The sequence below is a fragment of the Pristiophorus japonicus genome, chromosome 9, assembly GCF_044704955.1.
Source record: "Pristiophorus japonicus isolate sPriJap1 chromosome 9, sPriJap1.hap1, whole genome shotgun sequence".
Classification (NCBI taxonomy): Eukaryota; Metazoa; Chordata; class Chondrichthyes; family Pristiophoridae; genus Pristiophorus; species Pristiophorus japonicus.
The window spans coordinates 192462102-192601260 of record NC_091985.1 but is presented as its reverse complement, the minus strand read 5'-3'; the positions used below and the strand labels follow the sequence as shown (position 1 = coordinate 192601260).

At 53.8% G+C, this 139159-nt stretch overlaps 2 protein-coding genes across 2 annotated transcripts; one reads left to right on the top strand and one right to left on the bottom strand.

The window, feature by feature from the left end:
- Positions 1–17523: 17523 nt before the first annotated feature.
- LOC139272804 (membrane-spanning 4-domains subfamily A member 4D-like) lies at positions 17524–45156 on the bottom strand. Its single transcript, XM_070888912.1, has 7 exons — positions 45106–45156; positions 40301–40378; positions 37496–37609; positions 28704–28760; positions 24250–24363; positions 21456–21548; positions 17524–17789 (listed from the first exon to the last, which is right to left on the bottom strand). Exons 2-7 carry the CDS (start codon positions 40373–40375, stop codon positions 17787–17789), a joined length of 456 nt encoding a protein of 151 aa, XP_070745013.1. The 5' UTR covers positions 40376–40378; positions 45106–45156; the 3' UTR covers positions 17524–17786.
- A 687-nt stretch (positions 45157–45843) lies between these two features.
- On the top strand, positions 45844–120051 carry LOC139274029 (uncharacterized). The gene is made up of 9 exons (XM_070891081.1): positions 45844–45922; positions 73326–73454; positions 84024–84152; positions 86109–86237; positions 88245–88373; positions 92383–92511; positions 100840–100968; positions 104722–104850; positions 119938–120051. The coding sequence occupies exons 1-9, from the start codon at positions 45844–45846 to the stop codon at positions 119952–119954; spliced, it is 999 nt and encodes a 332-aa protein (XP_070747182.1). The 3' UTR covers positions 119955–120051.
- The last annotated feature ends 19108 nt before the right edge of the window (positions 120052–139159 follow it).

The window sequence follows — 139159 nt, the reverse complement described above, 5'->3', positions numbered from 1 at the left end:
AACGATAGAAGAGAGAGAGAGAGAGAGAGAGAGAAGAGAAAAACGAAGAGAAGAGAGAGAGAGAGAAGAGAAAAAAGATAGAAGAGAGAGAAAAGGAATAAGATAGAGAGAGAGAGAAAGAAGAAGAATATACAAGATAGGCACAAAGAGCATCCAGATCTCCCCCCTCACTCTTTCTCTCACCCCCTCACTCTCTCTTCTCCCCTCTTACTCTCTCCCCCCCCCACTCTCCCTCTCCCCCCCACTCTCTCTCTCCCCCCCCCCACTCTCTCTCTCCCCCCCTCACTCTCTCTCTCCCCCCCTCATGCTCTCTCCCTCCCCCCCTCACTCTCTCTCCCCCCCTCACGCTCTCTCTCTCCCCCCCCCTCACGCTCTCTCTCTCCCCCCTCACTCTCTCTCTCCCCCCCTCATGCTATCTCCCTCCCCCCCTCACTCTCTCTCCCCCCCCTCACTCTCTCTCCCCCCCCCTCACTCTCTCTCCCCCCCTCTCTCTCACCTGCCCGCCGTTCCCCTTTCAAACCCGCCCCCCTGCCAACCGCCCGCGCAGACGTCAGACGCGGTGACGTCCATTCTCCTGACGTCGCGCTCGGCGCGGTCTTCCCCTCCCGCTATTTTGTTCAGCCGACGCATGCGCGGCGGGGCCCAGGTGCCCAGTGGGCCGGAGCTTACCCCCTGGACACACCTGGCGTTCCGCCCTCACCTGCCCAGGTGTAGAGTTACAGAGTTACATTGGTCGAGACTTGCATTTATCTAGCGCCTTTCACGACCACCATACGTCTCGAAGTGCTTTGCAGCCAATTAACTGCTTTTTGGAGTGTAGTAATGTGGGAAACGCGGCAGGTAAGTTGGGCACAGCAAGATCCTACACACAGCAATGTGATAATGGCCCAGACAATCTGCTTTATTGTTACGTGGATTAAGAGATAAATATTGTCCCCGGGATACCAGGGATAACCCCCCCCCCCCCCCCCGCTCATTTTCAAAATAGTGGCCGTGGGATCGCTTACGTCCACCTGATGGGGCAGGCAGGATCTCGCTTTAACGTCTCCAACTTGGAGTGACACAGCACAGAAGGAGGCCATTCGGCCCATCCTGCCCCTGCCGGCTCATTGAACGAGCGATCCAATTTGTCCCACTCCCTCCCCGTACCACCACCACCTTGCTCTTTCCCCACAGCCCTGCAACTTTCTCCTTTTAAAGTATTTATCCAATTTTAAATCTGCTTCCACCGCTCTTTCTGGCAGCGCATTCCAGATCACGACTCGCTGCGTAAAAACATTTATCCGCATCTCCCCTCTGCTTCTTTTACCAATCACCGTAAATCTGTGTCCTCTGGTTACCGACCCTCCCGCCAGAGGAAACCGTGTCTTCCTATTTATCCCATCAAAACCCCTCATGATTTTGAACATTTCCATTAAATCTCCCCTTAACTTTCTCTGCTCTCAGGAGAACTGAAGTCCCTGATGTCATTCTGTTCAATCTCCTCTTAATCCTTTCTGTTTTAAGGAGAACAACCCCTGCTTTTCCATCTAACTGAAGTCCCACCTCCCCGGTACCATTCTGGTTAATCTCCCCTTAACCTTCTCTGCTCTAAGGAGAACAATCCCAGCTTCTCCAGTCTCTCCATGGAACTGAAGTCCCACCTCCCCGGTACCATTCTGGTTAATCTCCCCTTAACCTTCTCTGCTCTAAGGAGAACAATCCCAGCTTCTCCAGTCTCTCCATGTAACTGAAGTCCCACATCCCTGGTACCATTCTGGTCAATCTCCCCTTAACCTTCTCTGCTCCAAGGAGAACAATCCCAGCTTCTCCAGTCTCTCCACATAACTGTGGTCCCTCATCCTGAAACCATTCTGGTCAATCCCTCCTTAAGCTTCTCTAAGATGAACAATCCCAGCTTCTCTAATCTCCTTACGTAACAGAAGTCCCTCATCCCTGCTACCTTCTTTCCCAAGAGTACTTCCCGCAGGTTTCCCAATTATCAGCCTTAAAATCATTCACTTCTCTGCTACTTTTCCCAACAGATCTCGTCTCTGGACCGTCTAGACAGATCTTTTGCCCAGTAACACTCATCCTTGCCATGCCCTCTCTATCCTGCCCCCACCTTTGTTGTTTATTGACAATAGATGCCTTTACTTGTCCTGTGCGAGTCTGTGTTCCCATTATCGTGCAGGCATAGTCCGGCACAACTATGAAGAGGAGCCTTACAAATATTTCTGAAAGCAAATATTTGGAGAATAATTCAAAAATAGCTAATTGGTTCAAAGTGCTCCTCCATTATAAATGACAAAAAAATGTTTATGAAGGTATTTCTGATGATGGGAGCAACCCTCCAAGTTCCCGTCCAAGTCACACGCCAACCTGACTTGGAAATTATTCCATTATTGTCGCTGGGTCATAATCCTGGAACTCCCTACCGAAGATGAGGATGTAACTAGTAGAGTGGACAAGGGAGAACCAGTGGATGTGGTGTATTTGGACTTTCAAAAGGCTTTTGACAAAGTCCCACACAAGAGATTGTTGTGCAAAATTAAAGCACATGGTATTGGGGGTAATGTACTGACGTGGATAGAGAACTGGTTGGCAGATAGGAAGCAGTGAGTCGGGATAAACGGGTCCTTTTTAGAATGGCAGGCAGTGACTAGTGGGGTGCAGCAGGGCTCAATGCTGGGACCCCAGCTATTTACAATATACATTACTGATTTCGATGAATGAATTGAGTGTAATATCTCCAAGTTTACAGATGACACGAAGCTGGGTGGTGGTGTGAGCTGTGAGGAGGACACTAAAAGGCTGCAGGGTGACTTGGACAGGTTAGGTGAGTGGGCAAACGCATGGCAGATGCAGTAATGTGGATAAATGTGAGGTTATCCACTTTGGTAGCAAAAACACGAAGGCAGAATATTATCTGAATGGCGGCAGATTAGGAAAAGGGGAGGTGCAACGAGACCTGGGTGTCATGGTACATCAGTCATTGAAAGTTGTCATATCGGTACAGCAGGCGGTGAAGAAGGCAAATGGTATGTTGGCCTACATAGCTAGGGGATTTGAGTACAGGAGCAGGGAGGTCTTACTGCAGTTGTACAGGGCCTTGGTGAGGCCACACCTGGAATATTGTGTTCAGTTTTAGTCTCCGAATCTGAGGGAGTGCAGCGAAGGTTCACCAGACTGATTCCCAGGATGGCAGGACTGACATATGAGGAGAGACTGGATCGACCGGGCTTGTATTCACTGGAGTTGAGAAGGATGAGAGGGGATCTCATAGAAACATATAAAATTCTGACGGGACTGGACAGGTTAGATGCAAGAAGAATGTTCCCAATGTTGGGGAAGTCCAGAACCAGGGGACACAGTCTAAGGATAAGGGATAAGCCATTTAGGACTGAGATGAGGAGAAACTTCTTCACTCAGAGAGTTGTTAACCTGTGGAATTCCCTACCGCAGAGAGTTGTTGATGCCAGTTCATTGGATATATTCAAGAGGGAATTAGATATGGCCCTTACGGCTAAAGGGATCAAGGGGTATGGAGAGAAAGCAGGAAAGGGGTACTGAGGTGAATGATCAGCCATGATCTTATTGAATGGTGGTGCAGGCTCGAAGGGCCAAATGGCCTACTCCTGCACCTATTTTGTATGTTTCTACGTTTCTAACAGCATTGTGGGAGTACCTTCACCACAGGGACTTCTGCTGTTCCACCACCACATTCTCATGGGCCTTGTCATCTGCCCACATCCCATTAATGATAAAATATATATATTATATACATGACCTAGACATGGGTATACAGGGCTTAATTTTAAAGTTTAAAAACTTGGAAACGTAGTAAATAATGAGGATAGGAACAGACTTCAGGACAGAGACTGGTGAAATGGAAGATGAAATTTAACGCAGAGAAGTATGAAGTGCTACATTTTGGAAGGAAGAATGAGGAAAGGCAATCTGAACTAAATGATACAATTTTAAAGGGGATGCAGAAACAGAGACCTGGGAGGGTATGTACACAAAGCTTTGAAAGTGGCAGGACACATTGAGAAGGCTGTTAAAAAAGCATATGGGACCCTTGCCTTTATAAATAGAGGCCAAGTGTACTAAAGCAAGGAAGTTATACAAAATCTTTCTAAAACACTGGTTAGATCTCAGCTGGAGTAATGTTGCCAATTCTGAGCACCGCATTTTAGGAAGGATGTTAAGAGCTTAGCAAGGGTGCAGAAGAGATTTATTAGAATGATACCAGGGATGAGGGATTTCAATTATGTGGAGATACTGAGAGCAGAGAAGGTTGAGGGATTTGATCGAGGTGTTCCAAATCATGCACGGTTTCGATAGAGTAAATAAGGATAAACTATTTCCAGTGGCAAAAGAAACCGAGGCAACATGAGGAAACATTTATTTTTCAAGCAGCGAGTTGTTGTGATCTGGAATGCACTTGCCTGAAATGGGCAGTGGAAGCAGAATCAATAGCAACTTTCCAAAGGGGAATTAGATAAATATTTGAAGGGGGAAAGTTTACAGGGCTACGGGGACAGAGCGGCGGGGGAGAGTGTGACTACTTAGATAACTCTTTCAAAGAGTCAGCATTGGCGCGATGAGCTGAATGGCCTCCTTCTGTGTTGTATCGTTGTAAGATGTTTATAAAATTACCTCTCCTGCACAAACGCTCACCAAAGTAGCTCACCTGGCTGTCAGCCATTTTGATGATGACACCAACAGGGAACCAGCTTGGAAGGAACTCCATTGAACGTCAGGAAGGTGTGACTTCAAAGCTGCTGCGGAGTCACTCGACCATGCCACACCCCGGGTTTAGGGGGGGGCTTCGGGATTTTCTGAGGGTCCTCTCAATAGAGCTTCAACTGCAAGCACAAGGCTGCTACTCTCCCTGTTGATCTTACCCAGGATCCCAGCCAAGCCGTCTCCCACTTGGGGGGGTCAGGGGGCCCCCGATCTGTTGCGTCACTGTAAAGGCGGGATATCTGACTTTCTTTTGTGCAAGGTTCTGATCTCCGTATCACACTGGGAGTTACTGTGTACAATTCTGGTCTTCATATCACACTGGGAGTTACTGTGTACAGTTCTGGTCTTCATATCACACTGGGAGTTACTGTGTACAGTTCTGGTCATCATATCACACTGGGAGTTACTGTGCACAGTTCTGGTCTCCATATCACACTGGGAGTTACTGTGTACAGTTCTGGTCTCCATATCACACTGGGAGTTACTGTGTACAGTTCTGGTCTCCATATCACACTGGGAGTTACTGTGTACAGTTCTGGTCTCCATATCACACTGGGAGTTACTGTGTACAGTTCTGGTCTCCATATCACACTGGGAGTTACTGTGTACAGTTCTGGTCTCCATATCACACTGGGAGTTACTGTGCACAGTTCTGGTCTCCATATCACACTGGGAGTTACTGTGTACAGTTCTGGTCTCCATATCACACTGGGAGTTACTGTGTACAGTTCTGGTCTCCATATCACACTGGGAGTTACTGTGTACAGTTCTGGTCATATCACACTGGGAGTTACTGTGTACAGTTCTGGTCTCCATATCACACTGGGAGTTACTGTGTACAGTTCTGGTCTACATATCACACTGGGAGTTACTGTGTACAGTTCTGGTCATATCACACTGGGAGTTACTGTGTACAGTTCTGGTCTCCATATCACACTGGGAGTTACTGTGTACAGTTCTGGTCTCCATATCACACTGGGAGTTACTGTGTACAGTTCTGGTCAAATCACACTGGGAGTTAATGTGTACAGTTCTGGTCTCCATATCACACTGGGAGTTACTGTGTACAGTTCTGGTCTCCTTATTGCACTGGGAGTTACTGTGCACAGTTCTGGTCTCCATATCACACTGGGAGTTACTGTGTACAGTTCTGGTCTCCATATCACACTGGGAGTTACTGTGCACAGTTCTGGTCTCCATATCACACTGGGAGTTACTGTGTACAGTTCTGGTCTCCATATCACACTTGGAGTTACTGTGTACAGTTCTGGTCTCCATACACACTGGGAGTTACTGTGTACAGTTCTGGTCTCCATATCACACTGGGAGTTACTGTGTACAGTTCTGGTCTCCATATCACACTGGGAGTTACTGTGTACAGTTCTGGTCTCCATATCACACTGGGAGTTACTGTGTACAGTTCTGGTCTCCTTATTGCACTGGGAGTTACAGTGTACAGTTCTGGTCTCCATATCACACTGGGAGCTACTGTGTACAGTTCTTGTCTCCATATCACACTGGGAGTTACTGTGTACAGTTCTGGTCTACATAGAAACATAGAAAATAGGTGCAGGAGCAGGCCATTCAGCCCTTCTAGCCTGCACCGCCATTCAATGAGTTCATGGCTGAACATGAAACTTCAGTACCCACTTCCTGCTTTCACGCCATACCCCTTGATCCCCCGAGTAGTAAGGACTTCATCTAACTCCCTTTTGAATATATTTAGTGAATTGGCCTCAACTACTTTCTGTGGTAGAGAATTCCACAGGTTCACCACTCTCTGGGTGAAGAAGTTTCTCCTTATCTCGGTCCTAAATGGCTTACCCCTTATCCTTAGACTGTGACCCCTGGTTCTGGACTTCCCCAACATTGGGAACATTCTTCCTGCATCCAACCTGTCCAAACCCGTCAGAATTTTAAACGTTTCTATGAGGTCCCCTCTCACTCTTCTGAACTCCAGTGAATACAAGCCCAGTTGATCCAGTCTTTCTTGATAGGTCAGTCCCACCATCCCGGGAATCAGTCTGGTGAATCTTCGCTGCACTCCCTCAATAGCAAGAATGTCCTTCCTCAAGTTAGGAGACCAAAACTGTACACAATACTCCAGGTGTGGCCTCACCAAGGCCCTGTACAACTGTAGCAACACCTCCCTGCCCCTGTACTCAAATCCCCTCGCTATGAAGGCCAACATGCCATTTGCTTTCTTAACCGCCTGCTGTACCTGCATGCCAACCTTCAATGACTGATGTACCATGACACCCAGGTCTCGTTGCACCTTCCCTTTTCCTAATCTGTCACCATTCAGATAATAGTCTGTCTCTCTGTTTTTACCACCAAAGTGGATAACCTCACATTTATCCACATTATACTTCATCTGCCACGCATTTGCCCACTCACCTAACCTATCCAAGTCACTCTGTAGCCTCATAGCATCCTCCTCGCAGCTCACACTGCCACCCAACTTAGTGTCATCCGCAAATTTGGAGATACTACATTTAATCCCCTCGTCTAAATCATTAATGTACAATGTAAACAGCTGGGGCCCCAGCACAGAACCCTGCGGTACCCCACTAGTCACTGCCTGCCATTCCGAAAAGTACCCATTTACTCCTACTCTTTGCTTCCTGTCTGACAACCAGTTCTCAATCCACGTCAGCACACTACCCCCAATCCCATGTGCTTTAACTTTGCACATTAATCTCCTGTGTGGGACCTTGTCGAAAGCCTTCTGAAAGTCCAAATATACCACATCAACTGGTACTCCTTTGTCCACTTTATTGGAAACATCCTCAAAAAATTCCAGAAGATTTGTCAAGCATGATCTCCCTTTCACAAATCCATGCTGACTTGGACCTATCATGTCACCATTTTCCAAATGCGCTGCTATGACATCCTTAATAATTGATTCCATCATTTTACCCACTACTGAGGTCAGGCTGACCGGTCTATAATTCCCTGCTTTCTCTCTCCCTCCTTTTTTAAAAAGTGGGGTTACATTGGCTACCCTCCACTCGATAGGAACTGATCCAGAGTCAATGGAATGTTGGAAAATGACTGTCAATGCATCCGCTATTTCCAAGGCCACCTCCTTAAGTACTCTGGGATGCAGTCCATCAGGCCCTGGGGATTTATCGGCCTTCAATCCCATCAATTTCCCCAACACAATTTCCCGACTAATAAAGATTTCCCTCAGTTCCTCCTCCTTAATAGACCCTCTGACCACTTTTATATCCGGAAGGTTGTTTGTGTCCTCCTTAGTGAATACTGAACCAAAGTACTTGTTCAATTGGTCTGCCATTTCTTTGTTCCCCGTTATGACTTCCCCTGATTCTGACTGCAGGGGACCTACGTTTGTCTTTACTAACCTTTTTCTCTTTACATACCTATAGAAACTTTTGCAATCCGCCTTAATGTTCCCTGCAAGCTTCTTCTCGTACTCCATTTTCCCTGCCCTAATCAAACCCTTTGTACTCCTCTGCTGAGTTCTAAATTTCTCCCAGTCCCCAGGTTCGCTGCTATTTCTGGCCAATTTGTATGCCATTTCCTTGGCTTTAATACTATCCCTGATTTCCCTAGATAGCCACGGTTGAGCCACCTTCCCTTTTTTATTTTTACGCCAGACAGGAATGTACAATTGTTGTAATTCATCCATGCGGTCTCTAAATGTCTGCCATTGCCCATCCACAGTCAACCCCTTAAGTATCATTAGCCAATCTATCTTAGCCAATTCATGCCTCATACCTTCAAAGTTACCCTTCTTTAAGTTCTGGACCATGGTCTCTGAATTAACTGTTTCATTCTCCATCCTAATGCAGAATTCCACCATATTATGGTCACTCTTCCCCAAGGGGCCTCGCACAATGAGATTGCTAATTAATCCTCTCTCATTACACAACACCCAGTCTAAGATGGCCTCCCCCCTAGTTGGTTCCTCGACATATTGGTCTAGAAAACCATCCCTTATGCATTCCAGGAAATCCTCCTCCACCGTATTGCTTCCAGTTTGGCTAGCCCAATCTATGTGCATATTAAAGTCACCCATTATAACTGCTGCACCTTTATTGCATGCACTCCTAATTTCCTGTTTGATGCCCTCCCCAACATCACTACTACTGTTTGGAGGTCTGTACACAACTCCCACTAACGATTTTTGCCCTTTAGTGTTCTGCAGCTCTACCCATATAGATTCCACATCATCCAAGCTAATGTCTTTCCTAACTATTGCATTAATCTCCTCTTTAACCAGCAATGCTACCCCACCTCCTTTTCCTTTTATTCTATCCTTCCTGAATGTTGAATACCCCTGGATGTTGAGTTCCCAGCCCTGATCATCCTGGAGCCACGTCTCCGTAATCCCAATCACATCATATTTGTTAACATCTATTTGCACAGTTAATTCATCCACCTTATTGCGGATACTCCTTGCATTAAGACACAAAGCCTTCAGGCTTGCTTTTTTAACACCCTTTGTCCTTCTAGAATTTTGCTGTACAGTGGCCCTTTTTGTTCTTTGCCTTGGGTTTCTCTGCCCTCCACTTTTCCTCATCTCCTTTCTGTCTTTTGCTTTTGCCTCATTTTTGTCTCCCTCTGTCTCCCTGTATAGGTTCCCATCCCCCTGCAATATTAGTTTAACTCCTCCCCAACAGCACTAGCAAACACTCCCCCTAGGACATTGGTTCCGGACCTGCCCAGGTGCAGACCGACCGGTTTGTACTGGTCCCACCTCCCCCAGAACCGGTTCCAATGCCCCAAGAATTTGAATCCCTCCCTGCTACACCACTGCTCAAGCCATGTATTCATCTGCGCTATCCTGCGATTCCTACTCTGACTAGCACGTGGCACTGGTAGCAATCCCGAGATTACTACTTTTGAGGTCCTACTTTTTAATTTAGCTCCTCGCTCCTTAAATTCTTTTCGTAGGACCTCATCCCTTTTTTTACCTATGTCGTTGGTACCAATGTGCACCACGACAACTGGCTGTTCTCCCTCCCATTTCAGAATGTCCTGCACCCGCTCCGAGACATCCTTGACCCTTGCACCAGGGAGGCAACATACCATCCTGGAGTCTCGGTTGCGTCCGCAGAAACGCCTATCTATTCCCCTCACCATCGAATCCCCTATCACTATCGCGCTCCCACTCTTTTTCCTGCCCTCCTTTGCAGCAGAGCCACCTACGGTGCCATGAACTTGGCTGCTGCTGCCCTCCCCTGATGAGTCATCCTCCCCAACAGTACTCAAAGCAGTGTATCTGTTTTGCAGGGGGATGACCACAGGGGACCCCTGCACTATCTTTCTTGCACTGCTCTTCCTGCTGGTCTTCCATTCCCTATCTGGCTGTGGACCCTTCTCCTGCGGTAAGACCAACTCACTACATGTGATCCTCACGTCATTCTCAGCATCGTGGATGCTCCAGAGTGAATCCACCCTCAGCTCCAATTCCGCAACGCGGATCGTCAAGAGCTCGAGGCGGATACACTTCCCACACACGTAGCGCCCAGGGACACCGGAAGTGTCCCCGAGTTCCCACATGGTAGTTACTGTGTACAGTTCTGGTCTCCATATCACACTGGGAGCTACTGTGTACAGTTCTGGTCTCCATATCACACTGGGAGTTACTGTGTACAGTTCTGGTCTACATATCACACTGGGAGTTACTGTGTATAGTTCTGGTCTCCATATCACACTGAGAGTTACTGTGTACAGTTCTGGTCTACATATCACACTGGGAGTTACTGTGTACAGTTCTGGTCTCCATATCACACTGGGAGTTACTGTGTACAGTTTCGGTCTCCATATCACACTGGGAGTTACTGTGTACAGTTCTGGTCTCCTTATTGCACTGGGAGTTACTGTGCACAGTTCTGGTCTCCATACACACTGGGAGTTACTGTGTACAGTTCTGATCACCATATCACACTGGGAGTTACTGTGCACAGTTCTGGTCTCCATAATCACACTGGGAGTTACTGTGTACAGTTCTGGTCTCATCACACTGGGAGTTACTGTGTACAGTTCTGGTCTCCATATCACACTGGGAGTTACTGTGTACAGTTCTGGTCTCCATATCACACTGGGAGTTACTGTGTACAGTTCTGGTCATATCACACTGGGAGTTACTGTGTACAGTTCTGGTCTCCATATCACACTGGGAGTTACTGTGTACAGTTCTGGTCTACATATCACACTGGGAGTTACTGTGTACAGTTCTGGTCATATCACACTGGGAGTTACTGTGTACAGTTCTGGTCTCCATATCACACTGGGAGTTACTGTGTACAGTTCTGGTCTCCATATCACACTGGGAGTTACTGTGTACAGTTCTGGTCAAATCACACTGGGAGTTAATGTGTACAGTTCTGGTCTCCATATCACACTGGGAGTTACTGTGTACAGTTCTGGTCTCCTTATTGCACTGGGAGTTACTGTGCACAGTTCTGGTCTCCATATCACACTGGGAGTTACTGTGTACAGTTCTGGTCTCCATATCACACTGGGAGTTACTGTGCACAGTTCTGGTCTCCATATCACACTGGGAGTTACTGTGTACAGTTCTGGTCTCCATATCACACTTGGAGTTACTGTGTACAGTTCTGGTCTCCATACACACTGGGAGTTACTGTGTACAGTTCTGGTCTCCATATCACACTGGGAGTTACTGTGTACAGTTCTGGTCTCCATATCACACTGGGAGTTACTGTGTACAGTTCTGGTCTCCATATCACACTGGGAGTTACTGTGTACAGTTCTGGTCTCCTTATTGCACTGGGAGTTACAGTGTACAGTTCTGGTCTCCATATCACACTGGGAGCTACTGTGTACAGTTCTTGTCTCCATATCACACTGGGAGTTACTGTGTACAGTTCTGGTCTACATAGAAACATAGAAAATAGGTGCAGGAGCAGGCCATTCAGCCCTTCTAGCCTGCACCGCCATTCAATGAGTTCATGGCTGAACATGAAACTTCAGTACCCACTTCCTGCTTTCACGCCATACCCCTTGATCCCCCGAGTAGTAAGGACTTCATCTAACTCCCTTTTGAATATATTTAGTGAATTGGCCTCAACTACTTTCTGTGGTAGAGAATTCCACAGGTTCACCACTCTCTGGGTGAAGAAGTTTCTCCTTATCTCGGTCCTAAATGGCTTACCCCTTATCCTTAGACTGTGACCCCTGGTTCTGGACTTCCCCAACATTGGGAACATTCTTCCTGCATCCAACCTGTCCAAACCCGTCAGAATTTTAAACGTTTCTATGAGGTCCCCTCTCACTCTTCTGAACTCCAGTGAATACAAGCCCAGTTGATCCAGTCTTTCTTGATAGGTCAGTCCCACCATCCCGGGAATCAGTCTGGTGAATCTTCGCTGCACTCCCTCAATAGCAAGAATGTCCTTCCTCAAGTTAGGAGACCAAAACTGTACACAATACTCCAGGTGTGGCCTCACCAAGGCCCTGTACAACTGTAGCAACACCTCCCTGCCCCTGTACTCAAATCCCCTCGCTATGAAGGCCAACATGCCATTTGCTTTCTTAACCGCCTGCTGTACCTGCATGCCAACCTTCAATGACTGATGTACCATGACACCCAGGTCTCGTTGCACCTTCCCTTTTCCTAATCTGTCACCATTCAGATAATAGTCTGTCTCTCTGTTTTTACCACCAAAGTGGATAACCTCACATTTATCCACATTATACTTCATCTGCCACGCTTTTGCCCACTCACCTAACCTATCCAAGTCACTCTGTAGCCTCATAGCATCCTCCTCGCAGCTCACACTGCCACCCAACTTAGTGTCATCCGCAAATTTGGAGATACTACATTTAATCCCCTCGTCTAAATCATTAATGTACAATGTAAACAGCTGGGGCCCCAGCACAGAACCCTGCGGTACCCCACTAGTCACTGCCTGCCATTCCGAAAAGTACCCATTTACTCCTACTCTTTGCTTCCTGTCTGACAACCAGTTCTCAATCCACGTCAGCACACTACCCCCAATCCCATGTGCTTTAACTTTGCACATTAATCTCCTGTGTGGGACCTTGTCGAAAGCCTTCTGAAAGTCCAAATATACCACATCAACTGGTACTCCTTTGTCCACTTTATTGGAAACATCCTCAAAAAATTCCAGAAGATTTGTCAAGCATGATCTCCCTTTCACAAATCCATGCTGACTTGGACCTATCATGTCACCATTTTCCAAATGCGCTGCTATGACATCCTTAATAATTGATTCCATCATTTTACCCACTACTGAGGTCAGGCTGACCGGTCTATAATTCCCTGCTTTCTCTCTCCCTCCTTTTTTAAAAAGTGGGGTTACATTGGCTACCCTCCACTCGATAGGAACTGATCCAGAGTCAATGGAATGTTGGAAAATGACTGTCAATGCATCCGCTATTTCCAAGGCCACCTCCTTAAGTACTCTGGGATGCAGTCCATCAGGCCCTGGGGATTTATCGGCCTTCAATCCCATCAATTTCCCCAACACAATTTCCCGACTAATAAAGATTTCCCTCAGTTCCTCCTCCTTAATAGACCCTCTGACCACTTTTATATCCGGAAGGTTGTTTGTGTCCTCCTTAGTGAATACTGAACCAAAGTACTTGTTCAATTGGTCTGCCATTTCTTTGTTCCCCGTTATGACTTCCCCTGATTCTGACTGCAGGGGACCTACGTTTGTCTTTACTAACCTTTTTCTCTTTACATACCTATAGAAACTTTTGCAATCCGCCTTAATGTTCCCTGCAAGCTTCTTCTCGTACTCCATTTTCCCTGCCCTAATCAAACCCTTTGTACTCCTCTGCTGAGTTCTAAATTTCTCCCAGTCCCCAGGTTCGCTGCTATTTCTGGCCAATTTGTATGCCATTTCCTTGGCTTTAATACTATCCCTGATTTCCCTAGATAGCCACGGTTGAGCCACCTTCCCTTTTTTATTTTTACGCCAGACAGGAATGTACAATTGTTGTAATTCATCCATGCGGTCTCTAAATGTCTGCCATTGCCCATCCACAGTCAACCCCTTAAGTATCATTAGCCAATCTATCTTAGCCAATTCATGCCTCATACCTTCAAAGTTACCCTTCTTTAAGTTCTGGACCATGGTCTCTGAATTAACTGTTTCATTCTCCATCCTAATGCAGAATTCCACCATATTATGGTCACTCTTCCCCAAGGGGCCTCGCACAATGAGATTGCTAATTAATCCTCTCTCATTACACAACACCCAGTCTAAGATGGCCTCCCCCCTAGTTGGTTCCTCGACATATTGGTCTAGAAAACCATCCCTTATGCATTCCAGGAAATCCTCCTCCACCGTATTGCTTCCAGTTTGGCTAGCCCAATCTATGTGCATATTAAAGTCACCCATTATAACTGCTGCACCTTTATTGCATGCACTCCTAATTTCCTGTTTGATGCCCTCCCCAACATCACTACTACTGTTTGGAGGTCTGTACACAACTCCCACTAACGATTTTTGCCCTTTAGTGTTCTGCAGCTCTACCCATATAGATTCCACATCATCCAAGCTAATGTCTTTCCTAACTATTGCATTAATCTCCTCTTTAACCAGCAATGCTACCCCACCTCCTTTTCCTTTTATTCTATCCTTCCTGAATGTTGAATACCCCTGGATGTTGAGTTCCCAGCCCTGATCATCCTGGAGCCACGTCTCCGTAATCCCAATCACATCATATTTGTTAACATCTATTTGCACAGTTAATTCATCCACCTTATTGCGGATACTCCTTGCATTAAGACACAAAGCCTTCAGGCTTGCTTTTTTAACACCCTTTGTCCTTCTAGAATTTTGCTGTACAGTGGCCCTTTTTGTTCTTTGCCTTGGGTTTCTCTGCCCTCCACTTTTCCTCATCTCCTTTCTGTCTTTTGCTTTTGCCTCATTTTTGTCTCCCTCTGTCTCCCTGTATAGGTTCCCATCCCCCTGCAATATTAGTTTAACTCCTCCCCAACAGCACTAGCAAACACTCCCCCTAGGACATTGGTTCCGGACCTGCCCAGGTGCAGACCGTCCGGTTTGTACTGGTCCCACCTCCCCCAGAACCGGTTCCAATGCCCCAAGAATTTGAATCCCTCCCTGCTACACCACTGCTCAAGCCATGTATTCATCTGCGCTATCCTGCGATTCCTACTCTGACTAGCACGTGGCACTGGTAGCAATCCCGAGATTACTACTTTTGAGGTCCTACTTTTTAATTTAGCTCCTCGCTCCTTAAATTCTTTTCGTAGGACCTCATCCCTTTTTTTACCTATGTCGTTGGTACCAATGTGCACCACGACAACTGGCTGTTCTCCCTCCCATTTCAGAATGTCCTGCACCCGCTCCGAGACATCCTTGACCCTTGCACCAGGGAGGCAACATACCATCCTGGAGTCTCGGTTGCGTCCGCAGAAACGCCTATCTATTCCCCTCACCATCGAATCCCCTATCACTATCGCGCTCCCACTCTTTTTCCTGCCCTCCTTTGCAGCAGAGCCACCTACGGTGCCATGAACTTGGCTGCTGCTGCCCTCCCCTGATGAGTCATCCTCCCCAACAGTACTCAAAGCAGTGTATCTGTTTTGCAGGGGGATGACCACAGGGGACCCCTGCACTATCTTTCTTGCACTGCTCTTCCTGCTGGTCTTCCATTCCCTATCTGGCTGTGGACCCTTCTCCTGCGGTAAGACCAACTCACTACATGTGATCCTCACGTCATTCTCAGCATCGTGGATGCTCCAGAGTGAATCCACCCTCAGCTCCAATTCCGCAACGCGGATCGTCAAGAGCTCGAGGCGGATACACTTCCCACACACGTAGCGCCCAGGGACACCGGAAGTGTCCCCGAGTTCCCACATGGTAGTTACTGTGTACAGTTCTGGTCTCCATATCACACTGGGAGCTACTGTGTACAGTTCTGGTCTCCATATCACACTGGGAGTTACTGTGTACAGTTCTGGTCTACATATCACACTGGGAGTTACTGTGTATAGTTCTGGTCTCCATATCACACTGGGAGTTACTGTGTACAGTTCTGGTCTACATATCACACTGGGAGTTACTGTGTACAGTTCTGGTCTCCATATCACACTGGGAGTTACTGTGCACAGTTCTGGTCTCCATATCACACTGGGAGTTACTGTGTACAGTTCTGGTCTCCTTATTGCACTGGGAGTTACTGTGTACAGTTCTGGTCTCCATATCACACTGGGAGTTACTGTGTACAGTTCTGGTCTCCATATCACACTGGGAGTTACTGTGTACAGTTCTGGTCTCCATATCACACTGGGAGCTACTGTGTACAGTTCTGGTCTCATATCACACTGGGAGTTACTGTGTACAGTTCTGGTCTACATATCACACTGGGAGTTACTGTGTACAGTTCTGGTCTCCATATCACACTGGGAGTTACTGTGTACAGTTCTGGTCTCCATATCACACTGGGAGTTACTGTGTACAGTTCTGGTCTCCATATCACACTGGGAGTTACTGTGTACAGTTCTGGTCTCCATATCACACTGGGAGTTACTGTGCACAGTTCTGGTCTCCATATCACACTGGGAGTTACTGTGTACAGTTCTGGTCTCCATATCACACTGGGAGTTACTGTGTACAGTTCTGGTCTCCATATCACACTGGGAGTTACTGTGTACAGTTCTGGTCTACATATCACACTGGGAGTTACTGTGTACAGTTCTGGTCATATCACACTGGGAGTTACTGTGTACAGTTCTGGTCTCCATATCACACTGGGAGTTACTGTGTACAGTTTCGGTCTCCATATCACACTGGGAGTTACTGTGTACAGTTCTGGTCTCCTTATTGCACTGGGAGTTACTGTGCACAGTTCTGGTCTCCATACACACTGGGAGTTACTGTGTACAGTTCTGATCACCATATCACACTGGGAGTTACTGTGCACAGTTCTGGTCTCCATAATCACACTGGGAGTTACTGTGTACAGTTCTGGTCTCATCACACTGGGAGTTACTGTGTACAGTTCTGGTCTCCATATCACACTGGGAGTTACTGTGTACAGTTCTGGTCTCCATATCACACTGGGAGTTACTGTGTACAGTTCTGGTCTCCATATCACACTGGGAGTTACTGTGTACAGTTCTGGTCTCCATATCACACTGGGAGTTACTGTGCACAGTTCTGGTCTCCATATCACACTGGGAGTTACTGTGCACAGTTCAGGTCTCCATATCACACTGGGAGTTACTGTGCACAGTTTTGGTCTCCTTATTACAAATATAATGTAGAGGCACTGGAGAAGGAGCAAGAAATATGATACCAGAACTGAGAGGATATAACTATCAGGAAAGTCTGAACAGGCTGGTTCTCTTTTTGTAGAAAAGAGAAGGCTGAGAGGTGTCCAGATAGAGATCTTTAAAATTGTGAAGGGGTTCAATAGGGTAGACGCAGAGATGTTGTTTCCACTTCTGGGCAAGACCAGAACTGGGGGCCCATATCAGACAGTTACTAATAAATCCAATAGGGAATTCTGGAGAAAGTGCTTTACACAGAGTGTGGTGAGAATGTGGAACCCTTTACCAAAGGAATTGCTGATGGGGTTAGATGAAGCAACTAGGGTGGGAGGAGGCTCGTGTGGAGCATTAGAAACATAGAAAGCAGCAGAATGGATTGTTTCTATATGTAATTGTATGTAAATTTCAAGAGGCCAAGACCTTTAGTGCATAAAAAGCTCTCTCAGTTGCTTAGTGCTTTCATCAGTTGTACCCCAGTAACTCTCATCTTCATGAAGCAGTTGCCAAGAGGACAAACCATACTGTGATATCTCCGTACATGTAACTTTAATATTTAAATATATACATCCTCTCTCAGCAGGGGTACAAACACAACGCATTTTAGCATTGATGGAGATCTTCTGTTAAACCTGCTATTTCTGCGTTTTTTCTATCCCATAGTGAGGCTCCCGGGTTTTTACAGTCCAATTCCCGCCACCTGAGTAAAGCAACTGTGCATGTGTTTTTTTTTTCTTTCTTTCTGGGGCCCGGCATCGAAACGCTGGCCATCGCATTGACTCGGGCCTCTTCATTACTGTTTAAAAAGCACAAGCCGGCAATTAGCACGACGATACAATGGACAGAGCGCAGAGTAATTGTTAGAACAAGTGAGGTAGCCTTTCTGCATCCACTGGAGTGCTCGTGCACAGTCCATGGAAGGGTGGGGAGACACACGCGCAAAAAACAGGCCAGTTCGCATCAGCATCAACCGTCAGTTGGGTTGACTGTAGCAGAGCCGATTGTCGGGCATGCCCTGTAACAATCGGCCAATGCAATTCCGCCTGTTCCCCTCCCTCTCCCGCTCATGTCCAATTGACATTGAGTTGACCGCACAGAAACAGGCCATTCGGGCCAAGGGGTCTGTGCCGGCATTTTTGCTCAACACCACCAGCCTCCTCCCACCCCTCTTCATCCAACTCCATCAACGTATCCTCTCTTCCTTTCTCCCTCATGTATTTACCCAGCTTCCCCTTGAACGCACCTTTGCTATTCGCCACAACCACTCCCTGTGGCAGCGAGTTCCACATTCTCACCACTCTCCGGGCAAAGGAGTTGCTCCTGAATTCCCCAATGCATTTATTGGTGACTGTCTTATAGTTATGGCCCCCTAATTCTGGTCTCCTTCACAAGTGGAAATATCTTCTCTACGTCCACTCTGTCGAGCCTTTCATCATTTTAAAGACCTCGATCAGATCACCCCTCAGCCTTCACCTTTGTAGGGAAAAGAGCCCCAACCAGCTCAGCCTCACCTGATCGGTAGGGGCCTCTCAACCTTGTGAATCTTGAATGTGATTGAAATATGATTTCACCCAGCGTATCTGCTCCTGTTCCTCATCAGCTTCTTAAGCCGCAGCCAACCACGTCGCCATACTATCATGCCCTATGCCTGCAAATTGCCCTGGGAGGGAAATGTGTCCGCTGCCCAGTGAAATGAATTGACACCAGTGGAGAGGTTGCACAGCCTGAGAATTTGCTGGCCGTTTGAATGTACTCCACGGAGACTGATGTGCCACACGCTCTCATCCAGTGCCTTTTAAAAAGCAAAGTGTGTTCCATTACGAATTGACTTCAAAGATTGTCCTCTGCCACCCCATTTACACCTTTCAAACCTCAGGACATCCCAAAGTGCTTCAGAGCCAATGACGTACTGTTGAAAGATAGCCACTGCTGTAAGGGAGGAAATGCGGCAGCCAATTTGCGCACAGCAAGCGTAATGTGATAATGAGCAGATCATTTTAGAGGTTGAGAGATAAATATTGGGCCCAGGATCAAAGTTCTCTTCGAGCTGTGCGGCCAAGCAGGGCTCCAGGAGACACGTGCAGTTGGCTTTTCACTGTAAAAGCTGCACAGGCGTGGTATTTTGAGTGGCCCGCGCAGCCCCTTAAACATTATAGGGAACATTGCCCAGGATACCATGGAGCACTCCCCTGCTCGTCCTCTAATAGCCACTGTGGGATCTTTTATATCCACTTGAGAGAGCAGACGGGGCCACGGTTTAATGTCTCATCCAAAAGATGGCACCTCTGACAGTGTAGCACTCCCGCAGTACTGCCCTGTCGGAGGGGCAGGGTAGTACTGAGGGAGTGCTGCACTGTCGGAGGGGCAGTACTGAGGGAGCGCCGAACTGTCGGAGGCACAGTACTGAGGAGTGCTGCATGGTCGGAGGGTCAATACTGAGGGAGTGCTGCACTGTCGGAGGGGCAGTTCTGAGGGAGCGCTGCACTTTCGGAGGGGCAGTACTGAGGGAGTGCTGCACTGTCGGAGGAGCAGTACTGAGGGAGTGCTGCACTGTTGGAGGGGCAGTACTGAGGGAGTCCTGAACTGTCGGAGGGGCAGTTCTGAGGGAGCGCTGCACTGTCGGAGGGGCAGTACTGAGGGAGTGCTGCACTGTCGGAGGGGCAGTACTGAGGAAGTGAAGCACTGTCAGAGGGGCAGTACTGAGGGACCCTCCGCTGCACTGTCGAAGGGTCAATACTGAGGAAGTGCTGCATGGTCGGAGGGAAGTACTGGGGGAGTGCTGCACTGTCGGATGGGCAGTACTGAGGGAACGCCGGACTGTCGGAGGGGCAGTACTGAGGGAGCGCCGCACTGTCGGAGGGGCAGTACTGAGGGAGTGCTGCACTGTCGGAGTGGCAGTACTGAGGGAGCGCCGCACTGTCGGAGGGGCAGTACTGAGGGAGCGCTGCACTGTCGGAGGGGCAGTACTGAGCGAGTGTTGCACTGTCGGAGGGGCAGTAATGAGGGAGTGCTGCATTGTCGGAGGGGCAGTAATGAGGGAGCACTGGATTGTCGGAAGTGCTGTCTTTTGGATGAGACATTATACCAAGGTCCCGTCTGCCCTCTGGATAGACGTAAAAGATCTCTCGGCCACTACTGAAAGAAGAGAAAGGGTGTTCTCCCCTCTGTCCTGGGCCCAATGTGTTCTCGCTCAACCAAAATCACTGAAGCAGACGATCTGGTCATTATCACATTGTTTGGGAGCTTGCTGTGCGCATACCATCTGCCGCATTTCCTATATTACAACAGTGACTGCACTTCAAAAATACTGAAAGAAAAATTTGTTCACGAGATGTGGGCATCGCTGGCAAGGTTGGCATTTATTGCCCATCCCTAATTGCCCTGGAGAAGGTATGGTGGGCCACCAATTCAGAGGGTAGTTAAGCGTCAACTACATTGCTGTGGGTCTGGAGTCACATTTCGGCCCAACCAGGTAAGGACGGCAGATTTCCTTCCCTGAAAGACATTAGTGAACCAGATGGGTTTGTTTGACAATCCGATAGTTTGATGGTCACCATTACTGATACTAGCTTTTCAGACCAGATTTATTTTATTTCATGAATTTAAATTCCCCAGCTGCTGTTGTGGGAGTTGAACGCATGGCTCTGGACAATTAGTCCAGACTTCTGGATTGCTAGCCCAGTAGCATGAACCGCTTTGCTACCGTACCTCTCATTGGCTTTGGGACATCCTGAGGTTGTGAAAGGCGCTATATAAATGGGAGTTCTTCCTTTCCTGTCCCCAATATCTCAATCTTTGCTCCTCTCCCAACCACCTCCACTAGTCGCAGGTATGGAGGTAAAACCCCCCACCCAGTGACAAAACGTTCCCGACGCTCTCTGTTTACATGTGAAAGACCCGACACAGGAGCAGGAGGAGGTCATTCAACCCATCATTTCCGCCATTCAATGGGATCGTGGCTGATCTGTGACCTAACTCCATGTACCCGCCCTTTGCCCCATAGCCCTTAATCCCTTTGGTTAACAAACATCGATCAATCTCCGATTTACAATCAGCAACTGACCCAGCGTCAATTTCCGTTTGCGGAGGAGAGTTCCAAACTTCAACCACTCTTTGCGTGCAGAAGTGTTTCTTAACGTCATTCCTGAAAGGCCTGGCTCTAATTTTTCAACCATGTCCCCAGTCCTTGACTCCCCAACCAGCCGAAATAGTTTCTCTCAATCTCCTTTATCAGTTCCCCTTAAAACCTTGAAAACTTCGATCAAATCACCCCTTAACCGTCTAAATTCCAGGGAATACAATCCCAGTTTGTGTTCTCTCTCCTCGTAGTTTAACCCTTGGGAGTCCAGGTATCATTCAGGAATGACAGGGCGCTGCACTGCCTCTAAGGCCAATATATCCTTCCATTTGTCCACACCTCCCCTTTCCCTTCGACCTTCAAACCGACCCAGCAGTGACTTACATGTTTGCAGAGGGTGAAGGCACACAGAAGGGCGAAAATAATCTCCACCACAGTGTATAGAAAAAGCAAGGTCAATACAAACGCAGTTGTATCCTGTGGGGATGGGAAAGAATAAAATAGCATTGGTCAATCAAGAACTACTGCTGAAAGCAATCTACTTTTCATTCCGGCCAATATCATACAAGTAAAATTAGACTGAATGGCTCTCTAACACCAGCAGAGCCTGGCAATGCAGTGGGGCTTGTGGGGAACAGGAGGACGACATTCAACTCCTTCAAGCCTGTTCCACCATTCAATAAGATCACGGCTGATCTGTATCCTAACTCCATCCACCCACCTTGGCTGCATATCCTTTTATACCCCGGGCTAGCAAAACAATCTATCGGTCTCAGATTTAAAGATTTAGTTGAGCTAACGTCTTCGTGTGGGAGCGAGCTGCACACTTCTACCAGCCCTTGCGGGAAGGCGTGTTTCCTAACTCCTCCTGATTTTATGGTTGTGTCCTCTTGTCCTCGACTGCCCCCACCAGAGAGAACCGTTTCTCTCTGTCTATCCTATCAATTCCTGTCACAATCCTAAAACATCTCAATCAAATCCCTCCTTAACCGTCTACATTCCAGGGACTACATACCTAGTTTATGTAATCTCTCCTCACAGTTTAACCCTTGGAGCCCTGGTAACATTCTGGTGAATCTGCCCTGCTCCCCATCCAAGGCCAGTGTATCCTTTCGAAGGTGCGGTGCCCAGAACTGTACACAGTGCTTCACATGTGGTCTAACCAGGGCTTTGTATAGCTGCAGCACAACATTATATTCTAGTGATAAAGGCTGATGTTTTGATTATATTTTTGTATCTGACTATGACATTTTATTGATCAGTGTACATGGACCCCTGGATTTCTTTGGATCACCACTCTTCCAAGCTTTTCACCATTTATCCGTTCTCTCCAGCTACCTCGATTGATTCCTTTCAAAGAGAGCACCTGATGTGCCTGGGGTGTTTCTGTTCCCGGGCCCACTGTGTGAGCGTGGCCCCTCCCACGGCTCGGAGCCCGGGAGAATTCTGTACTTGCGTTGGGGGCAGCGAGGGCAGCGAATGCCAAAACAATCGGCGACTGTGAATCAGCAGTAATGCGGCGGGTACTGAGAAGAGGTATGTTGTGTAACCGGCTCATTGGTTGCCACCCCACCCCAGCCAGTACCAAACTCCAGGTTGGCTTATTTACAGGGAGCGGGCGGGCGGAATCTGGCATGAGCGGCCATCTCCCCAGATGAGGCCAGCCCCAACGTTGGCATGGGGTTTGCCCATTTGCAGGGGAGTGTGTGAACTACCCAGCACATGGGTTGGGGGTTGTAAAAGGCAGAGCCGTTAATATCCAGGCTGCCCCCCCCCCCCGCACAGCGATGCTCCAAGATGCACAAAAACCATTGTGCGCTTTCGGCACACTATGGCTGCTATGGCAACAAAGGCCGGGGATGGAACCTGGGCCTTTCATAAGAACATAAGAAATAGGAGCAGGAGTAGGCCATACGGCCCCTCGAGCCTGCTCCGCCATTCAATAAGATCATGGCTGATCTGATCATGGACTCAGCTCCACTTCCCCGCCCGCTCCCCATAACCCTTCACTCCCTTATCGCTCAAAAATCTGTCTATCTCCACCTTAAATATATTCAATGACCCAGCCTCCACAGCTCTCTGGGGCAGAGAATTCCACAGATTTACAACCCTCAGAGAAGAAATTCCTCCTCATCTCAGTTCTAAATGTACGCCCCTCATTCTGAAACTATGCCCCCTAGTTCTAGTCTCCTCTATGAATGGAACATCCTCTCTGCATCCACCTTGTCAAGTCTCCTCAGTATCTTATATGTTTCAGTAAGATCACCTCTCATTCTTTTAAACTCCAATGAGTACAGGCCCAACCTGCTCAATCTTTCTTCATAAGACAACACCTTCATCTCCGGAATCAACCTGGTGAACCTTATCTGAACAGCCTCCAATGCAAGTATATCCCTCCTTAAATACGCAGTACTCCAGGTGTGGCCTCACCAATACCCTGTACAGTTGTAGCAGGACTTCTCTGCTTTTATACTCTATCCCCCTTGCAATAAAGGCCAACATTCCTTCCTGATCACTTGCTGTACCTGTATACTATGTGTTTTTCATGCACAAGGACCCCCAGGTACTGCAGCATTTTGTAATCTTCCCCATTTAAATAATAATTAGCTTTTTTATTTTTCCTATCAAAGTGGATAACCTCACGCTTTCCCACATTATACTCCATCTGCCAAATGTTTGCCCACTCACTTGGCCTGTCTATATCCCATTGCAGATTATTTGGGTCCTCCTCACAACTTGCTTTCCCACCCATCTTTGTATCATCAGCAAACTTGGCTACATTACACTCAGTCCCTTCATCCAAGTCATTAATATAGATTATAAATAGTTGAGGCCCCAGCACCAATCCCAGTTTCCTGCCGTTTGTGTGTGTGTGTGTGTGTGTGTGTGTGTGTGTGGGGGGGGGGGGGGGGCTGAGTCCCACACTGGGTATGAGATCAGGCTAACTCAGCACAGGCCGGCGATTGAGCCCGGGCCTTTCCTTGTCCGTGTAGCTCGGCTCGAACTAGTTCACCAGGACAGAGACGTCAGGCAATCAGCAGTACGATCGCTGAAGGAAGACGGGTAAAGCAGAATTGCCCTGTGGGAAAACATCTCGTAGAACACGCGCCGCGCCAGGGCGCTGTGTACAATGCTGCGGCGAAGGATTGGAAACGACAGCAGCGAGGGCAGTACTTACTTCGACGAAAAAGGCACTGCCTGACCGAGACATCCAAATTGAGATGATGTACAGCACGGATCCAACGGCTGCTGCGATTGCACTGACGAAATTAAAGATCACTGTGAACTTTCTCTGAAAACAACGCATAGGGACAGGTGAAGGACTGAAATGCCGTCTCTCAGAAACAGATTCTACATCAGCAGGTACAGAGAAGAACAACCCATCAACCAAAACCTGCATTTATTTATATAGTGGCTTTAACGTAGTAAAACATTCCAAGGCACTTCACAGCAGCGATTATCAAACAAAATTTGACACCGAGTCACATAAGGAGATATTAGGACAGGTGACCAAAAGGTTGGTCAAAGATATGGGACTGGATTTTCGGCTTTTGTGATTTGGGACGGTAATGGCAGTGTTGTGTCTGTAAGCACTCTAGTAGTGACTCCACGAGGTAAGGTATTGTACTTGAACTGTTGTGACCTTAGTCCATTTATTGTAGCTTCTGAATGAGGGTGCAGTAAGGTGAGCTCCCTTATATACCTGGTTACCTGCAGTGTGCAGGTGACCCCTAGGTACAGGCCTCTAGTGGTACAGGCATAGTGTATACAGTGTGAAGATACATTCAAAGGTCTTATGTAACTGTACATTGAGTGTACAGGGTATATGCATACACAACAGGCAGCGGGGCGGTCCTGAAAAAAGTGTGTGTCCTCGTTTGCAATATTCGGCAAAAGATGAGGTTCCATGATTGCAGGCGCAAAATCAGACGCCACACAAGGAAGTTTTTGCGCCCAGCCAAAAATCACGGAGTTAAAAAGGTTTCTTGGTTTAAGGAAATTCATTGTTGTTCGGTGCCCAGCAACATAACGTTGTATATTTCAGGGTTTTATTTTGGTGGGAGAGTTTTTGTTTCGTTGTTGCAGTAAAATTTATGATTCATCCTTTGCCATTGGTGTCTTGTGTATCATTCCAACGTTTACCGGAGATGTGCCTTTATGGGAGCACATAGCATGTCCAAGTATTAGCTCCATCCCTCAGTTTCCTCTCCATTTAGGAGAGCCGGTCCATTACGAGCTGGCGACGTGCGGTTCTTGGATGGTGTGGCTATCCAATGGGGGCCTCGCCAGGCTCCTTTTCCTCCGGAGGTGGGGCCTGCAATCCCCACTGGCAATGCCTGGCCCCTCAAGTTGTGCAGCACACCACAATGAATTCGGATACCTGTTGAGAGGAGCATTGAAGGCTGCCTCCAGAGCAGTCCAGGCATTGGTCGGAGCACAGCCTTCTCAGACATTGCTCCTCAGAGAGCTGGAGGTATGAGCTTTGGTGCCTGTAAACCCAGGGGTGGTAAGCCTTCCTCTCCAGATGTCTTCAGCCTCTCCTCATCAGTGGGCTGACATGGTCAAGAGCCTTTGTTGTATCCTGATGTCGCCTAGCAATAGCGTGGAGGATAATACGCTGGCTAACTAGTAATGCCCTCACTAAATTCTTTCAGTGAAGATGCAAGGATACTGTGACGGCAGATAAAAGTGCAGCTTTCAAGTCGGAGCTTCACGCAGTGTGATGTGCGCAATCGTTGCAGTCAATGTGACCTGTGACGTAGGATCCTCATCCCTCCATTTAAATGCGCTGCCAATACCGCCTGCTGCACCATGGGAACGCCTGATTTTTACTAACGGAGCGTTTGCGATGGGCGGTAAGTTTTTTGCGTCACCAAAAACTGACCGGGCAGTAAAAGCTGGAGACCCGCCGTAACGCCTAGAAACTCCTTTTACCATCTCTCCGGGGCGCTAACAGAGGCACAAGCAAGCTGAAAATCCAGCCCGAGAGATGTAGAGAGTCGGAGAGGTTTAGGAAGAGAATTCCAGAGCTTGTGGCCCAGGAAGCTGAAGGCACGGTTGCCAATGGTGAAGCGATTGCATTGGGGGAGATCAGCAAGAGGCCAGCGTTGGAGGAGCGCAGAGATCTCAGAGGGTTCCAGGGATGAACAGGCATGAATGCCAGGTGTGTGTCAGTGACGGCAGCCCAGCCTGTGGCTGGTTTCAAGTAGATGGCCATCCTTTCATCTCTGGGACCAGGGGGCTAGAACCTCCACTTTCTTTGCATGCTTAACGCCCACTTAACCGCTGAAATGACGTATAATGTCCATATATCGCCCATTTTGGCACAAAATGGAAACTGACGGGCATGGTTAGGAAACTTATCACCGAGCGTTACTTTACTCATGTGCTAAAGATCGTTCCATCGTTTGCGGCATTGGTTGCCCTTACGGACCTCATTGTTTGCCGACGAGACCACCTCTGCTATCTCGGTCCATGTCCTCTGGTAGGCCTTGGGGTGGGCTTCCCATGCCCTCTCTGTGTCAAATCACCCAAGCGTGACTCGACCTCCTGTAGGAGGGAGACATTTGTCTCGTCCGAGAACCTCTTTTGCGCCCTCCAATGTGCTCCTCTCCCACCTCACTGCTCTCTTCAGCGTCAGTCTCCACAGTGTGCTGTGATGCCTCCTCCTCTCTCTCCATTATAAGCCAAATTCGGGCAAATATGTGGTTGGTAACAGCTAATTTTTGTTTGTCTACTTGCTGTGAAGCTCGAAAGTCTCCCTCCTTCCTCCCAAAGCAGCCAAACCACACCCAGACACACCTTCAGTCCCTCTGAGCTCCCTCTCTCACTCTGCCTCCTCTTCTGCGCATGTCATGATAACCCTTGACCTCCTGAATTGCGGGAATTGAGTGTTGCAATGCCATTGCTAAGGATGGCCACACTTTACAGCAGAAGGTCAAAATAATTTAACGCTGCCTCCCATTTGGTATCGCTCGCAGTAACGCCTATTTTCAAAAATGGAGACTAGGTGTTTTGAGAATGGGTGAGAAGCCGGCGATCTGGAAACCCTTTTTTAACGCCTACGTCGGAAATAACGCCCATTTTTGGGTGATAAACTCCTGGTTCTAGCCCCTGGCTTCTAATTGCCTCTCCTGGTGGCTATAAAGATCTTACAGGGGGTGAGCATGAGTTCCACAGCACATTACTGATCCTATTCAGCACTATAAGGGCAATGGCACTTACGACAATCCGCAAATAGAGTTGGATTGTGAAATGGGAGAAACTGATGCACTATGGAGTGTATTCTAAGGCTAGGGTAAAGAGATATTGCTGGGAGCTTTACTTATGCTGTACCTGCCCTGGGAGTCTTTGATGGTACAGTGTAGAGGAAGTTTTATTCTGTATCTAACCCCATGCTGTACCTGTCCTCAACAGTGCAGCGCTCCCTCAGTACTGCCCCTCCGACAGTGCAGCACTCCCTCAGTACTGCCCCTCCGACAGTGCAGCACTCCCTCAGTACTGCCCCTCCGACAGTGCAGCGCTCCCTCAGTACTGCCCCTCCGACAGTGCAGCACTCCCTCAGTACTGCCCCTCCGACAGTGCAGCGCTCCCTCAGTACTGCCTTCCCGGCAGAGCAGCGCTCCCTCAGTGCTGACCCTCCAACAGTGCAGCATTCCCTCAGTACTGCCCCTCTGACAGTGCAGCGCTCCCTCAGTACTGCCCCTCCGACAATGCAGCAGAGAAGCTCTCTCAGCACTGTCCCTCTGACAGGGCAGCACTCCCTAGGTACTGCCCTTCCGACAGTGCAGCGCTCCCTCAGTACTGCCCCTCCCACAGTGCAGCGCTCCCTCAGTACTGCCCCTCCGACAGTGCAGCACTCCCTCAGTACTGCCCCTCCGACAGTGCAGCACTCCCTCAGTACTGCCCCTCCCACAGTGCAGCGCTCCCTCAGTACTGCCCCTCCCACAGTGCAGCGCTCCCTCAGTACTGCTCCTCCGACAGTGCAGCACTCCCTCAGTACTGCCCCTCCGACAGTGCAGCGCTCCCTCAGTACTGCCCCTCCCACAGTGCAGCACTCCCTCAGTACTGCCCCTCCCACAGTGCAGCGCTCCCTCAGTACTGCTCCTCCGACAGTGCAGTACTCCCTCAGTACTGCCCCTCCGACAGTGCAGCGCTCCCTCAGTACTGCCCCTCCGACAGTGCAGCGCTCCCTCAGTACTGCCCCTCCGACAGTGCAGCTCTCCCTCAGTACTGCCCCTCCGACAGTGCAGCACTCCCTCAGTACTGCCCCTCCGACAGTGCAGCACTCCCTCAGTACTGCCCCTCCGACAGTGCAGCGCTCCCACAGTACTGCCCCTCCCACAGTGCAGCACTCCCTCAGTACTGCCCCTCTCACAGTGCGGCACTCCCTCAGTACTGGCACCGGGTGTATTGGCCTGGATTATGGTGCTCAAGTCGGGGTTGGGCCCACGCCTTTAGCCAGAGTGCTACCCACTGAGCAGCCTGGGCTCAGCGGTGGGACACAACAAGGGGACTGTGAACCAATGGCCATTTGCAAAGATTTCCACGACAGCAAGTTGGCAGCCGCTATGCGGTACGAATCCCCTCGACCCTCATCTGGTGCTTAGTGCTGGTGTTCAGTGTACTTACCACTTGCTGGCTTGGGAAGTCGACATTTGTCACGGTCAATGCTCCTGAAATGATATACTGCAACAGGGACAAAGCAACATAGTGTTAGATAATTACCGCCTTCTGGACTCAACATCGAGTTCAACAATTTCACACAATAACCTCTGCCCATATTTTTCTGCCTTTCCTCTTTTTTTAACCACCCCCGCCCTCTCTCCCCGATCTTATGTCAAAAAAAATTATCTCTGTTTCCCATGGCAGCTGGTAATTACTCTGTCATTCACACCCTATCTAGACTCATCCTTTTCTAACTCCTGCCATTACCATCTCAAGTCGCCCCATCACCCCTTTTGTCTCTCTAATCTCTCCTGCCTTCCCCCCCACCACAGACCTTCCCTTTTGTTCTATCCTCCCCTCCCCCTTTCAGTGCTCCTTAAGAATCTGTTCATTTCGAACCCTCTTCAGTTCTGACAGAGGGTCACAGACCTGAAACGTTAACTCTGTTTCTCTCTCTCCACAGATGCTGCCTGACTTGCTGAGATTGCCAGCACTTTCTGTTTTTATTTCAGATTCCAGCATCTGCAGTATTTTGCTTTTGTGAAAGAGTGTTAGGTGGCTGCCCACCGGTGCTGAAGCACAACGCAGCTGGATGGAAATTGTTCTGCATCGGGTCATCATCATCATGGGCAGTCCCTCGGAATCGAGGAAGACTTGCTTCCACTCCCAAAGTGAGTTCTCTGGTGGCTGAACAGTCCGATACGAGAGCCACAGACCCTGTTACAGGTGGGACAGACATTCATCGAGGGGAGGGGGTGGATGGGGCCGCGCGCTCCTTCCGCTGTCTGCGCTTGACCTCTTCACGCTCTTTGCGTTGAGACTCGAAGAAGTCAACGCCCTCCCGGATGGACTTTCTCCACCTCGGGCGGTCTGCGGCCAGAGTCTCCCAGGTGTCAGTGGTGAAGTCGCACTTTACCAGGGCGGCTTTGAGGGTGTCCTTGTAACGTTTCCTCTGCCCACCTTTGGCTCGTTTACCATCGAGTATCATGTACAAACAGAGGTTACCGGACGCGTTAATCCAGATAGACCTGCACTAATATTCCGGAGATGTGAGTTCACATCCCTCCGTGGCTGTTTGTGAACTTAAATTCAGTTAAGGAAATAAATTTGGACTAAAAAGCGAGGATCAGCAATGGTGACCATGAAACTGCCACGATTGTTGTAAAAACCCAACTGCTTTGTGGGGAAGGAAACCTGCCGGCCTTACCTGGTCTGGGCCTACATGTGACTCCAGACCCACAGCAACGTGGTTGACTTTTCAGCCCCACTGAAATGCCCTCGCAAAATGTTTCCAAAAAATGTGCGAGAAGAATAAAACCGGATTTTTGGGGGGGGGGGGGGGGCGGCGGTAAAGATTGCCCTCCGTAAAGGGGGTGCGCCGACTGTTTTTGCAGTGCTCTGGCCACCGCAATGGAAGCGGCGGCCGATCCAGCGAAATTCAGCTGCTCGGGGTTTTTGTCACCAGCGGAAGCGGATCATCATGGGGGCGGAGCCGAGTGGCCGTCGCGAGCAGGACGGGAGTGGTGGCGGGACGGCGCCTCACCACGGCGCTCCTCTTCCGTTAAACTGCAGAGCCGCTGCGAACTGTGCATGCATTTTAGTTAGGTCCACTGAGCCAGCAAGGAGAGTTTCGGCTGGGCCAGCGGCCGGGCACCCATTTCGGGGAAAGGGAAATTTCGCAAGGGGTCCCTGCCAGATGGGAAGGGGTCGGCGCGTGCACTCCGCGACAGGAAAACTGGCATGGCGGTCCCGGACACCGCTGCGCTCCTGAGGAAGGGCAATTGCTAAAATGGCGGCCCCATGCCTTAATGAAAGGGGCAATTTCGGCCCTGGAACAACCTTGACATCGCAGCTTTTTCATTATTTCATTAACTGAACTAACCCAAAATGCTTTACAGCCAATGAAGTGCTTTTGGAGTGTAGTCACTGTTGTAAAATAGGAAACGCGGCAGCAAATTTGCGCACAGCAAGATCCCACACACAGCAAAGTGATAATTACCAGATCATCTGTTTTTTTTTTAAGTGATGTTGATTTAGAGATAAATATTGGCCAGGACACCAGCGATAACTCCCCTGCTCTTCTTTGAAATAGTACCATGCGATCTTTGACATCCACCTGAGAGAGCAGATGGCGTCTTGGTTTAACGTCTTATCTGAAAGGTAGTACTGCACTGAGTCTGTCAACCTTGATTTTTGTGCTCAAGTTTCTTGAATGGGACTTAAACCCACAACCTTCGGATTCAGAGGCAAAAGTATAGAATAAAATCATAGAAGTTTACAGCACGGAAGGAGGCCATTTCAGTCCATCGTGTCCACGTCGGCTGACAAAGAGCTACCCAGCCTAATCCCACTTTCCAGCTCTAGGTCTGTAGCCTTGTAGGTTACGGCACTTCAGGTGCACATCCAAGTATTTTTGAAATGCGGTGAGGGTTTCTGCCTCTACCACCCTTTCAGGCAGTGAGTTCCAGACCCCCACCACCCTCTGGGTGAAGAAATTTTCCCTCAAATCCCCCCTAAACCTACCAATTACTTTAAATTTATGCCGCCTGGTTGCTGACCCCTCCGCTAAGGGAAATATGTCCTTCCTATCCAATCTATTGTTTTCCTAACACAGATGAGACTGCACACAGGGAGGTTAAAGTAACAGTGACCTCAGTCTTTATTAAGACACTCCAGAATGAGGAACAGGCCTTAGGGGCCGTCTCATATACAGTGCTCCCAAGGGATACTGGGATCCCTTGGGACTTCAGAGGATGCGCTCCCTGGTGGCGGTATATGGGAGTGCATGCTTTACAGATACACAACATCACTCCCCCCGCCCCCCCAAAGTCAAAGTGAAAACTATTTACAAGATGAGGCGGTCGGGAGCCTTTCTTTCCCTGGTGGACCATCTCTGTACAAATGTTTGTTCTGGTGTGTTGGCTGTGCCCTCACTGGGCTGGCGTGTTGTTGGCCCTGCAGGACTGCTAGGTGAGCCTGGCCTTGTTGGGCTGTTGGGCGTGATGGGTTCAATTTCCTGGTTCGGCGTGGTGTCGTTGATCCTTTGGGTGTGTGTTGTGGACTCAAAAAAGGTGGTGTCTGCTGTGGGTTGTTCCGGGCAGTCTGTGAACCGCAGCCTCGTTTGGTCCAGGTGCTTTCTGCAAATTTGTCCATTGTCCAGTTTGACTACAAACACCCTTTTCCCTTCTTTAGCTATCACCGTGCCCGTGATCCACTTGGGATCATGTCCATAGTTTAGCACATACACAGGGTCATTCAGATCAATTTCCCGTGACACAGTGGCGCGACCATTGTTTACATTTTGTTGCTGCCGCCTGCTCTCTACCTGATCATGCAGGTTGGGGTGAACCAGCGAATCTCTGGTTTTAAGTGTCCTTTTCATGAGTAGCTCAGCTGGGGCACCCCTGTGAGCGAGTGGGGTCTCGTGCGGTAGCTGAGCAGTACTCGGGACAGGCGGATTTGGAGTGAGCCTTCTGTGACTCGTTTAAGGCTCTGTTTGATGGTTGTACTGCCCATTGGAGGCTGGTTTAAACAGGACCGAGGTGACATATTTGATCCCATTGCGGGTCATGAATTCTTTAAATTCGGCACTGGTGAAACATGGCCCGTTGTCACTGACCAGTATGTCAGGCAGGCCGTGGGTGGCAAACATGGCCCTCAGGCTTTCAATGGTGGCGGTGGCGGTGCTTCCTGACATTATTTCACATTCAATCCATTTTGAAAAAGCATCCACCACTACCAGGAACATTTTACCAAGAAACGGGCCCCCATAGTCAATATAAGGCCAGGACCACAAACATAGTGGTGCCTCTCTGGGCGTGTTGCTCAACTGAGCACACACGCTGCATTGCCGTACACAGGACTCGAAGTCAGAGTCGATACCGGGCCACCACACGTGGGATCTGGCTATCGCTTTCATTATTACTATACCCGGGTGTGTGCTGTGGGGATCCGAAATGAACATCTCCCTGCCCTTTTTTGGTAGCACTACGCGGTTACCCCACAACAGGCAGTCTACCTGAATGGACAGCTCGTCCTTTCGCCGCTGGAACAGCTTGATTGGCTCTTGCATTTCAACAGGGATGCTGGCCCAGCTCCCATGCAGTACACAGTTTTTTTTACTAGGGAGAGCAGAGGATCTTGGCTGGACCGAGTCCTAATCTGGCGGGCCATGACAGGTGATTTATCATTTTCAAACGCTTCCGTGACCATCAACAAGTCTGCGGGCTGCGCCACTATCAACAAGTTTTCAGGCTGCGCCATTTTCACCCCCGTGGTGGGCAATGGTAGCCATCCGCACAAATGAGAGCATCCACAGTTCTTGGTGCCTGGCCTGTGGCGGATGGTATAGTTATACGCTGATAGCGCAAGTGCCCACCTTTGTATGCGGGCTGAGGCATTAGTATTTATCCCCTTGTTTTCAGCGAACAGGGATGTGAGGGGCTTATGATCGATTTCCAGCTCAAATGTGAGGCCAAACAGGTACTGATGCATTTTCTTTACCCCGAACACATGCTAATGCCTCTTTCTCAATCATGCTGTAGGCCCTCTCAGCCTTAGACAAGCTCCTGGAAGCATAGGCGACAGGTTGAAACTTCCCCGCAACGTTAGCTTGTTGTAATACACACACCCGACTCTGTACGACGACACGTCACATGCTAGCACAAGTCTTTTACACGGGTTATACAATACAAGCAGCTTGTTGGAGCATAAAATGTTTCTGGCTTACTCAAAAGCAATTACTTGTTTTTTTTCCCCATACCCAGTTCTCACCTTTGCGCAATAACACATGTAGGGGCTCTAAGAGGGTGCTTAACCCCAGTAGGAAGTTACCAAAATAGTTGAGGAGTCCCAGGAACGACCACAGCTCCGTGACGTTCTGTGGCCTGGGTGCGCTCCTGATAGCCTCTGTCTTGGCGTCTGTGGGCTGAATGCCGTCCGCCGTGATCTTTCTCCCCAAAAACTCCAATTCTGTTGCCATGAAAACGCATTTCGACCTCTTCAGCCGCAGCCCTACGCAATCCAGTCGCTGGAGGACCTCCTCCAGGTTTTGTAGGTGCTCGGCGGTATCCCGACCCATGACTAGTATGTCGTCTTGAAAGACCACCGTGTGGTACCGACTTGAGTAGGCTCTCCATGTTTCTCTGGAAGATCGCTGCAGCCGACCGAATTCCAAATGGGCATCTGTTGTAGATGAACAGTCCCTTCTGCGTGTTGATGCAGGTGAGGCCATTCGAAGACTCCTCCAGCTCCTGCGTCATGTAGGCCGAAGTCAGGTCGAGCTTGGTGAATGTCTTGCCTCCTGCCAGCGTCGCAAATAGGTCGTCTGCCTTAAGTAGCGGGTATTGGTCCTGTAGCGAGAAACGATTAATAGTTACTTTATAATCACCGCAAATCCTGACCGTGCCATCACTTTTGAGTACTGGAACAATCGGGCTGGCCCACTCGCTGAATTCCACTGGGGAGATGATGCCCTCGCGTTGCAGCCTGTCCAGCTCGATTTCCACTCTCTCCCTCATCATGTGAGGTACCGCTCGCGCCTTGTGGTGAATGGTCGTGCCTCTGTGACCAAGTGGATCTGCACCTTCGTCCGGAAAAGTTTCCAATGCCTGGCTCAAAAAGGGAAGGAAATTTGTTAAGAACCTGGGTACATGAGGCCTCATCGACATGTGATAGCGCTTGGCTGTTATCCCAGTTCCAGCGGATTTTGCCCAGCCAGCTCCTTCCAAGCAGTGCGGGGCCATCGCCTGGGACAATCCAGACTAGCAGTTCGTGCACTGTGCCCTCATAGGTGACCTTGACCATGGCGCTGCCCAGGATAGTGATGAGCTCTTTGGTGTACGTTCTCAGTTTCGTGTGGATGGGGCTCAGGGCTGGTCTGAATGCCTTGTTGCACCACAGTCGCTCAAACATCTTTTTACTCATGGTGGATTGGCTAGCGCCAGTGTGCAGTTCCATGGCTACGGGTAAGCCATTCAATTTTACGTTTAGCATTATAGGTGGACATTTCGTCGAAAATGTGTGCACCCCGTGTACTTCAGCATCTGCCTCTTCCCTCTGAGGCTCGAAATTGCTTTGATCCACCATGGACTGATCTTCCTCTGCCACGTGGTGGTTAGCAGGTTTTGCAGAGCTTGCTGCTCGTTTCCAAGCTCGTTGGAGGTGCCCCATTGTTCCACAGCTCTTGCAAACATACCCCTTGAAGCGGCATAAATAGGCTGAATGGAAGCCTCCACAATGCTTTGCATTCATCCTTTGTTGCGGACTCTGAGTCATCTGGGTCACCTGAGGCCTGCTGGCAGTTGCAGACTCGTGGGTTCTGCCCTGTAAATTTCTGTTCGCAAACACAGTTCCAGTTAATTTATGAACATTGCTTGCACTTGTGCGCTGAGAGATTTGTTTGGTGTTATCACTGGTGGACATAAACGCCTGTCCTATCACAATGGCCTTACTGAGGATCGGTGTCTCTATAGTCAAAAGTTTTCGTAGGATGGTCTCGTGGCCAAAGCCCAGTACAAAAAAGTCTCTGAGCATTTGCTCCAGGTAGCCATCAAACTCACATTGTCCTGCAAGTCGCCTTAGCTCGGCGACGTAGCTCACCACTTCCTGGCCATCAAATCGCTGGCACGTGTAGAACCGATACCTCGCCATCAGCACGCTCTCCCTCGGGTTATGATGTTCCCGAACCAGTGTACACAGCTCCTCATACGACTTATCTGTGGGTTTCACCGGAGCCAGAAGATTATTCATGCTGTTGGTTGGTGCCCCACAGATTGTGAGGAGGACCGCTCTCCTTTTTGCAGCGCTTCCTTCTCCGTCCAGCTCGTTGGCTACAAAGTACTGGTCTAACCGTTCGACAGAGACTTCCCAGTCCTCACCCTCCGAGAACTTCTCCAGGATGCCCACAGTTTGCTGCATCTTTGCGTTGGATTCGTATTCTCGTCGCCAGTTATTGTGTTCCTAACACAGATGAGGCTGCACACAGGGAGGATAAAGTAACAGTGACTTCAGTCTTTAATAAGACACTCCAGAGTGAGGACAGGCCTTCGGGGCTGGCTTATATTCAGTGCTCTCAAGGAATGCTGGGATCCCTTGGGACTTCAGGGGATGAGCTCCCTGGTGGCGGAATGTGGGAGTGCATGCTTTACACAACACACTCTATCTAGGCCCCTCATAATTTTATACACCCAATCAGGTCTCCACTCAGCTTCCTCTGTTCCAAAGAAAACTAACCCAGCCTATCCAATCTTTCCTCAAAGGTAAAATTCTCCAGTCCAGGCAACATCCTCGTAAATCTCCTCTGTACCCTCTCCAATGCAATCACATCCTTAATTTTGCACACTAATCTCTTGTGTGGGACCTTGTCAAAAGCCTTTTGAAAGTCCAAATACACCACATCCACTGGATCTCCCTTGTCCACTCTGCTGGTTACATCCTCAAAACATTCCAGAAGATTTGTCAAGCATGATTTCCCTTTCATAAATCCATGCTGACTTGGACCGATCCTGTCACTGCTTTCCAAATGCGCTATTTCATCTTTAATAATTGATTCCAACTGTTGTGTGCCTGTAAAGCATGCACTCCCATGTTCCGCCACCAGGGAGCTCATCCCTTGAAGTCCCAAGGGATCCCAGCATCCCTTGGGAGCACTGTATATAAGCCGGCCCCCCCAAGGCCTGTTCCTCACTCTGGAGTGTCTTATTAAAGACTGAGGTCACTCTTACTTTAACCTCCCTGTGTGCAGCCTCATGTGTGTTAGGAACACAATATTTTGAATATAAAAGGTGGCCGTGTGGCCACCTCTCTCTCTCTCTCTCTTTTGCTCCACAAGGACCGAGCACTCCGTCTAGGACGGAGAGAAGAAAGCACCAACAAGCAACCAGAGCCTGGCTATTCAACTGTGGAGCTAATCTCGTGACTGGGACTTGGATACTATAGACAGTACGGAACCCGAAGAGACACGTTTTCACCAGGAGAAGCAGTGAGTAAGCCAACGAATTCGGTCAGCATCATCCCTGCCCACGCATCTTTAAGATCACAGCCACCGTGTGAGGAGGTGTCGTGTGTTCTCCCAACCAAGCCTCAGTAAGGGTTTTAGTGGGGAGATTTTGCTGTGAGGACCATAGGGATGTGCCCAGCCGGTCGGTACAGATCGGTGGTACACTGTGGATCCGAGCAGAGGGTTTAGACGTTGGGTACTTCGCGATAGGGGCGGTTTAGACTCGCCTGGGCATTGGACTGTACTGCATCGTCACTGTGTTTACTTGCAGTTTTGCTGTGTTGTGGTATCTTTAATAAAGCATTGACGGTTGAGACCGAGGTACTTGTCCGTGACTCATTCCTCTGTTCAGTACAGTCATCACTCCCAGGTCTAGAACTAGTGTAACGTGGGGGTGCATCGAAAACACCCGACGGTAAACCACTTACGCTACCCAGAGACACGGCTGACACCTGCTTAAAGTAAAGAGGAGTTTCACTCAAATATGCATCGCAGAATATCAAACCCAGCGTTGCCTTGTTTACCAGCAATTGTTTAATGGATTGCTGCAACTATCACACGGGTTATTTTTTATACACATTATGGCAAGTTATCAGCAAAGCTCGCACTACCACTTTGCAAGGACATAGCATGCAAAATCCTTGTCAGTCCCGGCCCCAGAGCTGCTTCTGAGTGTTCAAGGAGGAAGTGAAACGGAACGGAAGGAAAAATACATTGCGCAAGTTACCGCGACGAATAAATAAGAGATTTAACAAACCAGTATTCCTGTCCACCAGGGAACGAACAGTCGAAGAGCAATGAGACGCTCTGCCGAGAAATACAGTGAGCAACCAAATGTGAAGTTAATCATTCCAATCATGATCTGCACGACCTATACAGAGTGACACAGAGACAATAAGAGCAGAATTCACGGCACCCTAAATAATCTGGGAAGTCAAAGATTAAAGAAAAGCATCTGTTTAAGAAGTTAACATGGAAGAAAAAAAACTTCCATTTATATACCACCTTACCACACGAAGGAAAGGACTTTATATGGCGCTTTTCACGATATCAGGACACAGCAAATCATTTTATAGGCAAGTATCGTCACTGCAAAAACTTGGGTAAAAGCAGCAGCCAATTTGTGCACAGCAAGGTCCCACAAACAGCAATGTGATAACCAGATGGTCTGTTTATTTTTCAAGTAACGTTGGTTGAGGGATAAGTATTATCCCAGGGCACCAGGGAGAATACCCCTGACTTGTTTTCCAATAGTGGTTGTGGGATATTTTACTTCCACCTGAGAGGGCAGGTTTAACCTCTCACTGAAAGACGGCACCTCTGATAGTGCAGCGCTCCCTCAGTACTGCCCCTCCGATAGTGCAGGGCTCCTCAGTACTGACCCTCCGACAGTGCAGGGCTCCCTCAGTACTGTCCCTCCGACAGTGCAGTGCTCCCTCAGTACTGCCCCTCCGACAGTGCGGCACTCCCTCAGTACCGCCCCTCCGACAGTGCAGCACTCGCTCAGTACCGCCCCTCCGACAGTGCAGCGCTCCCTCAGTACTGCCCCTCCGACAGTGCAGTGCTCCCTCAGTACTGCCCCTCCGACAGTGCAGCACTCCCTCAGTACTGCCCCTCCGACAGTGCAGCACTCCCTCAGTACTGCCCCTCCGACAGTGCAGCGCTCCCTCAGTACTGCCCCTCCCACAGTGCAGCACTGCCTCAGTAATGCTCCTCCGACAGTGCAGTGCTCCCTCAGAATTGCCCCTCTGACAGTGCAGCACTCCCTCAGTACTGCCCCTCCGACAGTGCAGTACTCCCTCAGTACTGCCCCTCCGACAGTGCAGCACTCCCTCAGTACTGCTCCTCCGACAGTGCAGCGCTCCCTCAGTACTGCCCCTCCCACAAAGTAGAACTCACTCCGTTCTGCGCCTCCGACAGTGCAGCGCTCCCTCAGTACTACCCCACCGACATAGCACCACTCCCTGAGTATTGCCCCTCCGACAGTTTGGCGCTCCCTCAGAACTGCCCCACCAACAGTGCAGCTCTCCCTCAAAACTGCCCCTCCAAAAGTGCAGCTCTCCCTCAGTAGTGCGCCTCCGACATTGTAGTGCTCCCTCAGTACTGCCCCTTCCACAGTGCAGCACTCCCTCAGTTCTGTCCCACCGACAGTGCAGCACTCCCTCAGTACTGCCTCTCCAACACGGCAACGCTCCCTCAGCACTCTCACATCCGACAGTGCAGTTCTCCCACAGTACTGCTCCTCCGACAGTGCAGTGCTCCCTCAGTACTGCCCCTCCCACAGTGCAGCACTCCCTCAGTACTGCCCCTCCGACGGTGCCATTCTCCCTCAGTACTGTCCCACCGACAGTGCAACACCTCCTCAGTACTGCCCCTTCCAACAGTACAGCGCTCCATCAGTACTGCCCCTCCGACAGTACAGCACCCTGTCAGTACTGCCCCTCCAACAGTGCAGCACTCCCTCAGTACTGCCCCTCCGACAGTGTCGCGCTCCCTCAGTACTGTCCCTCCTACGGCATAGGACTCCCTCAGTGCTGCCCCTCCGACAGTATAGCACTCGCTCAGTACTGCATCTCCAACAATGCAGCACCCCCACAGAACTGTCCCTCCGACAGTGCAGCACTCCCTCAGTACTGCCCCTCCGACGGTGCCATGCTCCCTCAGTACTGTCCCACCGACAGTGCAACACCTCCTCAGTACTGCCCCTTCCGACAGTGCAGCGCTCCCTCAGTACTGTCCCTCCGACATTGCAACACCTCCTCAGTACTGCCCTGCAACAGTGCAGCACCTCCTCAGTACTGCCCCTCCGACAGTGCAGCACTCCCTCAGTATGCCCCTCCTACAATGCAGCACTCCCTCAGTACTGATCCTCCGACAGTGCAGCACTCCCTCAACATTGCCCCTCCGACAATGCAGCACTCCCTCAGTACCGCTCCTCTGACAGTGCAGCGCTCCTTCAATACTGCCCCTCCGACAGTGCAGCACTCCCTCAGTACTGCCCTTCTGACAGTGCAGCACTCCCTCAGTACTGCCCCTCCAACAGTGCAGCACTCCCTCAGTACTGCCCTTCTGACAGTGCAGCGCTCCCTCAGTACTGCCCCTCCAACAGTGCAGCGCTCCCTCAGTAGTGCCCCTCCTACAGTGCAGCGCTCCCTCAGTACTGACGCACCGACAGTGCGCCCCCTCAGTCCTACCCCTCCGACAGTTTGGCGCTCCATCAGCACTGCCTTTCCGTCAGTCCTGCCCCTCTGACAGTGCAGCACTCCCTCGGTAGTGTCCCTCCGACAGTGCAGCACTCCCTCGGTAGTGTCCCTCCGACAGTGCAGCACTCCCTCGGTAGTGTCCACCGACAGTGCAGCACTCCCCCAGTACTGCCCCTCCGACAGTGCCGCGCTCCCTCAGTACTGGCACAGGGCAGTTTTGGGCTGGATTCTGGGGCTCGAGACACTTGCGTGAGGCTCGAGCGTACTACCTTCCGGCTCAGAATCGAGAGCAGCCCCATTAGCTCCTTCCCTAAACGCTGCAAGCATGTGAAACACAAACACAGATTGTATTGTCTTACGCCAAAATGTCTCATGCGCCGTGGTTCTTCACGCAGTAGATTTGCAGGAGTGCAGGCATCAGTAATGGATGACATCTCCTGTTGGGAAAGGAAGTCTATATTAGGGTGTGTCAAGATAAACTATCCCTCTATGGCCTCAGTTCCACCGCCACCCCCACTCCCTATCTCTGTATCCCTCTCCAGCCCCTAGAATCCTCCTCGATTTCTGCGCTCCTCCAGTTCACTGACCTCTTGGTCATTTCCTGATTTCCTTCATTGGTGGCCAAGCCTTCTGCTGTCTGGGCCCCAAAGCTCTGCAATTCCCTTCCTAAACCTCTCTGCCTTTCCTCCTTTAAGACAATCTTTAAAACCTACCTCTTTAAACAAGCTGTCCTAATTTCTCCTTATGTGGCTCGGTGTTAAATTTGTTTTGACAGTCGCTCCTGTGAGCGCCAAGGGACGTATTTTAGAGATGCGGTTTAGGTGCAAGGTGTTGCCACAATAGCCCAATTTTAATCCAGGATGCAAATCGGGTGGAGGGCCCCCTTGACACAGGGAGTTGCAGTCGGTCATAAGCACATAAGAAACAGGAGCAGGATTAAGCCATTTGGCCCGTCGAGCCTGCTCCACCATTCAATGGCTGATCTGATCTTGGGTCAGCCCCGTCCCACCCCAGACTTTTCTGTTGCCTTCATCTGGCAGACCGTAAGTGGAAATTCTGGCCTCCTGCATAATCTGGAAATCAGCCCAAACCCCTCGACAGTGCAGAGAACTTGTGCACCGTCCTGCTGAGAAGCAGTTCTTGCTTGTGCGGAGACCCAGTCCGAGGATGATGTGCAGACACTGACTGACTGAAAGGTACTAGATCACACTGGCCATGACAACTGGCATCCCAGCCCCTTGCCTGCTATGTCCCAATACTTTCCACCAACCCTCGCTCTCCTCACTCACTTCCCACTCCCATTTCCAAACCTTCACCCGTCTTTTATTCTCACTGCCTTCCTTCTTGGCCCCTTCCTTCCCCTCCTCCAACATCCCCTTCTCTCTCTGCTTCTGTCCCTCCCTTTGTCCACCCTTCCCCTCCCTCCTTCTCTGCCCTTACCTTCCCGCTATCCACCACCTGCCCCATACACCTCTCGTCCCTCCTTCATTAAGACGGATTGCAAAAGTTTCTATAGATATGTAAAGAGAAAAAGGTTAGTAAAGACAAACGTAGGTCCCCTGCAGTCAGAATCAGGGGCAGTCATAACGGGGAAGAAAGAAATGGCAGACCAATTGAACAAGTACTTTGGTTCGGTATTCACTAAGGTGGACACAAACAACCTTCCGGATATAAAAGGGGTCAGAGGGTCTAGTAAGGAGGAGGAACTGAGGGAAATCCTTATTAGTCGGGAAATTGTGTTGGGGAAATTGATGGGATTGAAGGCCGATAAATCCCCAGGGCCTGATGGACTGCATCCCAGAGTACTTAAGGAGGCGGCCTTGGAAATAGTGGATGCATTGACAGTCATTTTCCAACATTCCGTTGACTCTGGATCAGTTCCTATGGGGTGGAGGGTAGCCAATGTAACCCCACTTTTTAAAAAAGGAGAGCAAACAGGGAATTATAGACCGGTCAGCCTGACATCGGTAGTGGGTAAAATGATGGAATCAATTATTAAGGATGTCATAGCAGTGCATTTGGAAAGAGGTGACATGATACGTCCAAGTCAGCATGGATTTGTGAAAGGGAAATCATGCTTGACAAATCTTCTGGAATTTTTTGAGGATGTTTCCGGTAGAGTGGACAACGGAGAACCAGTTGATGTGGTGTATTTGAACTTTCAGAAGGCTTTCGACAAGGTCCCACACAAGAGATTAATGTGCAAAGTTAAAGCACATGGGATTGGGGGTAGTGTGCTGACGTGGATTGAGAACTGGTTGTCAGACAGGAAGCAAAGAGTAGGAGTAAATGGGTACTTTTCAGAATGGCAGGCAGTGACTAGTGGGGTACCGCAAGGTTCTGTGCTGGGGCCCCAGCTGTTTACACTGTACATTAATGATTTAGACGAGGGGATTAAATGTAGTATCTCCAAATTTGTGGATGACACTAAGTTGGGTGGCAGTGTGAGCTGCGGGGAGGATGCTATGAGGCTACAGAGTGAATTGGATAGGTTAGGTGAGTGGGCAGATGAAGTATAATGTGGATAAATGTGAGGTTATCCACTTTGGTGGTAAAAACAGAGAGACAGACTATTATCTGAATGGTGACAGATTAGGAAAAGGGGAGGTGCAACGAGACCTGGGTGTCATGGTACATCAATCATTGAAGGTTGGCATGCAGGTACAGCAGGCGGTTAAGAAAGCAAATTGCATGTTGGCCTTCATAGCGAGGGGATTTGATTACAGGGGCAGGGAGGTGTTACTACAGTTGTACAGGGCCTTGGTGAGGCCACACCTCGTATATTGTGTACAGTTTTGGTCTCCTAGCTTGAGGAAGGACATTCTTGTTATTGAGGGAGTGCAGCGAAGGTTCACCAGACTGATTCCTGGGATGGCGGGACTGACATATCAAGAAAAACTGGATCAACTGGGCTTGTATTCATTGGAGTGCAGAAGAATGAGAGGGGATCTCATAGAAACGTTTAAAATTCTGACGGGTTAAGACAAGTTAGATGCAGGAAGAATGTTCCCGATGTTGGGGAAGTCCAGAACCAGGGGTCACAGTCTAAGGATAAGGGGTAAGCCATTTAGGACTGAGATGAGGAGAAACTTCTTCACCCAGAGAGTGGTGAACCCGTGGAATTCTCTACCACAGAAAGTTGTTGAGGCCAATTCACTAAATATATTCAAAAAGGAGTTAGATGTAGTCCTTACTACTAGGGGGATCATGGGGTATGGTGAGAAAGCAGGAATGGGGTACTGAAGTTGCATGTTCAGCCATGAACTCATTGAATGGTGGTGCAGGCTCGAAGGGCCGAATGGCCTACTCCTGCACCTATTTTCTATGTTTCCCTCTCCCTACTCCACTCCCCTCCCTCTTTCTCTCCTCCAATTCCCCTTCGCTGGCCCTTCACCTCCCCCCCTTTCACCCTCTCCTTGATTCCAACTTGTCCACACTTCCTTCCTCCTCCCCTCTCCCTTCATCTCGTCTACCTTCTCCTCCTCCCCTCTGCACCATCCCCCTCCCTCACTTCTCTCTCCTCCTCTCTCTCCCCTACCCACACCCCTTCTCTCCCACTTCTCCTCTCTCTCCCTTCTACACCTCTCTTCTCCCCGCTTCTATCATGCCCTGCCCTTTCAATAAGGTGCCTCAGGGATCGGTGCTAGGTATGCAACTATTTACAATCTATATTAATGACTCGGATGAAGGGACCGAGTGTAATGTCGCCAAGTTTGCTGATGTTACAAAGATGGGTGGGAAAGCAAGTTGTGAGGAGTACGCAAAAAATCTGCAAAGCGATATAGACAGGCAAAGTGAGTGGGCAAACATTTGGCAGATGGAGTATAATGTGAGAAAATGTGAGATTATCCACTTTGGCAGCAATAATAGAAAAGCAAATTATAATTTAAATGGAGAAAAATTGCAAAGTGCTGCAGTACAGAGAGACCTGGGGGTCCTTGTGCATGAAACACAAAAAGTTAGTATGCAGGTACAGCAAGTGATCAGGAAGGCAAATGGAATGTTGGCCTTTATTGCAAGGGGGATGGAGCATAAAAGCAGAGAAGTCCTGCTACAACTGTACAGGGTATTGGTGAGGCCACACCTGCAGTACTGCGTACAATTTTGGTCTCCGTATTTCAGGAAGGATATACTTGCATTGGAGGCTGTTCAGAGTAGGTTCACTTCTGGAGATGAGGGGTTGACTTATGAAGATAGGTTGGGCCGATACTCATTGGAATTCAGAAGAATGAGAGGTGATCTTATCGAAACGTATAAGATTATGAGGGGGTTTGACAAGGTGGATGCAGAGAGGATGTTTCCACTGGTGGGGGAGACTAGAACTAGAGGGCACGATCTTAGAATAAGGGGCCGCCCATTTAAAACTGAGATGAGGAGGAATTTCTTCTCTCAGAGGATTGTAATTGCCTGCCCCAGAGAGTTGTGGTGGCTGGGTCGTTGAATATATTTAAGGCAGAGAAAGACAGATTTTTGAGCGATAAAGGAGTAAAGGGTTATGGGGAGCGGACAGGGAAATGGAGCTGAGCCCATGATCTTATTAAATGGCGGAACAGGCCCGAGGAGCCAGGTGGCCTACTCCTGCTCCTATTTCTTATCCCCTTTCTAACGTACGCACTGAACACATCATTTCAGGCAGCACCTGCTGAATCTCATCATTTCTTGAGTTGACTGAGCTGCAAGGAAGGTGGGTGATGGCTGTTGCAAGGCGTTATGCAAGGAGCACTCGGTTCAGCGACCTGGCATGGGAGACATTGGTTGGGGGCAGTCGAGGGAATGAGGGAGGTACTGTTCCCTCCATCTGGATGAAGGACGACTCCACAGGTTTTTAGAGCCATGTGGGCAGAGTTGGCTGCGGAGATGTCGAGCAGCACGGTTGCGAATAGAACCCCAGCAAAAAATTCAACAGCATCACTCGGTTGGTCAGAGTGAATTCATGTTTCCACACACCCAGCCTCTGAGCCTCTCTGTACACACCCCGACCCCAACACTCGAGCCCTGGCCCGAGCACTCGGATACTGACCCCAACCCCGGCACTTGAACCCTGACCACTTCACTGCAACCTTGGCCCCGGCGCTTGAATCCTAACGCCCGCCGCTTGAACCCCGATGCCCGGCGTTTGAACCCCTGACACTAGCGCTGGAACCCCGACCCAGGCGCTGGATACCTGACCCCGGAATAACGACCCCCGACCACGTCGCTTGAACCCCGACCCCGGAATAACGACCCCCGACCACGTCGCTTGAACCCCGACCCGGGTGGTGGAACCCCGACCCAGGCGCTGGAACCCCGACCCCGGAATAACGACCCCCGACCCCGGCGCTTGAACCCCGACCACGGAATAACGATCCCCAATCCCAGCGCTTCAACCCCGACACCGCCGATTGAACCTTGAACCCCCCACCCCGGCAATTGAACCCTGACGCGGGCTTTCAACCCCGAACCTGGTGCTAGAACCAGAAAGCTAGCGCTTTAACCCTGACTGCAGCACTTGAACCCTGACCCCAGTGCTCAAACCCTGACCCCGGCCCTGGAGCCGCTGTGACGCCCTCGGCCATTGTGCCGTCACCGGTCCCGTGGACGTCACCAGCTGCTGCGACGTCACCGGCCTCAGTGACGTGTCGGCCGCCGCGGGCGGGCCGGTTGAAGGGCGGACCGGCGAGCGGCGAGAACCAAGGTCCTGCTCCCCCTCCGGATCCCACTAGGGGTTGTATTGTGAGGTGAGACGCCGGCGGACTGCCGGCGCCCACTCCCCAATTCCTCGCACTTCCCCGCGCGGCCTCCCTGCCCCGCACCCCCGCCGCCACTGCCGCTCACCTCGCCGCTACCGCCCCGCCGGAGCCTCTCTCGCACCTGCGCAGCTCAGGCGGCGCCCGGCCACCGCCCGCACGTGGCAAAGATTTAAATGTCTCGCGCCGCGCGTTCTGAACCGCCGCCTGGCGAAGGGGGCGGGGCCGAGTGTGAACGCCTGCGCACAACGTGCCGCGGGAGCCACCAGACCTGGGCAGACAGGGAGGTGACAATGTTGGATTGGGACATGGGCGTCTTGCAGCAGGACATTGTTTCCATGGCACCTGCCCATAATACAGACTCCAGACAGCCCTGTGTTCCTGGGACAGCCCCTGGATAAGGTGCTGGAGCCCCCGCTCACCCATCACCCACTGTGCTCACTGCCCCATGTCCTAACTCACACCGAGTCCCACTCACCCATCACCCCCTGTGCTCACTGCCCCGTGTCCTAACTCGCACCGAGTCCCACTCACCCATCACCCACTGTGCTCACTGCCCCGTGTCCTAACTCACACCGAGTCCCACTCACCCATCACCCCCTGTGCTCACTGCCCCGTGTCCTAACTCGCACCGTGTCCCACTCACCCATCACCCACTGTGCTCACTGCCCTGTGTCCTAACTCGCACCGGGTCCCACTCACCCATCACCCACCTGTGCTCACTGCCCCGTGTCCTAACTCGCACCGAGTCCCGCTCAACCCTCACCCGCTGTGCTCGCTGACCCGTGTCCTAACTCGCACCAAGTCCCACTCACCCATCACTCCCTGTGTTCACTGCCCCGTGTCCGAACTCACACCAAGTCCCACTCACCCACCACCACCTGTGCTCACTGCCCCGTGTCCTAACTCGCACCGAATTCCACTCACCCATCACCCCCTGTGCTCACTGCCCCGTGTCCGAACTCACACCAAGTCCCACTCACCCACCACCACCTGTGCTCACTGCCCCGTGTCCTAACTCGCACCGAATTCCACTCACCCATCACCCCCTGTGCTCACTGCCCCGTGTCCTAACTCGCATCGAGTCCTGCTCACCCATCAACCCCTGTGCTCACTGCCCCGTGTCCTAACTCGCACCGTGTCCCACTCACCCATCACCCACTGTGCTCACTGCCCTGTGTCCTAACTCGCACCGGGTCCCACTCACCCATCACCCACTGTGCTCACTGCCCCGTGTCCTAACTCGCACCGAGTCCCACTCACCCATCACCCCCTGTGCTCACTGCCCCATGTCCTAACTCGCACCTAGTCCCGCTCACCCATCACCCCCTGTGCTCACTGACCCGTGTCCTAACTCGCACCGAGTCCCACTCACCCATCACCCCTGTGCTCACTGCCCCGTGTCCTAACTCGCAGCGAGTCTCGCTCACCCATCACCCACTGTGCTCGCTGGCCCGTGTCCTAACTCGCACCGAGTCCCGCTCGCCCATCACCCCCTGTGCTCACTGCCCCGTGTCCTAATTCGCACCGAGTTCCACTCACCCATCACCCCCTGTGCTCGCTGGCCCGTGTCCTAACTCGCACCGAGTCTCGCTCACCCATCACCCCCTGTGCTCACTGCCCCGTGTCCTAATTCGCACCGACTCCCGCTCACACATCACCCACTGTGCTCACTGCCCTGTGTCCTAACTCGCACCAAGTCCTGCTCACCCATCACCCCCTGTGCTCACTGCATCAAGTCCTAACTCACACCAAGTCCTGCTCACCCATCACCCGCTATGCTCACTGCCCCCTGTCCTAATTCGCACCGAGTCCCACTCACCCATCACCCCCCCGTGCTCACTGCCCCATGTCCTAACTCGCACCGAGTCCCGCTCACCCATCACCCCCTATGCTCACTGCCCCCTGTCCTAACTCGCACCGAGTCCCACTCACCCATCACCCCCTGTGCTCGCTGGCCCGTGTCCTAACTCGCACCGAGTCTCGCTCACCCATCACCCCTTGTGCTCGCTGGCCCGTGTCCTAACTCGCACCGAGTCCCACTCACCCATCACCCCCTGTGCTCTCTGACCCGTGTCCTAACTCGCACCGAGTCCCGCTCACCCATCACCCCCTATGCTCACTGCCCCCTGTCCTAACTCGCACCGAGTCCCACTCACCCATCACCCCCTGTGCTCGCTGGCCCGTGTCCTAACTCGCACCAAGTCTCGCTCAACCCTCACCCGCTGTGCTCGCTGACCCGTGTCCTAACTCGCACCAAGTCCCACTCACCCATCACTCCCTGTGTTCACTGCCCCGTGTCCGAACTCACACCAAGTCCCACTCACCCACCACCACCTGTGCTCACTGCCCCGTGTCCTAACTCGCACCGAGTCCTACTCACTCATCAGCCCCTGTGCTCACTGCATCAAGTCCTAACTCACACCAAGTCCTGCTCACCCATCATCCGCTATGCTCACTGCCCCCTGTCCTAACTCGCACCGAGTCCCGCTCACCCATCACCCCCACCATGCTCACTGCCCCGTGTCCTAACTCGCACCAAGTCCGGCTCACTCATCACCCCCTGTGCTCGCTGGCCCGTGTCCTAACTCGCACCGAGTCCCACTCACCCATCACCCCCTGTGCTCACTGCCCCGTGTCCTAACTCGCACCGAGTCCTGCTCACCCATCAGCCCCTGTGCTCACTGCAGCAAGTCCTAACTCACACCAAGTCCTGCTCACCCATCACCCCCTGTGCTCACTGCCCCCTGTCCTAATTCGCACCGAGTCCCACTCACCCATCACCCCGCCGTGCTCACTGCCCCATGTCCTAACTCGCACCGAGTCCCGCTCGCCCATCACCCCCTGTGCTCGCTGGACCGTGTCCTAACTCGGACCGAGTCCTACTCACCCATCACCCCCAGTGCTCACTGCCCCCTGTCCTAACTCGCACCGAGTCCCACTCACCCATTACCCCCTGTGCTCGGTGGCCCGTGTCCTAACTCGCACCGTGTCCCGCTCACCCATCACCCTCGATGCTCACTGCCCCCTGTCCGAACTCGCACCGAGTCCCACTCACCCATCACCCACTGTGCTCACTGGCCCGTGTCCGAATTCGCACCGAATCGCGCTCACCCATCACCCCCTGTGCTCCTTGGCCCGTGTCCGAACTCGCACCGAGTCCCGCTCGCCCATCACCCTCTGTGCTCACTGCCCCGTGTCCTAACTCGCACCGAGTCCCACTCACCCATCACCCCCTGTGCTCACTGCCCCGTGTCCTAATTTGCACCGAGTCCCACTCACCCATCACCCCTGTGCTCACTGCCCCGTGTCCTAACTCGCACCAAGTCCGGCTCACCCATCACCTCCTGTGCTCACTGGCCCGTGTCCTAACTCGCACCGAGTCCCGCTCACCCATCACCCCCTGTGCTCGCTGGCCCGTGTCCGAACTCGCACCGAGTCTCGCTCACCCATCACCCCCTGTGCTCACTGCCCCGTGTCCTAACTCGCACCGAGTCTCGCTCACCCATCACCCCCTGTGCTCACTGCCCCATGTCCTAACTCGCACCGTGTCCCGCTCACCCATCACCCTCTGTGCTCACTGCATCAAGTCCTAACTCACACCAAGTCCTGCTCACCCATCACCTCCTGTGCTCACTGGCCCGTGTCCTAACTCGCAGCGAGTCTCGCTCACCCATCACCCACTGTGCTCGCTGGCCCGTGTCCTAACTCGCACCGAGTCCCGCTCGCCCATCACCCCCTGTGCTCACTGCCCCGTGTCCTAACTCGCAGCGAGTCTCGCTCGCCCATCACCCCCTGTGCTCGCTGGCCCGTGTCCTAACTCGCACCGAGTACTGCTCACCCATCACCCCTTTGCTCACTGCCCCGTGTCCTAACTTGAACCGAGTCTGGCTCACCCATCACCCTCTGTGCTCACTGCCCCGTGTCCTATTTCGCACCGACTCCCGCTCACCCATCACCCACTGTGCTCACTGCCCTGTGTCCTAACTCGCACCAAGTCCTGCTCACCCATCACCCCCTGTGCTCACTGCCCCCTGTCCTAACTCGAACCGAGTCCTACTCACCCATCAGCCCCTGTGCTCACTGCATCAAGTCCTAACTCACACCAAGTCCTCCTCACACATCACCCCCTGTGCTCACTGCCCCCTGTCCTAACTCGCACCGAGTCCCACTCACCCATCACCCCCTGTGCTCGCTGGCCCGTGTCCGAACTCGAACCGAGTCCCACTCACCCATCACGCCCTGTGCTCACTGCCCCATGTCCGAACTCGCACCGTGTCCTGCTCGCCCATCACCCGCTGTGCTCACTGCCCTGTGTCATAACTCGCACCAAGTCCTGCTCACCCATCACCCCGTCCTCACTGCCCCCTGTCCTAAATCGCACCGAGTCCCACTCACCCATCAGCCCCTGTGCTCACTGCATCAAGTCCTAACTCACACCAAGTCCTGCTCACCCATCACCCGCTATGCTCACTGCCCCGTGTCCTAACTCGCACCGAGTCCCATTCACCCATCAACCCCTGTGTTCACTGCCCCGTGTCCGAACTCACACCAAGTCCCACTCACCCACCACCACCTGTGCTCACTGCCCCGTGTCCTAACTCGCACCGAGTCCTACTCACTCATCAGCCCCTGTGCTCACTGCATCAAGTCCTAACTCACACCAAGTCCTGCTCACCCATCATCCGCTATGCTCACTGCCCCCTGTCCTAACTCGCACCGAGTCCCGCTCACCCATCACCCCCACCATGCTCACTGCCCCGTGTCCTAACTCGCACCAAGTCCGGCTCACTCATCACCCCCTGTGCTCGCTGGCCCGTGTCCTAACTCGCACCGAGTCCCACTCACCCATCACCCCCTGTGCTCACTGCCCCGTGTCCTAACTCGCACCGAGTCCTGCTCACCCATCAGCCCCTGTGCTCACTGCAGCAAGTCCTAACTCACACCAAGTCCTGCTCACCCATCACCCCCTGTGCTCACTGCCCCCTGTCCTAATTCGCACCGAGTCCCACTCACCCATCACCCCGCCGTGCTCACTGCCCCATGTCCTAACTCGCACCGAGTCCCGCTCGCCCATCACCCCCTGTGCTCGCTGGACCGTGTCCTAACTCGGACCGAGTCCTACTCACCCATCACCCCCAGTGCTCACTGCCCCCTGTCCTAACTCGCACCGAGTCCCACTCACCCATTACCCCCTGTGCTCGGTGGCCCGTGTCCTAACTCGCACCGTGTCCCGCTCACCCATCACCCTCGATGCTCACTGCCCCCTGTCCGAACTCGCACCGAGTCCCACTCACCCATCACCCACTGTGCTCACTGGCCCGTGTCCGAATTCGCACCGAATCGCGCTCACCCATCACCCCCTGTGCTCCTTGGCCCGTGTCCGAACTCGCACCGAGTCCCGCTCGCCCATCACCCTCTGTGCTCACTGCCCCGTGTCCTAACTCGCACCGAGTCCCACTCACCCATCACCCCCTGTGCTCACTGCCCCGTGTCCTAATTTGCACCGAGTCCCACTCACCCATCACCCCTGTGCTCACTGCCCCGTGTCCTAACTCGCACCAAGTCCGGCTCACCCATCACCTCCTGTGCTCACTGGCCCGTGTCCTAACTCGCACCGAGTCCCGCTCACCCATCACCCCCTGTGCTCGCTGGCCCGTGTCCGAACTCGCACCGAGTCTCGCTCACCCATCACCCCCTGTGCTCACTGCCCCGTGTCCTAACTCGCACCGAGTCTCGCTCACCCATCACCCCCTGTGCTCACTGCCCCATGTCCTAACTCGCACCGTGTCCCGCTCACCCATCACCCTCTGTGCTCACTGCATCAAGTCCTAACTCACACCAAGTCCTGCTCACCCATCACCTCCTGTGCTCACTGGCCCGTGTCCTAACTCGCAGCGAGTCTCGCTCACCCATCACCCACTGTGCTCGCTGGCCCGTGTCCTAACTCGCACCGAGTCCCGCTCGCCCATCACCCCCTGTGCTCACTGCCCCGTGTCCTAACTCGCAGCGAGTCTCGCTCGCCCATCACCCCCTGTGCTCGCTGGCCCGTGTCCTAACTCGCACCGAGTACTGCTCACCCATCACCCCTTTGCTCACTGCCCCGTGTCCTAACTTGAACCGAGTCTGGCTCACCCATCACCCTCTGTGCTCACTGCCCCGTGTCCTATTTCGCACCGACTCCCGCTCACCCATCACCCACTGTGCTCACTGCCCTGTGTCCTAACTCGCACCAAGTCCTGCTCACCCATCACCCCCTGTGCTCACTGCCCCCTGTCCTAACTCGAACCGAGTCCTACTCACCCATCAGCCCCTGTGCTCACTGCATCAAGTCCTAACTCACACCAAGTCCTCCTCACACATCACCCCCTGTGCTCACTGCCCCCTGTCCTAACTCGCACCGAGTCCCACTCACCCATCACCCCCTGTGCTCGCTGGCCCGTGTCCGAACTCGAACCGAGTCCCACTCACCCATCACGCCCTGTGCTCACTGCCCCATGTCCGAACTCGCACCGTGTCCTGCTCGCCCATCACCCGCTGTGCTCACTGCCCTGTGTCATAACTCGCACCAAGTCCTGCTCACCCATCACCCCGTCCTCACTGCCCCCTGTCCTAAATCGCACCGAGTCCCACTCACCCATCAGCCCCTGTGCTCACTGCATCAAGTCCTAACTCACACCAAGTCCTGCTCACCCATCACCCGCTATGCTCACTGCCCCGTGTCCTAACTCGCACCGAGTCCCATTCACCCATCAACCCCTGTGCTCACTGCCCCGTGTCCGAACACGCACCGAGTCCCACTCACCCATCACCCCCCCGTGCTCACTGCCCCGTATCCTAAATTGCACCGAGTCCCACTCACCCATCACCCCCTGTGCTCACTGCCCCGTGTCAGAATTCGCACCGAGTCCCACTCACCCATCACCCCCCCGTGCTCACTGCCCCATGTCCTAACTCGCACCGTGTCCCACTCACCCACCACCCGCTGTGCTCACTGCCCCGTGTCCTAACTCGCACCGAGTTCCACTCACCCATCACCCCCTGTGCTCTTTGCCCCGTGTCCTAACTTGCACCGAGTCCCGCTCACCCATCACCCCCTGTGATCACTGCCCCGGGTCCAAACTCGCACCGAGTCCCAATCCCATCGACCCGTGTCCTAACTCGCACCGAGTCCCGCTCACCCATCACCCCCGGTGCTCACTGCCCCGGGTCCTAACTTGCACCGAGTCCCACTCACCCATCACCCCCTGTGCTCGCTGACCCGTGTCCTAACTCGCACCAAGTCCTGCTCACCCATCACCCCTTTGCTCGCTGCCCTGTGTCCTAACTCGCATCAAGTCCCATTCACCCATCAGCCTCTATGCTCACGGCCCCCTGTCCTAACTTGCACCGAGTCCCACTCACCCATCACCCACTGTGCTCACTGACCTTTGTCCTAACTCGCACCGAGTTCCACTCACCCATCACCCATTGTGCTCACTGACCTGTGTCCTAACTCGCACCGAGTCCCGCATCACCCCCTGTGCTCACTGACCTGTGTCCTAACTCGCACCGAGTCCCACTCACCGATCACCCCCTGTGCTCACTGACCTGTGTCCTAACTCGCACCGAGTCCCACTCACCGATCACCCCCTGTGCTCACTGACCTGTGTCCTAACTCGCACCGAGTCCCACTCACCCATCACCTCCTGTGCTCACTGGCCCGTGTCCTAACTCGCACCGAGTCCCGCTCACCCATCACCCCCTGTGCTCGCTGGCCTGTGTCCGAACTCGCACCGAGTCTCGCTCACCCATCACCCCCTGTGCTCACTGCCCCGTGTCCTAACTCGCACCGAGTCTCGCTCACCCATCACCCCCTGTGCTCACTGGCCCATGTCCTAACTCGCACCGTGTCCCGCTCACCCATCACCCCCTGTGCTCACTGCATCAAGTCCTAACTCACACCAATTCCTGCTCACCCATCACCTCCTGTGCTCACTGGCCCGTGTCCGAACTCGCACCGAGTCTCGCTCACCCATCACCCCTTTGCTCGCTGCCCTGTGTCCTAACTCGCATCAAGTCCCATTCACCCATCAGCCTCTATGCTCACTGCCCCCTGTCCTAACTTGCACCGAGTCCCACTCACCCATCACCCCCTGTGCTCACTGACCTTTGTCCTAACTCGCACCGAGTTCCACTCACCCATCACCCCTTGTGCTCACTGACCTGTGTCCTAACTCGCACCGAGTCCCGCATCACCCCCTGTGCTCACTGACCTGTGTCCTAACTCGCACCGAGTCCCACTCACCCATCACCCCCTGTGCTCACTGACCTGTGTCCTAACTCGCACCGAGTCCCACTCACCCATCACCCCCTGTGCTCACTGCCCCGTGTCCTAATTTGCACCGAGTACCACTCACCCATCACCCCTGTGCTCGCTGGCCCGTGTCCTAACTCGCACCGAGTCTCGCTCACCCATCACCCCCTGTGCTCACTGCCCCATGTCCTAACTCGCACCGTGTCCCGCTCACCCATCACCCCCTGTGCTCACTGCATCAAGTCCTAACTCACACCAAGTCCTGCTCACCCATCACCTCCTGTGCTCACTGGCCCGTGTCCGAACTCACACCGAGTCTCGCTCACCCATCACCCCCTGTGCTCACTGCCCCGTGTCCTAACTCGCACCGAGTCCCATTCACCCATCAACCCCTGTGCTCACTGCCCCGTGTCCGAACTCGCACCGAGTCCCACTCACCCATCACCCCCCCGTGCTCACTGCCCCGTGTCCTAAATCGCACCGAGTCCCACTCACCCATCACCCACTGTGCTCACTGCCCCGTGTCAGAATTCGCACCGAGTCCCACTCACCCATCATCCCCCCGTGCTCACTGCCCCATGTCCTAACTCGCACCGTGTCCCACTCACCCACCACCCGCTGTGCTCACTGCCCCGTGTCCTAACTCGCACCGAGTTCCACTCACCCATCACCCCTGTGCTCACTGCCCCGTGTCCTAACTCGCACCGAGTCCCGCTCACCCATCACCCCCTGTGATCACTGCCCCGGGTCCAAACTCGCACCGAGTCCCAATCCCATCGACCCGTGTCCTAACTCGCACCGAGTCCCGCTCACCCATCACCCCCTGTGCTCACTGCCCCGGGTCCTAACTTGCACCGAGTCCCACTCACCCATCACCCCCTGTGCTCGCTGACCCGTGTCCTAACTCGCACCAAGTCCTGCTCACCCATCACCCCTTGTGCTCGCTGCCCTGTGTCCTAACTCACATCAAGTCCCATTCACCCATCAGCCTCTATGCTCACTGCCCTCTGTCCTAACTTGCACCGAGTCCCACTCACCCATCACCCCTTGTGCTCACTGACCTGTGTCCTAACTCGCACCGAGTCCCGCATCACCCCCTGTGCTCACTGACCTGTGTCCTAACTCGCACCGAGTCCCACTCACCCATCACCCGCTGTGCTCACTGACCTGTGTCCTAACTCGCACCGAGTCCCACTCACCCATCACCTCCTGTGCTCACTGGCCCGTGTCCTAACTCGCACCGAGTCCCGCTCACCCATCACCCCCTGTGCTCGCTGGCCCGTGTCCGAACTCGCACCGAGTCTCGCTCACCCATCACCCCCTGTGCTCACTGCCCCGTGTCCTAACTCACACCGAGTCTCGCTCACCCATCACCCCCTGTGCTCACTGCCCCATGTCCTAACTCGCACCGTGTCCCGCTCACCCATCACCCCCTGTGCTCAATGCATCAAGTCCTAACTCACACCAAGTCCTGCTCACCCATCACCTCCTGTGCTTACTGGCCCGTGTCCTAACTCGCAGCGAGTCTCGCTCACCCATCACCCCCTGTACTCACTGGCCCATGTCCTAACTCACACCGAGTCCCACTCACCCATCACCCCCTGTGCTCGCTGGCCCATGTCCTAACTCGCACCGAGTCCCGCTCGCCCATCACCCCCTGTGCTCGCTGGCCCGTGTCCTAACTCGCACCGAGTACTGCTCACCCATCACCCCCTTTGCTCACTGCCCCGTGTCCTAACTTGAACCGAGTCCGGCTCACCCATCACCCCCTGTGCTCACTGCCCCGTGTCCTATTTCGCACCGACTCCCGCTCACCCATCACCCACTGTGCTCACTGCCCTGTGTCCTAACTCGCACCAAGTCCTGCTCACCCATCACCCCCTGTGCTCACTGCCCCCTGTCCTAACTCGAACCGAGTCCTACTCACCCATCAGCCCCTGTGCTCACTGCATCAAGTCCTAACTCACACCAAGTCCCGCTCACCCATCACCCCCTGTGCTCACTGCCCCGTGTCCGAACTCGCACCGTGTCCCGCTCGCCCATCACCCCCTGTGCTCACTGCCCCCTGTCCTAACTCGAACCGAGTCCCACTCACCCATCACGCCCTGTGCTCACTGCCCCATGTCCGAACTCGCACCGTGTCCCGCTCACCCATCACCCCGTGCTCACTGCCCCCTGTCCTAACTCGAACCGAGTCCTACTCACCCATCAGCTCCTGTGCTCACTGCATCAAGTCCTAACTCACACCAAGTCCTGCTCACCCATCACCCGCTATGCTCACTGCCCCGTGTCCTAACTCGCACCGAGTCCCATTCACCCATCAACCCCTGTGCTCACTGCCCCGTGTCCTAACTCGCACCGAGTCCCGCATCACCCCCTGTGCTCACTGACCTGTGTCCTAACTCGCACCGAGTCCCACTCACCCATCACCCCCTGTGCTCACTGCCCCGTGTCAGAATTCGCACCGAGTCCCACTCACCCATCACCCCCCCGTGCTCACTGCCCCATGTCCTAACTCGCACCGTGTCCCACTCACCCACCACCCGCTGTGCTCACTGCCCCGTGTCCTAACTCGCACCGAGTCCCGCTCACCCATCACCCCCTGTGATCACTGCCCCGGGTCCAAACTCGCACCGAGTCCCAATCCCATCGACCCGTGTCCTAACTCGCACCGAGTCCCGCTCACCCATCACCCCCTGTGCTCACTGCCCAGGGTCCTAACTTGCACCGAGTCCCACTCACCCATCACCCCCTGTGCTCGCTGACCCGTGTCCTAACTCGCACCAAGTCCTGCTCACCCATCACCCCTTGTGCTCGCTGCCCTGTGTCCTAACTCACATCAAGTCCCATTCACCCATCAGCCTCTATGCTCACTGCCCTCTGTCCTAACTTGCACCGAGTCCCACTCACCCATCACCCCTTGTGCTCACTGACCTGTGTCCTAACTCGCACCGAGTCCCGCATCACCCCCTGTGCTCACTGACCTGTGTCCTAACTCGCACCGAGTCTCGCTCACCCATCACCCCCTGTGCTCACTGCCCCGTGTCCTAACTCACACCAAGTCCTGCTCACCCATCACCTCCTGTGCTCACTGGCCCGTGTCCTAACTCGCAGCGAGTCTCGCTCACCCATCACCCCCTGTGCTCGCTGGCCCGTGTCCTAACTCGCACCGAGTCCCGCTCGCCCATCACCCCCTGTGCTCGCTGGCCCGTGTCCTAACTCGCACCGAGTACTGCTCACCCATCACCCCCTTTGCTCACTGCCCCGTGTCCTAACTTGAACCGAGTCCGGCTCACCCATCACCCCCTGTGCTCACTGCCCCGTGTCCTATTTCGCACCGACTCCCGCTCACCCATCACCCACTGTGCTCACTGCCCTGTGTCCTAACTCGCACCAAGTCCTGCTCACCCATCACCCCCTGTGCTCACTGCCCCCTGTCCTAACTCGAACCGAGTCCTACTCACCCATCAGCCCCTGTGCTCACTGCATCAAGTCCTAACTCACACCAAGTCCCGCTCACCCATCACCCCCTGTGCTCACTGCCCCGTGTCCGAACTCGCACCGTGTCCCGCTCGCCCATCACCCCCTGTGCTCACTGCCCCCTGTCCTAACTCGAACCGAGTCCCACTCACCCATCACGCCCTGTGCTCACTGCCCCATGTCCGAACTCGCACCGTGTCCCGCTCACCCATCACCCCGTGCTCACTGCCCCCTGTCCTAACTCGAACCGAGTCCTACTCACCCATCAGCTCCTGTGCTCACTGCATCAAGTCCTAACTCACACCAAGTCCTGCTCACCCATCACCCGCTATGCTCACTGCCCCGTGTCCTAACTCGCACCGAGTCCCATTCACCCATCAACCCCTGTGCTCACTGCCCCGTGTCCGAACTCGCACCGAGTCCCACTCACCCATCACCCCCTGTGCTCACTGCCCCGTGTCAGAATTCGCACCGAGTCCCACTCACCCATCACCCCCTGTGCTCACTGCCCCGTGTCAGAATTCGCACCGAGTCCCACTCACCCATCACCCCCCCGTGCTCACTGCCCCATGTCCTAACTCGCACCGTGTCCCACTCACCCACCACCCGCTGTGCTCACTGCCCCGTGTCCTAACTCGCACCGAGTTCCACTCACCCATCACCCCCTGTGTTCTTTGCCCCGTGTCCTAACTCGCACCGAGTCCCGCTCACCCATCACCCCCTGTGATCACTGCCCCGGGTCCAAACTCGCACCGAGTCCCAATCCCATCGACCCGTGTCCTAACTCGCACCGAGTCCCGCTCACCCATCACCCCCTGTGCTCACTGCCCCGGGTCCTAACTTGCACCGAGTCCCACTCACCCATCACCCCCTGTGCTCGCTGACCCGTGTCCTAACTCGCACCAAGTCCTGCTCACCCATCACCCCTTGTGCTCGCTGCCCTGTGTCCTAACTCACATCAAGTCCCATTCACCCATCAGCCTCTATGCTCACTGCCCTCTGTCCTAACTTGCACCGAGTCCCACTCACCCATCACCCCTTGTGCTCACTGACCTGTGTCCTAACTCGCACCGAGTCCCGCATCACCCCCTGTGCTCACTGACCTGTGTCCTAACTCGCACCGAGTCCCACTCACCCATCACCCGCTGTGCTCACTGACCTGTGTCCTAACTCGCACCGAGTCCCACTCACCCATCACCTCCTGTGCTCACTGGCCCGTGTCCTAACTCGCACCGAGTCCCGCTCACCCATCACCCCCTGTGCTCGCTGGCCCGTGTCCGAACTCGCACCGAGTCTCGCTCACCCATCACCCCCTGTGCTCACTGCCCCGTGTCCTAACTCACACCGAGTCTCGCTCACCCATCACCCCCTGTGCTCACTGCCCCATGTCCTAACTCGCACCGTGTCCCGCTCACCCATCACCCCCTGTGCTCAATGCATCAAGTCCTAACTCACACCAAGTCCTGCTCACCCATCACCTCCTGTGCTTACTGGCCCGTGTCCTAACTCGCAGCGAGTCTCGCTCACCCATCACCCCCTGTACTCGCTGGCCCATGTCCTAACTCACACCGAGTCCCACTCACCCATCACCCCCTGTGCTCGCTGGCCCATGTCCTAACTCGCACCGAGTCCCGCTCGCCCATCACCCCCTGTGCTCGCTGGCCCGTGTCCTAACTCGCACCGAGTACTGCTCACCCATCACCCCCTTTGCTCACTGCCCCGTGTCCTAACTTGAACCGAGTCCGGCTCACCCATCACCCCCTGTGCTCACTGCCCCGTGTCCTATTTCGCACCGACTCCCGCTCACCCATCACCCACTGTGCTCACTGCCCTGTGTCCTAACTCGCACCAAGTCCTGCTCACCCATCACCCCCTGTGCTCACTGCCCCCTGTCCTAACTCGAACCGAGTCCTACTCACCCATCAGCCCCTGTGCTCACTGCATCAAGTCCTAACTCACACCAAGTCCCGCTCACCCATCACCCCCTGTGCTCACTGCCCCGTGTCCGAACTCGCACCGTGTCCCGCTCGCCCATCACCCCCTGTGCTCACTGCCCCCTGTCCTAACTCGAACCGAGTCCCACTCACCCATCACGCCCTGTGCTCACTGCCCCATGTCCGAACTCGCACCGTGTCCCGCTCACCCATCACCCCGTGCTCACTGCCCCCTGTCCTAACTCGAACCGAGTCCTACTCACCCATCAGCTCCTGTGCTCACTGCATCAAGTCCTAACTCACACCAAGTCCTGCTCACCCATCACCCGCTATGCTCACTGCCCCGTGTCCTAACTCGCACCGAGTCCCATTCACCCATCAACCCCTGTGCTCACTGCCCCGTGTCCTAACTCGCACCGAGTCCCGCATCACCCCCTGTGCTCACTGACCTGTGTCCTAACTCGCACCGAGTCCCACTCACCCATCACCCCCTGTGCTCACTGCCCCGTGTCAGAATTCGCACCGAGTCCCACTCACCCATCACCCCCCCGTGCTCACTGCCCCATGTCCTAACTCGCACCGTGTCCCACTCACCCACCACCCGCTGTGCTCACTGCCCCGTGTCCTAACTCGCACCGAGTCCCGCTCACCCATCACCCCCTGTGATCACTGCCCCGGGTCCAAAATCGCACCGAGTCCCAATCCCATCGACCCGTGTCCTAACTCGCACCGAGTCCCGCTCACCCATCACCCCCTGTGCTCACTGCCCAGGGTCCTAACTTGCACCGAGTCCCACTCACCCATCACCCCCTGTGCTCGCTGACCCGTGTCCTAACTCGCACCAAGTCCTGCTCACCCATCACCCCTTGTGCTCGCTGCCCTGTGTCCTAACTCACATCAAGTCCCATTCACCCATCAGCCTCTATGCTCACTGCCCTCTGTCCTAACTTGCACCGAGTCCCACTCACCCATCACCCCTTGTGCTCACTGACCTGTGTCCTAACTCGCACCGAGTCCCGCATCACCCCCTGTGCTCACTGACCTGTGTCCTAACTCGCACCGAGTCTCGCTCACCCATCACCCCCTGTGCTCACTGCCCCGTGTCCTAACTCACACCAAGTCCTGCTCACCCATCACCTCCTGTGCTCACTGGCCCGTGTCCTAACTCGCAGCGAGTCTCGCTCACCCATCACCCCCTGTGCTCGCTGGCCCGTGTCCTAACTCGCACCGAGTCCCGCTCGCCCATCACCCCCTGTGCTCGCTGGCCCGTGTCCTAACTCGCACCGAGTACTGCTCACCCATCACCCCCTTTGCTCACTGCCCCGTGTCCTAACTTGAACCGAGTCCGGCTCACCCATCACCCCCTGTGCTCACTGCCCCGTGTCCTATTTCGCACCGACTCCCGCTCACCCATCACCCACTGTGCTCACTGCCCTGTGTCCTAACTCGCACCAAGTCCTGCTCACCCATCACCCCCTGTGCTCACTGCCCCCTGTCCTAACTCGAACCGAGTCCTACTCACCCATCAGCCCCTGTGCTCACTGCATCAAGTCCTAACTCACACCAAGTCCCGCTCACCCATCACCCCCTGTGCTCACTGCCCCGTGTCCGAACTCGCACCGTGTCCCGCTCGCCCATCACCCCCTGTGCTCACTGCCCCCTGTCCTAACTCGAACCGAGTCCCACTCACCCATCACGCCCTGTGCTCACTGCCCCATGTCCGAACTCGCACCGTGTCCCGCTCACCCATCACCCCGTGCTCACTGCCCCCTGTCCTAACTCGAACCGAGTCCTACTCACCCATCAGCTCCTGTGCTCACTGCATCAAGTCCTAACTCACACCAAGTCCTGCTCACCCATCACCCGCTATGCTCACTGCCCCGTGTCCTAACTCGCACCGAGTCCCATTCACCCATCAACCCCTGTGCTCACTGCCCCGTGTCCGAACTCGCACCGAGTCCCACTCACCCATCACCCCCTGTGCTCACTGCCCCGTGTCAGAATTCGCACCGAGTCCCACTCACCCATCACCCCCTGTGCTCACTGCCCCGTGTCAGAATTCGCACCGAGTCCCACTCACCCATCACCCCCCCGTGCTCACTGCCCCATGTCCTAACTCGCACCGTGTCCCACTCACCCACCACCCGCTGTGCTCACTGCCCCGTGTCCTAACTCGCACCGAGTTCCACTCACCCATCACCCCCTGTGTTCTTTGCCCCGTGTCCTAACTCGCACCGAGTCCCGCTCACCCATCACCCCCTGTGATCACTGCCCCGGGTCCAAACTCGCACCGAGTCCCAATCCCATCGACCCGTGTCCTAACTCGCACCGAGTCCCGCTCACCCATCACCCCCTGTGCTCACTGCCCCGGGTCCTAACTTGCACCGAGTCCCACTCACCCATCACCCATCACCCCCTGTGCTCGCTGACCCGTGTCCTAACTCGCACCAAGTCCTGCTCACCCATCACCCCTTGTGCTCGCTGCCCTGTGTCCTAACTCACATCAAGTCCCATTCACCCATCAGCCTCTATGCTCACTGCCCCCTGTCCTAACTTGCACCGAGTCCCACTCACCCATCACCCCCTGTGCTCACTGACCTTTGTCCTAACTCGCACCGAGTTCCACTCACCCATCACCCCTTGTGCTCACTGACCTGTGTCCTAACTCGCACCGAGTCCCACTCACCCATCACCCCCTGTGCTCACTGACCTGTGTCCTAACTCGCACCGAGTCCCACTCACCCATCACCCCCTGTGCTCACTGCCCCGTGTCCTAATTTGCACCGAGTCCCACTCACCCATCACCCCTGTGCTCACTGCCCCGTGTCCTAACTCGCACCAAGTCCGGCTCACCCATCACCTCCTGTGCTCACTGGCCCGTGTCCTAACTCGCACCGAGTCCCGCTCACCCATCACCCCCTGTGCTCGCTGGCCCGTGTCCGAACTCGCACCGAGTCTCGCTCACCCATCACCCCCTGTGCTCACTGCCCCGTGTCCTAACTCGCACCGAGTCTCGCTCACCCATCACCCCCTGTGCTCACTGCCCCATGTCCTAACTCGCACCGTGTCCCGCTCACCCATCACCCCCTGTGCTCACTGCATCAAGTCCTAACTCACACCAAGTCCTGCTCACCCATCACCTCCTGTGCTCACTGGCCCGTGTCCTAACTCGCAGCGAGTCTCGCTCACCCATCACCCCCTGTGCTCGCTGGCCCATGTCCTAACTCGCACCGAGTCCCACTCACCCATCACCCCCTGTGCCCGCTGGCCCGTGTCCTAACTCGCACCGAGTCCCGCTCGCCCATCACCCCCTGTGCTCGCTGGCCCGTGTCCTAACTCGCACCGAGTACTGCTCACCCATCACCCCCTTTGCTCACTGCCCCGTGTCCTAACTTGAACCGAGTCCGGCTCACCCATCACCCCCTGTGCTCACTGCCCCGTGTCCTATTTCGCACCGACTCCCGCTCACCCATCACCCACTGTGCTCACTGCCCTGTGTCCTAACTCGCACCAAGTCCTGCTCACCCATCACCCCTTGTGCTCACTGCCCCCTGTCCTAACTCGAACCGAGTCCTACTCACCCATCAGCCCCTGTGCTCACTGCATCAAGTCCTAACTCACACCAAGTCCCGCTCACCCATCACCCCCTGTGCTCACTGCCCCGTGTCCGAACTCGCACCGTGTCCCGCTCGCCCATCACCCCCTGTGCTCACTGCCCCCTGTCCTAACTCGAACCGAGTCCCACTCACCCATCACGCCCTGTGCTCACTGCCCCATGTCCGAACTCGCACCGTGTCCCGCTCACCCATCACCCCGTGCTCACTGCCCCCTGTCCTAACTCGAACCGAGTCCTACTCACCCATCAGCCCCTGTGCTCACTGCATCAAGTCCTAACTCACACCAAGTCCTGCTCACCCATCACCCGCTATGCTCACTGCCCCGTGTCCTAACTCGCACCGAGTCCCATTCACCCATCCACCCCTGTGCTCACTGCCCCGTGTCCGAACTCGCACCGAGTCCCACTCACCCATCACCCCCTGTGCTCACTGCCCCGTTTCAGAATTCGCACCGAGTCCCACTCACCCATCACCCCCCCGTGCTCACTGCCCCATGTCCTAACTCGCACCGTGTCCCACTCACCCATCACCCCCTGTGCTCACTGCCCCATGTCCTAACTCGCACCGTGTCCCACTCACCCACCACCCGCTGTGCTCACTGCCCCGTGTCCTAACTCGCACCGAGTTCCACTCACCCATCACCCCCTGTGCTCTTTGCCCCGTGTCCTAACTCGCACCGAGTCCCGCTCACCCATCACCCCCTGTGATCACTGCCCCGGGTCCAAACTCGCACCGAGTCCCAATCCCATCGACCCGTGTCCTAACTCGCACCGAGTCCCGCTCACCCATCACCCCCTGTGCTCACTGCCCCGGGTCCTAACTTGCACCGAGTCCCACTCACCCATCACCCATCACCCCCTGTGCTCGCTGACCCGTGTCCTAACTCGCACCAAGTCCTGCTCACCCATCACCCCTTGTGCTCGCTGCCCTGTGTCCTAACTCACATCAAGTCCCATTCACCCATCAGCCTCTATGCTCACTGCCCCCTGTCCTAACTTGCACCGAGTCCCACTCACCCATCACCCCCTGTGCTCACTGCCCCCTGTCCTAACTCGAACCGAGTCCCACTCACCCATCACGCCCTGTGCTCACTGCCCCATGTCCTAACTCGCACCGAGTCCCACTCACCCATCACCCCCTGTGCTCACTGCCCCCTGTCCTAACTCGAACCGAGTCCTACTCACCCATCAGCCCCTGTGCTCACTGCATCAAGTCCTAACTCACACCAAGTCCTGCTCACCCATCACCCGCTATGCTCACTGCCCCGTGTCCTAACTCGCACCGAGTCCCATTCACCCATCCACCCCTGTGCTCACTGCCCCGTGTCCGAACTCGCACCGAGTCCCACTCACCCATCACCCCCTGTGCTCACTGCCCCGTGTCAGAATTCGCACCGAGTCCCACTCACCCATCACCCCCCCGTGCTCACTGCCCCATGTCCTAACTCGCACCGTGTCCCACTCACCCATCACCCCCTGTGCTCACTGCCCCATGTCCCACTCACCCACCACCCGCTGTGCTCACTGCCCCGTGTCCTAACTCGCACCGAGTTCCACTCACCCATCACCCCCTGTGCTCTTTGCCCCGTGTCCTAACTCGCACCGAGTCCCGCTCACCCATCACCCCCTGTGATCACTGCCCCGGGTCCAAACTCGCACCGAGTCCCAATCCCATCGACCCGTGTCCTAACTCGCACCGAGTCCCGCTCACCCATCACCCCCTGTGCTCACTGCCCCGGGTCCTAACTTGCACCGAGTCCCACTCACCCATCACCCATCACCCCCTGTGCTCACTGCCCCATGTCCGAACTCGCACCGTGTCCCGCTCACCCATCACCCCGTGCTCACTGCCCCCTGTCCTAACTCGCACCGAGTCCCACTCACCCATCACCCCCTGTGCTCACTGACCTTTGTCCTAACTCGCACCGAGTTCCACTCACCCATCACCCCTTGTGCTCACTGACCTGTGTCCTAACTCGCACCGAGTCCCACTCACCCATCACCCCCTGTGCTCACTGACCTGTTTCCTAACTCGCACCGAGTCCCACTCACCCATCACCCCCTGTGCTCACTGCCCCGTGTCCTAATTTGCACCGAGTCCCACTCACCCATCACCCCTGTGCTCACTGCCCCGTGTCCTAACGCGCACCGAGTCCCGCTCACCCATCACCCCCTGTGCTCGCTGGCCCGTGTCCGAACTCGCACCGAGTCTCGCTCACCCATCACCCCCTGTGCTTACTGCCCTGTGTCCTAACTCGCACCGAGTCTCGCTCACCCATCACCCCCTGTGCTCGCTGCCCCATGTCCTAACTCGCACCGAGTCCCGCTCGCCCATCACCCCCTGTGCTCGCTGGCCCGTGTCCTAACTCGCACCGAGTACTGCTCACCCATCACCCCCTTTGCTCACTGCCCCGTGTCCTAACTTGAACCGAGTCCGGCTCACCCATCACCCCCTGTGCTCACTGCCCCGTGTCCTATTTCGCACCGACTCCCGCTCACCCATCACCCACTGTGCTCACTGCCCTGTGTCCTAACTCGCACCAAGTCCTGCTCACCCATCACCCCCTGTGCTCACTGCCCCCTGTCCTAACTCGAACCGAGTCCCACTCACCCATCACGCCCTGTGCTCACTGCCCCATGTCCGAACTCTCACCGTGTCCCGCTCACCCATCACCCCGTGCTCACTGCCCCCTGTCCTAACTCGAACTGAGTCCTACTCACCCATCAGCCCCTGTGCTCACTGCATCAAGTCCTAACTCACACCATTCCTGCTCACCCATCACCCGCTATGCTCACTGCCCCGTGTCCTAACTCGCACCGAGTCCCATTCACCCATCAACCCCTGTGCTCACTGCCCCGTGTCCGAACTCGCACCGAGTCCCACTCACCCATCACCCCCCCGTGTTCACTGCCCCGTGTCCTAAATCGCACCGAGTCCCACTCACCCATCACCCCCCGGTGCTCACTGCCCCGTGTCCTAACTCGCACCGAGTTCCACTCACCCATCACCCCCTGTGCTCTTTGCCCCTTGTCCTAACTCGCACCGAGTCCCGCTCACCCATCACCCCCTGTGATCACTGCCCCGGGTCCAAACTCGCACCGAGTCCAAATCCCATCGACCCGTGTCCTAACTCGCACCGAGTCCCGCTCACCCATCACCCACTGTGCTCACTGCCCCGGGTCCTAACTTGCACCGAGTCCCACTCACCCATCACCCCCTGTGCTCGCTGACCCGTGTCCTAACTCGCACCGAGTCCTGCTCACCCATCACCCCTTGTGCTCGCTGCCCTGTGTCCTAACTCACATCAAGTCCCATTCACCCATCAGCCTCTATGCTCACTGCCCCGTGTCCTAACTCGCACCGAGTCCCATTCACCCATCAACCCCTGTGCTCACTGCCCCGTGTCCGAACTCGCACCGAGTCCCACTCACCCATCACCCCCCCGTGCTCACTGCCCCATGTCCTAACTCGCACCGTGTCCCACTCACCCACCACCCGCTGTGCTCACTGCCCCGTGTCCTAACTCGCACCGAGTTCCACTCACCCATCACCCCCTGTGTTCTTTGCCCCGTGTCCTAACTCGCACCGAGTCCCGCTCACCCATCACCCCCTGTGATCACTGCCCCGGGTCCAAACTCGCACCGAGTCCCAATCCCATCGACCCGTGTCCTAACTCGCACCGAGTCCCGCTCACCCATCACCCCCTGTGCTCACTGCCCCGGGTCCTAACTTGCACCGAGTCCCACTCACCCATCACCCATCACCCCCTGTGCTCGCTGACCCGTGTCCTAACTCGCACCAAGTCCTGCTCCACCATCACCCCTTGTGCTCGCTGCCCTGTGTCCTAACTCACATCAAGTCCCATTCACCCATCAGCCTCTATGCTCACTGCCCCCTGTCCTAACTTGCACCGAGTCCCACTCACCCATCACCCCCTGTGCTCACTGACCTTTGTCCTAACTCGCACCGAGTTCCACTCACCCATCACCCCTTGTGCTCACTGACCTGTGTCCTAACTCGCACCGAGTCCCACTCACCCATCACCCCCTGTGCTCACTGACCTGTGTCCTAACTCGCACCGAGTCCCACTCACCCATCACCCCCTGTGCTCACTGCCCCGTGTCCTAATTTGCACCGAGTCCCACTCACCCATCACCCCTGTGCTCACTGCCCCGTGTCCTAACTCGCACCAAGTCCGGCTCACCCATCACCTCCTGTGCTCACTGGCCCGTGTCCTAACTCGCACCGAGTCCCGCTCACCCATCACCCCCTGTGCTCGCTGGCCCGTGTCCGAACTCGCACCGAGTCTCGCTCACCCATCACCCCCTGTGCTCACTGCCCCGTGTCCTAACTCGCACCGAGTCTCGCTCACCCATCACCCCCTGTGCTCACTGCCCCATGTCCTAACTCGCACCGTGTCCCGCTCACCCATCACCCCCTGTGCTCACTGCATCAAGTCCTAACTCACACCAAGTCCTGCTCACCCATCACCTCCTGTGCTCACTGGCCCGTGTCCTAACTCGCAGCGAGTCTCGCTCACCCATCACCCCCTGTGCTCGCTGGCCCATGTCCTAACTCGCACCGAGTCCCACTCACCCATCACCCCCTGTGCTCGCTGGCCCGTGTCCTAACTCGCACCGAGTCCCGCTCGCCCATCACCCCCTGTGCTCGCTGGCCCGTGTCCTAACTCGCACCGAGTACTGCTCACCCATCACCCCCTTTGCTCACTGCCCCGTGTCCTAACTTGAACCGAGTCCGGCTCACCCATCACCCCCTGTGCTCACTGCCCCGTGTCCTATTTCGCACCGACTCCCGCTCACCCATCACCCACTGTGCTCACTGCCCTGTGTCCTAACTCGCACCAAGTCCTGCTCACCCATCACCCCTTGTGCTCACTGCCCCCTGTCCTAACTCGAACCGAGTCCTACTCACCCATCAGCCCCTGTGCTCACTGCATCAAGTCCTAACTCACACCAAGTCCCGCTCACCCATCACCCCCTGTGCTCACTGCCCCGTGTCCGAACTCGCACCGTGTCCCGCTCGCCCATCACCCCCTGTGCTCACTGCCCCCTGTCCTAACTCGAACCGAGTCCCACTCACCCATCACGCCCTGTGCTCACTGCCCCATGTCCGAACTCGCACCGTGTCCCGCTCACCCATCACCCCGTGCTCACTGCCCCCTGTCCTAACTCGAACCGAGTCCTACTCACCCATCAGCCCCTGTGCTCACTGCATCAAGTCCTAACTCACACCAAGTCCTGCTCACCCATCACCCGCTATGCTCACTGCCCCGTGTCCTAACTCGCACCGAGTCCCATTCACCCATCCACCCCTGTGCTCACTGCCCCGTGTCCGAACTCGCACCGAGTCCCACTCACCCATCACCCCCTGTGCTCACTGCCCCGTTTCAGAATTCGCACCGAGTCCCACTCACCCATCACCCCCCCGTGCTCACTGCCCCATGTCCTAACTCGCACCGTGTCCCACTCACCCATCACCCCCTGTGCTCACTGCCCCATGTCCTAACTCGCACCGTGTCCCACTCACCCACCACCCGCTGTGCTCACTGCCCCGTGTCCTAACTCGCACCGAGTTCCACTCACCCATCACCCCCTGTGCTCTTTGCCCCGTGTCCTAACTCGCACCGAGTCCCGCTCACCCATCACCCCCTGTGATCACTGCCCCGGGTCCAAACTCGCACCGAGTCCCAATCCCATCGACCCGTGTCCTAACTCGCACCGAGTCCCGCTCACCCATCACCCCCTGTGCTCACTGCCCCGGGTCCTAACTTGCACCGAGTCCCACTCACCCATCACCCATCACCCCCTGTGCTCGCTGACCCGTGTCCTAACTCGCACCAAGTCCTGCTCACCCATCACCCCTTGTGCTCGCTGCCCTGTGTCCTAACTCACATCAAGTCCCATTCACCCATCAGCCTCTATGCTCACTGCCCCCTGTCCTAACTTGCACCGAGTCCCACTCACCCATCACCCCCTGTGCTCACTGCCCCCTGTCCTAACTCGAACCGAGTCCCACTCACCCATCACGCCCTGTGCTCACTGCCCCATGTCCTAACTCGCACCGAGTCCCACTCACCCATCACCCCCTGTGCTCACTGCCCCCTGTCCTAACTCGAACCGAGTCCTACTCACCCATCAGCCCCTGTGCTCACTGCATCAAGTCCTAACTCACACCAAGTCCTGCTCACCCATCACCCGCTATGCTCACTGCCCCGTGTCCTAACTCGCACCGAGTCCCATTCACCCATCCACCCCTGTGCTCACTGCCCCGTGTCCGAACTCGCACCGAGTCCCACTCACCCATCACCCCCTGTGCTCACTGCCCCGTGTCAGAATTCGCACCGAGTCCCACTCACCCATCACCCCCCCCGTGCTCACTGCCCCATGTCCTAACTCGCACCGTGTCCCACTCACCCATCACCCCCTGTGCTCACTGCCCCATGTCCCACTCACCCACCACCCGCTGTGCTCACTGCCCCGTGTCCTAACTCGCACCGAGTTCCACTCACCCATCACCCCCTGTGCTCTTTGCCCCGTGTCCTAACTCGCACCGAGTCCCGCTCACCCATCACCCCCTGTGATCACTGCCCCGGGTCCAAACTCGCACCGAGTCCCAATCCCATCGACCCGTGTCCTAACTCGCACCGAGTCCCGCTCACCCATCACCCCCTGTGCTCACTGCCCCGGGTCCTAACTTGCACCGAGTCCCACTCACCCATCACCCATCACCCCCTGTGCTCACTGCCCCATGTCCGAACTCGCACCGTGTCCCGCTCACCCATCACCCCGTGCTCACTGCCCCCTGTCCTAACTCGCACCGAGTCCCACTCACCCATCACCCCCTGTGCTCACTGACCTTTGTCCTAACTCGCACCGAGTTCCACTCACCCATCACCCCTTGTGCTCACTGACCTGTGTCCTAACTCGCACCGAGTCCCACTCACCCATCACCCCCTGTGCTCACTGACCTGTTTCCTAACTCGCACCGAGTCCCACTCACCCATCACCCCCTGTGCTCACTGCCCCGTGTCCTAATTTGCACCGAGTCCCACTCACCCATCACCCCTGTGCTCACTGCCCCGTGTCCTAACGCGCACCGAGTCCCGCTCACCCATCACCCCCTGTGCTCGCTGGCCCGTGTCCGAACTCGCACCGAGTCTCGCTCACCCATCACCCCCTGTGCTTACTGCCCTGTGTCCTAACTCGCACCGAGTCTCGCTCACCCATCACCCCCTGTGCTCGCTGCCCCATGTCCTAACTCGCACCGAGTCCCGCTCGCCCATCACCCCCTGTGCTCGCTGGCCCGTGTCCTAACTCGCACCGAGTACTGCTCACCCATCACCCCCTTTGCTCACTGCCCTGTGTCCTAACTTGAACCGAGTCCGGCTCACCCATCACCCCCTGTGCTCACTGCCCCGTGTCCTATTTCGCACCGACTCCCGCTCACCCATCACCCACTGTGCTCACTGCCCTGTGTCCTAACTCGCACCAAGTCCTGCTCACCCATCACCCCCTGTGCTCACTGCCCCCTGTCCTAACTCGAACCGAGTCCCACTCACCCATCACGCCCTGTGCTCACTGCCCCATGTCCGAACTCTCACCGTGTCCCGCTCACCCATCACCCCGTGCTCACTGCCCCCTGTCCTAACTCGAACTGAGTCCTACTCACCCATCAGCCCCTGTGCTCACTGCATCAAGTCCTAACTCACACCATTCCTGCTCACCCATCACCCGCTATGCTCACTGCCCCGTGTCCTAACTCGCACCGAGTCCCATTCACCCATCAACCCCTGTGCTCACTGCCCCGTGTCCGAACTCGCACCGAGTCCCACTCACCCATCACCCCCCCGTGTTCACTGCCCCGTGTCCTAAATCGCACCGAGTCCCACTCACCCATCACCCCCCGGTGCTCACTGCCCCGTGTCCTAACTCGCACCGAGTTCCACTCACCCATCACCCCCTGTGCTCTTTGCCCCTTGTCCTAACTCGCACCGAGTCCCGCTCACCCATCACCCCCTGTGATCACTGCCCCGGGTCCAAACTCGCACCGAGTCCAAATCCCATCGACCCGTGTCCTAATTCGCACCGAGTCCCGCTCACCCATCACCCACTGTGCTCACTGCCCCGGGTCCTAACTTGCACCGAGTCCCACTCACCCATCACCCCCTGTGCTCGCTGACCCGTGTCCTAACTCGCACCAAGTCCTGCTCACCCATCACCCCTTGTGCTCGCTGCCCTGTGTCCTAACTCACATCAAGTCCCATTCACCCATCAGCCTCTATGCTCACTGCCCCCTGTCCTAACTTGCACCGAGTCCCACTCACCCATCACCCACTGTGCTCACTGACCTTTGTCCTAACTCGCACCGAGTTCCACTCACCCATCACCCCTTGTGCTCACTGACCTGTGTCCTAACTCGCACCGAGTCCCGCATCACCCCCTGTGCTCACTGACCTGTGTCCTAACTCGCAACGAGTCCCACTCACCCATCACCCCCTGTGCTCACTGACCTGTGTCCTAACTCGCACCGAGTCCCACTCACCCATCACCCCCTGTGCTCGCTGGCCCGTGTCCTAACTTGCACCGAGTCCCGCTCGCCCATCACCCCCTGTGCTCGCTGGCCCGTGTCCTAACTCGCACCGAGTACTGCTCACCCATCACCCCCTTTGCTCACTGCCCCGTGTCCTAACTTGAACCGAGTCCGGCTCACCCATCACCCCCTGTGCTCACTGCCCCGTGTCCTATTTCGCACCGACTCCCGCTCACCCATCACCCACTGTGCTCACTGCCCTGTGTCCTAACTCGCACCAAGTCCTGCTCACCCATCACCCCCTGTGCTCACTGCCCCCTGTCCTAACTCGAACCGAGTCCTACTCACTCATCAGCCCCTGTGCTCACTGCATCAAGTCCTAACTCACACCAAGTCCTGCTCACCCATCACCCCCTGTGCTCACTGCCCCGTGTCCTAACTCGAACCGAGTCCCACTCACCCATCACGCCCTGTGCTCACTGCCCCATGTCCGAACTCGCACCGTGTCCCGCTCGCCCATCACCCCCTGTGCTCACTGCCCTGTGTCATAACTCGCACCAAGTCCTGCTCACCCATCACCCCGTGCTCACTGCCCCCTGTCCTAACTCGCACCGAGTCCTACTCACCCATCAGCCCCTGTGCTCACTGCATCAAGTCCTAACTCACACCAAGTCCTGCTCACCCATCACCCGCTATGCTCACTGCCCCGTGTCCTAACTCGCACCGAGTCCCATTCACCCATCAACCCCTGTGCTCACTGCCCCGTGTCCGAACTCGCACCGAGTCCCACTCACCCATCACCCCCCCGTGCTCACTGCCCCGTGTCCTAAATCGCACCGAGTCCCACTCACCCATCACCCCCTGTGCCCACTGCCCCGTGTCAGAATTCGCACCGAGTCCCACTCACCCATCACCCCCCCGTGCTCACTGCCCCATGTCCTAACTCGCACCGTGTCCCACTCACCCACCACCCGCTGTGCTCACTGCCCCGTGTCCTAACTCGCACCGAGTTCCACTCACCCATCACCCCCTGTGCTCTTTGCCCCGTGTCCTAACTCGCACCGAGTCCCGCTCACCCATCACCCCCTGTGATCACTGCCCCGGGTCCAAACTCGCACCGAGTCCCACTCCCATCGATCCGTGTCCTAACTCGCACCGAGTCCCACTCACCCATCACCCCCTGTGCTCGCTGACCCGTGTCCTAACTCGCACCAAGTCCTGCTCACCCATCACCCCTTGTGCTCGCTGCCCTGTGTCCTAACTCGCATCAAGTCCCATTCACCCATCAGCCTCTATGCTCACTGCCCCCTGTCCTAACTTGCACCGAGTCCCACTCACCCATCACACCCTGTGCTCACTGACCTTTGTCCTAACTCGCACCGAGTCCCACTCACCCATCACCCCTTGTGCTCACTGACCTGTGTCCTAACTCGCACCGAGTTCCGCATCACCCCCTGTGCTCACTGACCTGTGTCCTAACTCGCACCGAGTCCCACTCACCCATCACCCGCTGTGCTCACTGCCCCGTTTCCTGACTCACACCGAGTCCCGCTCACCCATCACTCGCTGTGCTCACTGCCCTGTGTCCTAACTCACACCGAATCCCACTCACCCATCACCCCCTGTGCCCCGTGTCCTAACACACACCCAGTCCCACTTACCCTTCACCCCCTGTGCTCACTGACCTGTGTCCTAACTTGCACCGACTCCCGCTCACCCATCACCCCCTGTGCTCACTGCTCCTGTTGATTTCTGGATTCTTTTCCCTCAATCTGTTTCAGCGAATACACTGAGGCGAACACCAAAGGAGCTTATAACCAAGCAGTCTTTAATATTATGTCTCACCAGCCGAGACTTATCAGACAGAAGGAATACTCTCTTGATAGAGCGTACCCACTTCCTACGGACAAGTAAGTTTACATTGTGAAGGCACACAGTTATACATTTTTTGGTACAAGATAACAAGATACAATTAGAGTGACATCCTAGTTCAGCCTATCACTTTTGATCCCTCCTTTCCTTTGTCCACTCATGAGCCGACATCTATATGAGCTGTTTTTACTAAAGCTCATGCATGGTTTCTAAATGTTACAATTTTACTGGCGTGACTAGTAACTGAGACCTTGCAATTCTGCTAATTGTGCTGATGTTGTAATATTTGCAATCTGACATTCTCTTAGTTATTTTTCCATGGCTTATACATTTTCATATATTCAGTTCACTTCACTGTCTTTATTTTCATATATCCAGTTCACATATCCACATTCCCCCCTTTTATCATTCCATGATAACATTTAGGATCATTCTAGGAGTATTGCATTCATCCGTTCACACTCTATTTCCTGAATCTTATTGTTGTTATTATCAAGTAGTTCTTTAGTTCGTTGGATCATAACCCGGGAGCCCTTGACCACAAGAGGGTTTGCTAACCTTGCCATCATTACTTTACAGCAGAGGTTAAGGCAACCAATAATCAGACAACAGGTAATTATCACTACGATGAGAATAATTGCCCCATGCATTAGATAGGATCTCCAAGATCCACCTAACAGCCAATCAGACCTGCTAGATCCTCTTGCTGGTGTCGATAACTTCTTCATCTCCCTTCTTATGTGATAGTCTGGCTCTGAATCCATCTGACAGTCTCAGTTAGGGTCAGTGGAACAGGGCGCAAAGGAATTCCCCCTTTGGAATGTATAGGGATATGGGAACACACCCAGCATCTAGAAAAGTGCCCAGTTTGTGCATAAACATAAGACATATACAAAAAGGTGTTTACATTGAGCTCTCGCCTCTGTCTCCCTTCCCATGCGCCGAAACTGTCATATATCAACACTATTATACAGACTGTTGCAAACAGATATGGTTTCATTTTACAGCTCAAAATTCAAGAGTCCAATTTTTGCTGATTAATAGAGTTCAGTTTTCTTGTCTCTCTTCTCAGGTCACTGTGGTGTAGCTGTCGGTGTAGCTGGCTGTCTATTTCGATGGCCTTGTTCATCTATGGAGAAGAGGAAATCTGGAACAGAAACAGGAATTAGAATAACCAGTAAAAATAGGTTTGTTAGAAGGTGGTGAGCTTGCAGTGGTGCAGGTGAACCCAGGCATTTTTCCCCTCAACCTTGGCTGCAGTGGGGATAGTGAGTAACACTTGAAAAGGCCCCTCCCATCGTGGCTCCAATCCCTTCCGAATCCACCTGTTAATCAGGACATACTGCCCTGGGACCACAAGGGATGATTCGGGAAAAACTGGGAGGTCGAAGTGAGCATCTCGAACCTGGTTATGGGCTATTCGCAGAGCCTGAGTCAAGGAAAGAATATAGGTGGTCATCTCCTCAGTCATGTGGTGGAACTGGACAGTGGAAGGGACATTCTGATTCCAGGGGGTCCTAAGGGGTCTACCATAAATGACCTCAGCGGGGGTCAGCCTAGCCTTACCAGTAGGAGTAGTGCGAATCTGGAATAGGGCTATGGGAAGGAGTTTAAGCCAATTGAGTCCGGTTGATGCTACCAGTTTTGCAAGCTTGGTTTTAAGAGTTTGATTAGCGCGTTCAACTAATCCCGCAGCTTGGGGTCGGTGGGCACAATGCAGCTGCTGGTTAATGTGCATCTGGGAACAGAATTCTTTGTTAACTTGGCCAATAAAGTGAGGGCCATTATCGGAACTCAGTTGAGCAGGGATACCATATCTAGGAACAATTTCCCTCATTAACACTTTAACAACATTTTGAGCCTTATTGTCCAGGGTAGGGTAAGCTTTGATCCATTTGCTGAACACATCCACTATTACTAACACATATTTGTGACACTGAACCCTTTGCAACTCAATGTAGTCCAACTGCAAGGTCTCAAAGGGACCTTCTGGTAGGGGCGTCTTACCCCAATCACAGGGGACTCCCTTCCCTGGATTATGCTGTTGGCAAACCAGGCAACGACTACTGATGTTCTGGGCCAACGCCTGGAGTCTAGGGTGCCACCAAGTAGCCAAAAGCGTATCACTTGTGGCCCTTGCTCCACAATGAGTAGCAAAATGCAGACATTCTATAACCCATGAGGCCAACTCGTCAGACATGCAAGTCTGTTCCGCGGGAGTGGTCCAGAGTTTAGAAAAATTGTCATAGGTACATCCATAATCTTTCCATAACAGTTTATCTTTTTCACGAGCGTCCTCCTGTGCTTTAATGACATCTTGGATGGTTGGCATTGGTTTTTCCGAGCCTAACTTATCCTTTCCAGGATTTTTAGTTTGACTCATCATTCTGGGCACTACCATTTGTTGTCCACGAGAGGCCTGTTTGGCCTCTTGGTCAGCACAGCGGTTTCCTATATCAACCAGAGAATTTCCGGTGGTGTGGGCGGTACATTTGACAATGGCAATGCGCTTGGGGAGCATGAGGGCTTGCAACAAATCAGATACTAGCTGCTTATGGGATATCTCATTCCCATTTGAAGTTAGGAATCCCCTATTTTTCCATAATTGTCCAAAATCATGGGCTACTCCAAAGGCATACCCAGAGTCAGTATAGATATTGACCTTGAGGTTTTTAGCCAAGATACAGGCTCGGGTGAGGGCGAATAGTTCAGCTTGTTGAGCGGAATAGGCGGTCTCAAAGGCGGCAGATTCCAGGACCTGATTCTCCTGGTCTACTATGGCGTATCCCGAATTTCGTCTGCCTTCTGGGTCAATGGAAGAGCTTCCGTCAACATACATAATACAGTCAGGGTCCTCCATTGGTACATCGACTAAATCCTCCCTGACCGAATTAGCTTCTTGAATTAAAGATAAACAGTCATGACTCGGTTCTTCCTCATCTTGGGGTGGCTTGGTCAGAAAACAGGCCGGATTAATGGCAGTACAGTGCCGAAAGGTCAGCCTAGGATTATTTAGTAGGTAGATTTCATATCTACTTTGCCTGGCCATGGTAAGATGTTGAGTCTGCAGTTGACCCAAGAGGGCAGCTACGGAGTGAGAGGTATATACAACAATATCCTGCTGGAGGGTGAGGTTGGCGGCAGATTGAAGGCTATTGTCGATGGCAGTTAATATTTGAGTACATACAGGGTGCCCCAAGGCAACGGGGTCTATTTTAGAAGAGTAGTAGGCAACAGGCCTATGCTTATCCCCGTGTTTCTGAGTTAAGACAGCGGTAGCACAATCTTTCATGATCGTACAATACAGTTGAAAGGGCCGGTCATAGAGGGGCCGTCCCAAAGCCGGAGCTTGCAGCAGGGCCTTAAAGGCTTGAACGTCTGCGGTTTCTATTTCAAAGCTGCCTTCCTTGGTAGTGTACGGTGTGAGTTGCTTGGTCATCAGGACAGCATTAGGGATCCAGGATCTACAGTAATTTATCATACCCAGCCACTGCCGCATTTGTCTAGCTGTGCTAGGGACTGGAAACTGGCAGATGGGTTCAATTCGACTAGCCTCCAAGGCTCGGTGGGTGCCTGATAAAATGATCCCAAGGAACTTGACTTGAGACTGGCCAATTTTGACCTTTGATGGGGAAACTATGTATCCCAGGGAGGACAAGTAATTCAGTAACTGATTAGCATCCTCCTGATTACTTGGTTCATCTGTGCTGGCTATCAGTAAATCGTCCACATACTGAATTAAAGTGGATCCCTTAGTCAGCGTGAGAGGCTGTAACTGTTTCTGCAGGCACCTTGAGAATAAGGTCAGGGAGTGGATGAACCTTTGGGGAAGTCTAGTCCAGGTATATTGCTGTCCCTGGTAAGTGAAGGCGAATAGGTACTGACTTGCCTGGGCTAGCGGTAAAGCGAAGAAGGCGTGTTGGAGGTCTATTATTGTGAAGATCTTGGCGTCTGCTGGGATTAAAGACAGTATCTGTGCTGGGTTGGGAACCAGAGCGTGCAGGGGCTGGACGATAGCATTGATAGCTCGAAGGTCTTGAACTAAACGGTATTCGTTTGGTCTGCCTGGCTTAGGGACTGCCAGTATAGGAGTATTACACGGGGACTGGCATTGGACCAAAATCCTCTGTTCTACTAGCCCCTTAATGAATCGGTGGATACTTGGTATTGCCTGTGACTTCAGTGGGTACTGTCGGATAGAGGGCCAGCACTGAGATCTCAAACGGATCAATGGGAATATAACCCACATGGGAGGGGTCCTCTGCCCACACATGAGGATCCACATAGTCAGGTATGTCCGAGCCAGTATGATGCTGCAGAGTCGTTAAGATCTTCTCGGGGTCCCCGTGGAATTGGACTGTTCGGCCATGTTTTACAATTTGCACATCCCGGCTGGTAGGGTCAGCCTCGTCTATAGCCGGCGCACCATAACTCCCAAATCTTTAGCGTGGTGGGGAGGTAATACTCCACGAGTAATATGTGGTGCCACCGTTGGGGGCTGTCTCCACAGATTCTTATCCATTTCCACAAAATCTGTCTTCCCTTCCGGTCCAGTCACTCTAGCCCTTAATAGAATTTCCTTCACTTCCCCTTTGTGATCCTGATAAAAGTTCTGCAGGTCCTGATTCTTTCCACTGGGATCGTATGCTAGGGTCACGTGATTGGACCTGCCGCAGGCACCCTGAGACCACCACTGAGGGGTTCTAGTGGTATTATATTGCCGCTTAAGGGTTCCTTGTTTTACAATAATCCCATCATCTCCACACTCCAAATGCAACTGGAATTTGCAGAGGAGGTCTCTAGCCATCAAGTTACAGTCCAGATTGGTAGTGATAACAAATCGATGTTCCACCGATTCTTCCTGGTAACCCACTTTAACCGGTTCTGACACCGGGAATGTAGAGACTTGTCCCAGGAATCCTGACAGTCCCTGTGTTTCAGTGGAGGCAGGGAGTTTAAGCTTTGATTGTACAGAAGACATGAAGACTCCCGTATCTATCAACAAGGGTTGCCACGCATTCAGAACTTTTAACAATATCATCGGTTCGTCGTCCAGGGAGGGTCCCTGTACAATCAAGCTGCGTAGTCAATACGCATAATCGGGGGACGGTTGGCCAAAGGGTTTGTTCTGGGAGAAGTTAGTGTAAGATCCTCGTCCTCTCCCCCCTTGCCCCCCTCCTCTTCCTCCTCTTCCTTTTTCGTGCTGACGGGAGGGACAATTTCTATTCCAATATCCTTCTTGCCCACAATTAAAGCATTCATTTCCTCTTACCCAACCCCGACCTCTTCCCATACCAGGCCGGGGACAGTAGGGCGGTCTGTAATTAGCAGGGCCCAGGCCGTTTGGGTGTTTGATATAACCGTATCCCTGTTTATCCACCCAACCCGGCACGCAATACTGCGGTTCCATCTGGTATCCCCTTGGGTCGGGTTTTGGTCCTTCCACCCGAGACGGCTCTTCCTTTCTAGTCACGTATTCAGTCTTGCCCCGGGTTGGGGGCGCACCTCCCCCCTCTCCTTTCTTTTCCTGCCAGTAATATTTAACCGCCCTTTCCATCTGGGCTTTACTGATATCTGCCCAATTCATATTATTTGTCCGGATAGCGTGAGCAATCGAATAGGGCAGGCACTGAAGTAGGATAGCGCAGAATTGAGGAGAATCCTCTCCTTCCCTGAAGGCATTATCTCCTGATTGACTCCCGTATATTTCAATAAATCTTTCCATGAATTCATCAGCAGTTTCTTCTCGTTTGGGTTTAGTTTCTAATACTGCGGCCATACTGATGGGCTTCTGAAGGGTCGTGGTGAGAGCATTAAAGATAGCGTTTAGGCGATCCTGGACATCGTTAGGGTGTGCAACCAACAATGTATCATGAGTAGCACGTCCTAGGTGAGTTAGAAATCGGGTATGCTCAGTTGGGCTCAGGGTTTGCTTTACCAAGGCCCACAGGTCCCTTGATTCTGCATTATAAACTGAAATAGTAGTTTGAAGACGATCTATAAATTTGATAGGTTCTTTTTTTCGATCTGGTATGCTGGCCATAAGGGCCATAATTTTGTTCGGTTTCCAGGGCACATAGACATCTATTGTGGGGTGGTTTGCAGCTTGTTGTGCATCAGGGTTTGGCATTGGTCAGACTGGGAATTGGTGTCGGGGCTTTGGGATCTTGGAAGGCATTTCTAGGTCGGAACCTTCCGGATATAAAAGGGGTCAGAAGGTCTAGTAAGGAGGAGGAACTGAGGGAAATCTTGTATTAGTCGGGAAATTGTGTTGGGGAAATTGATGGGATTGAAGGCCGATAAATCCCCAGGGCCTGATGGACTGCATCCCAGAGTACTTAAGGAGGTGGCCTTGGAAATAGCGGATGCATTGACAGTCATTTTCCAACATTCCATAGAATCTGGATCAGTTCCTATGGAGTGGAGGGTAGCCAATGTAACCCCACTTTTTAAAAAAGGAGGGAGAGAGAAAACAGGGAATTATAGACCGGTCAGCCTGACATCGGTAGTGGGTAAAATGATGGAATCAATTATTAAGGATGTCATAGCAGCGCATTTGGAAAATGGTGACATGATAGGTCCAAGTCAGCATGGATTTGTGAAAGGGAAATCATGCTTGACAAATCTTCTGGAATTTTTTGAGGATGTTTCCAGTAAAGTGGACAAAGGAGAACCAGTTGATGTGGTATATTTGGACTTTCAGAAGGCTTTCGACAAGGTCCCACACAAGAGATTAATGTGCAAAGTTAAAGCACATGGGATTGGGGGTAGTGTGCTGACGTGGATTGAGAACTGGTTGTCAGACAGGAAGCAAAGAGTAGGAGTAAATGGGTACTTTTCAGAATGGCAGGCAGTGACTAATGGGGTACCGCAAGGTTCTGCGCTGGGGCCCCAGCTGTTTACATTGTACATTAATGATTTAGACGAGGGGATTAAATGTAGCATCTCCAAATTTGCGGATGACACTAAGTTGGGTGGCAGTGTGAGCTGCGAGGAGGATGCTATGAGGCTGCAGAGTGACTTGGATAGGTTAGGTGAGTGGGCAAATGCATGGCAGATGAAGTATAATGTGGATAAATGTGAGGTTATCCACTTTGGTGGTAAAAACAGAGAGACAGACTATTATCTGAATGGTGACAGATTAGGAAAAGGGAAGGTGCAACGAGACCTGGGTGTCATGGTACATCAGTCATTGAAGGATGGCATGCAGGTACAGCAGGCGGTTAAGAAAGCAAATGGCATGTTGGCCTTCATAGCGAGGGGATTTGAGTACAGTGGCAGGGAGGTGTTGCTACAGTTGTACAGGGCCTTGGTGAGGCCACACCTGGAGTATTGTGTACAGTTTTGGTCTCCTAACTTGAGGAAGGACATTCTTGCTATTGAGGGAGTGCAGCGAAGATTCACCAGACTGATTCCCGGGATGCTGGGACTGACCAATCAAGAAAGACTGGATCAACTGGGCTTGTATTCACTGGAGTTCAGAAGAATGAGAGGGGACCTCATAGAAACGTTTAAAATTCTGACGGGTTTAGACAGGTTAGATGCAGGAAGAATGTTCCCAATGTTGGGGAAGTCTAGAACCAGGGGTCACAGTCTGAGGATAAGGGGTAAGCCATTTAGGACCGAGATGAGGAGCAACTTCTTCACCCAGAGAGTGGTGAACCTGTGGAATTATCTACCACAGAAAGTAGTTGAGGCCAATTTGCTAAATATATTCAAAAGGGAGTTAGATGAAGTCCTTACTACTCGGGGGATCAAGGGGTACGGCGAGAAAGCAGGAATGGAGTACTGAAGTTTCATGTTCAGCCATGAACTCATTGAATGGCGGTGCAGGCTAGAAGGGCTGAATGGCCTGCTCCTGCACCTATTTTCTATGTTTCTATGTTTCTATGGAAGATGTTTCGGAGCTGTCTGACTGCTCGACACCTCCGCGTTTCGATCGGCGGGAGCGTTTGCTATGCTTTTCACAACTGGGACTGGTAGATTGACTAGAAGATTTACGGGACTGTCTGTGATGTCGAGATATAGTTCTGCCCTTCCGAGTGTGAGATCTGGTCCTCTCAGCTATATTGCCTGTGAACTGGGGATCCGAATCGCTATCAGAGGATGAGGAGTCAGTTTGGGCTTGTTGCTTCGTTGGTGTGGGGTTACATTTATCTTTAACTCCTTTCGCCGGAGTGTAAGGTGGAGGGTGTTGGGAAGAGGACTGGAGCAAGGGGCCAGGGGGTGCGGGAGGCGCCGTTGGGCACTGAGTCAGTGACCATTCATCAATTTCATCATCAGCCTCGGTCAACGCAAAGCCAGCCATTTGACTACGTAGTCGGTCAATACCTTTCTCAGAGGTCTCAGCGGATCTCTTAGTACGTTTTTCGTGCGCGCATTCTTTTTTTAAGACGTCTACGGTTTTAACATGTCCTCCTTCTGTCAATGAAAGTCCTATTTTAGTGGCGTTTTCTTGCCAACTTGACAGAAGTGATGCATCTTTTAATTTTTGACAATAGTGTCGCCATGTTGCAATTAAATTCTTGTCCCTTTTCCCTCGCCCCCTTCTCCAAATCAATCCCTGTGCCTTTTTTGCTACCTCTACGCTTCTAGTGCCACCTAGGGGCCATTGGTCATCTCCTAATAATTTGTTCAGGGCTCCTGATAATTTTCTAAATTGTTCAGCTCTTTCAGGGAATTCCTCACATAATTTTCTAAATTGTTCAGCTCTTTCAGGGAATTCCTCACATAACTTTTGTAGCGGACTACCCGCATCCGTGGTTTTATCTAACTGATTACCCATTTTTGCGTCGCCCCTTATATCTTAACTGTTTCTAATTAGTCCAGATGTCCCCACGTCGCCCTGTGATGGTTTTGGTTAACTTATCCAGAGCCTATGCGGACCAAGTGATATACAAGATCGACGCCACACCTGGCATAAGTACAATTTTAATTTCAATTTTACATAGTCCTGCGGCTTAATATTTTTCTAATCTCCGCGTCGCTGCGCGGTTTATTTTTCTCCCCTTCGCCCCGCGGTTCGCGTCGCCGCGCGATTTAAACTAACCCGATCTCCCGCGTCGCCCCGCGATTTAAATTAACCCTATCTCCCGCGTCGCCCGCGATTTAAACTAACCCTATCTCCCGCGTCGCCCCGCGATTTAAACTAACCCTATCTCCCACGTCGCCCCGCGATTTAAACTAACCCTATCTCCCGCGTTGCCCCGCGCTTTAAACTAACCCTATCTAAATTAACCCTATCTCCCGCGTCGCCCCGCGATTTAAACGAAACCCTATCTAAACTAACCCTATCTCCCACGTCACCCCGCGATTTAAAGTAACCCTACCTAAACTAACCCTATCTTCCGCGTCGCCCCGCGATTTAAACTAACCCTATCTAAACTAACCCTATCTCCCGCGTCGCCCCGCGATTTAAACTAACCCTATCTAAACTAACTCTATCTCCCGCGTCGCCCCGCGATTTAAACTAACCCTATCTAAACTAACACTATCTCCCGCGTCGCCCCGCGATTTAAACTAACCCTATCTAAACTAACTCGATCTCCCGCGTCGCCCCGCGGTTTGCGTCACCGCGCGATTTAAACTAACTATCTCCCGCTTCGCCCCGCAATTTAAACTAACCCTATCTAAGCTAACCCTGTCTCCCGCGTCGCCCCGCAATTTAAACTAACCCTATCTAAACTAACTCTATCTAAACTAACTCTATCTCCCGCGTCGCCCCGCGATTTAAACTAACCCTATCTAAACTAACTCTATCTCCCACGTCGCCCCGCGATTTAAACTAACCCTATCTCCCGCATCGCCCCGCGATTTAAACTAACCTTATCTAAACTAACTCTATCTCCCGCGTCGCCCCGCGATTTAAACTAACCCTATCTAAACTAACTCTATCTCCCGCGTCGCCCCGTGGTTCGCGTCGCCGCGCGATTTAAATTAACTCTATCTCTCGCGTCGGCCCGCGGTTCACGTCATCGCGCAATCTCGCGTCGGCCCGCGGTTCATGTCACCGCGCAATCTCGCGTCGGCCCGCGGTTCACGTCGCTGCGCGATCTTGCGTTACCCCGCGGTTCGCGTCGCTGCGCGATCTTGCGTCGGCCCGCGGTTCACGTCGCTGCGCAATCATGCGTCACCCCGCGGTTCGCGTCGCTGCGCGATCTTGCGTCTCCCCGCGGTTCGCGTCGCTGCGCGATCTTGCGTCACCCCGCGGTTCACGTCGCTGCGCGATCTTGCGTCGCCCTATCAAGCCCGATCTAGCCCTATCTTCCGCATTGCCGCGCGATTCGAATCCAATCAGTGCCGAGACGGGCCAAGTGATATACAAGGTTGACGTCACACCTGACTTGGTAACTTATTTCCTAAATTTAGAAGGTATTCGCCAGATTGACCTGGATCTCGTTCAGATACTACCTGAGAACCAGCGAGTGTCTAAACTTTCCTCAGACTTTTGAAACCGGGGGAAACTGGAGCAGTATTGAAATCATACTCAGTCCAGTGGCCACTTTCCCCTCGTCTCGTCCAAGGCTAGTCTGGCTCTTAATTCGCAAGTTTTCGGCTTCTGACACCAAATGTTGATTTCTGGATTCATTTCCCTCAATCTGTTTCAGCGAATACACTGAGGCGAACACCAAAGGAGCTTAGAACCAAGCAGTCTTTAATATTATGTCTCACCAGCCGAGACTTATCAGACAGAAGGAATACTCTCGTGATAGAGCGTACCCACTTCCTACGGACAAGTAAGTTTACATTGTGAAGGCACACAGTTATACATTTTTTGGTACAAGATAACAAGATACAATTAGAGTGACATCCTAGTTCAGCCTATCCCTTTTGATCCCTCCTTTCCTTTGTCCACTTATGAGCCGACATCTATATGAGCTGTTTTTACTAAAGCTCAGGCATGGTTTCCAAATGTTACAATTTTACTGGCGTGACTAGTAATTAAGACATTGCAATTCTGCTAATTGTGCTGATGTTGTAATATTTGCAATCTGTCATTCTCTCAGATATTTTTCCATGGCTTATACATTTTCATATATTCAGTTCACTTCACTGTCTTTATTTTCATATATCCAGTTCACATATCCACACCCCGTGTCCTAACTCGCACCAAGTCTGGCTCACCCATCACACCCTGTGCTCGCTGGCCCGTGTCCTAACTCACACCGAGTCCCGCTCACCCATCACCCGCTGTGCGCACTGCCCCGTGTCCTAACTTGCACCGAGTCCCACTCACCCATCACCCCCTGTGCTCACTGCCCCATGTCCCAACTCACAACAAGTCCCACTCACCCATCACCCCCTGTGTACCCTGTGTACTAACTCCCATCGAGTCCCGCTCACCCATCACCCCTTCTGCTCACTGCCCCGTGTCCTAACTCGCACCGAGTCACACTCACCCATCACCCGCTGTGCTCACTGCCCCCGTCTTAACTCGCACCGAGTCCCGCTTACCCATCACCCTCTGTGCTTACTGCCCCGTGTCCTAACTCAGACCGAGTCCCGCTCACCCACCACCCGCTGTGCTCACTGCCCCGTGTCCTAACTCACACCGAATCCCGCTCACCCATCATTCCCTGTTCTCACTGCCCTGTGTCCTAACTCGCACCAAGTCCTGCTCACCCATCACCCCGTGTGCTCACTGCACCGTGTCCGAACTCGCAGCAAGTCCCACTCACCCATCACCCGCTGTGCTCGCTGCCCCGTGTCCTAACTCGCACCGAGTACCGCTCACCCATCACCCCCTGTGCTCACTGCCCTGTGTCCTAACTCGCACCAAGTCCCGCTCACCCATCACTCCTTGTGCTCGCTGCCCTGTGTCCTAACTCGCACCAAGTCCTGCTCACCCATCACCCCCTGTGCTCACTGACCCCTGTCCTAACTCGCACCGAGTCCTACTCACCCATCAGCCCCAGTGCTCACTGCCCCGTGTTCTAACTCACGCCAAGTCCCACTCACCCATCACCCCTTGTGCTCATTGCCCCGTGTTCTAACTCACACCAAGTCCCACTCACCCATCACCCTCTGTGCTCACTGACCTGTGTCCTAACTCGCACCAAGTCCCACTCACCCATCACCCACTATGCTCACTGCCCCCTGTCCTACCTCGCAGCGAGTCCCACTCACCCATCACCCGCTGTGCTCACTGCCCCGAGTCCTAACTCGCACCAAGTCCCACTCACCCATCACCCGCTATGCTCACTGCCCCGTGTCCTAACTCGCACCAAGTCCCACTCACCCATCACCCCCTGTGCTCACTGCCCTCTGTCCTAACTCGCACCAAGTCCCACTCACCCATCACCCCTATGCTCACTGCCCCGAGTCCTAACTCGCAGCGAGTCCCACTCACCCATCACCCCCTTTGCTCACTGCCCCGAGTCCTAACTCGCACCAAGTCCCACTCACCCATCACCCCTATGCTCACTGCCCCCTGTCCTACCTCGCACCGAGTCCCACTCACCCATCACCCCTTGTGCTCACTGCCCCGTGTCCGAACTCACACCGAGTCCCATTCACCCATCACCCCCTGTGCTCACTGCCCCGTGTCCGAACTCGCACCAAGTCCGGCTCACCCATCACCTCCTGTGCTCAATGCCCCGAGTCCGAACTCGCACCGAATCCCACTCACCCATCACCCCCTGTGCTCACTGCCCCTGTTGATTTCTGGATTCTTTTCCTTCAATCTGTTTCAGCGAATACACTGAGGCGAACACCAAAGGAGTTTAGAACCAAGCAGTCTTTAATATTAGGTCTCACTGGCCGAGACTTATCAGACAGAAGGAATACTCTCGTGATAGAGCGTACCCACTTCCTACGGACAAGTAAGTTTACATTGTGAAGGCACACAGTTATACATTTTTTGGTACAAGATAACAAGATACAATTAGAGTGACATCCTAGTTCAGCCTATCCCTTTTGATCCCTCCTTTCCTTTGTCCACTCATGAGCCGACATCTATATGAGCTGTTTTTACGAAAGCTCATGCATGGTTTCTAAATGTTACAATTTTACTGGCGTGACTAGGAACTGAGACCTTGCAATTCTGCTAATTGTGCTGATGTTGTAATATTTGCAATCTGACATTCTCTTAGTTATTTTTCCATGGCTTGTACATTTTCATATATTCAGTTCACTTCACTGTCTTTATTTTCATATATCCAGTTCACATATCCACACCCCGTGTCCTAACTCGCACCAAGTCCCGCTCACCCATCACTTCCTGTGCTCACTGCCCCGTCTCCTAACTCGCACCGAGATCCACTCACCCATCACCCCCTGTGCTCACTGCCCCGTGTCCTAACTCACACCGAGTCCCGCTCACCCATCACCCCCTGTGCTCACTGCCCTGTGTCCTAACTCGCACCAAGTCCCACTCACCCATCACCCCCTGTGCTCACTGCCCCGTGTCCTAACTCGCACCGAGTCCCACTCACCCATCACCCCCTGTGCTCACTGCCCCGTGTCCTAACTCGCACCGTGTCCCACTCACCCATCACCCACTTGTGAGCTCACTGACTCGTGTCCTAACTCGCACCGAGTCCCGCTCACCCATCACGCCCTGTGCCCAGTGTCCTAACTCGCACCGAGTCCCGCTCACCCATCAGCCCCAGTGCTCACTGACCCGTGTCCTAACTCGCAGCAAGTCCCACTGACCCATCACCCCCTGTGCTCCATGTCCTAACTCGCACCAAGTCCCGCTCACCCATCACCCCTTGTGCTCGCTGCCCTATGTGCTAACTCGCACCAGGTCCTGCTCACCCATCACCCCGTGTGCTCACTGCCCCGTGTCCGAACTCGCAGCAAGTCCCACTCACCCATCACCCCCTGTGTTCACTGCGCCTTGTCCTAACTCAAACCGAGTCCCGCTCGCCCATCACCCGCTGTGCTCGCTGCCCCGTGTCCTAACTCGCATCGATTCCCGCTCACCCATCACCCGCTGTGCTCGCTGACTCGTGTCCTAACTCGCACCAAGTCCCGCTCACCCATCACCCGCTGTGCTCACTGCCCCCTGTCCTAACTCGCACCGAGTCCTACTCACCCATCAGCCCCAGTGCTCACTGCCCCGTGTTCTAACTCACGCCAAGTCCCACTCACCCATCACCCCTTGTGCTCATTGCCCCGTGTTCTAACTCACACCAAGTCCCACTCACCCATCACCCTCTGTGCTCACTGACCTGTGTCCTAACTCGCACCAAGTCCCACTCACCCATCACCCACTATGCTCACTGCCCCCTGTCCTACCTCGCAGCGAGTCCCACTCACCCATCACCCGCTGTGCTCACTGCCCCGAGTCCTAACTCGCACCAAGTCCCACTCACCCATCACCCGCTATGCTCACTGCCCCGTGTCCTAACTCGCACCAAGTCCCACTCACCCATCACCCCCTGTGCTCACTGCCCTCTGTCCTAACTCGCACCAAGTCCCACTCACCCATCACCCCTATGCTCACTGCCCCGAGTCCTAACTCGCAGCGAGTCCCACTCACCCATCACCCCCTTTGCTCACTGCCCCGAGTCCTAACTCGCACCAAGTCCCACTCACCCATCACCCCTATGCTCACTGCCCCCTGTCCTACCTCGCACCGAGTCCCACTCACCCATCACCCCTTGTGCTCACTGCCCCGTGTCCGAACTCACACCGAGTCCCATTCACCCATCACCCCCTGTGCTCACTGCCCCGTGTCCGAACTCGCACCAAGTCCGGCTCACCCATCACCTCCTGTGCTCAATGCCCCGAGTCCGAACTCGCACCGAATCCCACTCACCCATCACCCCCTGTGCTCACTGCCCCTGTTGATTTCTGGATTCTTTTCCTTCAATCTGTTTCAGCGAATACACTGAGGCGAACACCAAAGGAGTTTAGAACCAAGCAGTCTTTAATATTAGGTCTCACTGGCCGAGACTTATCAGACAGAAGGAATACTCTCGTGATAGAGCGTACCCACTTCCTACGGACAAGTAAGTTTACATTGTGAAGGCACACAGTTATACATTTTTTGGTACAAGATAACAAGATACAATTAGAGTGACATCCTAGTTCAGCCTATCCCTTTTGATCCCTCCTTTCCTTTGTCCACTCATGAGCCGACATCTATATGAGCTGTTTTTACGAAAGCTCATGCATGGTTTCTAAATGTTACAATTTTACTGGCGTGACTAGGAACTGAGACCTTGCAATTCTGCTAATTGTGCTGATGTTGTAATATTTGCAATCTGACATTCTCTTAGTTATTTTTCCATGGCTTGTACATTTTCATATATTCAGTTCACTTCACTGTCTTTATTTTCATATATCCAGTTCACATATCCACACCCCGTGTCCTAACTCGCACCAAGTCCCGCTCACCCATCACTTCCTGTGCTCACTGCCCCGTCTCCTAACTCGCACCGAGATCCACTCACCCATCACCCCCTGTGCTCACTGCCCCGTGTCCTAACTCACACCGAGTCCCGCTCACCCATCACCCCCTGTGCTCACTGCCCTGTGTCCTAACTCGCACCAAGTCCCACTCACCCATCACCCCCTGTGCTCACTGCCCCGTGTCCTAACTCGCACCGAGTCCCACTCACCCATCACCCCCTGTGCTCACTGCCCCGTGTCCTAACTCGCACCGTGTCCCACTCACCCATCACCCACTTGTGAGCTCACTGACTCGTGTCCTAACTCGCACCGAGTCCCGCTCACCCATCACGCCCTGTGCCCAGTGTCCTAACTCGCACCGAGTCCCGCTCACCCATCAGCCCCAGTGCTCACTGACCCGTGTCCTAACTCGCAGCAAGTCCCACTGACCCATCACCCCCTGTGCTCCATGTCCTAACTCGCACCAAGTCCCGCTCACCCATCACCCCTTGTGCTCGCTGCCCTATGTGCTAACTCGCACCAGGTCCTGCTCACCCATCACCCCGTGTGCTCACTGCCCCGTGTCCGAACTCGCAGCAAGTCCCACTCACCCATCACCCCCTGTGTTCACTGCGCCTTGTCCTAACTCAAACCGAGTCCCGCTCGCCCATCACCCGCTGTGCTCGCTGCCCCGTGTCCTAACTCGCATCGATTCCCGCTCACCCATCACCCGCTGTGCTCGCTGACTCGTGTCCTAACTCGCACCAAGTCCCGCTCACCCATCACCCGCTGTGCTCACTGCCCCCTGTCCTAACTCGCACCGCGTCCCACTTACCCATCACCCTCTATGCTCACTGACTCGTGTCCTAACTCGCACCGAGTCCCACTCACCCATCACCCACTTGTGCTCACTGACTCGTGTCCCAACTCACACCGAGTCCCACTCACCCATCACCAACTGTGCTCACTGACTCGTGTCCTAACTCGCACCGAGTCCCGCTCACCCATCACCCACTTGTGCTCACTGACTCGTGTCCTAACTTGCACCGAGTCCCACTCACCCATCACCCACTGTGCTCACTGCCCCGTGTCCTAACTCACACCGAGTCCCACTCACCCATCAACCCCTGTGCTCACTGCCCCGTGTCCTAACTCGCACCAGGTCCCGCTCACCCATCACCCACTTGTGCTCACTGACTCGTGTCCTAACTCGCACCGAGTCCCGCTCACCCATCACCTACTTGTGCTCACTGACTCGTGTCCTAACTCGCACCAAGTCCCGCTCACCCATCACCCACTTGTGCTCACTGACTCGTGTCCTAACTCGCACCGAGTCCCGCTCACCCATCACCCCCTGTGCCCAGTGTCCTAACTCGCACCGAGTCCCGCTCACCCATCAGCCCCTGTGCTCACTGACCCGTGTCCTAACTTGCACCAAGTCCCACTCACCCATCACCCGCTGTGCTCCATGTCCTAACTCGCACCGAGTCCCGCTCACCCATCAGCCCCTGTGCTCACTGCCCCCGTCTTAACTCGCACCGAGTCCCGCTTACCCATCACCCTCTGTGCTTACTGCCCCGTGTCCTAACTCAGACCGAGTCCCGCTCACCCACCACCCCCTGTGCTCACTGCCCCGTGTCCTAACTCACACCGAATCCCGCTCACCCATCATTCCATGTTCTCACTGCCCTGTGTCCTAACTCGCACCAAGTCCTGCTCACCCATCACCCTCTGTGCTCACTGACCTGTGTCCTAACTCGCACCAAGTCCCACTCACCCATCACCCACTATGCTCACTGCCCCGTGTCCTAACTCGCACCAAGTCCCACTCACCCATCACCCTCTGTGCTCACTGCCCTCTGTCCTAACTCGCACCGAGTCCCACTCACCCATCACCCACTGTGCTCACTGCCCCGAGTCCTAACTCGCACCAAGTCCCACTCACCCATCACCCCTATGCTCACTGCCCCGAGTCCTAACTCGCAGCGAGTCCCACTCACCCATCACCCCCTTTGCTCACTGCCCCGAGTCCTAACTCGCACCAAGTCCCACTCACCCATCACCCCTATGCTCACTGCCCCCTGTCCTAACTCACACCGAATCCCGCTCACCCATCATTCCCTGTTCTCACTGCCCTGTGTCCTAACTCGCACCAAGTCCTGCTCACCCATCACCCTGTGTGCTCACTGCACCGTGTCCGAACTCGCAGCAAGTCCCACTCACCCATCACCCGCTGTGCTCGCTGCCCCGTGTCCTAACTCGCACCGAGTACCGCTCACCCATCACCCCCTGTGCTCACTGCCCCGTGTCCTAACTCGCACCAAGTCCCGCTCACCCATCACTCCTTGTGCTCGCTGCCCTGTGTCCTAACTCGCACCAAGTCCTGCTCACCCATCACACCCTGTGCTCACTGACCCCTGTCCTAACTCGCACCGAGTCCTACTCACCCATCAGCCCCAGTGCTCACTGCCCCGTGTTCTAACTCACGCCAAGTCCCACTCACCCATCACCCCCTGTGCTCATTGCCCCGTGTTCTAACTCACACCTAGTCCCACTCACCCATCACCCTCTGTGCTCACTGACCTGTGTCCTAACTCGCACCAAGTCCCACTCACCCATCACCCACTATGCTCACTGCCCCCTGTCCTACCTCGCACCGAGTCCCACTCACCTATCACCCGCTGTGCTCACTGCCCCGAGTCCTAACTCGCACCAAGTCCCACTCACCCATCACCCCCTATGCTCACTGCCCCGTGTCCTAACTCGCACCAAGTCCCACTCACCCATCACCCCCTGTGCTCACTGCCCTCTGTCCTAACTCGCACCGAGTCCCACTCACCCATCACCCACTGTGCTCACTGCCCCAAGTCCTAACTCGCACCAAGTCCCACTCACCCATCACCCCTATGCTCACTGCCCCGAGTCCTAACTTGCAGCGAGTCCCACTCACCCATCACCCCCTTTGCTCACTGCCCCGAGTCCTAACTCGCACCAAGTCCCACTCACCCATCACCCCTATGCTCACTGCCCCCTGTCCTACCTCGCACCGAGTCCCACTCACCCATCACCCCCTGTGCTCACTGCCCCGTGTCCGAACTCGCACCAAGTCCGGCTCACCCATCACCTCCTGTGCTCAATGCCCCGAGTCCTAACTCGCACCAAGTCCCACTCACCCATCACCCCCTGTGCTCACTGCCCTCTGTCCTAACTCGCACCGAGTCCCACTCACCCATCACCCACTGTGCTCACTGCCCCGAGTCCTAACTCGCACCAAGTCCCACTCACCCATCACCCCTATGCTCACTGCCCCGAGTCCTAACTTGCAGCGAGTCCCACTCACCCATCACCCCCTTTGCTCACTGCCCCGAGTCCTAACTCGCACCAAGTCCCACTCACCCATCACCCCTATGCTCACTGCCCCCTGTCCTACCTCGCACCGAGTCCCACTCACCCATCACCCCCTGTGCTCACTGCCCCGTGTCCGAACTCGCACCAAGTCCGGCTCACCCATCACCTCCTGTGCTCAATGCCCCGTGTCCTAACTCGCACCGAGTCCCACTCACCCATCACTCCCTGTGCTCACTGCCCCTGTTGATTTCTGGATTCTTTTCCCTCAATCTGTTTCAGCGAATACACTGAGGCGAACACCAAAGGAGTTTAGAACCAAGCAGTCTTTAATATTAGGTCTCACTGGCCGAGACTTATCAGACAGAAGGAATACTCTCGTGATAGAGCGTACCCACTTCCTACGGACAAGTAAGTTTACATTGTGAAGGCACACAGTTATACATTTTTTGGTACAAGATAACAAGATACAATTAGAGTGACATCCTAGTTCAGCCTATCCCTTTTGATCCCTCCTTTCCTTTGTCCACTCATGAGCCGACATCTATATGAGCTGTTTTTACTAAAGCTCAGGCATGGTTTCTAAATGTTACAATTTTACTGGCGTGACTAGGAACTAAGACCTTGCAATTCTGCTAATTGTGCTGATGTTGTCATATTTGCAATCTGACATTCTCTTAGTTATTTTTCCATGGCTTGTACATTTTCATATATTCAGTTCACTTCACTGTCTTTATTTTCATATATCCAGTTCACATATCCACACCCCGTGTCCTAACTCGCACCAAGTCCCACTCACCCATCACCCACTGTGCTCGCTGCCCCGTGTCCTAACTCGCACCGAGTCTCGCTCACCCATCACCCTCTGTGCTCGCTGCCCAGTGTCCGAACTCACACCGAGTATCACTCACCCATCACCCCCTGTGCTCACTGCCCCGTGTCCTAACTCACACCGAGTCCCGCTCACCCATCACCCCCTGTGCTCACTGCCCTGTGTCCTAACTCGCACCGAGTCCGGCTCACCCATCACCCCCTGTGCTCACTGCCCCGTGTCCTAACTCACACCAAGTCCCGCTCACCCATCACCCCCTGTGCTCACTGCCCCATGTCCTAACTCGCACCGAGTCCCACTCACCCATCACCCCCTGTGCTCACTGCCCCGTGTCCTAACTCACACCGAGTCCCGCTCACCCATCACCCCTTGTGCTCGCTGGCCCGTGCCCTAACTCGCACCGAGTCCCGCTCGCCCATCACCCCCTGTGCTAGCTGGCCCGTGTCCTAACTCGCACCGAGTCCTGCTCACCCATCACCCCCTGTGCTAGCTGGCCCGTGTCCTAACTCGCACCGAGTCCTGCTCACCCATCACCCCCTGTGCTCACTGCCCCGTGTCCTAATTCGCACCGACTCCCGCTCACCCATCACCCACTGTGCTCACTGCCCTGTGTCCTAACTCGCACCAAGTCCTGCTCACCCATCACCCCCTGTGCTCACTGCCCCCTGTCCTAACTCGCACCGAGTCCTGATCACCCATCAGCCCCTGTGCTCACTGCATCAAGTCCTAACTCACACCAAGTCCTGCTCACCCATCACCTCCTGTGCTCACTGGCCCGTGTCCGAACTCACACCGAGTCTCGCTCACCCATCACCCCCTGTGCTCACTGCCCCGTGTCCTAACTCGCACCGAGTCCCATTCACCCATCAACCCCTGTGCTCACTGCCCCGTGTCCGAACTCGCACCGAGTCCCACTCACCCATCACCCCCCCGTGCTCACTGCCCCGTGTCCTAAATCGCACCGAGTCCCACTCACCCATCACCCACTGTGCTCACTGCCCCGTGTCAGAATTCGCACCGAGTCCCACTCACCCATCATCCCCCCGTGCTCACTGCCCCATGTCCTAACTCGCACCGTGTCCCACTCACCCACCACCCGCTGTGCTCACTGCCCCGTGTCCTAACTCGCACCGAGTTCCACTCACCCATCACCCCTGTGCTCACTGCCCCGTGTCCTAACTCGCACCGAGTCCCGCTCACCCATCACCCCCTGTGATCACTGCCCCGGGTCCAAACTCGCACCGAGTCCCAATCCCATCGACCCGTGTCCTAACTCGCACCGAGTCCCGCTCACCCATCACCCCCTGTGCTCGCTGACCCGTGTCCTAACTCGCACCAAGTCCTGCTCACCCATCACCCCTTGTGCTCGCTGCCCTGTGTCCTAACTCACATCAAGTCCCATTCACCCATCAGCCTCTATGCTCACTGCCCTCTGTCCTAACTTGCACCGAGTCCCACTCACCCATCACCCCTTGTGCTCACTGACCTGTGTCCTAACTCGCACCGAGTCCCGCATCACCCCCTGTGCTCACTGACCTGTGTCCTAACTCGCACCGAGTCCCACTCACCCATCACCCGCTGTGCTCACTGACCCGTGTCCTAACTCACACCGAGTCTCGCTCACCCATCACCCCCTGTGCTCACTGCCCCGTGTCCTAACTCGCACCGAGTCCCATTCACCCATCAACCCCTGTGCTCACTGCCCCGTGTCCGAACTCGCACCGAGTCCCACTCACCCATCACCCCCCCGTGCTCACTGCCCCGTGTCCTAAATCGCACCGAGTCCCACTCACCCATCACCCACTGTGCTCACTGCCCCGTGTCAGAATTCGCACCGAGTCCCACTCACCCATCATCCCCCCGTGCTCACTGCCCCATGTCCTAACTCGCACCGTGTCCCACTCACCCACCACCCGCTGTGCTCACTGCCCCGTGTCCTAACTCGCACCGAGTTCCACTCACCCATCACCCCTGTGCTCACTGCCCCGTGTCCTAACTCGCACCGAGTCCCGCTCACCCATCACCCCCTGTGATCACTGCCCCGGGTCCAAACTCGCACCGAGTCCCAATCCCATCGACCCGTGTCCTAACTCGCACCGAGTCCCGCTCACCCATCACCCCCTGTGCTCACTGCCCAGGGTCCTAACTTGCACCGAGTCCCACTCACCCATCACCCCCTGTGCTCGCTGACCCGTGTCCTAACTCGCACCAAGTCCTGCTCACCCATCACCCCTTGTGCTCGCTGCCCTGTGTCCTAACTCACATCAAGTCCCATTCACCCATCAGCCTCTATGCTCACTGCCCTCTGTCCTAACTTGCACCGAGTCCCACTCACCCATCACCCCTTGTGCTCACTGACCTGTGTCCTAACTCGCACCGAGTCCCGCATCACCCCCTGTGCTCACTGACCTGTGTCCTAACTCGCACCGAGTCCCACTCACCCATCACCCGCTGTGCTCACTGACCTGTGTCCTAACTCGCACCGAGTCCCACTCACCCATCACCCCCTGTGCTCACTGCCCCGTGTCCTAATTTGCACCGAGTCCCACTCACCCATCACCCCTGTGCTCACTGCCCCGTGTCCTAACTCGCACCAAGTCCGGCTCACCCATCACCTCCTGTGCTCACTGGCCCGTGTCCTAACTCGCACCGAGTCCCGCTCACCCATCACCCCCTGTGCTCGCTGGCCCGTGTCCGAACTCGCACCGAGTCTCGCTCACCCATCACCCCCTGTGCTCACTGCCCCGTGTCCTAACTCACACCGAGTCTCGCTCACCCATCACCCCCTGTGCTCAATGCATCAAGTCCTAACTCACACCAAGTCCTGCTCACCCATCACCCCGTGTGCTAACTGCACCGTGTCCGAACTCGCAGCAAGTCCCACTCACCCATCACCCGCTGTGCTCGCTGCCCCGTGTCCTAACTCGCACCGAGTACCGCTCACCCATCACCCCCTGTGCTCACTGCCCCGTGTCCTAACTCGCACCAAGTCCTGCTCACCCATCACCCCCTGTGCTCACTGACCCCTGTCCTAACTCGCACCGAGTCCTACTCACCCATCAGCCCCAGTGCTCACTGCCCCGTGTTCTAACTCACGCCAAGTCCCACTCACCCATCACCCCCTGTGCTCATTGCCCCGTATTCTAACTCACACCTAGTCCCACTCACCCATCACCCTCTGTGCTCACTGACCTGTGTCCTAACTCGCACCAAGTCCCACTCACCCATCACCCTCTGTGCTTACTGCCCCGTGTCCTAACTCAGACCGAGTCCCGCTCACCCACCACCCCCTGTGCTCACTGCCCCGTGTCCTAACTCACACCGAATCCCGCTCACCCATCATTCCATGTTCTCACTGCCCTGTGTCCTAACTCGCACCAAGTCCTGCTCACCCATCACCCCGTGTGCTCACTGCACCATGTCCGAACTCGCAGCAAGTCCCACTCACCCATCACCCGCTGTGCTCGCTGCCCCGTGTCCTAACTCGCACCAAGTCCCGCTCACCCATCACTCCTTGTGCTCGCTGCCCTGTGTCCTAACTCGCACCAAGTCCTACTCACCCATCAGCCCCAGTGCTCACTGCCCCGTGTTCTAACTCACGCCAAGTCCCACTCACCCATCACCCCCTGTGCTCATTGCCCCGTGTTCTAACTCACACCAAGTCCCACTCACCCATCACCCTCTGTGCTCACTGACCTGTGTCCTAACTCGCACCGAGTCCCGCTCACCCATCACCCACTTGTGCTCACTGACTCGTGTCCTAACTTGCACCGAGTCCCACTCACCCATCACCCACTGTGCTCACTGCCCCGTGTCCTAACTCACACCGAGTCCCACTCACCCATCAACCCCTGTGCTCACTGCCCCGTGTCCTAACTCGCACCAGGTCCCGCTCACCCATCACCCACTTGTGCTCACTGACTCGTGTCCTAACTCGCACCGAGTCCCGCTCACCCATCACCTACTTGTGCTCACTGACTCGTGTCCTAACTCGCACCAAGTCCCGCTCACCCATCACCCACTTGTGCTCACTGACTCGTGTCCTAACTCGCACCGAGTCCCGCTCACCCATCACCCCCTGTGCCCAGTGTCCTAACTCGCACCGAGTCCCGCTCACCCATCAGCCCCTGTGCTCACTGACCCGTGTCCTAACTTGCACCAAGTCCCACTCACCCATCACCCGCTGTGCTCCATGTCCTAACTCGCACCGAGTCCCGCTCACCCATCAGCCCCTGTGCTCACTGCCCCCGTCTTAACTCGCACCGAGTCCCGCTTACCCATCACCCTCTGTGCTTACTGCCCCGTGTCCTAACTCAGACCGAGTCCCGCTCACCCACCACCCCCTGTGCTCACTGCCCCGTGTCCTAACTCACACCGAATCCCGCTCACCCATCATTCCATGTTCTCACTGCCCTGTGTCCTAACTCGCACCAAGTCCTGCTCACCCATCACCCCGTGTGCTCACTGCACCGTGTCCGAACTCGCAGCAAGTCCCACTCACCCATCACCCGCTGTGCTCGCTGCCCCGTGTCCTAACTCGCACCAAGTCCCGCTCACCCATCACTCCTTGTGCTCGCTGCCCTGTGTCCTAACTCGCACCAAGTCCTACTCACCCATCAGCCCCAGTGCTCACTGCCCCGTGTTCTAACTCACGCCAAGTCCCACTCACCCATCACCCCCTGTGCTCATTGCCCCGTGTTCTAACTCACACCAAGTCCCACTCACCCATCACCCTCTGTGCTCACTGACCTGTGTCCTAACTCGCACCAAGTCCCACTCACCCATCACCCACTATGCTCACTGCCCCCTGTCCTACCTCGCACCGAGTCCCACTCACCTATCACCCGCTGTGCTCACTGCCCCGAGTCCTAACTCGCACCAAGTCCCACTCACCCATCACCCCCTATGCTCACTGCCCCGTGTCCTAACTCGCACCAAGTCCCACTCACCCATCACCCCCTGTGCTCACTGCCCTCTGTCCTAACTCGCACCGAGTCCCACTCACCCATCACCCACTGTGCTCACTGCCCCGAGTCCTAACTCGCACCAAGTCCCACTCACCCATCACCCCTATGCTCACTGCCCCGAGTCCTAACTCGCAGCGAGTCCCACTCACCCATCACCCCCTTTGCTCACTGCCCCGAGTCCTAACTCGCACCAAGTCCCACTCACCCATCACCCCTATGCTCACTGCCCCCTGTCCTAACTCACACCGAATCCCGCTCACCCATCATTCCCTGTTCTCACTGCCCTGTGTCCTAACTCGCACCAAGTCCTGCTCACCCATCACCCTGTGTGCTCACTGCACCGTGTCCGAACTCGCAGCAAGTCCCACTCACCCATCACCCGCTGTGCTCGCTGCCCCGTGTCCTAACTCGCACCGAGTACCGCTCACCCATCACCCCCTGTGCTCACTGCCCCGTGTCCTAACTCGCACCAAGTCCCGCTCACCCATCACCCACTTGTGCTCACTGACTCGTGTCCTAACTCGCACCGAGTCCCGCTCACCCATCACCCCCTGTGCCCAGTGTCCTAACTCGCACCGAGTCCCGCTCACCCATCAGCCCCTGTGCTCACTGACCCGTGTCCTAACTTGCACCAAGTCCCACTCACCCATCACCCGCTGTGCTCCATGTCCTAACTCGCACCGAGTCCCGCTCACCCATCAGCCCCTGTGCTCACTGCCCCCGTCTTAACTCGCACCGAGTCCCGCTTACCCATCACCCTCTGTGCTTACTGCCCCGTGTCCTAACTCAGACCGAGTCCCGCTCACCCACCACCCCCTGTGCTCACTGCCCCGTGTCCTAACTCACACCGAATCCCGCTCACCCATCATTCCATGTTCTCACTGCCCTGTGTCCTAACTCGCACCAAGTCCTGCTCACCCATCACCCCGTGTGCTCACTGCACCGTGTCCGAACTCGCAGCAAGTCCCACTCACCCATCACCCGCTGTGCTCGCTGCCCCGTGTCCTAACTCGCACCAAGTCCCGCTCACCCATCACTCCTTGTGCTCGCTGCCCTGTGTCCTAACTCGCACCAAGTCCTACTCACCCATCAGCCCCAGTGCTCACTGCCCCGTGTTCTAACTCACGCCAAGTCCCACTCACCCATCACCCCCTGTGCTCATTGCCCCGTGTTCTAACTCACACCAAGTCCCACTCACCCATCACCCTCTGTGCTCACTGACCTGTGTCCTAACTCGCACCAAGTCCCACTCACCCATCACCCACTATGCTCACTGCCCCCTGTCCTACCTCGCACCGAGTCCCACTCACCTATCACCCGCTGTGCTCACTGCCCCGAGTCCTAACTCGCACCAAGTCCCACTCACCCATCACCCCCTATGCTCACTGCCCCGTGTCCTAACTCGCACCAAGTCCCACTCACCCATCACCCCCTGTGCTCACTGCCCTCTGTCCTAACTCGCACCGAGTCCCACTCACCCATCACCCACTGTGCTCACTGCCCCGAGTCCTAACTCGCACCAAGTCCCACTCACCCATCACCCCTATGCTCACTGCCCCCTGTCCTAACTCACACCGAATCCCGCTCACCCATCATTCCCTGTTCTCACTGCCCTGTGTCCTAACTCGCACCAAGTCCTGCTCACCCATCACCCTGTGTGCTCACTGCACCGTGTCCGAACTCGCACCAAGTCCCACTCACCCATCACCCGCTGTGCTCGCTGCCCCGTGTCCTAACTCGCACCGAGTACCGCTCACCCATCACCCCCTGTGCTCACTGCCCCGTGTCCTAACTCGCACCAAGTCCCGCTCACCCATCACCCCCTGTGCTCACTGCCCCGTGTCCTAACTCGCACCAAGTCCCGCTCACCCATCACTCCTTGTGCTCGCTGCCCTGTGTCCTAACTCGCACCAAGTCCTGCTCACCCATCACCCCCTGTGCTCACTGACCCCTGTCCTAACTCGCACCGAGTCCTACTCACCCATCAGCCCCAGTGCTCACTGCCCCGTGTTCTAACTCACGCCAAGTCCCACTCACCCATCACCCCCTGTGCTCATTGCCCCGTGTTCTAACTCACACCTAGTCCCACTCACCCATCACCCTCTGTGCTCACTGACCTGTGTCCTAACTCGCACCAAGTCCCACTCACCCATCACCCACTATGCTCACTGCCCCCTGTCCTACCTCGCACCGAGTCCCACTCACCTATCACCCGCTGTGCTCACTGCCCCGAGTCCTAACTCGCACCAAGTCCCACTCACCCATCACCCCCTATGCTCACTGCCCCGTGTCCTAACTCGCACCAAGTCCCACTCACCCATCACCCCCTGTGCTCACTGCCCTCTGTCCTAACTCGCACCGAGTCCCACTCACCCATCACCCACTGTGCTCACTGACCCCTGTCCTAACTCGCACCGAGTCCTACTCACCCATCAGCCCCAGTGCTCACTGCCCCGTGTTCTAACTCACGCCAAGTCCCACTCACCCATCACCCACTGTGCTCATTGCCCCGTGTTCTAACTCACACCTAGTCCCACTCACCCATCACCCTCTGTGCTCACTGACCTGTGTCCTAACTCGCACCAAGTCCCACTCACCCATCACCCACTATGCTCACTGCCCCTGTCCTACCTCGCACCGAGTCCCACTCACCTATCACCCGCTGTGCTCACTGCCCCGTGTCCTAACTCGCACCAAGTCCCACTCACCCATCACCCCCTATGCTCACTGCCCCCTGTCCTACCTCGCACCGAGTCCCACTCACCCATCACCCCCTGTGCTCACTGCCCCGTGTCCGAACTCGCACCAAGTCCGGCTCACCCATCACCTCCTGTGCTCAATGCCCCGAGTCCTAACTCGCACCGAGTCCCACTCACCCATCACCCCCTGTGCTCACTGCCCCTGTTGATTTCTGGATTCTTTTCCCTCAATCTGTTTCAGCGAATACACTGAGGCGAACACCAAAGGAGTTTAGAACCAAGCAGTCTTTAATATTAGGTCTCACTGGCCGAGACTTATCAGACAGAAGGAATACTCTCGTGATAGAGCGTACCCACTTCCTACGGACAAGTAAGTTTACATTGTGAAGGCACACAGTTATACATTTTTTGGTACAAGATAACAAGATACAATTAGAGTGACATCCTAGTTCAGCCTATCCCTTTTGATCCCTCCTTTCCTTTGTCCACTCATGAGCCGACATCTATATGAGCTGTTTTTACTAAAGCTCATGCATGGTTTCTAAATGTTACAATTTTACTGGCGTGACTAGGAACTAAGACCTTGCAATTCTGCTAATTGTGCTGATGTTGTCATATTTGCAATCTGACATTCTCTTAGTTATTTTTCCATGGCTTGTACATTTTCATATATTCAGTTCACTTCACTGTCTTTATTTTCATATATCCAGTTCACATATCCACACCCCGTGTCCTAACTCGCACCGAGTCCCGCTCACCCATCACTTCCTGTGCTCACTGCCCCGTCTCCTAACTCGCACCGAGATCCACTCACCCATCACCCCCTGCGTTCACTGCCCTGTGTCCTAACTCACACCAAGTCCCACTCACCCATCACCCACTCTGCTCGCTGCCCCGTGTCCTAACTCGCACCGAGTCTCGCTCACCCATCACCCTCTGTGCTCGCTGCCCAGTGTCCGAACTCACACCGAGTATCACTCACCCATCACCCCCTGTGCTCACTGCCCCGTGTCCTAACTCACACCGAGTCCCGCTCACCCATCACCCGCTGTGCTCACTGCCCTGTGTCCTAACTCGCACCAAGTCCCACTCACCCATCACCCCCTGTGCTCACTGCCCCGTGTCCTAACTCGCACCGTGTCCCACTCACCCATCACCCCCTGTGCTCACTGCCCCGTGTCCGAACTCACACCCAGTCCCGTTCGCCCATCACCCCCTGTGCTCACTGCCCCGTGTCCTAACTTGCACCGAGTCCGGCTCACCCATCACCCCCTGTGCTCACTGCCCCGTGTCCTAACTCACACCAAGTCCCGCTCACCCATCACCCCCTGTGCTCACTGCCCCATGTCCTAACTCGCACCGAGTCCCACTCACCCATCACCCCCTGTGCTCACTGCCCCGTGTCCTAACTCACACCGAGTCCCGCTCACCCATCACCCCTTGTGCTCGCTGGCCCGTGCCCTAACTCGCACCGAGTCCCGCTCGCCCATCACCTCCTGTGCTCACTGGCCCGTGTCCTAACTCGCACCGAGTCCTGCTCACCCATCACCCCCTGTGCTCACTGCCCCGTGTCCTAATTCGCACCGACTCCCGCTCACCCATCACCCACTGTGCTCACTGCCCTGTGTCCTAACTCGCACCAAGTCCTGCTCACCCATCACCCCCTGTGCTCACTGCCCCCTGTCCTAACTCGCACCGAGTCCTGATCACCCATCAGCCCCTGTGCTCACTGCAGCAAGTCCTAACTCACACCAAGTCCTGCTCACCCATCACCCCCTGTGCTCACTGCCCCGTGTCCTAATTTGCACCGACTCCCGCTCACCCATCACCCACTGTGCTCACTGCCCCGTGTCCTAACTCGCACCGAGTCCTGCTCACCCATCACCCCCTTTGCTCACTGCCCCGTGTCCTAACTCGCACCGAGTCCTGCTCACCCATCACCCCCTGTGCTCACTGCCCCGTGTCCTAATTTGCACCGACTCCCGCTCACCCATCACCCACTGTGCTCAATGCCCTGTGTCCTAACTCGCACCAAGTCCTGCTCACCCATCACCCCCTGTGCTCACTGCCCGCTGTCCGAACTCGCACCGAGTCCCACTCACCCATCACCCCCTGTACTCGCTGCATCATGTCCGAACTCACACCAAGTCCGGCTCACCCATCACCCGCTATGCTCACTGCCCCCTGTCCTAATTCGCACCGAGTCCCACTCACCCATCACCCCGCCGTGCTCACTGCCCCGTGTCCTAACTCGCACCGAGTCCCACTCACCCATCACCCCGCTGTGCTCACTGCCCCGTGTCCTAACTCGCACCGAGTCCCGCTCACCCATCACCCCGTGCTCACTGCCCCGTGTCCTAACTCGCACCGAGTCCTGCTCACCCATCACCCCCTGTGCTCACTGCCCGTGTCCTAACTCACACCGAGTCCCGTTCACCCATCACCCCGTGCTCACTGCCCCGTGTCCTAACTCGCACCGAGTCCTGCTCACCCATCACCCCCTGTGCTCACTGCCCCCTGTCCTAACTCGCACCGAGTCCCACTCACCCATCACCCCCTGTGCTCGCTGGCCCGTGTCCTAACTCGCACCGAGTCCCGCTCACCCATCACCCCCTGTGCTCACTGCCCCGTGTCCTAACTCGCAGCGAGTCTCGCTCACCCATCACCCACTGTGCTCGCTGGCCCGTGTCCTAATTCACACCGACTCCCGCTCACACATCACCCACTGTGCTCACTGCCCTGTGTCCTAACTCGCATCAAGTCCTGCTCACCCATCACCCACTGTGCTCACTGCATCAAGTCCTAACTCACACCAAGTCCTGCTCACCCATCACCCGCTAAGCTCACTGCCCCCTGTCCTAATTCGCACCGAGTCCCACTCACCCATCACCCCCCCGTGCTCACTGCCCCATGTCCTAACTCGCACCGAGTCCCGCTCGCCCATCACCCCCTGTGCTCGCTGGCCCGTGTCCTAACTCGCACCGAGTCCCGCTCGCCCATCACCCCTTGTGCTCGCTGGCACGTGTCCTAACTCGCACCGAGTCCCACTCACCCATCACCCCCTGTGCTCTCTACCCCGTGTCCTAACTCGCACCAAGTCCCGCTCACCCATCACCCCCTGTGCTCACTGCCCCATGCCCTAACTCACACCCAGTCCCACTCACCCAGCATCACCTGTGCTCACTAACCCGTGTCCTAACTCACACCCAGTCCCGCTCACCCATCACCCCCTGTGCTCACTGCCCCGTGACCTAACTCGCACCGTGTCCCACTCACCCATCACCCTCTGTGCTCACTGCCCCGTGTCCTCACTCACACCAAGACCCACTCACCCATCACCCCCTCTGCTCGCTGACCCGTGTCCTAACTCGCACCAAGCCCCACTCGCCCATCACCCCCTGTGCTCGCTGCCCCGTGTCCGAACTCACACCGAGTCTCGCTCACCCATCACCCCCTGTGCTTGCTGGCCCGTGTCCCAACTCGCACCGCGTCTCGCTCACCCATCACCCCCTGTGCTTGCTGGCCCGTGTCCCAACTCGCACCGGTTCCCGCTCACCCATCACCCGCTGTGCTCGCTGCCCCGTGTCCTAACTCACACCGGTTCCCGCTCACCCATCACCCCCTGTGCTCACTGCCCCGTGTCCTAACTCGCACCGGTTCCCGCTCACCCATCACCCCCTGTGCTCACTGCCCCGTGTCCTAACTCGTACCGAGTCCTGCTCACCCATCACCCACTGTGCTCGCTGCCCCGTGTCCTAACTCGCACCGAGTCCCGCTAGCCCATCGCCCCCTGTGCTCACTGCCCCGTGTCCTAACTCACACCGAGTCCCACTCACCCATCACCCCCTTTGCTCACTGCCCCGAGTCCTAACTCGCACCAAGTCCCACTCACCCATCACCCCTATGCTCACTGCCCCCTGTCCTACCTCGCACCGAGTCCCACTCACCCATCACCCCCTGTGCTCACTGCCCCGTGTCCGAACTCGCACCAAGTCCGGCTCACCCATCACCTCCTGTGCTCAATGCCCCGTGTCCTAACTCGCACCGAGTCCCACTCACCCATCACTCCCTGTGCTCACTGCCCCTGTTGATTTCTGGATTCTTTTCCCTCAATCTGTTTCAGCGAATACACTGAGGCGAACACCAAAGGAGTTTAGAACCAAGCAGTCTTTAATATTAGGTCTCACTGGCCGAGACTTATCAGACAGAAGGAATACTCTCGTGATAGAGCGTACCCACTTCCTACGGACAAGTAAGTTTACATTGTGAAGGCACACAGTTATACATTTTTTGGTACAAGATAACAAGATACAATTAGAGTGACATCCTAGTTCAGCCTATCCCTTTTGATCCCTCCTTTCCTTTGTCCACTCATGAGCCGACATCTATATGAGCTGTTTTTACTAAAGCTCAGGCATGGTTTCTAAATGTTACAATTTTACTGGCGTGACTAGGAACTAAGACCTTGCAATTCTGCTAATTGTGCTGATGTTGTCATATTTGCAATCTGACATTCTCTTAGTTATTTTTCCATGGCTTGTACATTTTCATATATTCAGTTCACTTCACTGTCTTTATTTTCATATATCCAGTTCACATATCCACACCCCGTGTCCTAACTCGCACCGAGTCCCGCTCACCCATCACTTCCTGTGCTCACTGCCCCGTCTCCTAACTCGCACCGAGATCCACTCACCCATCACCCCCTGTGCTCACTGCCCCGTGTCCTAACTCACACCGAGTCCCGCTCACCCATCACCCCCTGTGCTCACTGCCCTGTGTCCTAACTCGCACCGAGTCCGGCTCACCCATCACCCCCTGTGCTCACTGCCCCGTGTCCTAACTCACACCAAGTCCCGCTCACCCATCACCCCCTGTGCTCACTGCCCCATGTCCTAACTCGCACCGAGTCCCACTCACCCATCACCCCCTGTGCTCACTGCCCCGTGTCCTAACTCACACCGAGTCCCGCTCACCCATCACCCCTTGTGCTCGCTGGCCCGTGCCCTAACTCGCACCGAGTCCCGCTCGCCCATCACCCCCTGTGCTAGCTGGCCCGTGTCCTAACTCGCACCGAGTCCTGCTCACCCATCACCCCCTGTGCTAGCTGGCCCGTGTCCTAACTCGCACCGAGTCCTGCTCACCCATCACCCCCTGTGCTCACTGCCCCGTGTCCTAATTCGCACCGACTCCCGCTCACCCATCACCCACTGTGCTCACTGCCCTGTGTCCTAACTCGCACCAAGTCCTGCTCACCCATCACCCCCTGTGCTCACTGCCCCCTGTCCTAACTCGCACCGAGTCCTGATCACCCATCAGCCCCTGTGCTCACTGCATCAAGTCCTAACTCACACCAAGTCCTGCTCACCCATCACCTCCTGTGCTCACTGGCCCGTGTCCGAACTCACACCGAGTCTCGCTCACCCATCACCCCCTGTGCTCACTGCCCCGTGTCCTAACTCGCACCGAGTCCCATTCACCCATCAACCCCTGTGCTCACTGCCCCGTGTCCGAACTCGCACCGAGTCCCACTCACCCATCACCCCCCCGTGCTCACTGCCCCGTGTCCTAAATCGCACCGAGTCCCACTCACCCATCACCCACTGTGCTCACTGCCCCGTGTCAGAATTCGCACCGAGTCCCACTCACCCATCATCCCCCCGTGCTCACTGCCCCATGTCCTAACTCGCACCGTGTCCCACTCACCCACCACCCGCTGTGCTCACTGCCCCGTGTCCTAACTCGCACCGAGTTCCACTCACCCATCACCCCTGTGCTCACTGCCCCGTGTCCTAACTCGCACCGAGTCCCGCTCACCCATCACCCCCTGTGATCACTGCCCCGGGTCCAAACTCGCACCGAGTCCCAATCCCATCGACCCGTGTCCTAACTCGCACCGAGTCCCGCTCACCCATCACCCCCTGTGCTCACTGCCCAGGGTCCTAACTTGCACCGAGTCCCACTCACCCATCACCCCCTGTGCTCGCTGACCCGTGTCCTAACTCGCACCAAGTCCTGCTCACCCATCACCCCTTGTGCTCGCTGCCCTGTGTCCTAACTCACATCAAGTCCCATTCACCCATCAGCCTCTATGCTCACTGCCCTCTGTCCTAACTTGCACCGAGTCCCACTCACCCATCACCCCTTGTGCTCACTGACCTGTGTCCTAACTCGCACCGAGTCCCGCATCACCCCCTGTGCTCACTGACCTGTGTCCTAACTCGCACCGAGTCCCACTCACCCATCACCCGCTGTGCTCACTGACCTGTGTCCTAACTCGCACCGAGTCCCACTCACCCATCACCCCCTGTGCTCACTGCCCCGTGTCCTAATTTGCACCGAGTCCCACTCACCCATCACCCCTGTGCTCACTGCCCCGTGTCCTAACTCGCACCAAGTCCGGCTCACCCATCACCTCCTGTGCTCACTGGCCCGTGTCCTAACTCGCACCGAGTCCCGCTCACCCATCACCCCCTGTGCTCGCTGGCCCGTGTCCGAACTCGCACCGAGTCTCGCTCACCCATCACCCCCTGTGCTCACTGCCCCGTGTCCTAACTCACACCGAGTCTCGCTCACCCATCACCCCCTGTGCTCAATGCATCAAGTCCTAACTCACACCAAGTCCTGCTCACCCATCACCCCGTGTGCTAACTGCACCGTGTCCGAACTCGCAGCAAGTCCCACTCACCCATCACCCGCTGTGCTCGCTGCCCCGTGTCCTAACTCGCACCGAGTACCGCTCACCCATCACCCCCTGTGCTCACTGCCCCGTGTCCTAACTCGCACCAAGTCCTGCTCACCCATCACCCCCTGTGCTCACTGACCCCTGTCCTAACTCGCACCGAGTCCTACTCACCCATCAGCCCCAGTGCTCACTGCCCCGTGTTCTAACTCACGCCAAGTCCCACTCACCCATCACCCCCTGTGCTCATTGCCCCGTATTCTAACTCACACCTAGTCCCACTCACCCATCACCCTCTGTGCTCACTGACCTGTGTCCTAACTCGCACCAAGTCCCACTCACCCATCACCCTCTGTGCTTACTGCCCCGTGTCCTAACTCAGACCGAGTCCCGCTCACCCACCACCCCCTGTGCTCACTGCCCCGTGTCCTAACTCACACCGAATCCCGCTCACCCATCATTCCATGTTCTCACTGCCCTGTGTCCTAACTCGCACCAAGTCCTGCTCACCCATCACCCCGTGTGCTCACTGCACCATGTCCGAACTCGCAGCAAGTCCCACTCACCCATCACCCGCTGTGCTCGCTGCCCCGTGTCCTAACTCGCACCAAGTCCCGCTCACCCATCACTCCTTGTGCTCGCTGCCCTGTGTCCTAACTCGCACCAAGTCCTACTCACCCATCAGCCCCAGTGCTCACTGCCCCGTGTTCTAACTCACGCCAAGTCCCACTCACCCATCACCCCCTGTGCTCATTGCCCCGTGTTCTAACTCACACCAAGTCCCACTCACCCATCACCCTCTGTGCTCACTGACCTGTGTCCTAACTCGCACCAAGTCCCACTCACCCATCACCCCCTATGCTCACTGCCCCGTGTCCTAACTCGCACCAAGTCCCACTCACCCATCACCCCCTGTGCTCACTGCCCTCTGTCCTAACTCGCACCGAGTCCCACTCACCCATCACCCCCTGTGCTCACTGCCCCGTGTCCTAACTCACACCAAGTCCCGCTCACCCATCACCCCCTGTGCTCACTGCCCCATGTCCTAACTCGCACCGAGTCCCACTCACCCATCACCCCCTGTGCTCACTGCCCCGTGTCCTAACTCACACCGAGTCCCGCTCACCCATCACCCCTTGTGCTCGCTGGCCCGTGCCCTAACTCGCACCGAGTCCCGCTCGCCCATCACCTCCTGTGCTCACTGGCCCGTGTCCTAACTCGCACCGAGTCCTGCTCACCCATCACCCCCTGTGCTCACTGCCCCGTGTCCTAATTCGCACCGACTCCCGCTCACCCATCACCCACTGTGCTCACTGCCCTGTGTCCTAACTCGCACCAAGTCCTGCTCACCCATCACCCCCTGTGCTCACTGCCCCCTGTCCTAACTCGCACCGAGTCCTGATCACCCATCAGCCCCTGTGCTCACTGCAGCAAGTCCTAACTCACACCAAGTCCTGCTCACCCATCACCCCCTGTGCTCACTGCCCCGTGTCCTAATTTGCACCGACTCCCGCTCACCCATCACCCACTGTGCTCACTGCCCCGTGTCCTAACTCGCACCGAGTCCTGCTCACCCATCACCCCCTTTGCTCACTGCCCCGTGTCCTAACTCGCACCGAGTCCTGCTCACCCATCACCCCCTGTGCTCACTGCCCCGTGTCCTAATTTGCACCGACTCCCGCTCACCCATCACCCACTGTGCTCAATGCCCTGTGTCCTAACTCGCACCAAGTCCTGCTCACCCATCACCCCCTGTGCTCACTGCCCGCTGTCCGAACTCGCACCGAGTCCCACTCACCCATCACCCCCTGTACTCGCTGCATCATGTCCGAACTCACACCAAGTCCGGCTCACCCATCACCCGCTATGCTCACTGCCCCCTGTCCTAATTCGCACCGAGTCCCACTCACCCATCACCCCGCCGTGCTCACTGCCCCGTGTCCTAACTCGCACCGAGTCCCACTCACCCATCACCCCGCTGTGCTCACTGCCCCGTGTCCTAACTCGCACCGAGTCCCGCTCACCCATCACCCCGTGCTCACTGCCCCGTGTCCTAACTCGCACCGAGTCCTGCTCACCCATCACCCCCTGTGCTCACTGCCCGTGTCCTAACTCACACCGAGTCCCGTTCACCCATCACCCCGTGCTCACTGCCCCGTGTCCTAACTCGCACCGAGTCCTGCTCACCCATCACCCCCTGTGCTCACTGCCCCCTGTCCTAACTCGCACCGAGTCCCACTCACCCATCACCCCCTGTGCTCGCTGGCCCGTGTCCTAACTCGCACCGAGTCCCGCTCACCCATCACCCCCTGTGCTCACTGCCCCGTGTCCTAACTCGCAGCGAGTCTCGCTCACCCATCACCCACTGTGCTCGCTGGCCCGTGTCCTAATTCACACCGACTCCCGCTCACACATCACCCACTGTGCTCACTGCCCTGTGTCCTAACTCGCATCAAGTCCTGCTCACCCATCACCCACTGTGCTCACTGCATCAAGTCCTAACTCACACCAAGTCCTGCTCACCCATCACCCGCTAAGCTCACTGCCCCCTGTCCTAATTCGCACCGAGTCCCACTCACCCATCACCCCCCCGTGCTCACTGCCCCATGTCCTAACTCGCACCGAGTCCCGCTCGCCCATCACCCCCTGTGCTCGCTGGCCCGTGTCCTAACTCGCACCGAGTCCCGCTCGCCCATCACCCCTTGTGCTCGCTGGCACGTGTCCTAACTCGCACCGAGTCCCACTCACCCATCACCCCCTGTGCTCTCTACCCCGTGTCCTAACTCGCACCAAGTCCCGCTCACCCATCACCCCCTGTGCTCACTGCCCCATGCCCTAACTCACACCCAGTCCCACTCACCCATCATCACCTGTGCTCACTAACCCGTGTCCTAACTCACACCCAGTCCCGCTCACCCATCACCCCCTGTGCTCACTGCCCCGTGACCTAACTCGCACCGTGTCCCACTCACCCATCACCCTCTGTGCTCACTGCCCCGTGTCCTCACTCACACCAAGACCCACTCACCCATCACCCCCTCTGCTCGCTGACCCGTGTCCTAACTCGCACCAAGCCCCACTCGCCCATCACCCCCTGTGCTCGCTGCCCCGTGTCCGAACTCACACCGAGTCTCGCTCACCCATCACCCCCTGTGCTTGCTGGCCCGTGTCCCAACTCGCACCGCGTCTCGCTCACCCATCACCCCCTGTGCTTGCTGGCCCGTGTCCCAACTCGCACCGGTTCCCGCTCACCCATCACCCGCTGTGCTCGCTGCCCCGTGTCCTAACTCACACCGGTTCCCGCTCACCCATCACCCCCTGTGCTCACTGCCCCGTGTCCTAACTCGCACCGGTTCCCGCTCACCCATCACCCCCTGTGCTCACTGCCCCGTGTCCTAACTCGTACCGAGTCCTGCTCACCCATCACCCACTGTGCTCGCTGCCCCGTGTCCTAACTCGCACCGAGTCCCGCTAGCCCATCGCCCCCTGTGCTCACTGCCCCGTGTCCTAACTCACACCGAGTCCCACTCGCCCATCACCCCCTGTGCTCACTGCCCCGTGTCCTAACTCACACTGAGTCCCACTCACCCATCACCCCCTGTGCTCACTGCCCCGTGTCCTAACTCACACCGAGTCCCACTCACCCATCACCCCCTGTGCTCACTGCCCTGTGTCCTAACTCACACCCAGTCCCACTCACCCATCACCCCCTGTGCTCGCTGACCTACATTGGCTTCCGGTTAAGCAACGCCTCAATTTCAAAATTCTCATCCTGGTTTACAAATCCCTCCATGGCACTCGCCCCTCCCTATCTCTGTAATCTCCTCCAACCTCCCCGAGATGTCTGCGTTCCTCTAATTCTGCCCTCCTAAGCATCCCTGATTATAATCGCTCCACCATCGGTGACCGTGCCTTCAGCTGCCTGGGCCCCAAGCCCTGGAACTCCCTCCAAAACCTCTCCGCCTCTCTACCTCCTTTAAAACACTCCTTAAAACCTCCCTCTTGAACCAAGCTTTTGGTCATCTGCCATAATTTCTTTTATGCGGCTTGGTGTCAAACTGATCCGTTTTGTCTTTTCACACTGTTGTGAAGCACTTTGGGACGCTTTACTACGTTAAAGCAGCTATATCAATGCAAGTTTTTGAATGTACCCAAGCAAACAATGTCCCCAGACGAATTCCCGGTTCACAAAACTCCTCCCCCTGGGCAATGAGTGCAGTCCCTGGGCTGTCACTTTGCAGCTTAATTCAACAACAAATTGTACAATTTGACACCGACTCAGTGCTGGGCAGTCTCCTGCACATGTGGCCCTTGTTTCTGAGCTTCCTGCTGCTGTCGGGACTGGGCGCACAGCAACCCGTGGGGGAGAGGCCATGGGAGAGGGCCCGCTCACAGTCACTGGGGAAAGCGGGGGGAAGGGCTATCCTAGACACTTGGTGGTGTGGGGTGGGGGAGGGGGGCATCAGGCGTGATCTCTGTCACTGTGGGTGTAGGGCGGGGGGGAGTCGGAGTCAGGTGTGACAATATCTGGGTGAGGGGCAGGTGTGACCTTGTCACTGGGGGAGAGGGGGCAGGTGTGACCTCAGTCACTGGGGGAGAGGGGGGGAGGTGTGACCTCAGTCACTGGGGGAGAGGGGCAGGTGTGACCTCAGTCACTGGGGGAGAGCGGGGGAGGTGTGACCTCAGTCACTGGGGGAGAGGGGGGAGGTGTGACCTCAGTCATTGGGGGAGAGGGGCAGGTGTGACCTCAGTCACTGGGGGAGAGGGGCAGGTGTGACCTCAGTCACTGGGGGAGAGGGGCAGGTGTGACCTCAGTCACTGGGGGAGAGGGGCAGGTGTGACCTCAGTCACTGGGGGAGAGGGGGAGGTGTGACCTCAGTCACTGGGGGAGAGGGGGGAGGTGTGACCTCAGTCACTGGGGGAGATGGGGGAGGTGTGACCTCAGTCACTGGGGGAGATGGGGGGAGGTGTGACCTCAGTCACTGGGGGAGAGAGGGGGAGGTGTGACCCCAGTCACTGGGGGAGATGGGGGGAGGTGTGACCTCAGTCACTGGGGGAGATGGGGGGAGGTGTGACCTCAGTCACTGGGGGAGAGGAGGGGGGGAGGTGTGACCTCAGTCACTGGGGGAGAGGGGCAGGTGTGACCTCAGTCACTGGGGGTGAGGGGGAGGTGTGACCTCAGTCACTGGGGGAGAGAGGGGGAGGTGTGACCCCAGTCACTGGGGGAGATGGGGGGAGGTGTGACCTCAGTCACTGGGGGAGATGGGGGGAGGTGTGACCTCAGTCACTGGGGGAGAGGGGGGGAGGTGTGACCTCAGTCACTGGGGGAGATGGGGGGAGGTGTGACCTCAGTCACTGGGGGAGAGGGGGAGGTGTGACCTCAGTCACTGGGGGAGAGGGGCAGGTGTGACCTCAGTCACTGGGGGAGATGGGGGGAGGTGTGAACTCAGTCACTGGGGGAGAGAGGGGGAGGTGTGACCCCAGTCACTGGGGGAGAGGGGCAGGTGTGACCTCAGTCACTGGGGGTGAGGGGGAGGTGTGACCTCAGTCACTGGGGGAGAGAGGGGGAGGTGTGACCCCAGTCACTGGGGGAGATGGGGGGAGGTGTGACCTCAGTCACTGGGGGAGAGGGGGAGGTGTGACCTCAGTCACTGGGGGAGAGGGGGAGGTGTGACCTCAGTCACTGGGGGAGAGGGGGCGTGGATGTTGTCATGTGTCTGACTGCACTTCAATAGTGAGATGTCACATCCGTGGTAATTAAATGCACATTTCTTTGGGTTATGCCGTGTATATGTGCAACTGTTAAAATACAGGCTGCTAAAATTTCTCGAAATTCCTCCGGCCGTGTGCCTGGCCTGGTGCTGACCGAATCCAAAATCTTGGGAACAGGGTTGTTAGCAAAGGGATTGGATCACCAGGAAAATAAGGAGGTGAGGCTGTTGGTCCTGAAGATAATTAAAGCCTTTCGAAAAGCGGACTATTTTAAACCGCCCACTTTCCGAGCAGCACTGGTTGGGCCTCATGCGGAAGTACTTTCTGTGGGTCAGACGAGGAGCTGGAAGTGGTGCGATTTCTGACAAAACATCATCCCATCTTGCGTCTTGCGCCTGTCCGCCTTTTGGAATCTCTTCCATGGGAAAATGAGGCAGAAAAACTCGGTCCCAGCCCAAAGTCGGCTCCTCCACTTCACCCACCCGCCGTCTCCCATCGTCCGACTCTCCCAAGCCCAGGAATTTCAGCTTCTGTACCAAGCTCCAAACACGGTTGTGTATATAAAACCGTATATTGAATAATCAGAAATGCTTCAGAGACATGGACCATGTACAGTAGGCACCTCAAAGCCCTGGAGAAATACCACCGACGCTGCCTCCGCAAGATCCTGAAATCCATTGGCAGGATAGTCTCTCTCAGGCCAACACCCCCCCAGCATTGAGGCACTGAGCGCGCTCGATCAGCTCCGTTGGGTGGGCCACATCGTCCGCATACCCGACACGAGACTCCCGAAACAAGCGCTCTACTCGGCAGGCGAGCCCAAGGAGGGGCAAAGAAAACGCGCTTCAAGGACAGCCTCAAAGCCTCCTTGGAAAAGTGCAACATCCTCACCGATTCCTGGGAATCCCTGGTCCAAGACCGCCCAAAGTGGAGGAAGTGCATCCGGGAAGGCGCCGAACACCTCGAGCCTCTTCACTGGGAGCACGTGGAAGCCAAGCACCAACAGCGGAAGGAGCGTACGGCAACCCAAGCTCCCCCCCCGCAGCCGTCCCTCTAACCACCGTCTATCCCACCTGTGACTGAGACTGTCGGTCCCACATTGGACTCATCAGTTACCTCCGAAGCCATGTTAGTGTGGAAGCCAGTCATCCTCGACTCCGAGGGACTGCCTCAGAGAGAAGAGAGAGAGAGTGACAATGGGCCTGAAATTCCGATTGAGCTCTTCCCGCGGGCAAACGAGTGAAATCGGGAAAAAAGATGGGCACTTACCTGTTGCTGCTGCGCCCGTTGGAAGTTCCGAGCCTGAGGCCTCCCGTGATGCGCGTCGCAGCGCGTGCACGTGGGGCTGTGCGCAGGCCGGGAGCTGGAGTCAGCAGCCCGTCAGGTTAGTATATTTTCTCATTCATAGTAATAGGAGTTCCGTAAGTCCGGAATGAGAAAACCCCCCCAAACACCTAAAACACAGAAAAAAAGAAAATAAAGTACATATATTTTCCCCACTTTTTACAAAGTTTTTTTTTAATTAGCCTTAAACTAAACTTACCCTAGTGGGGAGGGTTTTTAAGAATAAAATGTGTCTTTATAACTTTATTTTAAAATATTTCTGTGTATTTTTAAACACGCGCCTGTAAAAGTAGGCGATACGCCTGCTTCTATCAGGCGCAAGATTTTAAAGGGCATTTTCAGGGCAAGATATTCGTAAATATCGGAAATCCTGCCCTGCAAGTGTCCTCGCTCCCGATATACGGAGGATCTGTCAAGACCAGAAACCTGACAGATCGGAAAAGCCGGTTTTCAGCGCATGTGCATTGCACGCTAAAAACCCGGCTTTTCCGATGCCTTCCCGGGTCTGTAGAAACATCGGAACATAGAAACATAGAAATTAGGTGCAGGAGTAGGCCATTCGGCCCTTCGAGCCTGCACCGCCATTCAATATGATCATGGCTGATCATTCACCTCAGTACCCCTTTCCTGCTTTCTCTCCATACCCCTTGATCACTTTAGCCGTAAGGGTCATATCTAACTCCTGAAGGGTGCAAAATTCACAAGAACCAACTCCCCTCCCCCCGCTCCCCCCCCCCCCCCCCACTCAGTGTTTGGGCCCATTCAAAAATAAATTTAATTTGGGAACTATCTACCGGAAAGTTTGAAATCGTAAAGTGCTTACGGGGTTCTGAGTCGCGTTTACCATGTTAACTCCCTGCTCCATCGCCACGTTGGGAGCAGAGTTGAGTGCGTATATGATCTTGGTTTCCTCCTCCCCGCCATGAAGGTTTGAGCCATCAACGCCGCTGCTTCCAAGGTCAAGTCCTTGATCTCAATTAGCTTCCTAAAAATCCCGGCATAACCAATGCCCTCAATGAAGAAATCCCGTAACATCTCCCCCCTGCAGGCGTCTGTGAACTTACAGAGGCTGCCAAACGCCGAAGGTCCGCAACAAAGTCCGGTATGCTCTGTCCTTCCCGACACCGGTGTGTATAGAATCGGTGTCGGGCCATGTGTATACTGCTCGCCGGTTTGAGGTGCTCACCGATCAGTTTGCTGAGCTTCTCAAAGTTCTTGTCCGCCGGCTTCTCGGGTGCGAGGTCTTTCATCAGCGCGTACGTCTTCAGTCCACAGCTGGTCAGTAGATGCGCCCTTCGCTTGTCAGCTGCTGCATTTCCCAACCAGTCCTTCGTGACAAAGCTCTGCTGGAGTCGCTCAATGAAATCGTCCCAGTCCTCACCAACACAGTACTGTTCCTCTGTGCTACTGGTGGCCATTCTCGTGAGTCGTTGATTCCCGTTTCTCGTCGCCAAATGTTGTGTCCTTACACACTACTATAAATTTACACGAGGCACATTCTATGGACAAGGTCACTCTGTGACCCTAACCTTTATTCACAGGCCCAAGAAGTGATGACCCTGTGTGGGACCTCCCTTTATATACCTGGATGCACAGGTGAGGAGTGTCTCCCACAAGTTCACCCCCTGTGGTCAAGGTGTGCATTTCTTAGGTGTGTACAGTATGCAGTGTTGTTACATGAAGGTTACAGTTACATGAAGGTTACAAACATGACACCCACCATTCGCCCACCCAAATGCTCCTGGACGGGAGAATTAAGGACGGGACAGTGAGCAGTGCCCGCATTGCTCGCTGGACCCTGCTCCTCTCTCAAATGGACCTAAGGGTAAAGGTCTCTGCGAGCCAAAACTTGCAGCCAACATGATTTATCCATGGTCAGCCCACCGGTGTTCCATAGAAGGGGTATGGGAAATTAACATAGGCTTTCGGGCTGGGTTACACTCCACAGGCCGAGAGATCGATGTGGACGGTTCAAGCATGGTATCTGCAGGTGAACGACTCACAGGCTGCGGAGTGTATGACCCCGAGGCAGGCATTGCCCTGGCGATTAAACTCCCCAGTACTATGAGCGCCCAGCACGCTGAACTGTGTGTGGTGGTGTACGTAGTCACACACCCCGAAGAATTCCCTACCCCATACACGATTTGCTCGGACAGTATGTTCACATGCAATTCGTGTACGGAGTAACTGGCTATCTGGTCCCGCCGCGGATACACATCCGCAGACGGGAGACCCCTGGCAATTAAGCCCCTACTGGAAAGGATCATGAAAGCCATAGGGGAGGAAGGGAATATCTACATACATAAAGTGAAGGCACATTCCACCACTGAACCCCATAGCGAGGGAAACCAGCAGGCTGACATGTTGGCCAAGCAAGGTGCCCGCATGGGCAAGCTCTGGGATCCGTACATCCCAGGACCCATTGCAGCAGTTAGGGGCAGGATGGGGACAGCAGGGAAGGCTTTGCCCCCGGACCGAAAGATGGTTCAGACCCAAGACCCCGTCCTCAAAACTGTCCTTAATAAGAATTAGGAACAGGAGTAGGCCATCTAGCCCCTCGAGCCTGCTCTGCCATTCAATAAGATCATGGCTGATCTGGCCGTGGACTCAGCTCCACTTACCCGCCCGCTCCCCGTAACCCTTAATTCCCTTATTGGTTAAAAATCTATCTATCTGTGACTTGAATACATTCAATGAGCTAGCCTCAACTGCTTCCTTGGGCAGAGAATTCCACAGATTCACAACCCTCTGGGAGAAGAAATTCCTTCTCAATTCGGTTTTAAATTGGCTCCCCCGTATTTTGAGGCTGTGCCCCCTAGTTCTAGTCTTCCCGACCAGTGGAAACAACCTCTCTGCCTCGATCTTGTTATTTCATTATTTTAAATGTTTCTATAAGATCACCCCTCATCCTTCTGAACTCCAACGAGTAAAGACCCAGTCTACTCAATCTATCATCATAAGGTAACCCCCTCATCTCCGGAATCAGCCGAGTGAATCGTCTCTGTACCCCCTCCAAAGCTGGTATATCCTTCCTTAAGTAAGGTGACCAAAACTGCACGCAGTACTCCAGGTGCGGCCTCACCAATACCCCGTACAGTTGCAGCAGGACCTCCCTGCTTTTGTACTCCATCCCTCTCGCAATGAAGGCCAACATTCCATTCGCCTTCCTGATTACCTGCTGCACCTGCAAACTAACTTTAATTTGTCCTGAACTTTTATTTCTGAACACGCTAGCTAAAGGGGAAAGGATAGACGGCCCGTACGGCACAGCAGCAATTGCCATTAAAGAAGACATGCTGTTCAGGGGGGAGCAATGGGTGAGTACCACAACAACACCGGAGAGAATTCCTCCAGCTGGCCCACGAGGGTCCAGGAGCAGGACACCCCGGACCTGAGACCACTTGGCATCGAGTGGAACAGGCAGGGTGGTGGCCAGGACTCAGGGAAGACGTCCGCGAGTTCTGTGCTAGCTGTCTGGTGTGCGCTGCCAACAACCCCGATCCCCAGAAAAGGAAGGTGTCTATGGGACATATCACATGCATATCAATTGCATGTGAACATACTGTCCGAGCAAATCGTGTACGGGGTCGGGAATTCTTCGGGGTGTGTGACTAGGGACACCACCGCAGACAGTTCAACGTGCTGGGCGCTCACAGTACTGGGGAGTTTAATGGGACATATCAGGAGGGTAGAGGGACCCTGGCAGTCGATCCAGATCAATTACATCGGGCCCCTACCCAATGCCCAGGGAGGCTACAAGTACTGCCTAGTATTGATGGAGGTATTCACCAAATGGGTGGAAGCCTTCCCATGCCGAACAGCCACTGCCCTGGGACAGCCAGGATCCTGGTCAGAGACGTGTTCTCTTGATGGGGACTACCACAATACGTGGAGTCCGACCAAGGGAGTCACTTCACCGGGCAGGTGATGCAGGAGACCCTAAAGGTACTCGGCATCAAAGGGAAATGACATGTCGCCCACAACCTGCAGTCATCCGGGCCTGTGGAGCGTTTAAACTGCACCATCAAAGAAAGGCTGCACAAAGAGACAGGGGACTCACCCAAAGGGTGGGTAGAGGTCCTACCACTGGTCCTCATGGGAATCCGGGCCAGCCAGTCAAAGAGCACGGTGTACTCCCCGTACGAGCTCATGACCGGCAGAGCCATGCGAACCCCCACCCATGTGTTAGCCCCGGGACTCACGGAAGGTCAGCTTAGGGAAGCGAACCGGGACAGCTTTGTCAGGAATCTGTTTGAACACCTTAAACAGATTCACGGGCAGACTGCTAACAACATGGGAAAACAGCATCGGAGCAACCGACTGCTGCTAGAACCCTGCAAGCACCAGGAATGGGAGATAGGGGACCAGGTCATGGTGAGGAACTATGCTAGAGTAGGGGTCTTTGAGGCACAGTACATGGGACCGTACCACATTGTGACAAGGCAAGCCCCATGGTCTATGCCATAAAATTGCCCCACCGAACAAAGTGGTTCCATATAAATCAGTGCAAACTTTTCAACCCAGGGGCAGCAGCTAAACGTAAGGAACAGCCAAAAACTGTAAACTGTACTAAAGACAGGGACCCCCAGCCAGCAGCCCCCGACTGTGGAAATCCCACAGGGGACGTGGCAGACCCACAGACTGCACCTAGAGGGGTGGTGGACTGTGTTACTGGAGGAGCTGTCCTCCCAATCATTTTGGACTCGGACGCACCCCCAGCAGCCGGAGCCTTAAGAAGGACTCCCTGCACACCACGGCTAAAGACACCGTGGTCACCAGCGCCCCAATTTAAATGGTTCAGCCCCGGGAAAGGGACCAGCCGCAAAAGGGTATCTAAGGTCAGAGACCAGCCCGCGAGTAGGGACACCCAGCCGGTAGCCTCAGGCAACGAGGGACCCCCAGGAGAGATAGCGGTGGAACAGCCACCAAGTGAGAGTCCCCAGCCCTTGGTCCTCGACCAGGCAGAACCCCCAGGGGAAGAAACGAACCAGGCAGCCACCCGCAAAGGAGCGGTGTGCTGTAGCACCAGAGGGGATGTTCCCCCGATAGTGTGGGACTCAAACCCACGTCCGGTCAGGACACTCCTGGTCCTGCGGTACAGGCCGATTTACTACTGGCCCCGCTGGACACCCAGAGGCAAAAGAAGAAAGAAAGAAAGCAGGAATTAACCTGGCCACCCGGAGACGGGTGGCAGATGTACATATATAGTGCAATATGGATTTAAGAATGTTTAGTGAATAATTTAGAGTGGTGTAAGATTCGTCTATGTAATGATAGTGATATATGTGTTAGTTACTGGGGTAAGGAAAAGAATCTACCTGTGCAGCTATTAAAAGAGGCATGGGCCAGGTAATACCCGGGAGTAAGAAGAATCTACCCGGTATAAGTATTAAGTGAAGCACTGGTGAGATAACAAGCAAAACGGCTGTGAGATAAAAATTAGAAACAGACATCAGTCCACAAGGCACTGAATAAGACAGCCAGTCGATTAAAGACTACCCTATGTCTGAAAAGAAGAGAGCCCAGATTGGAACTCGGTCACCTTTGTCAAGCCAGAGAGCTTTCTCAGGGCTAGACAATCTGTTTTATGTGCCCCGACAGGAGAGAGAGCAGCATGAGAAGGATCCTGTTCCTGCTCGCCCTGATAAGGATGAGCAGCAGCGACCGAGGAGACGTGGAAGAATCCCTCATCTACGGGTGTTCAGGAGGAAGAGCACCGATCGTAACCGCCGGGGGTGGCCCCCGAGAACTCGCTGTTTACGCCCACGAGGGAAGATGGCCAGGGTGGCTGGGATCTAATTCTACCCGCTACTCCAGCCAGGAAGGGTTTACCTATGGGGAGGCCTCACTTCCATGCCCCCGGATACGGATCATCGCTGCCCGAGTCAGTGTTACAGAGGGAAAGCGTGTGTGTTTAACTTGCAAAGGGAACATCCCCCTGGGAAGATGGTGGTGGCTCAGAAAACTGAGCAAGGACGCATGGGACCAGGAATCGGACTGGGAAAGACTCAGTAATGATACGTACCGCACCATCACGGGGACACGGGGCGGAGTAAAAGTGTGTTGGGACAAATGGTGGGAATCCAAACAAGGAATTTACGTTTGCATGTGGGGATCAGAGAGTATTTGTCCCGCAGGCATATCGATCACCTTCGCCAGGCAATGGCAAGATGAAGGGGAAGGGATGGGGTGGGATTCTAGCCTACACGGGTGCGCGGTCCCACACTCCCCACTCCCAATTAACGCCACTGAACTAAGAAACCCCTGCCCACAACCCCATCAATACGCACAGTAATAGAAAGGTGTCCTACCATCACCAAGGGACCTGGGAATGGATTAGTATTGGGACCGACCGAAAAGCTGTTATATCAGGGGGTACATTATGCAGTAGCTTCAGTAATATTAAACCTTACCGAGGTACACCTGCCTGCATGGTGTCCGAAGGAAACAGAGCTGCTATACCAGGCCCTACTTAGAGACATGTTCAAGAAATTTTATGAGTTAGACTTTGGAAACATAGACAAAGCAGACCTATACACCTAAACGCCAGGGACACCATGGGCTCAGGGAGACCTAGAAGGGGAATCATAAACGACGTTTTCACTACCTACAATACAGCATCCTCTGTAATAAATAGCCTAGATGACATAGCACTGCAAACATAGATAAACAGTTAAAAGAACCAATTTAGGGAAATCCTGAAACAGGAGACACCGTAGTAGGTTCAGAACTACATGAGGACCAGGCTATGACTGTCCATTTAAAATAAATAGTGGCTGAGCTGGAAAAACATGCACAGACAGTGAATGCACTTATACAGGAGGACAGAAACACTTCTGACCAGGCTGCACAGAACAAGGTGTGCGTACTACATGGGGCATGATTGTTGGGCGAGGGCCGCAACAACCTGGAGGATTTAAAACAAGGTGTAGTCCCCTCCTGGATCAGGAACAAGCACCTCGCAGCCCTCCAACCGTACAGCAATTCACTAAGCCCGTGCCAGCTCCGCCTAGCCTCTGAAGCCGACCCTGTCCCAGTAGACTGTGGGAAATCTAACCACACTATTATGGGAATAGTATTAAGGATGCCGGTCATGGGTGTGACAGCCCAACCCGCACCGGTATACCGGGTGGAGAACATTGGAGTTATTCAGGGAGGTGCACACATTCGTTTCACAGCGGTCCCACCCTATGTCATAAAGTGGGAGCACACTGTAACGGGTACTGACCTCTCCGGGTGCCGGAGCCGGGGTGCACACATAATACTGTGTCCCCAGTACTTGAGTGCCCATTCTAAGTCACAGTGTGGGTTTAAAGCTGCTGGTGCACAGCCGATTAACTGCACCATGGAGGTAATGACACAAGACCATGTCCCTCCACAGGGAGCATACATAGGGGGGGGGACATATTGTGTCACCACCAGTGCGCCCCACTACCAACATGGACACTTCTGGTGTCCGGTGAGTGACAGCAGTTTTTGCTTCAAACCTGAGGCATCAGTTCAAGTGGCCCAGGAATGGATTGTCCCCATTCCTGAACCCTCCACTGTCCACCTCACTGTGAAGGAAAACATTACAAACCTGCAGGATTATGTTGTACATTTTGGTTATGCAATTCCCCCTCTACCCGAACATCTTACCACTCTGCTAAAAGCTGTAATTATCTCACAAAAACACTTCTACACTCTCGAACAGAAAACCATTGAGATGGGGAAAAGGATTCTCGAGATCACCATTCCACCTTGGAGGGATCTTTTCAGAAATATAGAAGTCCCAGTCTGGATCAGAATCGCTTCCCATACTTTAGTTATTTGTCAACTCGCGATTATTCTGTACTTGTGGTGTCTCACTTGCCGAGTGAAACGCAGAGGCCGTCAGGTCAGGCACCAAAGGGTGCTGTACGCTCCTTGACCGAACTTGGGAATCGCGCAGGGAGGGGTGACACCATACTACCATGTTTAATTTGTGTTTGATTTTACCTGCTGTAAACTGCAAAATATCGAGTGTTGTAAGAATGTTACTTAAAATGTGTTTGACCGTGTACCTTTATTTTTACTGAACTTAAAGTTGTGTTTGAATGTATACCGTTATTTTACTGTGAAAAACTGAGTAAAGGAGTGGCATCTATGCTGTAACCGAATTGTAGAGATTGTATTCACCTGTAAATTGCATTTCAATGGGGGATGCACGTTAATGTTTAGCTAGTATAAATGCAGGGAAGGTTGACTCTCGGGATTAAGAATTTTGCTTACCTTGTTTGACACTCAAGAGTGTGGAGTGTCAACAGGGGGAGTGAATGGTGCAAAATTCAAGAGAACCCCCCCCGCTCAGTGTTTGGGCTCATTCGAAAGAAAATTTAATTTGGGACTATCTACCCGAAAGTTTGAAATCCAAAAGTGCTTATGGAAGAAACTACGAACTTTAATCAAATTTTGGGCCTTTACAAGACAAATTCAAGCCTGTGGACGGGCCTAAAGAACTAAAGAAGCCTATTTAATTATTGGAACTGTCTGGGTGTTGAGACTAAGTTAACTTGTCTGGAGGAATGGACATTTGAAAACCCTTCTCCACAAGAGACATTAACATTACAACAATAATTCAGAGATGGCCAGCCATTGAACCAAACTGAGAAAAGCCATCTTCAACATGAATAAGAACAAAGGGCCCACTACAGCCTGTATGCAAAAAACCAAGCACAAAAGATCATTGCGATTACCAAGCTAATATTTCCATCAGGAAATAGATTTAGAACTGCAACCCACCCTAGACATCTTAACTTTTATCGAGCCCGCCAAAATATTACAAAGAAATGTCAAGCCCGCCAAATTTAAACAAAGAATCCTGGACTGATTTGGCGCGAAGATTAGAACAGCTCAAACCGTATAACTGGCCCCTGTTTTAACAGAGGGTATGACACACTTTGCCGAGATCACGCTGATGTCATCAATAAGGGAGAGAAACCAATGCGACAGTTGTAAACTAACCTCCAGCCTCAAAGTCCTGAAGTCCAAAAGGAAGGCAGAACATTGCCATCGTGGCACAACCGGCCACAGCCAACGTGGTACCACCGAAAAACCACCGCCATCGACCAAACTCAAAACAAAACTCAAACAGAAAGAAACCGAAGAATCGAAAGTTTCCACTTTACAATCTAAGGCCTGACTACCAACAGGTGAAAACATTACTTAAAGAGACCTTGAACCTATTTCTAACGAAGAAAACCAGGTACTTACCCATTAGATCCAAAACGCACCTTACCACATCAGCGGACTCAACCCAACTGAAGATTGCGCAATAAGTCTTCTCCAACGTTCGTGGTATGGGAAGCAGAACCTACAAAATTCAACGAACCCCGAAATCGCGAACTACCGCTAACTGACCAGAAAGGATTGGTAAGCATAGTCCCTGCCTGCCCTGGAGTCTAACCTAGCTAGAATTAGGTATTGGGAGGTGGGAGGTGTAGTTTTACTGCAACCCCCTTTGAATGTGTAATGTATTGTTCTTTATTAGAGTGATTATAAGTTTGACAGTATACTTTCTTGTCTGTAATAAAATCAAAAAATCTAACTTCTTTTGCAATCAAACCAGTTGTCCTTTGTACTTTATCACATCCCCCAAATAAACCCAGAGTCTAGAACCCAAGGGATTGGGAGCGATTCGAACTGCTCAAGTAGGTCACAGGTGAACCTGACCCCCGGAACCACCCCCCTACACTCCCTTTTGAATATATCTAATGAATTGGCCTCAACAACTCTGCGGCAGGGAATTCCACAGGTTCACAATTCTCTGAGTGAAGAAGTTTCTCCTCATCTCGGTCCTAAATGGCTTACCCCTTATCCTTAGACTGTGACCCCTGGTTCTGGACTTTCCCAACATCGGGAACATTCTTCCTGCATCTAACCTGTCCAATCCCATCAGAATTTTATATGTTTCGATACGGACCCGGGACATCGGAATTTCAGGACCAATATAAATCAGAACTTTGTATTCAATCTCTCGTGCTCACTTTTTCCCTTCACAAAATGTTCTTCGTTTTGCCTCATAAAGCCAACAACCTTTTCACTCCTTTGGGGTAGCAGAGCCACATCTCCACCTTCCCACAATACCTCAGGACTGTTACGCTCAGTACAGACTCGGGCAGGCCGAAATTTCCAGGCCATTATATTTTAATGTGCTTGTGAAAAAGTATTGCCCACTCTTGAATTTCTGATTTTTATTTCGTTTTCTCTCCTCTCCCAATCCTCTCATCCTTTCAGCTGGAATTTCTGCTTGAAAGAGGAATTGAGTAAAAGGGGAGAATTCATGTGTGTAAATTATATACTCTCTTAATTGAAGTTTTTTCCCCCAACAACGTAAGGAGCACACCGCCTTTCGGATGAGATGTTAAACCGATGCCCCGTCTGCTCTCTCAGGTGGACGCAAAAGATCGCAGGGCACTATTTCGAAGAAGAGCAGGGGGAGGTTATGCCCGGCGTCCTGGACAATAATGACCCCTCAATCAACGTAACAATTACAGATTACCGGGCTGCAGGCGTTTGTGGGAGCTTGCTGTGCGCAAATCGGCTGGCACTTTTCCCCACATTACAACGGTGACTACACTCCAAAAGTACTTCATTGGCTGTGAAGCGCTTTGAGACGTCCGGTGGTCATGAAAGGCGCTATATAAATGCAGGTCTTTCTTTAAAAAGTTTTGTCTCGTTACGCTGCGTGATCGAGTTTCCGACCTGGATACTTTGCTGTGCTCCCACCTTGTGCGTCCCTGGATTTGGTTTGGAAAATATGGTCACCCATGAAAAGAGTTTTAAATATTTATCTCTGGGGAGCAGAACGCCAGGGCATTATCTTTCAATGGCCTGGATTTTGCCCTCAGAATAACCGGACGTGCAGCTAGACCGATGCAATTGTATCTCCATTGTACAGACTGAGGGGCGATTGTGTGCAGGCAAATGTTGACATGGTGGAAAAACTGGTGCACAGACACACTGGCGTACAGCTTCAGTCCCTGCATTTTTGGGCACAGTTTTTTTTATTTCAACAAGTTATTGCTATACCTTTACAAATTGCCGGTTCGGCCTCAGCTCGAGGCCCAGAATGGTACCGGGGGTGTGGGACTTCAGTTACATGGGGAGACTGGAGAAGCTGGGGTTGTAAACCTGCGGCGTCTCCAGGCCAGGTCCAAGACCACCCCAACCTCTGTCGTCGAGCTACAGTACATAGGAACATAAGAATTAGGAACAGGAGTAGGCCATCGAGCCCCTCGAGCCTGCTCCGCCATTCAACAAGATCATTGCTGATCTGGCCGTGGACTCAGCTCCACTTACCCGCCCTCTCCCCGTAACCCTTAATTCCCTTATTGGTTAAAAATCTATCTATCTGTGACTTGAATACATTCAATGAGCTAGCCTCAACTGCTTCCCTGGGCAGAGAATTCCACAGATTCACAACCCTCTGGGAGAAGAAATTCCTTCTCAACTCGGTTTTAAATTGGCTCCCCCGTATTTTGAGGCTGTGCCCCCTAGTTCTAGTCTCCCCGACCAGTGGAAACAACCTCTCTGCCTCTATCTTGTCCATCCCTTTCATTATTTTAAATGTTTCTATAAGATCACCCCTCATCCTTCTGAACTCCAACGAGTAAAGACCCAGTCTACTCAATCTATCATCATAAGGTAACCCCCTCATCTCCGGAATCAGCCGAGTGAATCGTCTCTGTACCCCCTCCAAAGCCAGTATATCCTTCCTTAAGTAAGGTGACCAAAACTGCACGCAGTACTCCAGGTGCGGCCTCACCAATACCCTGTACAGTTGCAGCAGGACCTCCCTGCTTTTGTACTCCATCCCTCTCGCAATGAAGGCCAACATTCCATTCGCCTTCCTGATTACCTGCTGCACCTGCAAACTAACTTTTTGGGATTCATGCACAAGGATCCCCAGGTCCCTCTGCACCGCAGCTTGTAATTTCTCCCCATTCAAATAATATTCCTTTTACTGTTTTTTTTCCCAAGGTGGATGACCTCACACTTTCCGACATTGTATTCCATCTGCCAAACCTTAGCCCATTCGCTTAACCTATCTAAATCTCTTTGCAGCCTCTCTGTGTCCTCCACACAGTACGCGGACGATGCCTGCGTCTGCGCACGTACAGAGGCTGAACTCCAGGACACAGTCGACGTATTTACTGAGGCGTACGAAAGTATGAGCCTTACGCTAAACATCTGTAAGACAAAGGTCCTCCACCAGCCTGTCCTCACTGCTCAGCACTGCCCCCCAGTCATCAGGATCCACACCGTGGCCCTGGACACCGGGGACCATTTCCCATATCTCGGGAGCCTCCTATTAACAAGGGCCGGCATCGACGACGAGATCCAACACCGCCTCCAGTGCACCAGTGCAGCCTTCGGCCGTCTGAGGAAAAGAGTGTTTGAAGACCAGGCCCTCAAACCTACCACCAGGCTCATAGTCTATAGGGCTGTAGTAATACCCGCCCTCCTGTATGGCTCAGAGACATGGACCATGTACAGCAGACACCTCAAGTCGCTGGAGAAATACCACCAGCGATGTCTCCGCAAGATCCTACACATCCCCTGGGAGGACAGACGCACCAACGTTAGCGTCCTGGACCAGGCCAACATCCCCAGCATCGAAGCACTGACCACACTCGACCAGCTCCGCTGGGCAGGCCACATTGTCCGCATGCCCCAGACACGAGACTCCCAAAGCAGGCGCTCTACTTGGAACTCCTTCACGGCAAACGAGCCAAAGGTGGGCAGAGGAAACGTTACAAGGACACCCTCAAAGCCTCCCTGATAAAGTGCAACATCCCCACCGACACCTGGGAGTCCCTGGCCAAAGACCGCCCTAAGCAGAGGAAGTGCATCTAGGGAGGCACCGAGCACCTCGGGTCTCGTCGCCGAGAGCATGCAGAAACCAAGCGTAGACAGCGGAAGGAGCGTGCGGCAAACCAGTCCCACCCTCTCCTCCCCTCAACCACTGTCTGTCCCACCTGTGACAGGGACTGTGGTTCTCGTATTGGACTGTTCAGTCACCTAAGGATTCACTTCAGGAGTGGGAGCAAGTCTTCCTCGATTCCAAGTAACTGCCTATGATGATTCATTATTCTATTATGGGGTACCTTATCTTTTGAAAATCTAGATAAATTACATCTACTGTATTACCCTTATCTACTCTCTCTGTTACCTCGTCAAAAAATTCAATGAGGTTGGTCAAGCAAGACTTCCCCTTTTGAAATCTATGCTGACAATTCGTTATTATATTTTTGGCTTTGAGATGATCTTTTTTCTCCTTTAGTCTAGATTCCATTATTTTTCCTAGCAACGATGTTAAGCTGATTGGTCGAGAACCACTGGTCTAATTCTTTTGCCAATTATTTTAAATCTATGATCTGTGGTTACTGACCCTCTTGCCAGAAGAAACAGTTTCTCCTTGCTCTAAGAAAAGCTCTCATCATGTTGAATACTTCTATTAGATCTCTCCTTCACCATCATCATCATCGGCAGTCCCTCGGAATCGAGGAAGACTTGCTTCCACTCCTGAAGTGAGTTCTCAGGTGACTGAACAGTCCAATACGAGAGCCACAGTCCCTGTCACAGGTGGGACAGACAGTGGTTGAGGGGAGGGGAGGGTGGGACAGGTTTGCCGCACGCTCTTTCCGCTGTCTGCACTTGGTCTCTGCGCGCTAACGTTGGTGCGTCTGTCCTCCCAGGAGATGTGTAGGATCTTGCGGAGGCATCGTTGGTGGTATTTCTCCAGCAACTTGAATAATGAATAACAGACTGATGAACAAGGTCAAAGAATGCAGAGTCAGGGGCCAAGTAGCAGAATGGATCGCTGGCTGGCTTCAAGACAGAAAGCAGAGAGTCGGGGTAAAGGGCAGCTATTCACAGTAGCAGAAGGTGGGTAGTGATGTTCCACAAGGGTCAGTGCTGGGACCACTGTTGTTCACAATTTATACTTTGGAATCAAAAACACAATTTCTAAATTTGCAGAAGACACCAAATTGTCATACACTGAGCAGGACTGCAACAAATTACAGGAGGGCATTAATAAACTTGCTGAATGGGCAAATAATTGGCAAATGAAGTACAACATAGATAAATGTGAGGTATTACATTTTGGAAGGAAGAATGGGGAGGTCACTTATTGGAGGGTGCCAGACTGGGTGGGATCGAGGAACAAAAGGATCTTGGAGTACAAATTAACAACTCACGAAACGTTGCGGACACAGATAGCAAGGCCATAAAAAAAGCACTGGGGTTTATTTCTCGAGGTCCAGGATTGAAAAGTAGGTAAGTTATGCTAAACCTGTATCTTCCCTCGGTTAGACCGCACTGTAGAGAACTGCATCGAGTTCTAGTCACCATATTGGGCGGTAAAGCAAGTTGTGAGGACACAAAGAATCTTGCAAATGGATACAGACCGGCTGAGTGAGTGGGCAAACATTTGGCAGATGGAGCATAATGTGGGAAAGTGTGAGGTTTATCCACTTTGGCAGGAAAAATAAAAAAAAGCAAATGATTATGTAAATGGGGAGCGATTACAAAATGCAGCAGTACAGAGGGACCTGGGGGTCCTTGTGCATGAAACACAAAGGGCTGGATTTGCTGGTCCTTTGCGCTCCGGGTTTTGCCCTGGAGCGGTGTGAAATGGGGCGGCGAAGTTTCCTCCGTCCGGTCGTGATCCTCGGGTCGGGTTTTACGGCGGCACTGAGCATCACCGTCGGGAAGAGCCGCGCCGGGCTGTGCGACGCCCTCTGGTTGCGACACCGTCCGTGTTTTGACTCCTGCCCAGCCCGTACGCCCGGATCCGTGCCTTGCAATAACCGCCTGGGAAATCAGAGCGCTCCAGCCATGCCGACGGCAGTGAGGAAAGGTAATGTGCTGTAAAGGTAAGCGCCAGTGTTTGCTCTTTTAATTCTTTTTAGCTGTTTGTGTTGTGGTGGCGTGGGCAGTGTTTTGGGAATGTTTTTGTGTTTTTTTAAGGATCCCCCCCCCATCGGAGCGCACACGGCCCGTCAGTTTAGTTCACGAATTTCCCATTTTTGCGTCATGAAAAGTCGTACAACTCCTCCCCTCACCCTTAGGCCCCAGATGGCGAAAATTCCTTACTAGAGCGCCACCTATTCCCGGCCGGTAACTTTCCCGCCCTGAAAACAGAAAAACCTAAAATCCAGCCCAAAAAGTTAGTATGCAGGTACAGCAAGTGATCAGGAAGGCCAATGCAATGTTGGCCTTTATTGCAAGGGGGGATAGAGTATAAAATCAGAGAAGTCCTGCTACACCTGTACAGGGTATTGGTGAGGCCACACCTGGAGTACTGCGTGCAGTTTTGATCTCCGTATTTAAGGAGGGATATATTTGCATTGGAGGCTGTTCAGAGAAGGTTCACCAGGTTGATTCCTGAGATGACGGGGTTGACTTATGAAGAAAGGTTGAGTAGGTTGGGCCTCTACTCATTGGAGTTTAGAAGAATGAGAGGTGATCTTATTGAAACGTATAAGGTACTGAGGGGACTGGACAGGGTGGATGCAGAGAGGATGTTTCCCCTCGTGGAGGAATCTAGAACTCGGGGGCATAGTCTCAGAATAAGAGGCCGCCCATTTAAAACTGAGATGAGGAGGAATTTCTTCTCTCAGAGGGTTGTAAATTTGTGGAATTCTCTGCCCCAAAGAGCTGTGGAGGCTGGGTCATTGAATATATTTAAGACAGAGCTAGACAGATTTTTGAACGATAAGGGACTGAAGGGTTATGGGGAGCGGGCAGGGAAGTGGAGCTGAGGCCAAGACCAGATCAGCCATCAAGGCAGGGAGTGGTTGAGGCAAATAGTACAGGTGCATATAGACAAACATATGAGGGAGAAGGGAATAGAGGGTTAATGCTCGAGTTAGATGAGGAAAGAGGGGAGGAGGCTCGAGGGGAGCAGAAACATGGCATGGACTGTTTCTGTGCTGTATATCCTATGTAAACCTATGTAGAGGGAAGATGGAGAAATTTCTTCACACAGAGGGTTAAGATCTGGAACGCACTACCTGAAAGGTGGCAGTAGCAGATTATACAGGAACTTTCAAAAGGGAATTAGACAGGAACGTGGTGAGGGCTGGTTTGCAAGTGTTATGGAGAGTGGGACTAAATTGCACAGCTCGTTCAAAGAGCCAGCAGAGGCACAATGGGCTGACTGGCCTCCTTCTGTGCTGTTACATTCGATGTTTTGGTCCGAGCTGTGCAATTTAGTCCCAATCTCCATAACACTTGCAAACCAGCCCTGGAGTTTAGAAGGATGAGAGGGGATCTCAGAGAAACGTATAAAATTCTGACGGGACTGGACAGGTTAGATGCAGGAAGAATGTTCTCGATGTTGGGGAAGTCCAGAACCAGGGGACACAGTCTAAGGATAAGGGGTAGGCCATTTAGGACTGAGATGAGGAGAAACTTCTTCACTCAGAGCGTTGTTAACCTGTGGAATTCCCTGCCGCAGAGAGTTGTTGAGGCCAGTTCATTGGATATATTCAAGAGGGAGTTAGATATGGCCCTTACAGCTAAAGGGATCGTGGGGTATGGAGAGAAAGCAGGAAAGGGGTACTGAGGTGAATGATCAGCCATGATCTTATTGAATGGCGGTGCAGGCTCGAAGGGCCGAATGGCCTACTCCTGCACCGATTTTCTATGTTTCTATGAGTCTTTGAGAGAGAGATGGAGAGGATTAAGCAGGGAATTCCTGAGCTGAGGGCCGAGATGGCAGAAAGCCCAGCCATCCGTGGTGGAGCGATTAAAATTGGGAATGCACCAGAGGCAAGAACTGGAGGAACTCCGAGATCTGAGGATTGTAGGAGCTGGAGGACATTACAGTGAGATAGAGAGAGGTGGTGCGAGGCCATGGAGGGATTTGAAAACGAGGATGAGAATGTTAAAATGGAGGTGCTAGTGGACCGGGAGTCAATGTAGGCCAGCGAGCAGAGTGGGGGTGATGGGTGAATGGAACAAGTTAGGGTACGGAGCAGCAGATTTTCAGATGTGCCCAAGTTTATGGAGGGTGGTTAGGTGTCCTGGGCCGTAAGAGTTGTTGAACAGAAACAACAATATCTACATTCTCCCTCTTCATGCAACTTTTAATATTTAAGCATATACAGGTTTTAAACCCTTGTCACCAGGTCTCTGTTACAAACACTAAAAGACCATTTACACCAATAAACATTCCTGTTAAGATTTGCTATTAAATTCTGGACAGCTCAATTTGGTCACGGTGAGCTCCAATTTAACACAGGTGAAGTCTGGCTCATTGCTCCTGGTTTTCTGCCCCTGTTGAATGGTAATCTCTCATCATTCTTCTTGTTGCTGGCGCCACTCCCATGAATACATACGGTCATGCTGGCTGGAAAAGCATCAAGAATGGTTCATTAATCTGATTTTGCAGGAAAGAATAATCATGCGAGCACGGCATAATTATCTGTGGAGCAAAAGTGTTCTTCAGCGCTCCCAGCAAATTGCTCAGCTGGTTAAGGCACACAGAGCAGGAAAGGCCCAGGCTCCAACTCGGGCCTAGTGCTGAGTTAGCCTGATCTCAACCTGGTGTGGCACTGCCATCGCCATCGACCAAACTCAAAACAAAACTCCAACAAAAAGAAACCGAAGAATCGAAAGTTTCCACTTTACAATCTAAGGCCTGACTACCAACAGGTGAAAACATTACCTAAAGAGACCTTGAACCTATTTCTAACGAAGAAAACCGGGTACTTACCCATTAGATCCAAAACGCACCTCACCACATCAGCGGACTCAACCCAACTGAAGATTGCGCAATAAGTCTTCTCCAACGTTCGTGGTATGGGAAGCAGAACCTACAAAATTCAACGAACCCCGAAATCGCGAACTACCACTAACTGACCAGAAAGGATTGGTAAGCATAGTCCCTGCCTGCCCTGGAGTCTAACCTAGCTAGAATTAGGTATTGGGAGGTGGGAGGTGTAATTTTACTGCAACCCCCTTTGAATGTGTAATGTATTGTCCTTTATTAGAGTGATTATAAGTTTGACAGTATACTTTCTTGTCTGTAATAAAATCAAAAAATCTAACTTTTTTGCAATCAAACCAGTTGTCCTTTGTACTTTATCACATCCCCCAAATAAACCCAGAGTCTAGAACCCAAGGGATTGGGAGCGATTCGAACTGCTCAAGTAGGTCACAGGTGAACCTGACCCCCGGGACCACCCCCCTACACTCCCTTTTGAATATATCTAATGAACTGGCCTCAACAACTTTCTGTGGACGAGAATTCCACAGGTTCACCACTCTCTGAGTGAAGAAGTTTCTCCTCATCTCGGTCCTAAATGGCTTACCCCTTATCCTTAGACTGTGACCCCTGGTTCTGGACTTTCCCAATATCGGGAACATTCTTCCTGCATCTAACCTGTCCAATCCCGTCAGAATTTTATATGTTTCGATACGGACCCGGGACATCGGAATTTCAGGACCAATATAAATCAGAACTTTGTATTCAATCTCTCGCGCTCACTTTTTCCCTTCACAAAATGTTCTTCGTTTTGCCTCATAAAGCCAACAACCTTTTCACTCCTTTGGGGTAGCAGAGCCACATCTCCACCTTCCCACAATACCTCAGGACTGTTACGCTCAGTACAGACTCGGGCAGGCCGAAATTTCCAGGCCATTATATTTTAATGTGCTTGTGAAAAAGTATTGCCCACTCTTGAATTTCTGATTTTTATTTCGTTTTCTCTCCTCTCCCAATCCTCTCATCCTTTCAGCTGGAATTTCTGCTTGAAAGAGGAATTGAGTAAAAGGGGAGAATTCATGTGTGTAAATTATATACTCTCTTAATTGAAGTTTTTTCCCCCAACAACGTAAGGAGCACACCGCCTTTCGGATGAGACGTTAAACCGAGGCCCCGTCTGCTCTCTCAGGTGGACGCAAAAGATCGCAGGGCACTATTTCGAAGAAGAGCAGGGGGAGGTTATGCCCGGCGTCCTGGACAATAATGACCCCTCAATCAACGTAACAATTACAGATTACCGGGCTGCAGGCGTTTGTGGGAGCTTGCTGTGCGCAAATCGGCTGGCACTTTTCCCCACATTACAACGGTGACTACACTCCAAAAGTACTTCATTGGCTGTGAAGCGCTTTGAGACGTCCGGTGGTCATGAAAGGCGCTATATAAATGCAGGTCTTTCTTTAAAAAGTTTTGTCTCGTTACGCTGCGTGATCGAGTTTCCGACCTGGCTACTTTGCTGTGCTCCCACCTTGTGCGTCCCTGGATTTGGTTTGGAAAATATGGTCACCCATGAAAAGAGTTTTAAATATTTATCTCTGGGGAGCAGAACGCCAGGGCATTATCTTTCAATGGCCTGGATTTTGCCCTCAGAATAACCGGACGTGCAGCTAGACCGATGCAATTGTATCTCCATTGTACAGACTGAGGGGCGATTGTGTGCAGGCAAATGTTGACAAGGTGGAAAAACTGGTGCACAGACACACTGGCGTACAGCTTCAGTCCCTGCATTTTTGGGCACAGTTTTTTTTATTTCAACAAGTTATTGCTATACCTTTACAAATTACCGGTTCGGCCTCAGCTCGAGGCCCAGAATGGTACCGGGGGTGTGGGACTTCAGTTACATGGGGAGACTGGAGAAGCTGGGGTTGTAAACCTGCGGCGTCTCCAGGCCAGGTCCAAGACCACCCCAACCTCTGTCGTCGAGCTACAGTACATAGGAACATAAGAATTAGGAACAGGAGTAGGCCATCTAGCCCCTCGAGCCTGCTCCGCCATTCAATAAGATCATGGCTGATCTGGCCGTGGACTCAGCTCCACTTACCCGCCCTCTCCCCGTAACCCTTAATTCCCTTATTGGTTAAAAATCTATCTATCTGTGATTTGAATACATTCAATGAGCTAGCCTCAACTGCTTCCTTGGGCAGAGAATTCCACAGATTCACAACCCTCTGGGAGAAGAAATTCCTTCCCAACTCGGTTTTAAATTGGCTCCCCTGTATTTTGAGGCTGTGCCCCCTAGTTCTAGTCTCCCCGACCAGTGGAAACAAACTCTCTGCCTCTATCTTGTCTATCCCTTTCATTATTTTAAATGTTTCTATAAGATCACCCCTCATCCTTCTGAACTCCAACGAGTAAAGACCCAGTCTACTCAATCTATCATCATAAGGTAACCCCCTCATCTCCGGAACCAGCCGAGTGAATCGTCTCTGTACCCCCTCCAAAGCTAGTATATCCTTCCTTAAGTAAGGTGACCAAAACTGCGCGCAGTACTCCAGGTGCGGCCTCACCAATACCCTGTACAGTTGCAGCAGGACCTCCCTGCTTTTGTACTCCATCCCTCTCGCAATGAAGGCCAACATTTCATTCGCCTTCCTGATTACCTGCTGCACCTGCAAACTAACTTTTTGGGATTTATGCACAAGAACCCCCAGGTCCCTCTGCACCGCAGCATGTTGTAATTTCTCCCCATTCAAATAATATTCCCTTTTACTGTTTTTTTTCCCAAGGTGGATGACCTCACACTTTCCGACATTGTATTCCATCTGCCAAAACTTAGCCCATTCGCTTAACCTATCTAAATCTCTTTGCAGCCTCTCTGTGTCCTCCACACAGTATGCGGACGCCGCCTGCGTCTGTGTACGTACAGAGGCTGAACTCCAGGACATAGTCGACGTATTTACTGAGGCGTACGAAAGTATGGGCCTTACGCTAAACATCTGTAAGACAAAGGGCCTCCACCAGCCTGTCCTCACCGCTCAGCACTGTCCCCCCAGTCATCAAGATCCACGCCGTGGGCCCTGGACACCGGGGACCATTTCCCAAACCTCGGGAGCCTCCTATTAACAAGGGCCGGCATCGACGACGAGATCCAACACCGCCCCCAGTGCACCAGTGCAGCCTTCGGCCGCCTGAGGAAAAGAGTGTTTGAAGACCAGGCCTCAAACCTATCACCAGGCTCATGGTCTACAGGGCTGTAGTAATACCCGCCCTCCTGTATGGCTCAGAGACAGGGGCCATGTACAGTAGACTCAAGTCGCTGGAGAAATACCACCAGCGATGTCTCCGCAAGATCCTACAAATCTCCTGGGAGGACAAACGCACCAACGTCAGTGTCCTCATTCAGGCCAACATCCCCAGCATTGAAGCACAGACCACACTCGATCAGCTCCGCTGGGCAGGCCACATTGTCCGCATGCCCCAGACACGAGACTCCCAAAGCAAGCGCTCTACTCGGAACTCCTTCACGTCAAACGAGCCAAAGGTGGGCAGAGGAAACGTTACAAGGGACACCCTCAACGCCTCCCTGATAAAGTGCAACATCCCCACCGACACCTGGGAGTCCCTGGCCATAGACCACCCTCAGTGGAGGAAGTGTATCCGGGAGGGCACTGAGCACCTCGAGTCTCATCACCGAGAGCGCGCAGAGACCAAGTGCAGACAGCGGAGAGAGCGTGCGGCAAACCTGTCCCACCCTCCCCTTCCCTCAACCACTATCTGTCCCACTGTGACAGGGACTGTGATTCTCGTATTGGACTGTTCAGTCACCTGAGAACTCACTTCAGGAGTGGAAGCAAGTCTTCCTCGATTCCGAGGGACTGCCTCTGATGATGATGGTGAAGGAGAGACCTAATAGAAGTATTCAACATGATGAGAGCTTTTCTTAGAGCAAGGAGAAACTGTTTCTTCTGGCAAGAGGGTCAGTAACCACAGATCATAGATTTAAAATAATTGGCAAAAGAATTAGACCAGTGGTTCTCGACCAATCAGCTTAACATCGTTGCTAGGAAAAATAATGGAATCTCGACTAAAGGAGAAAAAAGATCATCTCAAAGCCAAAAATATAATAACGAATTGTCAGCATAGATTTCAAAAGGGGAAGTCTTGCTTGACCAACCTCATTGAATTTTTTGACGAGGTAACAGAGAGAGTAGATAAGGGTAATACAGTAGATGTAATTTATCTAGATTTTCAAAAGATAAGGTACCCCATAATAGAATAATGAATCATCATAGGCAGTCCCTCAGAATCGAGGAAGACTTGCTCCCACTCCTGAAGTGAATCCTTAGGTGACTGAACAGTCCAATACGAGAACCACAGTCCCTGTCACAGGTGGGACAGACAGTGGTTGAGGGGAGGGGAGGGTGGGACTGGTTTGCCGCACGCTCCTTCCGCTGTCTACGCTTGGTTTCTGCATGCTCTCGGCGACGAAACCCGAGGTGCTCAGCACCCTCCCGGATGCACTTCCTCTGCTTAGGGCGGTCTTTGGCCAGGGACTCCCAGGTGTCGGTGGGGATGTTGCACTTTATCCGGGAGGCTTTGAGGGTGTCCCTGTAACGTTTCTTCGGCCCACCTTTGGCTCGTTTGCCGTGTAGGAGTTCCGAGTAGAGCGCTTGCTTTGGGAGTCTCGTGTCTGGGACATGCGGACAATGTGGCCTGCCCAGTGGAGCTGATCGAGTGTGGTCTGTGCTTCAATGCTGGAAGTGTTGGCCTGGTCCAGGACGCTAACATTGGTGCGTCTGTCCTCCCAGGAGATGTGTAGGATCTTGCGGAGGCATCGTTGGTGGTATATCTCCAGCAACTTGAATAATGAATAACAGACTGATGAACAAGGTCAAAGAATGCAGAGTCAGGGGCCAAGTAGCAGAATGGATCGCTGGCTGGCTTCAAGACAGAAAGCAGAGAGTCGGGGTAAAGGGCAGCTATTCACAGTAGCAGAAGGTGGGTAGTGATGTTCCACAAGGGTCAGTGCTGGGACCACTGTTGTTCACAATTTATACTTTGGAATCAAAAACACAATTTCTAAATTTGCAGAAGACACCAAATTGTCATACACTGAGCAGGACTGCAACAAATTACAGGAGGGCATTAATAAACTTGCTGAATGGGCAAATAATTGGCAAATGAAGTACAACATAGATAAATGTGAGGTATTACATTTTGGAAGGAAGAATGGGGAGGTCACTTATTGGAGGGTGCCAGACTGGGTGGGATCGAGGAACAAAAGGATCTCGGAGTACAAATTAACAACTCACTAAACGTTGCGGACACAGATAGCAAGGCCATAAAAAAAGCACTGGGGTTTATTTCTCGAGGTCCAGGATTGAAAAGTAGGTAAGTTATGCTAAACCTGTATCGTCCCTCGGTTAGACCGCACTGTAGAGAACTGCATCGAGTTCTAGTCACCATATTGGGCGGTAAAGCAAGTTGTGAGGACACAAAGAATCTTGCAAAGGGATACACATCGGCTGAGTGAGTGGGCAAACATTTGGCAGATGGAGCATAATGTGGGAAAGTGTGAGGTTTATCCACTTTGGCAGGAAAAATAAAAAAAAGCAAATGATTATGTAAATGGGGAGCGATTACAAAATGCAGCAGTACAGAGGGACCTGGGGGTCCTTGTGCATGAAACACAAAGGGCTGGATTTGCTGGTCCTTTGCGCTCCGGGTTTTGCCCTGGAGCGGTGTGAAATGGGGCGGCGAAGTTTCCTCCGTCCGGTCGTGATCCTCGGGTCGGGTTTTACGGCGGCACTGAGCATCACCGTCGGGAAGAGCCGCGCCGGGCTGTGCGACGCCCTCTGGTTGCGACACCATCCGTGTTTTGACTCCTGCCCGGCCCGTACGCCCGGATCCGTGCCTTGCAATAACCGCCTGGGAAATCAGAGCGCTCCAGCCATGCCGACGGCAGTGAGGAAAGGTAATGTGCTGTAAAGGTAAGCGCCAGTGTTTGCTCTTTTAATTCTTTTTAGCTGTTTGTGTTGTGGTGGCGTGGGCAGTGTTTTGGGAATGTTTTTGTGTTTTTTTTAAGGTTCCCCCCCCCATCGGAGCGCACACGGCCCGTCAGTTTAGTTCACGAATTTCCCATTTTTGCGTCATGAAAAGTCGTACAACTCCTCCCCTCACCCTTAGGCCCCAGATGGCGAAAATTCCTTACTAGAGCGCCACCTATTCCCGGCCGGTAACTTTCACGCCCTGAAAACAGAAAAACCTAAAATCCAGCCCAAAAAGTTAGTATGCAGGTACAGCAAGTGATCAGGAAGGCAAATGGAATGTTGGCCTTTATCCCCCCTTGTAATAGAGTATAAAAGCAGAGAAGTCCTGCTACAACTGTACAGGGTATTGGTGAGGCCACACCTGGAGTACTGCGTACAGTTTTGGTCTTCTTATTTAAGGAAGGATATATTTGCATTGGAGGCTGTTCAGAGAAGGTTCACCAGGTTGATTCCTGAGATGAGGGGGTTGACTTATGAAGAAAGGTTGAGCAGGTTGGGCCTCTCCTCATTGGAGTTTAGAAGAATGAGAGGTGATCTTATTGAAACGTATAAGATACTGAGGGGACTGGACAGGGTGGATGCAGAGAGGATGTTTCCCCTCGTGGGGGAATCTAGAACTCGGGGGCATAGTCTCAGAATAAGAGGCCGCCCATTTAAAACTGAGATGAGGAGGAATTTCTTCTCTCAGAGGGTTGTAAATCTGTGGGATTCTCTGCCCCAAAGAGCTGTGGAGGCTGGGTCATTGAATATATTTAAGACAGAGCTAGACAGATTTTTGAACGATAAGGGACTGAAGGGTTATGGGGAGCGGGCGGGGAAGTGGAGTTGAGGCCAAGACCAGATCAGCCATCAAGGCAGGGAGTGGTTGAGGCAAATAGTACAGGTGCATATAGACAAACATATGAGGGAGAAGGGAATAGAGGGTTATGCTCGAGTTAGATGAGGAAAGAGGGGAGGAGGCTCGAGGGGAGCAGAAACATGGCATGGACTGTTTCTGTGCTGTATATCCTATGTAAACCTATGTAGAGGGAAGATGGAG

Coding starts and splice junctions, on each gene's coding strand:
- LOC139272804 (XM_070888912.1), bottom strand. CDS start 40,375: ATGTCATCCATTACTGATGCCTGCACTCCTGCAAATCTACTGCGTGAA. Junction 37,610..40,300: donor GGCGCATGAGACATTTTGGC/GTAAGACAATAC, acceptor CACTCTGTATAG/GTCGTGCAGATCATGATTGG. Junction 24,364..28,703: donor ACTTCCCAAGCCAGCAAGTG/GTAAGTACACTG, acceptor CGTTGTTTTCAG/AGAAAGTTCACAGTGATCTT.
- LOC139274029 (XM_070891081.1), top strand. CDS start 45,844: ATGTCTCGCGCCGCGCGTTCTGAACCGCCGCCTGGCGAAGGGGGCGGG. Junction 86,238..88,244: donor TACCCACTTCCTACGGACAA/GTAAGTTTACAT, acceptor AATCTGTTTCAG/CGAATACACTGAGGCGAACA. Junction 88,374..92,382: donor TACCCACTTCCTACGGACAA/GTAAGTTTACAT, acceptor AATCTGTTTCAG/CGAATACACTGAGGCGAACA.